This window comes from Ochlerotatus camptorhynchus, unplaced genomic scaffold (assembly GCF_037179485.1).
Source record: "Ochlerotatus camptorhynchus isolate MF236.1 unplaced genomic scaffold, CSIRO-AGI_Acam_v1.1 ptg000250l, whole genome shotgun sequence".
Classification (NCBI taxonomy): domain Eukaryota; kingdom Metazoa; phylum Arthropoda; class Insecta; order Diptera; family Culicidae; genus Ochlerotatus; species Ochlerotatus camptorhynchus.
The window spans coordinates 353,542-497,720 of NW_027040740.1; the positions used below are offsets into that span (position 1 = coordinate 353,542).

A 144,179-nucleotide genomic window follows, 5' to 3' on the forward strand; every position below is an offset into this window, starting at 1 on the left:
ACCCGCTTTACCTACTATTGGCTTCCTGCACTATAGTGCCAAGATGAGTGGCTTACATCATGTAATATTGGCTGTCTTGCAATGAGCACTCACACATCTTGTTTTCCCTGGAAATGCTATGTATAAGTGCTCATTGCAAGACAGCCAATATAACATGATATAAGCCATAGCGTGCACGTATAAAGGCCCAAGCGCAATGACAGCAGAAGCGGAACGGCAGTGGTAGCGGAAACTAGTTAGAACCAAATCGATTTCGGTTATGCATCTTGATGTAATTTGTGAAAACTGTCAAGCTTTCCGTTTCCGTTCCGCTTCCGCGCACATTGCGTTTGGGCCTTAAAGAAGAGTTACATTATAATAGTACGTTCAGATTACAGAGTTATAACATGTTATAGCGCTATCTTGATGGTGGTTTCTGTGTTGGATATAGTTGACAACCGTTATAACATGTTATAACTCTCCTTAACACACCACTGCCTGGAAATGCTTTGGGAAACGTGGGGCTTTAAGGCTGTGAACCATTTGCCGAGTTAAATTTAACTCGTGGTTAAAAGTGACATTTCGAAAGTTATTTTCTATGTTCGAAAATCCCCGTGCTGTCGATCGACCGGTTTTCGAGCCACGGTTGTCAAAATTTAACTTCTTGTCTGTCAGAAATAACCATGCTCGGATAGCAGGGTTAATCGATAACTTTTCATCTGTCAAATTTTAACCAAAAGTTAAAATAATCCACCAAATGGTTCAGAGCCTAAGTAGTTATAACCGTCGCTAGAACTATTCCACAGTCACAGTGTAGTATGTCATCTCTATCCAAGCAGCATTCACAATCAAAATAAACAAAATAAACTCACCCAAATTCTTCAATACACGACGTGTAAATATTTACATGATTGAAATTTTGATCTTTGAAAACATCGCGCATGAGAAAAAGAGACCTACTGCGTCAGGATCTGTCATGATTACCTGAGTTTTGTCAAAAAACCGCAAATATTTACGCTGTGTGCAGCGAAGAATGCCCGGACAATAAAATGCAATTATGTAATTTTAAACCAGCCATACGACGAGTTCCTACCAGCTCCTACCCGAACTGCAGCGCTCTCTCGCTCGCTTTCCTCCCTTCCTGTGTGGACCGAAGGTCGTTCGCACAGCAGGAAAAGTTTCAAATTGCAACGCTGCTCAACGATCCCACTGCGTCCTAGCAAGAAGTACGGTCGACTTGTTTCGCGCTCCGTTGTTTTGGAAGTTTTTTCGGTATTAGCTTGATATAAATTATCAGTTTTTTTTCTCACTAAGTGACTCCTGGCATAGTTCCCGGTAAATTGATCGAAAAGTGAGTTTTTTTAGTAGAAAGTGTCATTTTCGGAAAGATTAATCCGTGCTATTGGAAATTCGCAAACAAATTTGGGCATCATCGTTGCGTGGTCACGCATACGCGCTTACGCATACCCGCTCACGTATCATCATCATCGAGTGTGAGCACCCGTTTCTACATCTACATCGTTCATCAATCATCGTGCGCCTGTGTGCGCTGAGTGCCGCGCCTCGATCAAGTGCACCACAGCGAAGGTCATCCACGCTGCGCGTCGCTTCCCAGTCATCTATGTAAACGCCTACACATATAACGCTCGGTGGTAGTAGTATAGGATTATCAGATAAGCTTTTTTTTTTCTTGTTTCTTTTACTCCCCCATTAGTTAAATTTTCATTTTGTATTTCTGTGTTTGTAGTGTTTTCTGTGTATTGTGTCTGTTCGAGTTTAAACATCTGTTCAGTGGGAGAGCGCTCCCACTAGTAGAACAAAATGGATGTTTTGTCGGAAGACGACATGGATGATCATTCATCTCAGAAAACTGATGATGTCATCCCTGGCTCGTCGTCTCAGTCTGTCAATGGGCAGGCTGAAAAAAGCACCAGATTGCGGGCTTACCCGATTGACTCGACTGGCCCATGGGTTGTTTATTTTCAGCCTAAAAACAAACCCTTGAATGTTGTTCAGATATCTGATGATCTGACAAAGCGATTCTCTGCCGTGACCGAAATAACGAAGGTTAGGCACAACAAACTTCGTGTGACCGTCGCTAACCTGAAACAGACCAATGAGATTGCTGTTTCCCAATTTTTCACACTGGAATATAGGGTGTACATTCCAGCCTCTGATATGGAGATCGAAGGCGTGGTCACTGAGGCGAGTCTGAACCCCGAGATACTGGAGAAGCAAGCGGTTGGCCGATTCAAGAACCCCTTGCTTCCTCCGGTAAAGATACTGGCCGTTCATAGAATGAAGTCAGTATCGCTCAGCGAGGGTAAAAAGAGTTTTACTCCCACAGACTCGTTTCGGGTGACCATTTCTGGATCTGCCCTTCCTCAATACATCGAGCTGGGAAAACTTCGTCTTCCTGTGCGGTTGTTTGTACCTCGGGTCATGAACTGCCAGAATTGCAAGCGGTTTGGACATACGGCCTCCCACTGCGGCAACAAGGCACGCTGCTCCACATGCGGGGAGAAGCATGAGGATGGCGCCTGCGCAGCTACTGCACCAAAATGCGTGTACTGCAACGGAACTCCTCCTCATGCTCTCTCGTCATGCCCGGCGTACAAACAGCTCGGGGACAAAATGAAACGCAACCTTAAGGAACGTTTCAGGCGGTCTTTTGCAGAAATGCTTAAGACAGCCACGCCATCGACCACTGACAAAAATCCCTTTTCTCTTTTGTCAGATGACGAGACAGACTCTGACTTGGCTGAGGAGGGAACTTCTTTCAGTTTTCCGGAAGGTTCTGCACGGAAACGAAAGCGCATCCGTTCGCGGATTGCTGCAAATAAAGAACCCCAAATCAGCTTGCCCAAATCAAGGAGTGGTGGAAAAAAGGAGACTTCTACTCCTCCTGGATTCCGCAGAACTGATTATACCCAGGATTTTCCACCTCTTCCGGGGACATCCAAAACCCCTGATGCCCCAATTTTAAGAACAGAAACCCCTTCTTCATCTGGGCTGTTCTCATTTGATGACATTGTGGACGGTATTCTCAAATACCTCAACATTTCTGATCCTCTGAAAAGCATTGTCCTCACATTGCTTCCGACTGTGAAATCCTTCTTGAAGCAATTGACTTCAAAATGGCCCCTTCTTGCAGCTATCATCTCCTTCGATGGATAATTTTCCAAACGAGGTCGGGGATTTGATCACTGTTCTACAGTGGAATTGTCGAAGTCTTATTCCGAAATTAGATTCGTTCAAGTATTTAGTCCATAACAATAATTGCGATGCATTTGCCCTCTGTGAAACATGGCTCTCTTCAGAAATTGATCTCCCTTTTTACGATTTTAACATTATTCGATTGGATCGTGAGGATTCACGTGGAGGAGGGGTACTTTTGGGGATCAAAAAGTGCCATTCCTTCTATAGAGTGAATCTTCCCGAATTCCCCGGTATTGAAGTTGTCGCATGTCAGGCTACCATTAAAGGTAAGAGCCTTTGTATTGCTTCTGTATATATTGCTCCTAGAGTCTCTGTTAATCGCAAACAACTTTTCGACATATGTGCGGTACTTCCCGCTCCATGGTTGATCATGGGAGACTTTAACTCCCACGGTACAGGCTGGGGGGAGCTGTACGATGATAACCGTTCTACTTTGATTTATTATCTCTGCGACAACTTCAACATGACAATACTTAACAATGGAGAAGTAACACGTTTGGCTGGTCCATCCTCGAATGGTAGCAGATTAGACCTCACCTTTTGCTCCAATTCACTATCGTTGGATTGCACTTGGCATGTAATCCAGGATCCGCACGGTAGTGATCATCTGCCGATCAAAATTTCGATTGCCAGTGGGTTCAACTCGTCAGAATCCGTTAACGTCGCGTATGATCTAACCCGTAACATTGTTTGGACTAAGTTCCAATCCGCGATAGACGATACAGTATCGTCAGTGGAAGAGCTTCCGCCGTTGGAGGAATATAATTTCCTCTCTAATCTCATCGTCGACAGCGCACTTCAAGCTCAAACACGACCGGTGCCGCGATCGTCTATTCGTAAGAAAACACCATCGCTCTGGTGGGATCAACAATGCACGGAGGTTTACCGTAAAAAGTCCGACGCGTTTAAACTTTCTCGGAAACGCGGAACACGCGAGCATTTCGACGCATACACATCTCTTGAACGCGAACTCAAGAGCCTCATCAAGGCCAACAAACGGGGCTACTGGTGGCAGTTTGTAGACGGATTGTCGCGCGAAACGTCTATGAATACGCTTTGGAGTATGGCGCGAAGAATGCGTAACCGGTCTACTAACAACGAAAGCGAGGAATGCTCGGATCAATGGATTCTTAAATTCGCGCGAAAAGTGTGTCCGGATTCCGTGCCGTCGCAGTTGATTCCTCGCGAAACCGCGAATTCGGTAGACGAAATCAGTCAGCCTTTTTCAATGGTGGAACTTTCACTCGCTCTCTTTTCGTGTGGCAATTCTGCCCCGGGATCTGATAGAATCAAGTTCAACTGGCTGAAAAACCTCCCAGACGTCGCTAAGAGGCGCATGTTGAACTTGTACAATCAGTTCTTGGAGCGCAATATTGTTCCCGACGATTGGAGACGAGTAAGGGTGATAGCCATTAAAAAGCCTGATAAACCCGCGTCGGATCATAATTCGTATCGGCCCATCGCGATGCTGTCGTGTATTCGGAAATTGATGGAGAAAATGATCCTTTTTCGCCTCGACAAATGGGTTGAGACGAACCACCTTCTTTCAGATACTCAATTTGGTTTCCGTAGGGGTAAGGGAACGAACGACTGTCTCGCGTTGTTTTCCTCGGAAATTCAGTTAGCTTTTGCTAAGAAAGAGCAAATGGCTTCTGTGTTCTTGGATATCAAGGGGGCTTTTGATTCAGTATCCGTTGAAGTTCTTTCAGAGAAACTCCACGCTTGTGGATTGTCTCCATTAATGAATAATTTTTTGTACAATTTGCTGTCAGAAAAACATATGAGCTTTTCTCATGGAAACTCTACAGCTTTTCGATTTAGCTACATGGGTCTCCCCCAAGGCTCATGTTTAAGCCCCCTTTTGTACAATTTCTACGTTAGAGAAATTGATGTCTGTCTTAGTGACAATTGCACGTTGAGACAACTTGCAGATGACGGCGTAGTGTCTATCACAGGGCCAAAAGAGGTTGACCTGCAAGGACCCTTACAGGATACTTTGGACAATTTGTCTACTTGGGCTATTCAGCTAGGTATCGAATTCTCCACGGAGAAAACTGAGTTGGTCGAAGCTTCAACCTTTGGGTAAACCGATCACTCATTCCATGTCTTTTAAATATCTCGGGGTCTTCTTCGATTCCAAATGCACCTGGAGATCCCACATTGAGTATCTGAGACGAAAATGCCAACTAAGGATCAATTTCCTTCGATCAATTACCGGAACGTGGTGGGGAGCCCATCCACAAGATCTTCTGACGTTGTACCGGACAACGATTTTATCGGTTCTAGAATATGGTAGTTTTTGTTTCCAGTCGGCAGCTAAAACGCACATCATCAAGCTGGAACGGATCCAGTATCGTTGTCTTCGTATCGCGTTAGGATGCATGCACTCGACTCATACAATGAGTCTCGAAGTGCTGGCGGGCATGTTGCCACTATCCGTCCGTTTTTCAGAGTTATCTCTGAGGCTCCTCACCCGTTGCGAAGTAATGAACCCACTGGTGATCGAAAACTTTGAGAAGCTTCTGGAGCTAAATCCTCAAATATGTTTTATGACTTTGTACTACCTTTATTTAACACAGGATGTCAGCCCTTCAAGAAATATTCCCAATCGTGTAATCTTCTCCGATTTCGGCAATTCAGTGAATTTTGATTTATCTATGACGCAGGAAATCCGCGGAATTCCAGAGCATCATCGTCCTATGATTGCTCCGTCATTATACGCTGCAAAGTTTGGCCATGTTGATTCTGCAAGAACGTTTTTCACAGATGGATCTCTAATAGAGGAGTCCGCTGGTTTTGGTGTATTTAATGAATTTCATAGCGCCTCTCGAAAACTTGAAGCTCCTTGTTCTATGTATGTGGCTGAACTGGCAGCAATTCACTACACTTTGGAAACTATTGCTTCACTTCTTCCAGACCACTACTTTATTTTTACGGATAGTCTCAGTTCTGTCGAGGCTATCCGTTCCATTAGGCCGGTAAAGCACTTTTCGTATTTTCTCTTGAAAATACGAGAACTGCTTAGTACTTTATCGGTGCGCTCTTTCATCATCACCTTCGCGTGGGTCCCTTCGCATTGCTCAATTTTGGGCAATGAGAAGGCGGATTCACTTGCGAAGGTGGGCGCTATGGAAGGCGACATTTATGATCGACAGATCGCCTATAGTGAATTTTTCTCTATTTATCGTCAGCAGTCGCTCGTTAGCTGGCAACATCAATGGAGCGAAGGGAGCTTGGGACGATGGCTACATTCAATTATCCCTAAGGTGTCGAAGTTTGCATGGTTCAAAGGGTTGGACTTGAGTTGAGACTTCATACGCGTGATGTCTCGTCTCATGTCCAATCACTATTGTCTAAACGCTCACTTGTTCCGTGTGGGGTTGGGAGACAGCAATCTCTGTGAATGTGGACAAGGTTACCAGGACGCTGATCACATCCTTTGGTCTTGTGCGGAGTATCGTGGAGTCAGATCACATTTTTATGATTCCCTTCGGGCTCGAGGTAGACAACCTAATGTTCCAGTTCGGGATATTTTGGCTAGACGCGATCTGGAGTCTATGAAACTTATATATGTTTACTTTAAGGATATTTACCTTAGATTGTAAGTTTGATTAACCTTGTGTTTAGTTTGTATTTTGTACGTGTGGGTTTTTTTTTCAATGTTTGTTTTCAAGATGAATAGAAATAATTTTATGCTTTAGGATCAATTAAATAGTTGTATCGTAAACCACATTTCAAACCTCCTTCTTCCCTTTTCCCATCCAAAAAATTGTAAATCTCCACTAACCTGGAGACAACCGCGAGTATTCGGTCCAGTTCCTTTAACTTTAAATTTAAGACAGTAATAATGTATAACGCAAAGGATAACTCGGCTCTGTAATGTTTATTCGATTGAGCCTGTACAAATAAAGTAATTATAAAAAAAAACGCTGCTCAACAAAATATATCCATTATTTCCGATATTGCTAGACACTCTATTAATTAATTACTCTTTCGAACACACACAATGTATTGAAAACCAATCTGTATAAAAAGGAAGTATTATTCAATAAACAGGATCATTATACTGAAGCACGAACCTGCTGGGTTACCCCAGTTAGCTTATCGACCCTTCAGACAGTTAACTACAATCTTTCTCTGCGACCCTGCTGGATCCCTCCAGCCAGGCTTCGCGCCGAGTTGAGAAAGCAAAGTGCGCGTGTATATGTAGACATCAAATGCTTAAATTACAAAGCATACAGTATATGAGAATGTCAAAGGCGAACTCAAATCCCCTCATCCATCAATGTATGAGTTAGGTAAAAAAGTGCACATGTGAATAGTATTGCCGCATTAATGGCCCTTCGCTCAATTTCAGGTTCTATTCAATTTTTACACTGCTGTACTTTAGCGGAGCTATCAATCTATCTTTCATCTCTTCAGAAATTTTTCTAGCTGATGAACTATTGCACTAAAAGCTTCATGTTGATATTAGTATATCATTTCCTCACAACTCAGAATTTTGTCATATATCTTATTTTCTTCATTGTATGTTTTTGAACCAATCTAATGCAATATTTATTTTTCGACTAAAGGGTGATACGGTCAAAATTTGGTCAAGGGAAAACGCGTGTAAAACGGTGAAATCGTTTTTTCAAAAAATCAAATTAAATTTCTTTTTCAAGTTCAATTAGTATAAAATTCAGGAAACATATTCAGTTAGGCTTCCGCTTTTCCAAATCCGAATTGCCGGGCCTTACGCTTGACCCATGCCATCAGATTTTGTACAGCCACCTTGTCCACCTTCTTCGCCGCAGAAAGCCAGTTTGCCTTGAACTGCTGCTCGCCCTTAGCAGTTTTTTTGGTCTTCTTTAGGTTCCGCTTGACAATAGCCCAGTATTTCTCAATTGGGCGGAGCTCTGGCGTGTTGGGAGGGTTCTTGTCCTTGGGAACCACCTGCACGTTGTTGGCGGCGTACCACTCCATGGCCTTTTTACCGTAATGGCAAGATGCCAAATCCGGCCAAAACACTACTGAACAACCGTGTTTCTTCAGGAAAGGCAGCAGACGTTTATTCAAACACTCTTTCACGTAAATTTCTTGGTTGACAGTCCCGGAAGCTATGAAAATGCTGCTTTTCAAGCCACAGGTACAGATGGCTTGCGAAACCAGATATTTCTTTGCGAACTTTGACAGTTTCATGTGCTTGAAAACATCTGCTACCTTTCCCCTTCCTTTTGCCGTATAAAACTCCTGTCCCGGAAGCTGCTTGTAGTCGGCTTTGACGTAGGTTTCGTCGTCCATTACCACGCAGTCAAACTTCGTCAGCATCGTCGTGTACAGCCTCCGGGATCGCGCTTTGGCCGTCGTATTTTGTTTATCATCGCGATTTGGAGTCACTACCTTCTTGTAAGTCGATAGTCCGGCTCGTTTTTTGGCTCGATGCACGGTTGTAGACGATACACCCAGCTTATTTGCGGCATCTCGGAGAGAGAGGTTAGGGTTTCGCTTGAAACTACCGGCAACTCTCTTTGTCGTCTCAGCGGCTTCCGGTTTTCGATTTCCCCCCGATCCAGACTTCCTGGCTGTCGACAAACGTTCCCCAAACACTTTAATTACATTTGTAACGGTTGATTTGGCAACTTTTAGCGATTTTGCCAACTTTGCGTGCGAGTAGCTCGGATTTTCGCGATGCGCGAGCAAAATTTTGATACGCTGCTCTTCTTGCTTGGACGGCATTTTGACAACTGAAGAGTGAATTCCAAAATCAAAATAGGAGCAACATTCTACACACACACACCTTCAAAATGAGGGGTGTTCAGGTTTTTTAAATGCAAAATTGAAAGAAATACGTCAAGTTGATATTGACCAAATTTTGACCGTATCACCCTTTATTGTCATCAATTCTTGACTAAATACTCATTAGTCCAAACACATTTCAACGCTATAAAGTTAGAAAAATAATTATAACCGTTTTGTGTAAGCCACCTCACTGTGCCATGGCAGAACGGCCATTCTACCGGTTTATTCTATGTTAATTTCTAAGCACAACACCGTGTGCGACCAGGATGTCATCATATATTATGAAAAAGTTGATTTTATCACAAAATTACCTCATTTATTGCATCTTTCACATTCTCTCTTCTAGTTTTACAATTTTTTCAGTATTTGATAATAACTAGTTCTTGTTGTTGAATAATTTGTGAGTACACAGACCATAAGACCGTTTAAAAGAAATATTTGTAAACCATAAATGACACTTATCATTATCGCCACCGTGTTTGTAAGAATCAATAATTTATATTTATACCTTGTTTGTAGAGAACAGATCATTTGATTTTAATGAAAGGGTTGAATGTTTCAAATACATTATTCTCTAAACCAGATTAACTTATAACAACACAGCAAAAAAAAATTAATATTACATCCAAGAGGATGCACTTCAATCATGTCGAAAATCTCATGTAATTTTTATGGCCACAAAAATAAACAAATGCAGTAAAAGCAGCGTAATACCCCGTACAGACTATGGCTTATATCATGTAATATAGGATGTCTTGCAATGAGCACTCATGCATAGGATTTCCAGTGAAAACTAGATGTATGAGTGCTCATTGCAAGACAGCCTATATTACATAATATAAGCCATAGTCTGTCCGGGGTATAATGTCAGTCAGCACTGTATCAAAGATAGTTTTGTCCTTTTCGGCAAGAATATTACACCCCGTTCACATTACAGCGTATATCACGTGATATACGCTGTCTTGCAATGAGCACTCATACTACTAGTTTTCACTGGAAATCCTATGTATGAGTGCTCATTGCAAGACAGCCTATATTACGTGATATAGGCTGTAATGTGAACGGGGTATTACACCATATTTTTGACTCGATTGAAGTGCATCCAGTGTTATTTTTTTGCTGTGAACAGCTCTGATTGGAAGATCTGTGAATGTTTACCTGGAATCTTAAACATCGATGCCCACATTAAAACAGATCGAAAAGCATAATTGTAATCCGAGGATTTTGCCAGTTGCAGCTCGCCACCGTTATGGTACCAACCCGTCCAAATTGTACGTCTCTGTATCTCATAACATGTTACCCTATATATAATACATGGCGTGGGTAGCGCGGGACAAGTCTAACACTAACCTCTTATTCGGTACGTAATATTTGAACGGAGTGTAGGCTAACTGAGCAGATTTAGGGCTGCCCACATACCTCGTGAGCAGTTAGGGTGATAGTTAGGATGTGTACACGGTCCACACAAATAAAAAAAAAGTTTGGATAATTGTCCACGCGGAGGGAGGGGGTTGGGTCTAAATTCACTCAAAAACTGTACACTTGGCTTCTGGACAGCCCCTTTTGAAATACAGATTAAATTGGTTATGCGCATCAATTGAATAGGATCGGTGTACCGGTTATGGCTATACTTTCCTATTATGGTGTGTTCCAATTGTGGGCATATGGAAATCCCATAGGCCATAATTGGAACACACCATAATAGGATTCTGTTCTATTCTAGTGAGGAAAACGTATCATACTTGTGAAATGGAAGAATCGCTTCATCACTTGAGCGTAACTGGTACCAATGATTACGCATTCCTCCATTTTATAAGTAGGGTGTATGATATAACTCGTTTGGCTCAATAGAATGAAGCGGAATGATCCAAAAAGTGGATGTTGATGTTTTTCAGTGAAATATACTGAAAATACCCTACAAAATTATTACCAACAGCAGTACTCCAATGTCGCTCGTGCTAAACAAACTATTGGCATTGACGAGAGCTCTGTAACTCATTGTTCCTTTGGGGAAATTGCATATGTAACTGTCAGTCTATGTGTGAAACATGGTGGATATTTTCTTATTTTCTCACTCCTCCACAAAATCATACAAGGAACTGTCAAAATTTGTGTAAATAAACGTCACTTCGGCACTGTCATCAAGGCGAATTGCTTATATTAGTCCAAAAACCTCAACAATTCTCGATGAACATTTCAAATGGCCTATCTGCTTTGATCAATTCTCTTCATCGAATTTCTCTATTTATAACCACTGCTATGCAAACAGATTTCGCGCTAATTCTACCACATAGTTTGATAAATGAGGTTCTAATCTAGCGTCCAAAACGTCAAATACGACAGGGAAAGGTTTTGCAGCTGAGTTATTGACGAAAGAGAAAGTCGATGAAGAGAATCGATCAATGCAGATAGGACCTTTTGAAATGTTTATCTAGAATTAGTAAAAGATCAGCTAATCAGGATGGTCTCATACAATATTATAAATGACGTCACACGTGGCTAGTGAAATGTCTGTTAATGATATTTAACAAATTCCTATAGCTAATATAATATTATCTTTCAAACGTGGCACAATGGGACAGCATGGTATTTCTGTTGCACAAAAACCATAGCATAGCATGCTTGGGTGGATTGACAGGGATTTACAGATATCTTTAGGCTCTGAACCATTTGGTGGATTATTACAACTTTTGGTTAAAATTTGACATATAGAAAGTTATCGATGAACCCTGCTATCCGAGCGTGGTTACTTCTGACAGAAAAGAAGTTGAATTTCGACAACCTTGGCTAAGTTGTTCTCGAAAACCGGTTGATCGACAGCATAGGGATTTTCGAACATAGAAAATAACTTTCAAAATGTCACTTTTAACCGAGGGGGACGACTCTATCTACGATGCAAAAAAGATTGTGTTTTGCTGTGGCTAGCTGCGCGCACACTGAGTATATAGAAAGAAGATTGATGACGATTCTGAAGATTTCCTGCAAAAAATTGATGAGCGATGCAAGTAGATGCGACAAATGAAAGAAGATTGTTCGAAGATTGATTCGCTAGTGTGAGATTTGTTGACCATCTAAACTTGAGATTTAGATGTGTCGCCCCCCTCGCTTTTAACCATGAGTTAAATTAAACTCGGCAAATGGTTAACAGCCTTATAGTACGTTCAGACTACAGAGTTATAACATGTTATAGCGCTATCTTGATGGTGGTTTCTGTGTTGCAATTATTTGACAACCGTTATAACATGTTATAATTCTCCAGTCTGGACAGCGTTTTAGACGTCATTTTATTCAGTTTTATTAGGTTTTGAACCGTTGGGGTTAACCTCAGTCTGATGACAGTTCAGTGAAACTGTTTACGTGGACTTAGTCGATTTTTTCATGGGTAGATTTTTTCGATCATTTTTCAGACTGCAGTGAGATGTAAACCACACTTGTCCACGAGCAACATCCTTTGACCGCGCTATTCCTTGACAATTTTCCAGTTAAAATTTGGAAATTCTAGAATTTTTTTTTTCGAAAAAAAAACACTAATACCCCGGACAGACTATGGCTTATATCATGTAATATAGGCTGGCTTGCAATGAGCACTCATATATAGGATTTCCAGTGAAAACTAGATGTATGAGTGCTCATTGCAAGCCAGCCTATATTACATGATATAAGCCATAGTCTGTCCGGGGTATAAGTGTAACAGTAACAGTACCACTGAACTGTCAAAAAGGTTCAGTCGATTAACACTGAGTTCATTCGTGACGTCACGCTGTAGAACCTAATTGACTTCTTGCCGCAAGATATCACTAATACCCCGTTCACATTACAGCCTATATCATGCAATGAGCACTCATATATAGGATTTCCAGTGAAAACTAGATGTATGAGTGCTCATTGCAAGACAGCGTATATCACGTGATATAAGCTGTAATTTGAACGGGGTATACTACAACCTGTGTAACCCGTGTAAAATCGATTTGTTTATTATTTTCAACCATGAAATCCACTGTCAAAGTGTTCGACTTGACAGCGGTTTATTTTTTTATTTTCAACCAGTAAAACGCATGTATTAGTGAAACTGATCACTAATACTAATACATACATACTATGGCTTATATCTTGTAATATAGGCTGTCTTGCAATGAGCACTTATGCATCTAGTTTTCACTGGAAATCCTATGTATGAGTGCTTATTGCAAGACAGCCTATATAACATGATATAAGCCATAGTCTGTACGGGGTATAATACCCCGTACAGACTATGGCTTATATCATGTAATATAGACTGTCTTGTAATGAGCACTCATACATCTAGTTTTCACGGGGAATCCTATGTATCAGTGTTCATTGCAGGACAGCCTATATTACATGATATAAGCCATAGTCTGTACGGGGTATAACGGTATTAAAGAACTCTATAGAACAGTCAACTCTCCATTCTCGCTTCATTTTTCAATAGGTCCTATCTACAGTGAAGATTCTCTTCATCGGCTTTTTGGTTGGATCGCCACGGCCGTGTTTAGATATTTTCGAATATTTTCAACACATATTTCGATGGAAGAAGCAACAATCTTGCATCTAATACGACAAAGACGACAGGAAAAGTTTTTGTAGCCAAGTTATATACGAAAGATAGAGTCTATGAAGAGAATAAATTGATCATAAAAATATCATACATCCAGCTTTCTATATCTCGATAATCTCTCTATCTCAATCGATCTCTATGTCGATGGTCGTTAGAAAACATTCGGGAAAGAAAAATCTAGTCTACGTTTGAAGGAAGCGATCGAGTTTGTTTTGGATACGGAATAAACAAATCTAGCGTTCAGAATCAAAAGGACCTAATTGCGATAATCGATTATCTTCATCGATTTTCTCTTTGTATTACTACACTTAAGTGAAACAATTTTCCGAAATTTTTCCAATACTATGATGAAAAAGGTTATACTGGCTAGCAGAAGCAATAACAGACGCACCGAAAAATCTAGCTAAGTTACTAATAAAAGAGAAAATCGATCATCAGAAATACACTTTTTGAACCCGAAATGCCTGTAGGATCGTACCAGTAAGCTAATAAATTGCCGTTCTGTATGTCTATCTCGATGGTCAATATCGAGAAATGAAAAGGTGACTGCATTTAGATGGTTCTCAAGAAGTGCAAAATTGTTTATTTTGACTTTTTTAAATTTTCATAGGCATCAAAACGCCACAGCCTACTAGCAGCGATACATTGAAGGTGTTCAATAATTGTATGTTTAGATATGTTTGGCCAGCAATAACAATGAAAATGCTTTTTCATCTATTGTTTATGTTATGTTTCTCAGAGAAATACTAAATTTAGTTCATAATTTAAAGCACATTACTGAACAATTATCATGCAAATCTGCGTGCCATACATAAAATAGTAACAACGTGTAGCAACTTCTTTAACAGTGGTAGCCCCGAAGAAAAAAGATGGAACTCGTGTTTATTCAGTTACTCGGGGGTGTCCAACCAATTTTCCCAATGTTTTCCCCAGTCATCAAACCAATTTATTCACAAAAAATGATACAAATTGAAAAAAATGGGTTCTTCGGGTCTTCCATTGTTAATGTATACTTTCTTTGTTACACCATTGTCGAGTACACCAGATTTGGTTTGTATTCTGTGGATTGCTTTCAAATTAAATGTTACATAATACGAATCAAATGAGTCCAATGTGTTATACCCCGTACAGACTATGGCTTATATAACGTTATATAGGGTGTCTTGCAATGAGCACTCATACATCTAGTTTTCACTGGAAATCGTATGTGTGAGTGCTCATTGCAAGACAGCCTATATTACGTAATATAGGCTGTAATGTGAACGGGGTATTAGGTCGAAAATAAGAAAGACATACCTTATACCTTATACCTTGTACAGACATTCCATACATTGTACTCCTTCAATTAGTACCCCAGTCAACGTACTACTCGGCATGTCGGTTATAAGTATTAGAGTTTTGTGTATTTATAAATGGTCACTACCCTCTACAACGTTGCTCTGTAATTCAGACTAAAATACACGTGGGTAAAGGATTTTTAATTTTTCAATTTATAATTTTTTGGGGCTGTCCATTAGCCATACATCATTTTAAAGTGATTTTAAAACCTTTGCGCCTCCTTGTGTACGTAATAATCAGTAGCAAAGCCACTCTCTCTAAAGTGTCTACACAGTTTGTGGACAATCCCTTAGTGAATTCAAATTCATGTTTTATCATCAGGGTTGTTAATGACGTTAACGTTGGTTAACGTCTTCAATACAAATTCCCATTGAACACGTTAATGCTGACGTTAACGATAAACATTGATACAAATGGACATTACTTTTCTAAGCCATGCGCACTGAAATCCAATTTTATTCATACAAATCAATACTACCCGAGGGAACATTTCGCGTAAGAACATAACATAATAATTATGAGCAACGTCTGGTTGAATGTTCCTCTCTACTATAGAAAATAGGGTTTCAGAATCATCACTTAGAAATGCAATGTCGTTTTTTTAAATCTACAGAATAGAGATAGTGATCAGATCCATACCAAATGATAAATCGACCAGACTCGACCTTCTCCGATTTGCATGAAACTTTACATAATTGTTTGTTATGGGTGATCATTCATATTTGTGCTAATATTCGGTCATTTTCAATCTTGCAATTTTTCTCAAAATATACATTCGACAAAGCTGTAAAGAAAAATAACATCTTTCTAGGAATTGTACTAACTAAAAGTTATTGTTATTGGTCAAATTTTATTGTAAATTTTTAAGTTTTCAACATTTCAAAATTTTGTATTTTTAATTAGCCTTATTAAAAGAAAATCAAATATATTGAACAAGTTAATTTCTTGTAATTTAAATTTTTAACACTATTTTGGATCTTAGCAAAAATATGAATGATTTCACATAACAAACAATTATGTAAAGTTTCATAATAATCGTCAAAAATTCATTTTTTTTTTAACTATTTGGTCTGTACTGCTCAGTGTTATAGCAATTCCACGGTATAAATGTATATATGCCGAACGTCTTATAGATTCTAGCAAGGTAGTAACATTTCTTTAAGAAAAACGCTTAACAATACATTTATATTCGTTGGTTCAAAAATTTTATTTAATTTTGACGTCATATCCTTAAAGAGGGCAGATTTTTTTCCGATTGTTTAGGCTCTAATTGTTTCAATAATCACATAAAGTTCTTGCCATTAAGATATGGCATCACCTTCGAATTATGTTTAATCAGTATTCAGCAAATATTTTGTACATACATACATTGGAAGCATCATTAGGAGACTCAATACATTAATGAAGGGTTGTTCTAAGTTGTCTAAATTGAGCAAACTTATCAAGCAATGCGTTCCCGAAAACCATGCCTTGTTTCGTTAAAATAAATATTTCTACGTACTGTCTACACGGACACCTAAGAATCATACCCACATCACAAATAAGGTAAAAACAGTTTAGTTTGTGTGGTTTCCATTTTCCAGTTTCGCTTTCTTTTTGGCTTGATCTATTGATGCTGTCGCTAAATAGTTAGATCCCTCTAAGTGAAGCGTGCTTTGTCGATGTGATTTGCGTACGAGGCAAAATACAGCAATCACTAACAGGAAACCTCCAATAGCAAATAGTGCAATTGTAAGCACAAATTTAGCTTTCGCTGGGACGGTGGTAGCCACTTTCATCAGTTCGAGTATTTGATCAGGAAGAGAATCGATGCCCTCTTCGAACCACAATATGGGGAAGACGATATCTGGGAAATTTGCAACCTGTTTGATATCTACCACCTGACTAACAGCAAGGTTGATCTGGATACGCGCTCTTGCCCGAAGTGCTGTTCCCATTTCCTAAAAAGAGAAAAAATAAAAAGATTTTTTTGTTAGAATTACATAGGAGGTTAAGTATCTATATTTTGTATTGAAATCCGCTCGCACATCTTCCCACTTCTCCTTGTGTGTCGTAATTTGTGAACAAAGAGTCTGTAGTGATTGGATGTTTGTACTACCCTTCGTAGGAAGAACCAAAAGCCGTCGTGTGCTATATAAAACTCAATGATTGTGCAGAGCTCAACCAGTAATGGTCTTATTGCAGTCCACAGTCACATTGACCCTCCCAGGCATGTTTCAGTGTCCCCAGAAATATCCCGGTGCCGGGAAAATTGCCAATTCCGGAACATGCCCGGGAAGGCCAGAGTGATTGTGGACTCTTAATATGGCCATTACTGGCCGAGTTCTGCAAAGAATCATGAAATTCGATATGCAGCACTATGGGTTTTAGATCTGGTCGAGAATTGTCCACTTCCTCGGGTCACCAGAACATGCGCGGAAGGCCCAATGTGATCGTGGGCTCTCAATAAGGGCAAAACTGTTACGTTAAATCATGAAATTTAATGTGTCGTTCGGCGGGCTTTACTTCAGGTTGAGAATTGGCCTTGGGGGCACTGGGGTATTACCGGGGACACCAGAAAATGCTCGGGAGGGCCAAAGTGATCGTTGACACTCAATGAGGTTATTACTAGCCGAGTTCTGAAAAATCATGACATTTCATACGTCACACCCGTCGTGTAATTTTTCGGAGTTGACCTAGGGTGATCCTAGAAAAAATAGTCATGAAAGTCATCTTCTAAAGACTTTTAAAACTCTTTAAGACGAATGTTTTATAGCAAAATGTGTTGTCTGTATCTCTTCTAATAAAAAAGATATACCCGAATATAGTAAAAAATATGAATTAATTCAAATTGATTTTATACGAGTTTAAAAAATAACATACCTCCAATTTTTTCATATTATTGAGAATAACATACGCCCTTTCAAATTCCTTAAAAAAAAACTTTTTTTTTGTTTGCCCCAACCAGAGATATTAACATGTGAAAAGTGCATATTTTCGTGTAAAAACGTCAATAACTCTTGATCGGCGAAAGATATTGACAAGCTTTGTGCGGCAAAAATTTGCGCCTTCTTAAGATCTAAAAGTTATTTCAAGACACCTTTGCTGAGAAATTCGAAATAAAAAAACTAGAGCAAAACAACTGTTTTTTAGAGCCACCCTAACTCAATTTAAGAAAATAGCTCTAAATCGGCCAATTTAAGAGATACAAAAAAGTTGTTTTCTACAAAGTTGCTTGAAATCAGCTCAGCTATAGCTTTGCCCAGGAATGTATACCTTAATTTATTCAAACAAATAAGTTAGATTTTTGATTTTAATGATAATACGAACCAACCTAAAATTCATTGTCATACAAATGAGGGCATAACTATAAGGAACAACTTTGTAGAAAAGACTTTTAGTCCAAAGTTTCAATTTCAGGCTCAAAGCATATCATTCCACCTAAATCTGCATTCTGGACCACTGTGCAATGGTTAAGGACACAGGTTATAGGATATATTTTTGTATCTGTTATGTACATGATGCCCAGTTGATATAAGGGTTCCATTAAAATCTCATCTGAAAATTAGGAAAATTCAGGCCCACTCTCAGCTTGATGTGTTCATCGAGTGCCTCTACAGTTTTTGTTAAAATAACATCTCTATTGTTGGCACTGCTGCTATTCGCATTACAGTCCCAGCGAACAGGATTTCCATATGACATGGGACTGTTATGCAAATAGTTGTATTCTATGCCTGTACCATTTATGCATGCGTATGGCGAGTATTTAATATGATACCTAGAGAAATCGGGAAATTTTTCAGACCGATCAAACCCAAGACCAGACAGGGAATCTAAGCTGACTGCCTCCAGTATGGATGATGTAGATGTTTTAAAAAGATTGATCAAGTTACATTAAACGCTCGGCTCTTTTTATATCGGCATTATATTGTAAACTAAACATTCGCCCTTATTCTCGTTTTCGTTCGAACTGTATTTTTCATAAAAAAAAAACATTTTAGTTTTGTATGGGAAATACGGTTTGATCAAAAATGAGAATAAGGGCGAATATATTGCCGATATAAAAAGATTCGAACGTATTGCATATTTTCAATGTTTCCGGATTTTGATGGATAAGAAAAACACGCTCATTCATCTCAAGACTATTTGATATCATCAAGTCCAAGCTCTAATAGACATTTTAAAATCCATTCATGAGAATATATAATATGTACCCCTATCACACTACAGCAGAAATAAACGTCATATAGAGTATCCCGGTATAAAACTTCAAACGTATTATTTCTAGGTGAAATCTTGATATTTGGATTCTGCAATCAAGATAGGCTGATGTAATATGATCGGCGAAAATGTATTCGATAAAAATGGTGCTGTAACTTTTAAACTATTGTACAAAATAACTTCAAAGTTAAAAATATGTCATGATTCAAATACGCGCTTCGACTTGGGTTTTAAAATGTTGGCTTAAAAATATTATATTGCATATTTTGCCCCCAATTAGATTCCCAGCAGAATAATTTTGTCACACCACAAAATGTTCACACCGTTTTCAGCATACATTGGTTCATTTCGGTTTGTTTACCTGCTATTCCCTTTGTACTTTGACGTGTGAACATATGTTTTCAACTATCAAATATGTTCACATAAGTCTAAAAACCAAAGCAACCCGCAATACATTGGATAAAAACTACATTTTGATATTTTTAAATTATTGTTTCCATTCTGAATCTCGGTAAGTATTTCACTGAGATTATAAGAACTATGTGTGTAGGTATAACACTGTAGTTATAATACCGAAAAACCGACATGAATGACCATAGCAAAAACAATAGAATTTCTCACCAAAGCACACTACTTACATCTGGCTTCGTGTTCGCGGGAAATATTTAGCTAAGTCATGAACCCGCATGCAAAAGTTATGAATTGGTTCGTGTCTGATCTATTCTGGACAAATTATTTTTATCTAGATCAAAAAATCCTATGGTTTTGACAGTTCGGATCACTGCACATTTAAATCGGCCGTTTACGATTTTCGGACAAAAGTCAGAATTAAGTTTCATGTCGGTTTGTCGGTGGTTATAACATGTTACAAGGATATATTGATGATATTTTTCTTGTTGATAACTATTATAAAATATGACAAAGGCTGTAGTACGATGCAAATAAGGCATTAAATTGGCTATAATCGCATATTTAAAGGTTTTTTTTTAAATTCTTTAACGATCTTAGTTTTCAGTTGCTGTTTTTTGAGAACCGTCGCCTTAGTTATGGGTCACTTCCATCTGATCAACACGCAGAACTGACTGAGCCATAATAGTAGTAGCTTCTTAGTTGACTGTATAGTGGAAACAATTTATTTTTATTTTTGTCTGTTGAAATGCTGCAAAACAAAGGCACATAGCTCGGCAAAAACCGATACAGCCGATTAGCTCGGTATTTACTTTTACTGAGATCTCAGCAAAATTTATGTTTGTTAGCTGAGATCTCAGCAAAATTTTCGTTTGTGAGCTGAATTTCGGCATGTTTTTTACTATCCAGAAAAATAAAATGCAGAGCCAGTCAGTGGTGCCAATCTCGGCAATACAAATCAAATGTGTATGATATCTTACCGGCTGTACATCGATGAACAGTTGATGTTTCTCTTTTTCAGGTGGTGAAATTCCTTCAACTGCCGTTCGCAACGACTGGTCGGCCAGGTAGAAGTGGGGAAAACTGAGTAAAATTGGTGAATCTAGAGGAAGTAGAAGATTGTGAAATAATTTAAAGATAAATGTGCTTGAATGATAGTTACCGTATTGGCAGAGTGAAACGTTGAACATGCCATTAGGTGCACATGGCGGTCCTGCTGGACAGTAGCACATGTTGTCCTTGTTGATATCAACCGATGCGAATACATCAACCGCTGGGCTGAAACGGAATCCTTGCACACCGTTTCTAACGGTTACCTCTTTTTCAAAGGATAGCGGTAGAAGACGACAAAGGTCCTTTTCGTATACGTGTAAAGTTGCATTTTTTGATATGTGTGGTGGAAAGATGGATCCATCTGTTCCATTTAGACGATTGCACTGTTCAGTTGACCAGTGGGTCTGGTGAGACCTGCCGTTGTACTTGTCAATTATACCGTACTGAGTAATATCGTCAACGCCTGACCAAATAGTTACCCTATCCTGCAAATATTCGTAAAAATAGATTTCATCCAATTTTGTAGTTAGGAACAGCTTATTACCTTTGATGTACTATTTTTGCCGTACATAAGACCAAATTCTTCGTACGGTAGTTTTTGTTCCTTCGGTACTACATCCTTAGCAAGTTTTAGAAGAGGATCTTCGTAGCCCCACAACAGTTGTCCCACGGAAACCTCAACGAATGGTTTAATTTTCAAAATATCCATAATACTAGCCATTGCAAGTCTCAAGAATCTACACAGAAAGGCAAATTTACCAGAAGTCTTAATATTTATTAGCTATTTTTATAGTTCATTGAGTTTACCTGGCTGCATGTTTACTTTGCGATGTAGCACTAAGCATTGGAATGTTTGGCACTATAACTACATCGTCCTCGGAACCTTCAGATTGATCCTCATCGAAGATGTATACCCTCTTCTGGTTATAACTGATGGTACCGTTGGGATTTTCAACGATATTGACTTTCTCCCATGTTTGCCTGTAATATATAAAATACATGATTAGATTGGGTGTTTAGTGACAACTACTTCTGTTTGCCGAGAAAAAGATTGTGGGTTCTAATTCGATCCTTCTACTATACATAAAAAATATATGGTTATATCACTTTTGTATAGTGAATACTGATCCCTATTAATCGGTTGTTCCATTTTTTTGCAATGTTTTTCCCTTTCCATAATTTGTTTTCTACATAAGTCAATATCCTCTGGGTACAAAGTCTGCTCATTTGCATTGCACAGGACGTGGCCTTATTCACATTTGAGGAAAAATGGCTTCTTGTCTGATATTTAACTTTGTTGCTCTATAACTCATTCAACACACTGAAGAACAACTAGATCATAGTTGAAGATGCTAATTTCAAATAACAGACTGTAGTGATAATTTTATACGATAGATGGAGTAGATGAAAGTCTAGAGTTGATAGTTCCGTTAGAGTACGGCAGTGTGAAAATTGCATATAGATAGTAGAATAGCGAGCTAGGACAACTTTTTAAGGAAGGTACAAATTGGTTTTTTCATCTCTCTTTACCAAACTCTCCCTTTGGAGAGGAATGGTGAGGGGTGTCCACCGCCGCCACCACTGGCATAAAGAGATGAAAGCCGACCGCTCAAGTACCAACGATGTGTTTGAAATAGTTCTACCGATTTTTACCGCACTTCAGTGGTTATTTGAAGGAAGGCATCCAGTCGTAGGTTTGGAAATTGTAGCTATTGTTTACCCCTACCACTATACGGAAAGCAATTTAAAAATGGGACAACCTATTTCCAAATTTGAGAGGAAGGGTGTTTTACGTCATCGTCAATACCTTTTATCGTCAGAGGATAAATTAAATCCTTAAGCAGGATATAGTTTTATGCTTAAGAATATCATAATTATTGGTAAATAAATTTACGCACTCACAAAACTCATTTAAACCAATTGGTAACTGCACAAAGTGTACTTTTCACCTAACCGATACAACTCCCTACATACTGAAATGCATGACAACCAGTTTTTAAGTACATTTAAATAATATCGATGTATATCTGATTTATCTTTACCGGAACTTATTTCAATTAGCGGACTTTCAGACATTGTGTTATTATTTATCACTTTAACACTTCTTAATGTCATTCGTAAAAATCGGCACAGGACGCAACCCCAATGATCCAAAGTGTAATTTTGCTACAGAAGGCTCTGTTTAAAAGCATTATGACTAGACATTTTTACATAGATATTAATATTTATCCCACTGCCAGTGTTCGGAAAATCGTTCTCAAATATCATTCATTGAGTCTCCCTGAGAGAATAAACTTACATGCGAATTTGACAAACCAATCTCACGCTTGAGATTCTCTTGCATTTTCACACACTCACACTCACACCAACACCAAACAATAATTTCAGCTTAAAACTAATAAAAACCTCAAACGTGAATTGATAGCATGCTTATATATGTTGGGTTAGTTTTGCATCCATTGATGCAAAACAATAAATAACACCAAAATATAAAGCAATGCATTTTTGAACTTGGAAACTCATCGGTGATTTTTCTGCAGTTGAATTTTACAAGGCAATGCTCATAGGCTAATAAGTTCACGCATGAAATTTTAGTTTTTGAGTTTTCTCCGAACATTGCCCATTTATATTTCCTAATAATTACTTTTTGAAAAAAATTGCCGCAGGAACGACAGATTTTCATACATCTTCTTTGATTGTTACTACAATTCTTCCGTGAGCTCGGTAAACATGTAGTATCCGAGAGTGATGCGCATGATTGAGAACGAATGTGCTGTAGTAACGAATAGCACACATTTTGCCCATGGGCAGTGCAGTGAGCTACTAGCACCTCCTTCAGAAAATAATATCAGTGAGTAAAATGGTCGTCCTATTAAGAACTTTCAGTTCACGAACGATTAGTTGTAAATAATGTCATATTTGCATATGTTGGTATTTGAAATCAAAAGAATTTCAACTAATTTTACTACATTTTTCAAATATGAATTTTACTATCATCCCATTCATTTGTTCTTTGAATATTATGTCCTCACTGAAATTTTGCACCTCCACTTCGTAAGTATTTTATGTCCACTTTCGCAGTTGTTGATAATTAAAAATTAGAGTATGGTTGGGCAGGATGGATCTAGGGTAAATGTTGGCTTCGGCACCCATTGACTGTTTTCGGCAACCAAAATTTAAACGTTAATTTCACTATGTTTTCCCATCAACGCACTTCCCTGAATGTGTTCAAACGATTGTTTAGCCTTTCAGCTTCAATCTGATTATATTTGAACGATCGAGCAATCCAGTAATACTACATTTTTCTTCAAATAAAGCATACGCACTACAAAATGAGGTTGATTTCAAGTTGCCGATAATAGAACAGCTGTTTAACACGCAGTTCTAATGGGAAGGTTGCCGAAGAAAAAGAGGCTGCCGACAATAGTCACACTCACCTGAGAAGTTTGGAGCGTTGTAAAAACGCTTTCAAAACGTTTTGAAAAATTCTGTCCATTGGAATGGATAGAGAAGCAAGCAGCAGATGAATGTAAACAAACAGACACATCATATATGTGCGTGACGCTGAGAAAATGCTAGTAGAAGTGCAGACGCTGCTTAGATTGACGAGAATACGTAAATTCCCCTACTTGATTTATTTCTTTTTTATTTTCAACATCAACAGGCTCAAGGTAGCTGCGATGCTAGTTAGAAAAAGCAGGGAGTTGCATTGAACCTGTTGATTTTTACAAACATATAAATTAATAAATGTACTAGTTGACCCAGCTTGCATAACAGCTTCATTGTTTTGGCTTTTTAATATGTCGCTGGAATCTGGTAACTTTCCCAGGTCATGGAAAAGCTCCTATCAAGTATCTATATTTAAAAGTGGCAAAAAGCCTGACATAAGTAATTACCGTGGAATTGCCATTATTTATTGCATTCCGAAACTTTTAGAAGCAATCATCAATGAAAAACTATTTAATCAAGTCAAAAACAAATTAGCTAACATGTATATGAAACATGGATTCTTCAAAAGACGATCAACAAATACAAATTTACTCGAATTCGTCAACTATTCACTGATTTCAATGCACATACAGACTTCAGCAAGGCATTTGATCGCATTGACATACCCATACTACTATTCAAAATGCAAAAAATGAGAATAGAGCCAGGGCATCTCAAATGGCTCAAAACTAATCGTCAAAAACTTACGAGATTAACTAGCCTACGGCTAAAAATCTCAAAAATAAAATTAAAAATAATAATAATCGTTAGCAAATAGTTCGATTCAAAGGGAAGAAATCAAATCCTATTCAAGTTACGTTAGTAGTACCCCAAGGCTCTCATCTAAGCCTTCTGCTGTTTATATTATTTGTCAACACCATTTCCTTCCTTCTTAACAATATAAGATTTCTTATTGATGCCGATGACATGAAGCTCTTTTTAAGAACAAAGAAGACATCGAGATATTCCAGAAGGAAATACAAATTTTCTATATTTGGTTTATCGTAAACTTTTAACAATTAAACGTAAAAAAAAATCAAAAGGATTTAGTAGGAAACGAAACACCCAATCGCTTTTGGAAATCAAGAAGTATAAAAGTGTGAAAGGAATTAGGGATTTAGATATTATCTTAGCTTCAATATTAACATTCATTGGTAAAAATAATACAATCATCAACAGAGCAAACAACATGCTCGGATTTTATACACAGTTTTCAGGACCCATACACAATAAAACATTAAACATTGCCTATGTAAGATCGATATTGGAATATTGTTGCGTAGTTTGGTCAACTTTTCAATCACGCACGAAGAACGATTTTTTTATTGTTTGCACTTCGTAAATTAGGTTAGACAAGATTCCTTTTCAATCATATGAAGCCCGCTGCATGCTCATCAGCATCCAAACCTTAAGAGCGCCGCGAATTTGCAATGGTCTAATTGGTAACGATATTGTTTCGCATCGCATCGATTCAATAACACTTTTATCAAAATTTTATTTTTATTCCAAGCCACTATCGTACAAGCTATGCTAAATTATGACCTTTGAATCAAATGATGGCAACTCTTATAATAAGCATAGCGAAACTATTGACTTAACAATGACAAAAGCCAAATTGAAGCAATACTTCAATTCTATTCGTTAATTACGAACACGCAAAACTAATACAATGTAAACAAGATACTGTTTAGCCTAGCTTTTTTTTAAATATTACATTGTTTAGAAGTAAGACATACAATCTATTTATCATTGTATCAAAACGGTCTACTCTTGATTGACGACAAATAAATAAATAAATAAATAAATAAATAAACTGATCCTTGGAAGACATCATCACCAGATAGTAATTTCACCTGTGGACAAATAATATTATTGTCCAAAAATAATTAAAAAACAATCTCTATTAAAACACAACCTCAATTAGAAGCACTTGAAATTGATGACTTGAAACCATGGGGTAGATGGGGCTGGGATATACCTGCTTCGTTCTCAGACATAAACAATGAGCATGAGAAGAAAAACAAAATTTCCCACAGCCAATGTAAGCCATTATGCAACACAAGCAAACATTTCGGTCAGTCTGACTCGACTACTATAGCAGTAGAGGATTGGCTGCATGCCAAATGTAGTGCTTTCATTGGACAAATAGAAAAATACCTAATGGATGAGAAACAAAAAAAAGCTAGCGCAAGTAAATAAAGGCCAGTTGGTCGAATGGCACACGATAAAGGTGAGTCAAGTGCAAGTTGCTCATTTTGAATGGATATATATTGCTATATTGGAAATGAACGTACATGGACTTATATGAAAAAAAATATACAGCACTGAAAAAAGGGCCTAACAGCTTTTGTAAACAATTATTTCTCTCGACGATTTCTAGCAACTCAAGACACACCCACGCAAACCAATAGAACCGTCGGTTAGGGGAAGTCTTGGTTTATTGGGGATGGTGACGTTGCACAGTGGTCCAGAATGCAGATTTAGGTGGAATGATATGTTTTGAGCCTGAAATTGAAACTTTAGACTAAAAGTCTCTTCTACAAAGTTGTTCCTTATAGTTAGGCCCTCATTTTTATGACAATGAATTCTAGGGTGGTTCCTATTATCATTAAAATCAAAAATCTAACTTTTTTGTTTGAATAAATTGAGGTATACATTCTTGGGCAAAGCTATAGCTGAGCTAATTTCAAGCAACTTTGTTGAAAATAACTTTTTTGTATCTCTTAAATTGGCCGATTTAGAGCTATTTTCTTGAATTGAGTTAGGGTGGCTCTTAAAAAAACAGTTATTTTGCTCTAGTTTCCTTATTTAGAATTTCTCAGCAAAGATGTCTTCAAATAACTTTTAGATCTTAAGAAGGCGCAAATTTTTGTTCCACAAAGCTTGTCAATATCTTTCGCCGATCAAGAGTTATTGACGTTTTTATACTAAAAATATGCACTTTTCAAATGTTAATATCTCTGGTTGGGGCAAACAAAAAAAAAAGTTTTTTTACGGTATTTGAAAGGGCGTATGTTATTTTCAATAATATGACAAAATTGGAGGTATGTTATTTTTTAAACTCGTTTAACATCAATTTGAATTTATTCATATTTTTTACTATATTTGGGTATATCTTTTTTATTAGAAGAGATACAGGCAACAAATTCAGCTATAAAACATTTGTCTTAAAGAGTTTTAAAATTCTCTTGAAGATAACTTTTATGAGAAATTTCAAATAAAAAAGTTATTGCTAAAAAACTATTTTTTCCAGGAACACACTGAAAAGTGCATATTTTTAGTATAAAAACGTCAATAACTCTTGATCGGCGAAAGATATTGACAAACTTTGTGCAGCAAAAATTTGCGCCTTCTTAAGATCTAAAAGTTATTTGAAGACATCTTTGCTGAGAAATTCTAAATAAGAAAACTAGAGCAAAAAAACTGTTTTTTTAAGAGCCACCCTAACTCAATTCAAGAAAATAGCTCTAAATCAGCCAATTTAAGAGATACAAAAAAGTTATTTTCAACAAAGTTGCTTAAAATTAGCTCAGCTATAACTTTGCCCAAGAATGTATACCTTAATTTATTCAAACAAAAAAGTTAGATTTTTTATTTCAATGATAATAGGAACCACCCTAGAATTAATTGTCATAAAAATGAGGGCCTAACTATAAGGAACAACTTTGTAGAGGAGACTTTTAGTCTAAAGTTTCAATTTCAGGCTCAAAACATATCATTCCACCTAAATCTGCATTCTGGACCACTGTGCGTTGGTTTACGTGGGTGAGTCTTGACTTTCTAGAAACCATCTACACTGTCGTTCAGACCGACTCGAAATTGAGTAAAAAGAGGATTTACTCAAAAGTGAATTTTCCGGGAAAAACCCGTGGAAAACCAGGAAATATGGGAAATGGCTCTAATGTTGGCCTATGGACCTAAGATTGGGCCCATCGCTAAAAATCTGCTATTTATCAATTTTATCTAGATGAACGCGTCATTGAGATGGTACTAATGGATATTTTTGGTCGCTATTGAAAATTTAGTCGATTGCTGAATTTATGTATGGGCCGAAATTAGGGGCATTTAGGTCGACAGTACATCCATTTCTTCTACTTCTCGAATATGAGGAAAATCTTAGAATATTTTACTAAATCTTGGAGTATTTTGACAATTCAGAGATAAAATAGCATTTGGCGTCAGATTATCATAATAATACATGCATGCTGCGGTTGTCATTTGCGTTGATTTTTTATCCCTTTCGATTTTTCGATGATTCAACTTTTTCACGCAATATTTATGTTATTTGTCCATAAAAACCCGGTGGAATGGGCTTCGGTGCATTTCCGTTACCTCTTGATTTTTCCAAGGTGAAGGGTGGTCCGTACGAGTGGCCTTACGAGGCTTTTCGGTGGTGTGTTTTTTGCTCGTTTTCTCGTATTGCCTTTAAGACAAACGGACTACCCTCACCGACCTCTGAGTCAGAGTCTAGATCATCAACTGGCAAAATGGAGAACGTTTTACTGCTTTTTGGTGTGGTCTGAGAAGATGAAGCGGTATTCTTCAAGAGTTCTGCTAGTGTTCTCTTGGAGTGTGACCATGGATGTGCTCATAATTTTTTATAAAAATAATGGTCATGTTCGTAGTTTGTCATACAAGTGTATCCGCGGCAGTAGAGCGGTAGTAGTGACAATTCAAAATATCTCACAGTAATTCAAAATAATCTCCAGTGTTGGGAAAATATCAAAAAATCAAATCTCACCATTGCCCAAAATCATGCTTGATTTTGTAGACAACAATCAACTGCGGGCAATATTACAAGTTGTGATATCGTAGCTACGAATATCAAGCTAACAAATATCACCACCTACAATTCTAACCAAACCGTGGTGAGTTTGAGTTTCATGATTTTTGCTTTACATCCGAATGCGACCCGAAACTACCATCAGTGAAGAGTAAATAGAGATCAAGAGCAAATTTTCATTATGTCGTAAGTAACATTTGCACCGATCCGAGAAAAATAAAGTTTTGTTTTGATGACCTATTTCCAATTAAACACATATAATCTCATAGTGATAGCAATGTTTAACATATTTAGCCGGGTTTTAATCATACAAAGGCAAATCGCAAGCTTCCTCCTCTGTTTTGAGCATTTACTCATGTATGTGTAGATAATTTTAGTGCTTCCGACAAAGGGACGTATCAGCTTTTGTAAACAATGCATTTCATCGTTGATTTGGCGTAACTGGTAGCTCGCCCACACATTCTAACACTACCATCAGATAGGGGAAATTTCCCCCTACCTGCTACCAGTTACGCCAAATCGACGATCAAATGCATTGTTTACAAAAGCTGATACGTCCTTTTGAAAAAGTAATCGAGAGATGAATTATTATTGAAATTCTCTTCACCTTATGAAAAGATATTAAAGTATCTTTGCCTTATGAACTAAAATAAACAATTATACCGGTTATGCAAAAGACGTAGTTGATGCTAATTTAGTTTCAAAGCCAACAAATGTTTTGCTTGTATCATACTCACACATAAACATAAGGACCCAGTTCGTCCAAAACTGGTTTGGTACCGTTGTTTAAGAATTCGTCCGCATTGGTGACATTATACACGTATATTCGTATGATTGGCTCTACAGGTGGTTTCGACCACCAGCCGAACGATTGTCCACCCTTTCTTAGTGCTACTTGATGATTAATTACTGCTCTAACTAGTGTGGTAAATCCAAATGTGACTAGAACTCCGAGTACCAGCAAGCCCAAGGCGAATGCTATCACAAACCCTGCAAGAGAGAGAGAGAGAGAAAAGTACAAAAATAAGTAAATTCATGAGCAATCATCATAAAACGGCGAACATAGAAAGCAATGTGTTATCTTTCTATCTATTGTATGTAGCGCAGCTAATTTGCACCGGTATCGACTACTTGTAGCTGCTAGTTACATAGTAATAGTAAGAGTGAATGTAATTTCCATCTCCGTTTAGAAAGTTCAATTTCCAACGCGATACATCATTTCTAAATCTGAAATCTTGAATCCATTTTCCATAGCGCAGCGGTGAAAAGTGTTATGCTGTTGGGCAGCGAAGCGTCAATAATGTATCACATAATTTGATCACTGATGCCTGATCTAGCTCCGACGGTGCTCAAGGCCGTTTAGTAAATTTCAGCTTAGAAGTAGATATTGAAGGCGACTTTTTACGTTTACTCCGTCAAATTCAAGGTGTGACCATGGCAGTTGTGGTACAGTGGCTATTTTTTACAAGAGGCTCTTTGATGGGTATCCGGGTAATCCGGTTTCAATTACGTAAGTAACTTTTATTATCGTGGGGTCATATGTGCCTGCTTTGCGCTCGACCGTGCATCAGGTGGCGATTAGGATGTGCTATACCGACGGTTTAAATCGACGACGTTTCTGTGAAGGCCTTATTGAGGGAAATTATTTGATGAAGTCGAACTTTAGTTGTAGTTTTACTGAAATGGATGCTTCATGCTTTGGAACAAAACTGACTCTATGAAAATTCAAAATGTAGAACTAAGCGCAAAACTCACAAAACTTACGTTTAATGCCGCACTATGATTCATTTCATTTAAGTAGGTACCTACATTTGTTATACACATTTTGAAGAAAGAACAATGGGTTAGAGAATCTCACGACAATTTCCCAATCAACCGTTCAAAGTTTTGCGCTCCACCACGAGCGTGTACAAGGTACTTCTCACAACCTATCTTTTCAATGCAAATTACCCTGTGTTAAATAGGGTTGGAGGCATTTATTTTGGGTCCATCATTGGAATCTATAATTCAAGCAACATGCGTCTGAAAGAACTATGTCTAAATTCATTCAGATTCTGACCCAATGTACACACTTAGATTATTTTACCGAAATCTGTGAAATTTTAACGAAATCTCAACAGCTGAACGTTCGGTAAACAGTTCGGCCATTTAACAGATTTCGGTAAAATAATCTTAGTGTGTAGAAAAGATAAAACATTGTTAGTTCTAACCCGGGTCTTATTCAGAATAGGAGGAAAGGCCCTTTATCAAATCTAATCATTTGTACTATCTTTTGAGCCATGTCCTATATAGGCCTACGCAAATCTAAATTTTGGTGCATTTTTTTATGGGAAATTGTGATTTGAAATAACACACCGGTTTTTAATGATAGTTACACCCTGTTACACCCAACTGGGAAATGTAAAATTTTATTACAGATTTTCATGAAAAGTATGCAGAATTTGCAATGTTTCGTGGCATGAACAGATACTTTAATGTGGTCGCAGGAAGGTTTTAAAATAATTTTGAAATGTTTATGTTTGCTTATTTATTCGAACAAAGTTTGTGTCCCCAAATGCATTGCGTCTAGAAAATAATCTCATGGAGGTTTTATACATAAATTGGATTCTGGAAAAGCTTGCTTGTGCGCTGCAGTTCATTGTAAGAACTGACATTACATTTTTTGTATGAAACATATGCAGAGGATGTAATAAATTCAACCTTGCATTGGATTTAAGAGAAATTAATTTGCGTAAGCCTTGTTTTGAAGTTAGTTTTACAATTCCTAAATTGTAAAAATGAGAATATTTGGACCAAAGTCCTGATGCACTGCCTAATATCAATATCATCTGGTGCTCAGCCGCATCGAGTCTTAATTTGTTTACATCAGCGCATTTATGATAAATTTTGTCAATTACCGGTTTTACCGTATTAAATTGCTCAATACGGTAAAACCGGTAATTGACAAAAATAAGTCATAAATGAAGAATGAATATGCAGTATCATCACTTCATCATCATCATCATCCAGAGCCGAAACTTCTGGAAATTCTTGAGGAAGCGAAATTTGTATCTGGGGCTGTTTCTAGTCTTCAGATAAATGCTGCAGAACGTCATCAGAAGACCTTGGAGGAAGAATTAGCTGAAAGTCCTCCGGTACACAAAAATACAATATCTCCAAAAACTGACCATTCATCTCCTGGATGGTGGTTTTTAGGCAACAAATGGCACTGGAAGCAGGACTGGTCTAAATTTGACGCAAAACAATGGACTCGCAGGTTGCAGGAAAGAGCTGCTGAAAAAGCCAAATGCAGCAGAAAACGACATAAAAAAACAACAATAAATCCACATCCACATCCAAGGAAATGAATACAGCCACACCAAGGGATCGAACAAGCAACTACTGACCACAGCGAAAGTACAATTTGCTGGTCCGCCATTGACCACCGAACACCCAAATTGCAGCCCTCTCGGTCCCAAAATTTATCAACTTCAGGAAGGGTGAAACCATCAACCAATACCGAAAAGAAAAGCAGGTACAATACAACAAGACTGAATCGCCGTCATCACTTCTGCAATCAAATACAACATCTGGATGGTCACTCGACCCTATGCGCCCACCCATCGTAAGCTTGACGCAGCAATCAGCTGATGGGGACGGGCATTTCCTGAAAGCACAACTACGGTACACAAAAATAATGTACATCGTTCGCCTTTATTTGGCATATATGCATGACAAGGAGCCATCGTTTTGCCATGAAGGAATGACGAATATTATCATCAAAATTAATTTGGCATCCGAAGGACTACCGACTTCAGCGGAGGAACTTTGGAAAATCTTTTTCGAGGTGCATGAAGAATATTGTGTAACAAAACAGACGGCATCTGACGACTTGGAATCCTATCGGCGTCATCTTAACAACCAGAGGATCCAACACCTGCAGCGTATAAGGGACAAATTTCACAACCCGAATTTTCGGAAGCAATGACTTCTTTCTACGAGAAAGAGGTAAATAATAATAATAATGAAAATATTTTATCAACCGACGTACTTCAAAAAATTTCTTCACATAAACAGAATGCGACTGAAATTTTGATTTACTGTCAAATTTCAATCGCATGAATAGCCCAGCTAAAATGAAGGAAATCTATCAAAATTTATTATGCTCATCCTTCTCGGTCATCCTGGCAACTGAAACAAGCTGGAACGAAAGCGTGAACAGTGAAGAAATCTTTGGAAATGCCTTTAATGTATTTAGAGATGATCGAAATTTTCATGCAACTCAGAAGAAATCAGGTGGTGGAGTCCTTATAGCTCTTTCGGCCAATTTTAACTCAGAACACATCTTTACACAAAAAATTAACAGTATTTGAGCATATTTGGGTGAAATCACACATAGCCGGTGAAACGCACGTGTTCGCCTCAGTGTATTTTCCACCAGACCATGCTCTTAAAAGCACTTATGAAGCCTTCTTCAAAAGTGCTGAACAATTTCTATCTGAGCTTCCTCCTGAGGTTAAAGTTCACATCTATGGAGACTTTAATCAACGCCATGCTGACTTCATTCTGGACTCTGAAAATGAATGTATCTTACTCCCAGTCGTTGGGGATAATGAAACATTGCAGTACCAAACTAACCACATAAAAAACCAACAAAATTGCTATTTGGACTTTTTACTAACGAATATTTATGAAGATTTCTGTGTGACCGAATCATTAAATCCACTGTGTAAAAATGAAGCATTTCACACAGCAATTGAATATTCTTTATTTGTGCATGAAAACCAAAGACCCAACGACTGCGAGTACCAAGAAGTCTTTGAATACATATTAGGAGACTACGAAAAAATAAAATTTAAATTAAACAGTGTCAATTTGCAATTAATTTTAAAGAATGTAAGAAATGTCGAAATTGGTATAGACATGTTCTACAAAGTTTTAACAGAAATAATTTCGGAAGAAATTCCTTTGGAGAAAAAAAGATGCAACAGAAACACACAAAATCCAGTCTAGTATAACAGATAAATAAAAAACTTGAAAAATCGGTTTTTACATTAACGGCATTAGATTGCAAAGGTTTGAAATTTGGTAACTTAAACTTATGCACTATTTAATTTTGCGTATATATCATAATGACCATTGAATGTTTTGTAAACATACAATTAAAAAGTGCAGTCTGCAGTCTAATAGCCACAGTTCTTGTTGCTCCGTTTTTTGTTCTACGAAGAAGTGTAAGGAGTTTGCTTAAAAATTGAAAGTAATTCAGTGCTTTGCAGTTGGTAAAATATTGTAGAAATTTCACTGAGAATATTGCTAGATTTGAGTGAAAAAGTGCGATTGGTGAATGGTTTAGATGCTCCGGTGTAAACATAAAACGCGTGCTGGAGAGCAATGACGAGGATGATTTATGAAACAGCTTCGAAAAAATGGACAAACAAGCAGATATTTTTGGTGAGATCTTTCCTTTTGTAATTATTTAACTGAATATCAATTTTCACTGAATCTTTACTTTATATGGATCTTTACTTAATAGAATTGATATTCCTAAATATATATCATTTCCTACTAACACAAAAGATCCCTTCCGTGACATCTATGAAGCTATATGGGTTCCCTGCACCTTCTTAAGTAGATGTTGGGCTAATTTCCCTTCCTATCCCCTGCGATTGTAAGGATGTGGCCAGATTAATGCAATGCATTGTGGCCGATGTTTGGATTTGTGGGAAAAAGTGTTTTTTCACGGAAACAAACGATGTTTTCTGCTAAATGTATTGTTTGACCATTATATAGACCCCCCCCATTTGTACAATCGCATATGCTATGCTATGTTATATCACAATGACCATTTCGTTGTGAGATACACAGATAAAAATTCTGAATTTTAATAGTGATGCAAACATTCATTCACGTAAACTTGTATTTCGTTTCACGGAACCGAGCAACTTGTAAACAATGTTGTTTACAATAATGGGATTTTGTATACAATATTTGCTACATTGTATGAAATGACTCAGAACTTTACATGATATATAATGTAAACTTATTTGAAATGTGATGCTCCATTTATGTGCATCATACTGAACAGAGATTTACACTACTTTTTCGAACTGTGTAAAGTGGTGCATGTGACATTCTAATAATTCAATTCAAACACATTGCTTGAAAACCGACAATATGTGTATTTTTTGAGTAAAGGTTTATTTTTATTCCCTTGATTTTGTTTTACGTCGATCTTGCTTTCCGTGCTGAGTACCAATGCTACCGACGCCAGGGAGGCAGCTCCCACACCTGGACCCTACCTATCGACTCATCAACTCATGAACCGGGACCAATGGCTTTACTTTAACTATGAAACTCTTAAGCAACCATACCAAATCTGGGCGCAGAGACACGCAAGTAGAACTTTGTATAAGATAAATTGAATAAATTTTGCAGAAGGTTTGACGAAGAGAATTGAGAATTGAGAATTCAAAAGGCTTATTTTGCGTATGCCTACACAGCAAAATTTTTTAAATTTACATATGCACAGTTCGAAAAAGTAGTGTAAATTTCTGTTCAATATGATGCACATAAATGGAGCGTCACATATAATATAAGTTTACATTATATATCATGTAAAGTTCTGACACATTTCATGCAATGTAGCAAATATTGAATACAAAAGCCCATCTTTGTAAACAACATTGTTTACAAGTTGCTCGATTGCGTGAAATGAAATTCAAGTTTACGTGAATGAATGTTTACATCACAATTAAAATTCAGAATTTTTATCTGTGTGGCACATGGATGTATTTTCTAGCCTTAGTTGAAATATATAGCGATAAAACAAGAATTTTTCATAAAAGTATTTAATATTAAATCCATTTGCATTGAATTTTACATGTATGTGCGTTTTTACATGCATGTCAAAAATTCAACTGATATTTATTTAATTTTCAACGAACTATGATATAAATTTACATGAAAGAGCAAATTTCAGCATTAATCAATTGACAGTCATATTAAAAACCCAGCTCCAGTTGGTATTTGAACCTTACAAAATAATTTTAGCTATTATAAATACTTTTTTTTTATTTTTTAATACATTAACATTTAAAAATTAAATATCAATGTTTACATTCACCTGAAACATAACAATAAACTTTATTTAAAACAAATATGTACACAAATATTTAGTGAAAACATGACAACAAACCACCATTTGATTAAATGCAAAATCGTGAAAATCATGTATTGAACAATGGAATGTACATTATAACCTATATAATGACGAGAAACTAACACAATTACCTTGTGTGCCTTGTTTTCTTATTTATTATTGGCCTATTGAAAAACCACTAGTGTCTTCATAGACTTCAGAGAGTCAGATACCCTACATCTTGAATTTAAAAAGCACGTTGTCTCCGTGCCGTAGAAACTTATAATGTTGATGTATATTTTTTTTCATACACCAGAAGTCACCATTTCGGATTCCAAAATAGCATCAAACATCTTTTTTTTTGGCCTCTACCCTTCTTCGTTTCGAAAAAAGCCATGTTGTAAGATATCTGACGTTTAAGTGCAAATCGGAAGTTGCATTCCAAAACGCCTTTCCCTTTGACCAATTACGCCAACTAATGAAACGATAAAACTTAACCCTCTCCAAGATCCATGAAACTTTGCATAACTGTTCGCTATGAGCACTAGATCAAATTTGTGCTGTAATCCGTCCACTTTGACCCGCGCCTATTTTTTTAATGGCCTATTTGATATTTTTCAATAAATCATAACACGAAAACGGCTCTTCTAAACGAAATGACATCTGAGACATATAGGAATTTTCATAAAAAATACACTCTGTAAAAAATCAAAATATTGGGGAAAAATATAAATTAAGAAATCTGTTTAAAACAGCTAAATAGCTAAAAATGAACATTTTAATTATGTTTAAACATATCTTTATCTGAATGTTCATCAAACATGCAAACTTCTCTGACATTGGACACAATGAAAATTTTAAAATCGACAAAACTTGTAGAACATCATCTAAATGATGATGATAGTACCACCGGTTACCTCTAGAAAAGTTTGAGCTGGACGATTTATTTTTAAGAAAATTAAGTGTAATATCTTAACCAGATTAGCAAACTAAAACGAACTGGTTACAGTAAGAAATATAAATTCCCTCAACACTTTTCAGTTGCTTCATAGCGATATAAATTTGAAAAAGCTTAAAAGCTTTCGTTCAATATTATAATACCAAAAAAATCAAACATTTGCGTTCCCTACTTTACAATGTTCACATATAGCAAGGAAAACAATTTTAAGCATGTGAATATATTATTCAATGATATATTTACCACTGTCATGGTAATGCTTGATTGAAACTGATATTTCATTTTAATAAAAATAAATAAAAAATATACTTAAAATACGTAAATGTAACTAAGCTATTAGGGAGTTATGATCACAATGTACTTCGTATGTAGGGCTCACGTGTAACCCTCATCTATCCACATAAAAGAATGTTCAAACTTGTGGCAACATTTAAAAACTTGTTTTTACAAATATTTAAGACACTTAACTTTTCAGCACTATTTAAATAAAACAACTACTTTGACTATATGTTTTAGTATTACTTCTACGTGAAGTCAACGATTTACATAGTTGAAGATGCTAATTTCAAATAACAGACTGTAGTGGTAATTTTTATACGATAGATGGAGTAGATGAAAGCATAGAGTTGATAGTTCCGTTAGAGTACGGCAGTGTGAGCGATTTATGCTTATTGCAGGTTTTAGCACGTAACCCAGCTGCTTCAGTACTTTGTTGATTCTGGCCTTCCGGCCTATTTGAGATCATAGAGGCTTTTTAGAAGAAGGCATACTTCAACTTTGGCCTCATTGTGTTTTAAACATCAGATGAAAGATATACTTTGTTCTACTAAATCAATAAAAGGTGGTTTGTAATAAGATTTAGAATTAAAAAAAATATTGGTTTGACATAATTGAAAAATTCATGTAGGTGTTCTAGCAATATCAATATGACTTTAAAAAAAATGATGCGCAAAATAATAAAATTGTCATATATTTGAAATTCCGTAAAAATTTCATGCTGCTTCGAATAAGGTAAAATAGTAACGAAAAAAGTAGATTTTACTGCATTAACGTTCAATAGCATTCAATACCAGCATTTGAACAAACGGTCCTTGGGGTGCAATGATTGCTGTTATTAACTTGAAAGTGGTATGAATGGTTTTCTGCGAAATTTACAGTGATTCTTAAAGAAATTGCCTACTCTGCCTTATTTCTGCTGAACATACACTTTGCACCATGATTTATGCTTCTGATTCGGATTCAGGGAACCGATTGTTAACATAGGAATAGCTAGTTTTCAAGGGCCTTAAACATCGGTGCACTACTGGTGAGGCAAATGTTCGTTTTAAGCTGTTTTGAGTACCTTCTGAAAAAAATGTTCTAATTACAAATGAAAAATTGCAGCAACTTGTTTATGGCAGAAAAAGTTGTATGGAAGTTTCTGCATCCCATTTGCGACATATGTGCTACTACACACCAAATTTAAATCGTTGCAAATCAGCAACATTTAGCTGATTTTGCACCTCACGAAAGATCAGCGAATCTTCCAGCAAAATCATGTTACTGAAACTTCCAGGAGGTTCCAGCATTTATAACTTCTGTCAAAATGATAACGTTTTACTGAATCTTCAGTAAATTTGAAGCTCCGGCACAAGGATAATTGACAGCGTTTATATACACCAGTCCACGGCTCATATATGTCGATGATTGCAACCGATGACGCTTTACAACTGGCGCTCCTCCAACAAAGGAAGCTTCGATAAGTTGGTACAGCACCAATTCACGTCTACGAAGCTTCCGTAACCCTTTACTCCTATGGGGAAATCCCCATAAGCAAACGTCACTGGATACGTGAAACATGGCGGATTTTTTCGTATTCGATCACTCCACCGAAAAATCTCGTAGCCAATCTGGTTTTCAGCGAACAGGAATTCAGTGACAAAGTAAAAGAAAAAAAATCTGATTTTTGGAAAATGTTGACGCGACCAGGCTTGTGAGAGGAGGGAAGTTTTGCATTACTGATAGGGAAGAGCGCTGCTTCGTCGCAATCGCCCATTTCCGTTCTATCCAGCAGAAATCATCAATAATATCAATGATTTCACAATGCACAAAACAATAATACGTTTGTTCCGATGCGTTAGTTCATTAGCTACAACATAAATCTTATTAGAGCGCTTTGTATGCATATTTACGCTCATTTTTCTCAAAACAAAAGAAGCGCTCCTAGCGCATCCCCTTTTTCTCCGTTTATCCGTAGGACGAAGGAAATCTAATGGCGTTTCAATGCGTTTGGACGGAATTGAAACGCGTAGGACGAATTTAGAAGCAAGAAGCAGTGTTAGATTTTTAATAATATCTCAACATTGTTTGACTCTTTATCAAATCCAACGGTATGTATGGAAAGGTGGATAAATTTAGAAGTTATCTTTGATGAAAACATTCCATGTTTTGTTCAAACCCTTTCCAAAAAGCGTGGTAAAGTGCGCAATGTCCTTAGTAGGACGGAAATTAGATCAAAAACCCTATCAAGGAAAAACATAATTAGACGTTTTCTTCCAAAAAAAAAATTGATATTGTACCTAAGTTACCTCCGAGTTTTCCTCCTTCTTCTGTGGGTATACCACCATTCACAGATTAAATTTTTAATGTAAAACTATTCTATACTGTCCATAATTGCATATCAGTCCCATATGGATAGGAAATCAAGCAAAGATGGGACTGATATGCGATTATGGGTAGTACAATGAAATTATAAAAAAAAAAAATACTTACGCAACTTGATATTGAATATATATTAATATTAATATCATGAAAAATGTTTACACGATCCAAAGTATCCATTATGAACGTGGTATTATAGCTTTTTATAATCAAAAAATTTAACCACAATTTCAAATAAAAGAATTCTTTTAAATGTATCCGTTTCATTAGGCAAACATTAAACTCGCACCGCTAAACATAATCGATTTGGTAGCGGTGTGTTTCATCGCATAAATACTCATTTGTAAGAAAAAGTAGTTCTCGCCAAAGCGTCGCAGTCGTTCCGACTGTGCTCAGGCCTTAATACTCAAACACTCTTCTTGTATAGATGTGGAAGCAACATAGCTGTATTAGGCATTCAATCTATATGTCACTAGACATTATGCAAGTTTTATTGCTTTGTAAGAATACAGGTTCAACCTTACCAATACCATATTTTCTTGTCAAACCTGTTTCAAGCACTAGTCAACGGACATCCAATGACTGGTTTCCATTCTCACTATGGCAAATCATGTTTAGAAGTGTAAATTTCTGCAATCTTGTAGGTTATATATTTGAATAAAATAAATGTATATACTTACACCACTTCCTCAGGAATGCACTGGACAGCTTAGCGCATAATCGATTTCCGCGGCCATGCATTTTGCTGTCTGTTTTTCTTTGACTTAAAATCTACTATATATAGTGGGGAATAGAATAAGATCCTCTTGTTGTCAGCTACATCCAGCAGAGTATAGCTACCTTGGAAGCAAGACTGTAAATTTAAACAACACAATCGTCATCAGTGACAGTTTTTTTACTAGCAGCAATGCTGCTGTTCTCTGATTTTCGTAATTAACACACGTTACCTATCCTTAATGAATCTAACTTGACCTTGTATATTTTTCGACCGTTGCTTCATACAGGTGTTTAAGGTTAAATTTGAATAGCTGGGGCTGCTAGAAATAAAATAACCTTTTTTTTTACTGCTGTAGCAGAACATATTTTTAATTAGTTTTTTCATGATTAAAATGTTTCAGCAATCTTAATAATAATAAAAAAAATAAATAAAGCTATGAAAAATGAATTGAAGCGTTGTAGACGAAAGTCATATATGAGTGACCTCCAGAATCCAATATAGGCTGTAAAGGCTGCCGAGCGGAAGTGTATGGTCGCATACACCACTTAATCGTTTGCTTCACAGTCATCATCGCGTATAGTCAAGTACAAAAACTGATGGTACTCAAATCCGTTTGCAGTTGAAATTCGATGGCCTTCACTGAGGCCAAGAAACTATTCTGAGATGACAGCTCGTTTTTCGGCTAAAATTAAATCTGAAGAAGTGGCCGACTCATTTACAATTCAAATATCCAAGGAGAACGCGATAAAAAATGTTTATCGATATCGTCAATAGACGAACCGAACAGAAGTGATTGACCATTTGATAGTTTTTATTTGCACTAGTGAAATATGAAACCTGATTTACGTCATTCCGATTGTTACATCTGATTGGTTACAAAAAAGTTCCAAATGATAAGTTTGTAGTGCAAGTTCTAAGTTATAAATGTTTTAATAATATCCGCTCGTTTCAACCATACCAAATTTCAGATTATCGGTCATTTTACTCATATCGCTTAAATTATTTCAAACTGGAGTTGGATTCTTATTTTTTTCAAGTTTATTCCGTATTATTGCTATCTCATCAAAATTTATGTATATTTTATGCTGGCAGATCTCCTTTTTATCTCTCTTATTTCATGATAGGTTAGCATGACATTTTGATTTAGAAAATATTTTTAATAAATTTAATGAAAACAATTTCCAGTTGCATACATTGCTAGCTGTCTTTGGCATCATCGGCAAGTAATAATACCGAAAGATCCCAAAAATTTGTAAAAGATATATGACACACTTTAGAAAGACTTTCACAATTTTCTAGGATAGACAAATTTAACTGTGAACTGCAAAGTTTAAGGAAATTAATAGGGCTTTTCGTTAAAATTATTTTCAAGATTGGACACTCACGAATAACATCTCAAAGGGTGAAAATTGCTCAAATTATGCAATAAGTGAGTTTTAACCTACGAGTATCTCGAAAAAATAAATAAAATAAATAAATAAAATAACAACTTTGTCAATTTAGCATAATGAGCTGTTTGTTGTATTTTTTTATTAACACTATTTAAAAGATATTCGATAACTTTAGGAAGTATTTTGGAAGATACTACTTTTTTCAATAATTCATAACTTTTTTGTTGATGGATTGCCCAGCAAATACACATTGTCAATAGGTAGCAATTTATCAAAACTATAATATAAATATATAAAAAAATAAAAAAAATATATTTGGGTAATTTCAATTTTACTTGAAAATAGACCATCTGGATGAAACAAATCGTTCGCTAGATATATGTTTTTCTATTTATGCGTATCAATTTTGCATAAGCCCTTTACAAGTGTTAGTCATGTAAAATGGCATGTGAACAGTAACAAACAACTGTGTAAAATAACAAATAATTCTAAAAATATCGAACCGAAACGATTTGCGAATCTCAGTGGAACTGCACCTATATAGGTCTCATTAATCGTTCAAGAGATCAAAATAATATACACACTTGATCCTTGGGGAAACTTGATCCCTCCCTGTACTCTCGAAATCCAGAAAAGTTTTTTCTCAGTTAAGATTCCACAAAGTTTCGTCTAAACGGAAGGTTATATAATGGACATTTGCGTCATATTTTGGGTCGTAGATATTTTTTAAGAACCATTCATAAAGACTTTTTTAAACCAATTTGAAATTTTTAAATTAAATTTTGCGTATTCAACCAAAACGTGTACTTTTCTCAAAGTTTTGAATCAGTAGATTCAATTATAATAATTTAATTTCTGCTGTTTCTTTTGATTATTTTGTTTTGAAGTTGAAAGCTCAGTTAGGGGATACTTGGCCCCGTAAGAAAGCTATTCACTTAATTCTGAGATATGAGTGAGAAGAAAATAAAACTCTCTTTGGGGAAACTTTTTCCACAGAATTTTCACATATTCGATCCCGGGATGTGTGTAAAAAGTAATATTCAAATGCATATCATTAAAAGGGAATCAAATCTCCCCCAATAATTTTAAACTGCATTTTCTGGAAAATACCAGAAAAGTACCAAGAATATTAAAAAAATAACATATAAGGATCATTAAATTTTTAAAAAAGCGTGTTTTGACATCTTTCAGCAAAAAACGAGAATTTATAAACTACTTTGGAGGCTTTAGAGCAGGCCTGCCCAACCTTTCTAATCTTGCTTTTTTAAATGGCTGTATCTTTGTTCGATGAACATGTTTAAAGCTGCAGTTTGTTTATTTCTCATTCATTCTGGGCTGTAATTCATAATGATTAACAAAATTGGAATAGAGTTACATCAAGGTTGAGATCCAGAGACCACGTCCGGCCCGTGGAGCAGCGCTGCTTCAGAGTATTGTGAATAGTATAGTAAGCCTTTGCGAAAACCACATCAATTTTCGTGTCCACTCTCCCCTAAATGTTTAAATGTTAGTAGTATAGTTGCACAGGGATCAATGTAAAATAACTGTTTACAGATTTTTTCAATAAAAGTCTCGGAAATCGTGGAATGCATTTTTATTAGCCCTCCACCAGATGCAGATTTGTGATAAACAACACTATACTAGTCATGAATCGCATACCCGAGCGCATATCATAACATAACATAGGCGTTCACTATCCAGCTGGATAACATAAAACAACACAACGGTGGTGATCCATCAGACTGCGTTTAATTACCATGCTTTTTATTTTCTAATAATTAAATCTAAGTAAGCAGACCATATCTTCTTCGGTTACCATGGCGATCGTTTGCATCCATGTTATTTTCATTGCATAGCTACAAAGCTGTTCGATCAACTTTCTCAGTGAAGTAGTGAGGACTATGACAATCTTAAATCGCATAGGGATGATTAAAAAATGATGGCCATTCTAAAGAGGAGGGGGGGGGGGTGGGGATTTAAAATTTTTATGAATATACTGAATAACATTGTTTCATATCAGCTTTTGTGGTAAGGTGTTTAATGATAAATGGCTAGAAATTTCTGTATGTAAACTAAGGGGCTGGAGGGGGGGGGGGAAGGGTTCAACAAACTGTGAAGATGTGAAAATGCCTGACACATCGGGAATCTCATATTGATTTTTACCAATTATGTTATTAGTCAACACCACTATGTACTATTGTTACATACGTCATATTGTGTAATAAAGTCAACAACTTTGTTCGCGAAAAATACATAATGCCAAAGTTGAAAGCAATCCCATTGTAAACAAATTCAACTAATAAACACATGTAAGCTTTTGTTGCTACTATTAATTTATTAAAATTCAAACAATTACATCTAAACCATTTCCATTTTATTAACTACTTGCAATGGGTCTGGGTTGTGGAGCAGATAGTGACTGAAGACATTACTAAAAATTGATCAGCAGGCAACTTATGTTTAAGGTTCATCAACCCATCCATTGTTTGTGTAGCCAACATTTTATAACAACCTTTTATTCAAAGAGGCCTTACGACAAAAGCGTAAAAGCCACCAAGTAGTTTTATTTCACATGCGCCTCAGTCGATGAGCTACATGACGAGAATGATAATTATTTTGCAAAGCATTTCGCGTACTTCCTTGATGGTGGCAAAAAACAAAACAAATATACAGTTAAAACGTCAAGGTAGTGCAAGAAACTCGGTGTAAACAATTGTGTATCTAGGTAAGTGCTAGGTTTTGTTCTAGCCAAGCAGAGTGAGTGTAAGCTAGCTGCAGACCTGTAGTGTGTGTAAAGAACAATGCGGAAACTCTTTCACGAATCACAGTAGAAGGGAGCTTTTTGGTATGCAAGGTCTCGTACATTTTTTGTTGGTGTTGTTTGGTAACCTAGACCGAATGGTAGTGTTTATAATGCTTCGATACTCGGTTCGGTCAATACCGAATATGTGTGTGCATATTTAGGTAGCTTTCCATATCACAGGCATATGCTAAAGGGCATCATTTTCATACTACTTAGGGGGAGCTGGGTAACAGTAGTACGGCTGGTATCATGAGTTATTGAGGATATATGACTTTATAAAAGACATGGGTTTATTTTAAATTACAGTGTCGACCATAAGGTCTAATTCAAATGGACGATATGGTCACTTGAACAAACGACATTGTAAAAAAAAATGTATTTCTGTTTATCGTTGCATGTACGAAGGCATTTCGTACGAACATGCTTCTACTATTTAATTCCACAATTGAATTAAATTAATAAATACCAACGGGTCCTGATAAATCACTTTACCTAGAAGGCAGCCAATAATTTCCCTTCAGCATCAGATATGCAATTCATCTGCAACATCAACTCGGTTGATCCACCTTCATGGATGGCTGTAAAATCACCTGTCTCATACCCACCAGCATGCTTATTACCCAACAAACAATTTTAGCTGCAGCTTAGCTTATACAGGCAAAAAAAGCTGCATAAGGCAAATTTTGGCTCTATAAGCTAAACTGCAGCTAAAATTGTTTGTTGGGTAGTATCACTCGAAGCAACAAAAAATATGAGCGGGTACCTGGAATTACACACAACTCAATGAATCACCGCCATTAGCAACAGGAGCAACAAATTCTTACAGAATCCTTTTTCTTACCATAACTTTGTAATTTCATGAGCACAAATTACAAAATTCACGATGCTTATAGATCTGAACGTTCGGACATGGCTTGCTTTTCCGCAGCAAACAACCAGTTTCAGTTCAATGGCTAACAAGTATAGATACTATAGATTTCATAGATAAGCGGAGGTACAAAAAGATGTTTTGGCAACCATAAAGTTGGCCATGCACACAATCTTAGGTCATATTTAGAGCTATTTCCACTGTGAAATTACGAAGTGTAATGGTAAAAGGGCTCTTGATGGAATCACTCGAGCTTAGCAACACTTTCCACAATTAGACAAATTCTTGCGATTGCGTAAAATTTTATATCGAACATTAACATGTTCTGTATTAATCGTGTTATTCTATAGTTATGTTATTATTTATATATCTTTAAACATACAGTACCGGGCATAAGTATATAACATTATGATTTAATTTTCATTGCAAAAAATTCTGTAAGTTTATCGGATTTCCTTGAATTTTTTTGATATCTTGACTGGTTGGTCATGTATTCGAGATTTATCGGTACAGTTTTTAGAGTGATTGGTTGAATTTGTTGGAATCTAAGTAAAAATTGAAGATTTGTAGAGTGCTAGAAAACCTCAATAAAACATACATTGTTACTTGGGAAGTTTTAGTATTTTTATTAAAACGTCTAATTTTGGAATAGCCTATTTAAGGGGAAGCTCACCGGCCCAAAAATAAAAAAATATTTTCGGTACGTTTTTATTTTTCTAAAAATATTGGGAAAAATTATCAAAAATCCAAGAAAATCAGTTTCTTCCTTAGATTTTTGTCAAAAATTACATGTAAAAAAAAAATTTTCTATCCCATCATGAACAAAAATTTGACTCTCAGAAAAACCGAAAAGTTGATGTTTTGTGGTTTTTTGAGTCCAACTTTATGCCATAATGACTTATAAAAAATGTTTTTGCACGTGAATTTTCTTTGAAAAATTAAAAAATATTTTCTTAGAATTTTGATATCTTTTTCCAATATTTTTAGAAAAATCAAAACGTAATTATTTTTTTCGGAGTGGTGAGCTTTCCCTTAAGAATAAAAGTACAATGAACCAAATATGCTGAAATTTGACTCATTGATCGTCAAGACACAGTTCTTTCATATGCTTTAGTTTTTATATAATCCGTTGATAATCAAAAACAAGTTTTAACATTTGAATTAGTTTCTCCATCTGAACAATTTGGAAAGGTTATATAGTGCGTGTCAGAACAATAGAGCCAGCTAAAATCATACTGTTATTAAAGCCGTTGAATCTCTTTTGTTTACTTATGATTATTTTTTAGTTTTAATGGCTTTTGGACAAATTAGTGGCACAAAGTTCTACAAAATTTCACACAATTTTAATGACAAACTTCTGATATTTGGGTGATTGTGTAAAATTGAACATATTTCAACTAACTAACCGTTTCTCTTCGTGATGCAAATATATTCACACCAAAAAATTACCTGTACATACATTGGTATTTGACGATTACTAATTCAGCATTTTTTTTTTAACTCACCAAAAATTCACATTTTTTTATTATATTATATATATATGTATTATTAAAAAAAATTTCTGACCGATTAAATTTTATAAATTTTTGCTTTAAGATTAGATAATATTCGACGTACATAAAAGTCTGGATAACGTTTCAATTGCTTCGATTGATGTACGAAAAATTAAAAAGCTATAACAACTATATTTTCTTTGAGTGAGTCAAATATAATAATTTTGAGAACCAATTCCCGTTAAATTTTGTGGTTATATTCATCAGTGTTTTAATCATTATGGGAAACTTTTTGTGTAAGTATATTAACATTATGAAGACATACAATTTTTTTTTCCTTGATTTGTTTTTCCGTCGATGCACCAATGCTACCGACACCAGGGAGGTAGCTCCTACACCTGGACCCTACCTATCGACCCATCAACTCATGAACCGGTGACCAACGGCTTTACTTCCCTTCCGAAGGAAGGCGTGATCAGAGATGTTATACCTCAGAACATCCCGGCGTCACCAACTGGGATTGAACCCAGGCCAGCTTAGGTGAAAGATAATCACGTTTAGCACTATACCACCGGCATACTACTACTAAGTTTCGTTAATTTTTACAAGGTTCCAAGAGGTTAAAGAAAAATCCTGAACTTTTGATCAATTTTCATAGCCTGAAGACGTCTTATTATGCTATCGATTAAATGTCAATATAATATAAATTCTCGATACTGTTTCTTTTAGTCTAGAACATTAAAAAAAAGTAGACCTACATAAAATCAATAAAAATAAAAATATTTTTTACCATTAACCACAATACACAACGGAAGCGGTATTCCATGCAAGGTCATCATCAAGCTAGAACATTTTGTTTTCAGTCCCAAACAACTGTGCAAAATTTGGGTACGATTTGTTGTAGCCTGGATTTCGGTATTGCGTTTGAAATATGTATGGATATTAGTATGGGGAAACTTATTTTTTTTACATTTTCATCCCTAGATACCACAATGTTGCTTAAACCATGCAAATAATTATGTATAAATATAGTCCAGTAAGTACTTAATAACTTTGCGCAAGAAAGTATGGAAAGTAAGTCTGTAAAAAAAGTTATAACTGTTCAAATATTTATGGTTTGAATTAAATGTCAAAAATATCTTTTTCTGCCAACACTGCCGGTGTAGTCAGATTCCAAAGTTTCTTATCGTATCGATTTGGAATGTTCAGATGAATTATTGAAAAACAATTGCTCTATCTCATATGCGTATTTGGAGATGGGATGCGGATGTTTATGTTCGGTCATTTGTTAGTGCTAGTTTTTTTTTTCAAATGCACTGAGACTAGAAAATTATCACGTGAAGGTTTTCTACAAAAATATATATTCCGGAAAACCTATAGACAGTGAATATAGACTGTACAATGCGTGGAAAATGAAGCAAAACATGTTAAATATCTATCTCTTTCTCTCTGCTACAACCAAATGGGCGATGATGGTTTGGCTGCATTTTTAGACAGTTGGTTTCTGGTCTATATACAGTGCCTATAGGAAAACCTTGTTCATACGCTGCAGTCTACTGTAAGAATTGCCATTTCATTTATTGCAAGAAAAAAATGAAGATGAATCACTTACATGTGATGTTAATGCCATTTGTGTTGTTGATAGTATGAAGTTCACAATATTCAATTCTGTTATTACGCGAATTTTATTCGCCTCTATTTTTGATCAACCAAACTTAATGCAACTTGTTTGAAAAAATCAAAGAAAAATCAGGTGAAATTAAAAAAAAAATGTTTTTATCCTGCGCATGAGGGTAAAATCGAGAAAAATCAAAATCACTTAAAAACAGAATTGAGTGTATTGAATATTTGTGCAGTCAATTCCGTAAATATAGGCCATAAATTGATTTTTGAAGCGGAAACTCAAAAGTGGAAGCACGCAAAATAAATGCTATGAACATCAAATGTAAGTGTGGATTTCTTAAATCCTCTGCATGTTTTGTTACAACAAATCTAATGTCAGTTTTTACAATGGACTGTACTGCCCTTTTCAGCATAGCTGTCCCATTCGTTAAAACAGCAAGCTTAGAAAAACGCTGTTGAAGATTTTAATCTTCTTGGGCTCTTATGGATGGGACAACATAGTTTTGGTGTTTTTCGTGAAACTTTCTGAACAAAGTAGGAAACTTTTTATGTACATTGTAAAGTAATGGTACTTGAAAATCGATTCTAATGCATAACTCATTTTCGCAAAAAATGCTAATGGGACTGTTATGCTGCACAGGGCGTAAACCAAAACTTACATGGGATGATTTTCTAGCTGCAGTGCATTTATGTTTCCTTGATTTGTTTTCCGTGCTGAGCACCAATGCTACCGACGCCAGGGAGGCAGCTCCCAAAACTGGACCCTATCTATCTACCCATCATCTCATGAACCGGGGACCAACGACTTTACTTACCTTCCGAAGGAAGGCGTGATCAAAGATGTTATGCCTCAGAACATCCCAGTGGCGCTAACTGGGATTGAACCCAGCCCTGCTGGGGTACAAGATAATTACGCTTACCATAACACCATCAGCACCGCTTAGCCACAGTGCATTTGGGGAAACATACTTTCTTCGGATAGCTAACATAAAAATTATAAAATTATAAAAAATAAAACCTTCCGACGACAATAATACAGAATCCGGGCATGCGGTGAAATATTGCAAAGTCTGTATACTTTTTATGCAAATCTGTATTAGTACCTTATTCCTTCAACAGATCTATGTTGTGATACAAATAAATGAGCACATCAATTACAAGACAGTGTTGAATGATTTTTTTTCAAGGAGGTTTAAATGTTGTTTCATCCCTGTATGGATATGAACTGCGTCATATGATAGAATTTCTGTACAGGGTTGGTCATAAAATTAACATCTCATAAAAATATTACCATAAGTGATCCATTAAGGTACAAGGTTAAGTGAACCATAAAGATTTTTTTAGTTTATAATCAAATCTCCGTTCATGACAATGTGTTCACTGTATTCCATTTGGATTGCCAACGAAAAAATAAATGATTATAACAAGAATATAATTACAAAGCCTGAAATTTAGTTGAAGATCACGGAAATTTGTCATACAGGCCAAGGGCTGAAAGTCTGTATAATATTTAAAGACAAAAAAGTTATACATGCAAGTTTAACAGTTGACTTAAAACTGCTCATTTTAATGAATTTGATATAATATATGTTTTTTTTTTTGCAATTTTAATAATTTCTATCGTATTCTTCTAGATGATCATGGAATAAGATGGCTTGCGTGTGTTAATCGCAAATATTGTTTACAGATCTGACATCACGTTGTTGAATACAAAATAGCTTAAGTTTCTCGGAAAACTAATAAAGCAAGAATATATTATCGAGTTCAAGGGTTGCCGGAATGAACACTATTTACAAATAACTACGGTCATCGGAAATCCGTATTTGAGGTAGACCTTAGCGTATTCGATTGATGTATAGCTGTGTCAAGGAAAACCCAAGTTCGTTGCTTGAGTGTGCATTGAACTTGTTCATTTCCTCCCTCTTCAAAAGCACGTCATAAAGCTTCACTATCAATTGAAGGAAAAGTTAATTATCGTGTTGCATATCAAGGCCTACTTGTTTGAGCAGTGTAATAAGAACGTTGGCACTAAATACATTTTTTTAGTACATTCGAACGTTACTTTAACGATTATTTCTTTCTATGTAGACCTAGTCTATATCGGGTCGGTATGAAGCAAAGGTCGAAAATAAGGAAGTCTGTTTGGTTTTTTTTTTTCTGTTTTGGTGAGTGATTTTTTTCTCCAAAATTTGAATAATATATACATATCTAATCGATATTCAAAGGCTTGAATTATAGCATATTATTGAATAAATGCATATTATGTGTTTTCTTGACTATGTACATAACACCAAACGCGAGGTAAACACTATCACAAATCTCATCACATATTACGAAGTGTGTCTAAGTCGGCGATAATGCATGATGTTATCAATATTGGATAGGTAACAACTGCAGTGGCATACAGCAAAAGGCAGAAAGCGTTTCGTTTTGATACTGGAAATTAATTGCATTTTTATCGTTCACTGTTGCAACTGGATGATGAGAAATCCACTAATGAGATACACACTAAACGACAATCGTTTCTTCACTACTGTCACACGTCACAGTGATTCACAGTCCTAAAATGTGGTTAATCGATACGTCGATATGTACTACAGGAAACTTGCTGGCAGTAGTGCTCTCTTGGTTATACAATATAGTTGATCTAACAGTTTATTCCTCTGCTGTAGCCCATTGTAGTGTTCGAGCTGTTGACATAATTAATCAATCTGAATGCCAGCAAACTTTTCCTATTCCACATTTTTATTCCAGCAATACACTGATTCATTTCAAATAATTTAATTAATATCGTTGATAAGCACACTAGGCTAAACTAAATTAGCATTTTGTTTTCCTCTGCAACATGTATCTTTCGAGTTATGTTGAGCATGTTTAATTCACTCTCTAATGCTACGTCAAATGATTTTCACTCTGCTATTTCTTTGTTCCACTTTGATTCACTTCTTGATCAGGCATTTTGGCACATTTTTGTCACAACAAGAAACAGAAAACTCATACTCAATACACAGCAGTGGGATTGCAACACTGCTTCTTCTGCACTCGGAGAAGGGGGACAACTGTGTATGTACCAATCTCGCAGGAAGGCCTGCTATGAAATAATAACGTCACAGTTGCGACCGAAAAGCTTAGTTACGCGTACACCTTAGCGCTCCAACGTTCACTTCAAAACTGGCTGGCACAGATGCTTTGTGCGTATTTCGAGGCAACATTTTTCTTTCAAGCGCGAGACAGTCAGCTAGAGCCCATACATCCATACCTTCGCGATAGTAGTGACTTCGTGCTATTACGACGATCGAGCTCGCCTTTGCGGATTAACTTCTATAGACACTAGGTGTATAGTTTGCCTGGTGTATGGGCTAACTTGATCGTTTTATAGTCAAGGTCGTAGTTATGGGCAACTTACAACTAAGCAGTTTCTATGAAAAAAGCTAATCATAAGAAAAAACAAAAACACTTAGAAATTGTAAAGAAATAATATATTTTCCATACTCATAAATGCCAATAACTTTTTTTCCTAGAATGTGCTTCCTTATAGTTAGCTAGGAAGTTGTTGATACATGTGTGTTCTTAAAGTGAAAAATTCAATTTGTTTTCCTACCACGCAACGGAGACGTGTAAATGATCTAGAATATAAAGCTTAGAATCAATGTTTTTTTTTTTTTGAGGGAAACAAATGATGCTCTTCTTTCATTAGTTATATGTCATGAAAAGTTGTACACAAACGGTTCTAAATAGGTTTCTGATCATGGGAGGATGATGATATTTAAACTCTTTTGAAAACTGATTTTGCACAAACAATTTATTTATGTGGGAGCAGTTCCAGTTCAAGTAGCAAAAATCGAATTAATTATAGGCTCATCCTACTTCGATTTGCATGAAACCTTGAGTAATCGATTGTTATGGGCCATAATTCAAAATGGCTTAAAATTGTCTTTAAATCACAAAAAAGTCTTAAAACTGCATGGCATTGAAACGGCTTGCAAACTATAAAATAGCCCAAAAATGCCAAACAAGTTAAAATAGATATACATGTCTAAATTACGCTGAAACACCAAATCAGTTCATTTTAGGCATGTTGTGATGACTAGCCCTCGGCTAAAAATCACTTTAATAAAGTTAAAAAAAATGCAAAAATGTGCGAAAATGAGCAGCAAACACTGAAAGAACAATCGGAATGCATGTGTATTATCAGTAGTAGTTATATTAAAACTAATCAGAAAAGGGGAAGGGATTACTATTACAATTGAATGAAAAAAAAACCGACTCCAGGTAAACATTGAACGCCAAAATGGTCTTGAAACGTGAAAAATGGTCTAATCACGAAAAAAAAAGCCTCAAACCATCTGAATTACATTTTTAAAGTCTAAAAATTATCGAATTAGAATTACGTCTTGAAAAGTTTAAAAATAATATTAAAACGTCAAAATATCAAAAATAGCTACTCAATCGCTTCCAAGTTTGGTTACAAGATTGCAACTCTGGAGAGCATTTTGTGTGGTCGTTGGGGGCTTGTGGTTCTGAATATGGACAAACAAGCACAGATAAATTCTATTCCAACTCTTTAATGATGTAAGCTTGATGGCCCTGAAAAGGGCCGTTTTATTGAAGAGGACATCCATGGCCACTTACGCTTGGCGTGTTTAGTGTAGGTGACAGCATCACGGACCTCATTTTCCAGGAACACCTTCAGCACACCTAGTAGATCAGACCGGAGATACGTTTGACACCACCACGGCGAGCCAGACGACCGATGGCGGTTATCTCGAAGAGCTTTGCGATGACGCTTGGCGCCTCCTTTACCAGACTTTTTCCTTCTTTGCCACGACCAGTCAATTGTTGCTTGTTAGGTGTGAAGGAGTGGACTAGCCACCACCTTCCTACTGCTGCTATTGCTGTTCACCACGCCGTCCGAAGCAAAAATGAGCTAATGCCATACAGCAGCGCTCTTTTATAACTTTTCAGGTTAAAGCAGAATGATGTGCAACCACGTGGTATAAAAGCTACAAAGACTCCTCCCATTATGAGTAGTTTGCTATCAAGTAGCGACACTGGCTCTTTTCCTTTTGCGTACACGGCGAATGAGAACGACCAAAATGTGAGTTTAGTTCACTCATAATCGCCAAAAGTGCAGGAGCTCAGCGATTAGTAAATTTGTCTTATGGTTTCCTGTGGCGCCTAAAAAATCTGTCAGAACATGAGGAAATTGAAGAAAATTTTATTCAATCTCGGAGTAGTACCAATAGACTGAGTGAATCCAATCTTTACTTTTCTCGAATTCGGGAATTTTTCCCTGGGAAAACATGAGGCAAATTTACTCATCGCTGAGTTCCTTCACTTTATTTCTTATTTCTGAGATAACTAAACTCAAATTTAGGTCGATCTCATTCGCCGTGATATCACCTTGAAAGATATCGGCGCCTGTGGTTAGCGTGATTACCTCTCACCCCAGCAGGCCTGGGTTCAATCTCAGTCGGCGCCACCGGCATGTTCTTAGGCATAACATCTCTGATCACGCCTTCCTTCGGGAAGTAAAGCCGTTGGTCCCCGGTTGAGTTGATGAGTCGATTGGTAGGGTCCAGGTATGGGAGCTGCCTCCCTGGCGTCGGTAGCATTGGAGCTCAGTACGGAAAACAAATCTCGCGGTACTTTTCAATAGGTCCTATCTACATTTATCGATTCGCTTCATCGACACTCTCTTTCGTAAATAACTCGGCTTCACAAATGTTTCCTGCCGTCTTCGTCGAATTAGATGCTAGATTGTTGCTTCTTCCATCGAAAATATCCGGCCGTGTCTATTCAAAGTTGATCAAGGTTGATCAAAATAATTTGTACCCCTGCTTCCAGTTTGATTACATGAGCATTTTGTGTGATCGTTGGTTCTGAATATGGACAAACAGGCAGATGAATTCTATTCCTACTCTTTACTGTAATAAGCTTGGTGGCCCTGAAAAGAGCCGTTTTGTTGCCAAAGTTGGCGATGATTTAACCTCCGAAACCAAACAGAGTGCGTCTCTGTCATTTCAAAACGTAGATGACATCCATGGCCGCTTACGCTTGGAGTGTTTAGTGTAGGTGATAGCATCACGGATCTCATTTTTCAGGAACACCTTCACTGCCCTGTGTGGCATAACAGTCCCATTAGCATTTTGGGCGATTATGAGTTATTCATTGGAATCGATTGTCAAGTACCATCACTTTACAATGTACACGAAAAAATTCCTATTTTGTTCAGAAAATGTCGCGAAAAATAACAAAACTATTAGCGAATTCGTTTATTATTCAGTTCCAACCTGGATCGGGTATCAAGATTGGGTCTGCTTGTTTTCTGACAAACGTCAGTTTGCAATAATAAACGAATTCGCTATAGGTTGTCCCATCAATAAGAGCCCATGGAGAAAAAAATCTTCAACAGCGTTTTTCTCAGCTTGCTGTTTTAACGAATGGGACAACTATGCTGAAAAGGGCAGTTCAGCACACCTCGTAAATCAGACCGGAGATACGTGAGACACCGCCTCGGCGAGCCAGACGACGGATGGTGGTTATCTCGAATAATTTGCGTTTGGTTCTGAATATGGCGATGAGTGTGCAACATATTACGCAATTCCATCCTCCCTATTAGCACGCGGTGGGTACACAGGATGTGTGAACTAATCTATAGTATAAACTGCAATAAAGTATAAACTTCAACTGTTGTTTCGACGCTCAAACCCTGTAACATGTTCTTCCAGTCGATAGAAGATAACAACATAATCATTTTCGAGAAGTCCGTTCTCCTGACATTATAACGACTAGCTTTGGTGACAGAGATTGATTCATAAGGAACACATTAATTTACAAACAATTGAAGAGGCTGTCTAGCTATCTCTCTCACTTTCTCTCTATACAGCAATTCCATAGAAAAAAGTTATAGTGGGTCTCAGAATTTCATGAAAATTGGTATAGTTCTTACTTATCAAAAAATATTAGACTCGTATTTTTTTATTGCGCCATTAGGGTGACCATTTCCGTGTTAGGGTGGTCCAAAAAATCATTTTTTTTCAAAAATGTCTTTTTTCAAAAATTTATAACTTCTGAACCTCTTGACCGATTTTTACGATTGACCCTTCAAATGAAAGATGTTTTAATGTAGTTTTAAGAAAAATTATGAAACACTCAGAGATATTTGATTTTGTAGGAAAAAAATATGTTACAAATGCTTTTTCTTGATTTTCACTGCGAGGGTCTTCAACAACTTCTTATTTTAGTATTTTTAATTGAAAGATCATTTAATTTTACATAACATATCAAAAAATTAGCGATGTCGGAGAAGCAGTTTTGGAGATAAAATTTTTTTTTTAATAAAAAATTATTGTTCCGCAATATATGCACCACACGTGCATGGAAACGATGAAGACGCAAGGTAGTTCACAATGCGTCTCCATCGAGTCACAGCAGCTGTGACTAATGAAATCTTTGAGTAACTTACAAGCTGGGTGCAACATTCAGTTCAACCTGCGGGCCGTCCATAAACCACGTAGACCAAGTTTTAAACATTGCAGATCCTACCTTTCCCTTCGTATACTCAAATTTTAAAGCGTTTCGTTTCAATACTCCTCCCATAGGGCCTTTTCCATGACAAGTTGCGAAAAAATGCAACACGGCAGCAATGCCAAAAATTTTTGCATGTTGCATCAGTACCTAAGAGTCCAAGCTGTACCTCATAGGTATATCACTCGTTCGTAGGCAATGACTTTTACATAAGCTCCAGCCCAATAGGCTTCGCGGTGTTAGTGACATTTGGAAATGTTTGGTGGTGTTTGTATTTATTCGCAATATTCATCTATTTACCTGAAACAGCTGTTTGAAGTGACGTCATTGCTTACGAACAGGTGATATACCTATGAGTTACAGCTTAGACTCGTAGGTATATCACTCACTCGTAGGTACGATATAATGCTTCACATAAAACAACGAATGTTATGAAAGAAATGATCAGTTAGAAATCAAAGTTTCCTACTAGAACAGTTGAATTGAAGAATATCTAAAAATGAAACGTAAGTGTTCAATGTGTGATGTTTGGATGTTGAGTTCATGTGCCAGAAAAATCACCAATAAATTGTACGATTATGCAGTGAAAAAAAAGATTAAAATAGATGAGAGTAGCTCCTTCATTTGTCAACGATGCTACCACAAACTATATGAACCCAATGATGCCGTGACCGAAGAAGCCGTTGCAGGACCATCCAGAATCGCTGCTGCAGGTACGTTATTTGAAAATTCATGTGATTCTTCTTTAAATTTCAATTCTTTTCTTCTAACTACTAACTTAAACTCTTCTTTTTTGCAATCATTTTTCAGAGTCCATCGAAGCAACCAGCATTGAATCAATTTCCGTTGCGGGACCGTCCAGAATGGTTCCTTTTCCCTGCCAAGGTAAATAATAAAAAAATAAATCATTTGTATGTTTTTTTCTAATAATCAATCATTTTTTATATTTATTTTTAGAATCAGTGGAAACAACCAGTTCTGAATCGATCGTTACCACCTACAACGCACCTTTGTCGGACGAAAATGAATTCCTTATACAACTTAAGGATAAATATAAAGAAACAAGAGACAGCAATGAGCGATACAGGATTTTAACCACACTTCCCAAAAGTTGGTCTACATATAGAATTATGAAGGAGTTCAATGTTTCCCAACATATGGCCAACCAAGCAAAAACACTGCAGCAAGAGAAAGGAATAATGTCGGTGCCTGTAAAGAGGTTAAGCAGAGCTTCATTAGGAGAACCAACGATAATGCTTGTTCGTGATTTTTACAATAGTGACGATATAAGTCGTGTTTGTCCGGGGAAAAGAGATTATTTAATATCTAAAAATGATGAAGGCGAAATCTACGTACAAAGAAGATTAGTTTTGTGTAACTTGCAGGAGGCGTACTCCATCTTTAAAAATACATATCCTGATATTAAAATAGGATTTTCCATGTTCGCCAGTAACCGTCCGAAACACTGCATTTTGGCAGGGACAAGTGGCACGCATACCGTATGCGTTTGTATATATCATCAGAACGTTAAACTTATTTTTAAAACACTACAAAGCAGACAATCACTCCCAGATGGTGTTGATTCCTATCACGATTTGTTTAAAAAAATAATTTGTCAAAATCCAAGTGAACAATGCTGGCTGCAGTGTTGCAAAAATTGTTCAGGAACGCAAATTTTGGCCACAGAACTAATGACTATTCTTAGTAACGGACATGTTGAATCAATACAATTCAAACAATGGCGTCAAGTAGAGAGATGCATTATGGACTTAGTTGAAATGGACACACAGGAATTTATTGATACTTTTTTAGAAAAATTATTCAATTTATTGCCGCATAACTTTATAGCTGAGCAACAGGCAAATTACATGAAACACGTCAAAAGCAATTTGAAAGCTACAGAATGCATCATAATCTGTGATTTTTCGGAGAATTATTCTTTCGTTGTGCAGGATGCAGTTCAAGGCTTTCATTGGGCGAACGCCCAATGTACTATTCACCCTTGTGCTATTTATTTTAAAGACGAAGAATCTAACGATTTGAAATTTACTAGTTTTATTGCAATTGCTGATTTCACTAAACATAATCATGTCGCAGTTCGTTTATTTCTTACGCATTGTCTAGCGTTCATAAAATGTAAATTGCCAAGCTTACAACAGATTTACTTTTTCTCAGATGGATCAGGAAGCCAATATAAAAATAAGATGACCGCTTTTAATTTATGCAACATGCAAAAAGATTTTGGCATTGCTGCCGAGTGGAATTTTTTCGCAACTTGTCATGGAAAGGGCCCTTGTGATGCTTTGGGAGGAGTATTAAAACGAAACGCTGCGAAAGCGAGTTTGCAAGGCCACCATATAACAACGGCCCAAGAACTTTACTCATGGGCTATTTCTAAGCCAGATTCAAAAATACACTATCAGTTTTTTTCGGAATCCGATTACAATAAAATGGAAAGAAAATTGAAAAACCGTTATAAACATGTGAACCAAATTTCGGGGACACAGTCATTCCATAGTTTTAAGCCTCAAAACGAAAAGTATATTATTGTCAAACGGTATTCATTTTCGACGGAAGAAAAATGTGTGAAATTGTAATTAAAGAAAATAAATGCTTCATGTTTTACTTATTTTTCTTCGACCTCGTCATTATTTGTAGTATTTAAGTACTTCTCCCAGAATTTTGATACCAAAATTAATAATGTCAAACTGGGGCCTGTTTTAAAGCCACGAAGACTTCAATGGGGGAGGGGAGTCCAGCCACAGTATACGCTCGGTAAAAATATTTTAAAATTTTAGTAAAGTATACGAGGGGGGAGGTAGGATCTGCAATGTTTAAAAATTGGTCTACGTGGTTTATGGACAGCCTCCAGGCTGAACTGAATGTTGCACCCAGCTTGTAAGTTACTCATAGATTTCATTAGTCACAGCTGCTGTGACTCGATGGAGACGCATTGTGAACTACCTTGCGTCTTCATCGTTTCCATGCACGTGTGGTGCATATATTGCGGAACAATAATTTTTTATTTTAAAAAAATTGTATCTCCAAAACTGCTTCTCCGACATCGCTAATTTTTTGATATGTTATGTAAAATTAAATGATCTTTCAATTAAAAATACTAAAATAAGAAGTTGTTGAAGACCCTCGCAGTGAAAATCAAGAAAAAGCATTTGTAACATATTTTTTTCCTACAAAATCAAATATCTCTGAGTGTTTCATAATTTTTCTTAAAACTACATTAAAACATCTTTCATTTGAAGGGTCAATCGTAAAAATCAGTGAAGAGGTTCAGAAGTTATAAATTTTTGAAAAAAGACATTTTTGAAAAAAAATGATTTTTTGGGCCACCCTAACACGGAAATGGTCACTCTAATGGCGCAATAAAAAAATACGAGTCTAATATTTTTTGATAAGGAAGAACTATACCAATTTTCATGAAATTCTGAGACCCACTATAACTTTTTTCTATGGAATTGCTGTATATCTAGACGAGATACGCGTAGGGAAGAATTTTCAATCGATCTCTCCAACTCCAGCAGTTCCCTTGGAAATCTTCCTTCCAGTGTTCAAGATAGGTGATATACCGTGATATCACCTGGGACATACCGTGACATACCGTGGGATAGCATTATTGGTGGTAGAATGTCTGAAAATCATTGTTAAAGATGTAAGCATAGACCATCTCAGTCAGAAGCACTTCTGAAACTCCCTGACTACATACATTGTCACACACACACTCACCGAATGTAATGATCGCACTTAATAAATATCAAGCAGAATAATTAATTTGGTCCTCAGTAACATTGACAGATTCTCTTCGTCGACTTTCTCTCATTCATCATCCTCATAGTTAATTTCAGCTCATAGATCGATGAAACAAGCTATTATCTAGCATTTTATACGTCAAACACGACAAGAAACGGTTGAATACCCAAGTTATTAACGAAAGCACCGATCGAGGAAATGCTTCTACTCCTGTTAATTGGAACCTGGGACGCGCTGTAGAAAGCATTGTGGAAGCCCCCAATCCCTCTGACCCAGTCCTGCCATCTGCCGCCTCCGATCTTCATAGTCGTTCCGGGCCTGTGGTTGGATGTGGAGAGAGGGTCTTCCAACCTACTCACTACGGCGAGTATCCACTTGAGATTGTTCATGTCCATTCGCCACCTGATATTTCCATGACTTCCAGGGAAAACGCCTTACCTCGTGCGACCACCGACCGTAGTAAACACGACGTCATTTTCTACTACCAAAACGTAGGCGGAATGAATTCTGGTGTTCTCGACTACCACCTAGCTGTATCGGACCTGTGCTACGATGTCATCGTTTTTGTCGAGACTTGGCTCGATTCTCGAACGCTTTCCATCCAGGTGTTCGGATCCGAATACGAGGTTTTCCGCTGTGACAGAAATCCGAAAAACAGTCGGAAATCTACTGGAGGTGGTGTTCTCGTGGCAGTTCGTTCCGGGTTAAAGGCGAGAGCTATTGAAAACGTCTTGTGGAACTGTGTGGAACAAGTTTGGGTGGCCGTAGAACTGAGCGATCGCACACTGTACCTATGTGCGGTGTATATTGCACCTGACCGGGTTCGTGACAACGAACTTATCGATACCCATTGCCGGTCCGTTTTCACCATAATGGAGAGTGCGACACCAACTGATGAGATAATCGTTCTGGGCGACTTCAATCTACCCGGTGTTTTCTGGAAACCATCTTACAGCGGCTTTCTCTACCCAGACCCTGTACACTCTGCATTTCATACAGGATCAGTTAGCCTTCTCGACTGCTATAGTACAGCAACACTATCTCAAATAAACCACGTAGTCAACGAAAACAACCGTAGCCTGGACCTCTGCTTCGTTAGCGTTCAGGACACCGCTCCTTTCATCTCCACGGCACCTTCTCCACTAGTAAAGCAAGTACATCATCACCCTCCCTTGGTTGTCACTGTTGCTGACAATCACGATCGGGTCTTTGACGACATTTCCACGACCGTGTCATACGATTTCCGGAAAGCCGATCACCGTAGTATCGTCAACGTGCTATCTAGTTTAGATTGGGAGAGCATCCTCGATCCTGATAATGTTGAAACCGCTGCGCAAACATTTTCACATGTCTTGGCTTATGTCATTGACAGGCACGTTCCGAAAAGAGTTCACCGTAAAATTTCTCATCCTCCCTGGCAGACGAGTGAACTGCGTAGGTTGAAGTCGACCAAGAGAGCCGCATTAAGAAAATTCACTAAGTATCGTACGCTTTCGCTGAAACGTCACTACGTTAGGCTCAATTATGAGTTCAAGCGAGTTAGCCGTCGATGCTATTCGCGATATCAACGAGGGATTCAGAGGAAACTCAAGTCGCACCCGAAGTCATTCTGGAATTACGTAAATGAGCAGCGCAAGGAATCCGGCCTACCTTCTTCAATGGTGTTGAATGGAGCAGTTGCATCCACTTCTCAGCAGATCTGTCGCTTGTTTTCTGAGAAGTTCGCCAGTGTTTTCACGAATGAGGGATTAACTGACGAACACGTTACCCTAGCAGCTAGTAATGTTCCACTGTACGGTCAAACACTGGGTGCGATGGATGTCAACGTCGAGATGATTTCCACTGCCGCATCACAACTCAAGTCGTCCTTCAATCCAGGACCCGATGGCGTTCCATCCGTATTCCTGAAAAAGCATATCGCCAGCTTGCTGATGCCCATGCTTCACCTATTTCGATTGTCCATATCGAGTGGTACATTTCCATCTTGTTGGAAATTCGCACATATGTTTCCTATCCACAAAAAGGGCAGCAAACGGGATGTGGACAATTATCGTGGAATTACGTCGTTGAGCGCAGTTTCGAAGTTATTCGAGTTAGTCATCATGGAGCCTCTACTCTCTCATTGTAAGCAGTATCTAAGTGGTGATCAACACGGCTTCACTTCCGGTCGTTCTACTTCCACAAATCTGCTGTGTTTGACATCGTATCTTACGGAAAGCATGGCAGAGAGGACTCAAACAGACGTCATATACACCGACTTGTCAGCTGCCTTCGATAAGCTAAACCATGCCATCGCGATTGCCAAGTTGCATAGACTTGGGGTCAGCGGCAACCTCTTGCGATGGTTTCGTTCATATCTCACTGATCGGCAACTGATGGTTGCCATTGGTGACAACCGGTCCAATATATATCTAGCTACGTCAGGAATACCTCAAGGAAGTCACCTGGGACCTTTGATTTTCTTACTCTACTTCAATGACGTGAACTTGGTCATCGAAGGTCCACGACTATCGTATGCAGACGATCTTAAAATCTACCTACGAATCCACTCGATTGATGACTGTCACTTCCTTCAACGTCAGTTCGAAGCCTTTGCCAGCTGGTGTAATTTGAACCGAATGGTGGTTAACCCCACTAAGTGTTCAGTGATCACTTTTACTCGGAAGAAAGAACCAATCACATTTGAATACAAACTTATCGGCACTGTAATCGACCGTGTGAACCATGTGAAAGATCTGGGTGTTATTCTAGATTCTCAACTTACGTACAAGCAGCACATCTCGTACGTTGTCGACAAGGCGTCTAGGACGTTGGGATTTATCTTCAGGATAGCAAAGAATTTCTCCGATATCTACTGTTTGAAGTCACTGTACTGTTCCTTAGTGCGATCCATTCTGGAATATTGTTCTGTGGTCTGGAGTCCAAACTACAACAATGGTGCTGAGAGAGTTGAGTCCGTTCAACGCCGTTTTCTTCGATTCGCTCTGCGGAAGCTGCCTTGGAGAGACCCATTTCATCTGCCCAGCTATGAAAGTCGTTGCCAGCTGATTGATCTGGAGCCTCTCCGAACTAGAAGAGACACCTCTAGGGCCCTGTTCATTGCGGACACTTTACAAGGTAGAATTGATTGCAGTGCAATCTTGGGGCAAGTCAACTTTAACGTCCAACCCCGTGCGCTACGTAACAACGTTATGCTGAGATTGCCACTTCAGCGCACAAACTATGGCATGAACGGTGCAATAGGTGGGCTGCAACGAGTGTTCAATCGAGTCTCGGGCATCTTCGATTTCCATATGCCTCGACAGCTGCTACGAAGATACTTCTCATCGTTCTTTTCTGGCACAGTTAACCGTGAATGATTGTGTGTTTTATTTATGTATTTTATTCTTAGTTTTTATTTTTTGATTTGATTTTTACCTATATAAGTTACTTAAATCATCATTGGGGCTTTACACAGCCTGTTGATGCAGACAAATAAATAAGAAATAAATAAGAAAGAAAAAGTCGATGAAGAGAATCGATCAATGTTACTTAGGACCTAATGCATTTTTCAGCTTGATATAACTCTCCACTCTTCACGATTTTCAAAATTACCCCTTTATTCCAACTTTCTGACGCACGTTTATTCTCCAAATCTCGGCTCCCACTTTCTTAATTCCTAATTTGACATGTTACCGCTGTTCAGTTATTTGGGGCCTCTTCTTCTCGCCGTTCCACCACCACGTGTTCCCCGTCGTTAATTGCTCATATCGGCTACCTTCTTCACGGTTCTTCTTTGAGTGGCGTTGGACTGTTCCTTCGCTCGCGCGTTATTCCACAGGGCCTGTTGGGTGGCTATTGTTCCTTCTGGCTACCCGACCGAGCTGTTCGGTGGTGCCCATATCTGCAAAAAATCTATGTATGTACACATTTTATTTTGCTGGCAATCTCGGCAAATTTTTCACTGAGATCCAGCAAAATAAAATGCAGAGTTGCTCGGTGGTGCCAATCCGATACGTCTGCCGGTCTTGGCAAAGCGGTTTAGTGTAAATACAAACGAACAAACGGTTCGTGTTATGACCAAAATGGTGGTTACGTGAATTTACTTGATGTCCTTTATTTCCACTCACTGTCCTCTACTTTCTTTTCACTATCGTATATCAATCTGGTCGCTTTAAAAACTTTCCAGGTTGACTACTGGCTTTTACTATTTATTTTACCAGAACTTTTTGTTGTGGTTTGAAATTATCGATAGTTTTTCTCGATGGCTGTCTGATCGATCTGATATACGCACACAGCTAAAAAAAAGTAGTGTAAATTTCCGTTACTATGATGCACATAAATGGAGCGTCATAAATCATACAAATTTACATTATAAATCGTGTAAATTTATGAGACATGTCATGCAATATTCCATATATTGTATGCAACTTTCCACCTTTGCTTGCAACATTTCTTGCAAGCTGCTAGTTTACATGAAAAGGAAGTTTACATGCGTGAATGTTTGCGTGCATGGATGGGGGGAGAGGTAGCTCATCGATTCTTCCGGTTCGCCTCCTAGCATCATGCTATAAGGTACCAGGCGATAACCAGGGTAGTTGATCGATAGCTCGATGACGTCATTTCGTTGGCGTCTGCAATGGGAAATTTTCATAGCAGGCGTTGACGATGGGACGTTGTCGAGTTGTTGAATAGCAACTATCGTGGTAACTCACCGATTACCTGTCGATCTGCCAAATTTGGAAAGACGTCTGCATTGAATTGTCTCATATAATAATATTCCGCCCACTATATCACAAGAAATTGCGAATAGCTGAGTGAAATGGAGATAAGTTAAGCATTGGATACAGGACCAAGTCTCCCCTGGGTGGTGCCAAAATATGAGCGCAATAGAATCATCAAGTTGCCATAAGGCACGGAATGAGACTATTGCATGACTGGGTAGTCAAAGTCTTCCATTCGTTAGTCATTTCAGGTGGATTAGAACAGGTTTAGGTGGGCGTTGGCCAGATTTGGATTTTTCAGATGTAATCCTGGATAGGACCCTGTCATTGAACGTCGCGTGAAAGTGGAACTTAATGAAGGCCTAAATACTTTTTCGTAGTTTTTAGTTTTCGGATTTGAAAGATCGTCGGTTACAGTGGCCTGCTTACTGAGCAGATAAACGCGGTCCCAGGTCCTTACATATCAAAGAGATTTATGGTAAAATCGCTTGTGTATCGTGTATTTTGCGAAACTCTTTGTTGTCGTTGGTTCCGGGTTTGAATGGATACACAAATTTGAGCAACGGTATTATGTGATATGAGGGGTTCGGTGGCCTTAGAGCAACCGTTTTTGCTTACTGAGCAGAACATCATGAGTTTAATCTCAGGCCCATCCACATTCAAGATTCGTCAATCGTTTTATTTGTTAATATGACTACATGGTAATAACAGCAACTCGGTGATTAAAAAGGTGCTCGTCTGCCTAGTTGCAAACGTTTTTGCTTACTGAGCAGAAGACCGTGGGTTTAGTCCCAAGCTCCTTCGCGTTATATGATCGTTAGAACATCAATTCAGCTTATCGTTTACCAAAACGAACCCTGCTGCAAACCCAACCCTCTTATCCAACATCCCAGTGATTCCTCGTGGAAGTGCAGAGGTGTTCTCGGCTTCCATCAAAGCGAGTGTCATGTCAACACAATCCTTCCCATTCCTTTCTTGACCTGTGTTCGGGCGCGGCCGGCGCTGGTATTGCCTAATTTAAGATCACCAGTTTTTACACATTGAGGATGATTGCTAGTCCCAAGCATCGTCTATTGGTTCTCTGTGTAATTACAGCTGATCTGGCAGTAACAGAGTAGCAACCGTGGGCGGTCAATCAAGCTCAAGCTCAAGCTCAAGCTCAAGCTCAAGCTCAAGCTGAATGTTTGCGTGCATGGATGTTTACATCACCAGTAAAATTCAGATTTTTTTAGTGTGCAGCCAAGAAAGCCTTCTTTGGGTCACTGTCCTTTGACTATTGATTAGTAACTTGGGCCATTAGTCTTCCATCGCTAGTTATCGTCATCGTCATCGCGCCGTTCATAATGGCCTTCCTTATCGCAACCCCTCATGGCCCCCTGGCAGGCTGTTTTCCGTCCATCTGGTGGTGGGCTTCAGTGTTGTGGATGGCTACGTTTCAAAACTGGCCTGCCCGGGAGTTTTGTAGACGGGATAAAACTGCACACATATACAACCACTACCTGCACTTTCTTTATTGAAATTCACGATAATTATTACGGTAAGCTGAAAAATACTCGACACTGAAAAAGCGAACACTTACAAATATTTGTTGTGCAGTTCGTGCAGAAACTACATCAGTCCTTCTCAGCACAGATTCTGTCCATAGCGGTCAGTAGAGAGTAATTTGTGAGAATTCACAACGACATGCATGGAAACAATGGACGACGGAGCACAGGGTGACGTATACGGACATCAAGGCTGCCTTCACAACCGTAAATCACAACATCCTATTGCCCAAACTGTTTCGACTAAAGTTCTGAACCATTTGGTGGATTATTTTAACTTTTGGTTAAAATTTGACAGATGGAAAGTTATCGATTAACCCTGCTACACGTTAACTTCAGTTTACTCACCGGGTGAGTCGATCGTACTCACTTTCGTCCGATGTATCGAGTTGTCAAAAACTGAGTAAACGAGAAATGTCAAACTGAGTAAAAGCCACTCAGTCTGCAAAATCCTAGTCTTAGAAAAAAATGTCAACCATGTTGGAGGAAACGTCCTAGAAAACGGGTGAATGTTTCACTCAAAACGGGCGGAAATTCCTTCAGGTAAGTAGAAATTGCTTAGGGCAATGGTTTTAAACCATTGTGCTCCGGTAGAATGAATCCGGAGCAGACAATTTTCAATTCCTTAAATAAAATCAAAACAAATACCACCCAACCCCCCCTACCCCCCCCCCCCCCCGCAACTGAAAATATCGCTGAGTGGATTTGAATCAGTTCACGTGAGAACGTCGTTTACTCAAAAGTGAGTCAACATAAGGCTACTCAATTTTGAGTAGCCCTACTTGCCGCTGAGATGAGTACATTCGACTCAATTTTGAGTTTACCAGAATAAGCGTGTATACGAGCGTGGTTACTTATGACAGACAAGAAGTTAAAGTTTGACAACTGTGGCTGAGTTTTTCTCGAAAACCTGTCGATCGACACAGGGATTTTCGAACATAGAAAATTACTTTCGAAATGTCACTTTTAACAATGAGTTAAATTTAACTCGGCAAATGGTTCACAGCCTAAGAGTATCGGAGGGAATGGCTTCGTTCATATCTAAGGCTGTGAACCATTTGCCGAGTTAAATTTATCTCGTGGTTAAAAGTGACATTTCCAAAGTTATTTTCTATGTTCGAAAATCCCCGTGCTGTCGATCGACCGGTTTTCGAGCCACGGTTGTCAAAATTTAACTTCTTGTCTGTCAGAAATAACCATGCTCGGATAGCAGGGTTAATCGATAACTTTCCATCTGTCAAATTTTAACCAAAATTTAAAAAAAAATCGTCAAATGGTTTAGAGCCTAAGTGACAGGTAACTTTGCGTAAAAATTGGTTCAAATGAATCGGCATCCTTTGCTTTGCATTATTCTTCGATGATATGGTAATCCTTCAGCATAACGGTGGTCTGCTTATATATTCCGATGATTTGAAAATTTACCTTCGTAAATTCGTTTTGCATATTACTCATTGGCGTAGCTAATGGAGGTGCATAGAAGGCAAGGACCGAATAAAATAGGCTCTCTTCAGATTTTTGTTGGTGATTTATATAATTTAAATTGTCGGAATTAGAATCACCAAAAAATATGAAGGGAACCTGGCCCCTAGGCACCTCAATTAGCTACGCTAATGAGTTTATGCACCTTAAACTTACTCAAAGTGAGTGTATATACAAGAAGATGGTATATACAATTACACGATCCATGAAGAACAGCTCGAATGCGTTGAGAAAGATAAACCTTTTTCCAAATGAAGACTGGTGTGCTATGATTTACATTAAACCGCTTGAAATTCGGCGTGTGATTAATTTAGCTACAAGCTGTATTTGGATTGAAGATACTGCGCTCTGAAATCGACACTTCCAAATCACTGGGAAGTTTGCGAATTTATGCGCCCGAACGATTTTTGCGGGCAAGGTAATTACCTTCAAACTACACCAAGGAACACACGGTATGGCTCTAACGATCCCATTAAATCTATTTGTAGAAGATTTCAAGAAACGTGAGATGTGTTTAATTTTATTTTGTAAACCTTTACATATCGACGACGTTCTATGTTCTTTTTCAACTTAGAGTAAGAATAGCTTCATTGCAGTATAAAGATGTAAAATAATAAATTCAAATACAAATACCATAGACGCCAGCATTCGTCAGGAATTATACAAAGTTTCATGAAAATCGGAGAAGGTCACGTCACGTCTGATCTCTACGTCATTTTTCGCTACTCATGGAAGTTAGCATGGTAAAATCAAACTTTTTTCTCATTCCTCTTTTAGCTATTCCTCTTATTGCCCTGATTAAAAACTTGATAGTTGAAAATTCTCAGTTACAACTTTGCTGAAAACAACTTTTTTATTAAAGGTAAGTATCAAAAATTATTAATGGTGGCGTTGAGAATCATCAGACATGCTTAACATACTGGCTTACATTTGGTAAGGGGCCATACTTATATTACGTAGCATTTTTTTCTAATGACTTTAGCCCCCCCCCCCTCCTTTTTCCCCTTGTTTTCCGTCGATCTTGTTTTCCATGCTGAGCACCAGTACTACCGACGCCAGGAAGGCAGCTCCCACACCTGAACTACAGACAAACAGACATAACACATTGCATATTTCTTAATGTAAAACATCGTCGCTGAAACATTACCGCCATCTGTTGAGTACACTTTGGTGGGTAGTACGCTGAACAGATGGCGGTAGTGTGAAAACGTCAAACATAAGGGAATTGACTATCCGCGCCACAGGTGGTGGTACTACCAACTACGATACTTTTAAATTGACCGTTAAATGCTTGTTCGATGAACAACTTGCGAGTGTTATGTCTGTTTGTCAGTGTCCAAACCCTATCTATCGACACATCAACTTATGAACCGGGGACCAAAGGCTTTACTTCCCGTGATCAGAGATGTTATGCCTCAGAGCATCCCGGCGGTGCCGACTGGGATTGAACCCAGGCCTGCTGGGGTGAGAGGTAATCACGCTTACCACTACACTACCGGCGCCGCTCGCCCCCTCCTTTAACATCATACCATTAGCATTAGCGTTGTTATGATATACTTCGTAGATTGGATACTAGCGATACTCACGTCTCTTCTGAAATTCTCAGTTAGACTATTTTCAGGAATAATGCTGGGGAGTAAACATTGGTTCCAATCTAAATAAGAGTAACAGAAGCATGACTGTCGCTATTCCTGGCAACGCCAATCTTTAGCATAACTAGGGATAGGGAAGGAAATGTTGATATAGCACTTACTTAACGAGAGGCCACCGACTTAGCGACACCCTCATAAGTGCTACGGAGTTGGAGGGTTGGGTAGGGCATTCGGTTAGGATTCACCTCAAGTTGGCGATGCAACCAAAAGTATGTATTGTTTATTTGTTGTTTATTTAATCTCTCGATAGCCGGCTATCGAAAGAACACATTCATTTTGTTTAGTGATCATGAATTTTAAGAGTCATGACGGAGAGCTTGGGATTAAACCCATGATTTTCTGCTCAGCAAGCAAAAACGATCCCTCCAAGGTAATCGAGCATCAAAGAACCATAACGCTTCGCGACAATACAGGACTACGTTTTCGCTTGATATGCAAATAGTTTCCGAGGTTAATGTTCAATATCAAATATACAAATGATGCACAACGATTTATTGTGCTGGGGTTAAATCCATGATTTTCTGCTCAGTAAGGAAAATCGATCCCTCCAGGGTCATCACGCATCTCATAATCTACAGCGCTTCGCGTCGAAGTACGAATATATGGATGAACTATCTATTATTGAATAACTATTATTTACGATAAGTACATGAAAGAAATAAAATGTCACAAATATATTTCATGCAACCAGGAATCTCAAAACCATTAGACCCTATAATGATACTCTGCACATGTTAGACACAAGAAGAGGCCAAAAAGCAAGCGTCCGACTCACAAAACCCGCCAAATCCACTTGCAGTCACAATCAACGGTTCTACGAATCGCGAGCGCTCACGAATCATAAAACCGCTGACTGCGACACTCTGAAAGCGAAATTGACACAAATCTCCACTACAACATCTAACGAATAAAACTCCGAAAATCACTCATCTATAGCAAGTGAGTGGAAGCAACCCTGCATGCAACCATTCTTCATGATACACTTGATACACTGCCTATCTTTCTATTAGGCCTGTGTACATGCGCCACTAAAAAAAAACTTTTAAACGTAATTACAAAATAAATATTGATTATTTTACGTAAAAACGAGCACTCTTGTATCGTATGCTAATGATAATTGACTGTAACAAAAATAATATGCTTAAATAAAACAAAATAATAATAAAATTATATGCAAAATTTACGCTCTTCTACATTACTTTATTGGTGAGAAGTTTCTAATAAGTCCTACCAGTTCCTCTGTATACAGAACAAATATGATACTATAATCAGAATTACTGCAGTCGATTTCATCAAGGAAGTTCTAATAACAACCGAGAATTAATCGTTTGAGGCATACTGAAGCATTAAGAAGGTGATATGTGTCACTATAGGAAATCATCATCGTTGCAAATATAAAGAAATTAAACATAACCCTTTGCTTCAGTACCGTCAACCTCCATGTCCATGGAAAGGGCCTCCTTTAACATCATACCATTTAGTCACAAAGGCTTAAACCCACTACTGAAAAATACGCAGCAATCTCCCCTTCAAAGAAAGCACCTTACTTTTCCATTGCATTAATTAAGCTCTTCTTTCCAAATGGTGTAAAGATGTTAATCATATGGAATAACTTGTCGGCATAAACAACCAAATTGCTTTCAAGTTTGTACGCAATATTGCTGGTTTATGCGAAATTGCGTTTAAATTTACATGAAATATCGTGTAAATTTCTACTAAATCTAGCGATAATATCGTGTGCGCTATATGTCACATTACCATGTCATAATGACAATAAATATGTATGGTAAATTTTCCTTACAATATTATCAATATATAAATATTGACAACATTAATGAAAATACGCGCTCGTTACACGGGTCTATACATTGACAATAAATTGACATACTGACAATATTATTGAAAAGGTAATATGGATGACGATGGATTGAGGGCGAGTATTGTTGAAAAAATGATTTTCATTTCACTTTGTTAATATTCTTCTCCTACCCAAAATAGCACGGACGCCATTAAATTTTATACCATATAGGGTAAGTGAACCAGTTATGGCAATACGTTTTAATTATGGTGTGTTCTTGAAACTGCGTTCTATACTATAATTAAAACACGAAGCGTATTTTTCGAAACTGAAAAAAAAAATTGTATGCAACGCGTTGTAAATCTCGATTTTTCAGCACTCGTCGTAATTATCTAACTCGGCAAGCCTCATTGGATAAATGTACGACTCGTGTTGAAAAAATCTTTATTTTGTTCATTTTGCAATTTGTTGCATAAATAACTATTTTTTTTTTGCTCTCAGTACTGAAAAGTGTCACTTTTCGAAACTGTTTTGAATAACATAATGGCCTAAGTTCTTAACTAAAATAACAATGTCGAAAAGTTCTAGTTTTCAGCACCTAGTGACACTCTTTTGAGTGCAAAAAATGGTATATGCAAAATTAGATTTTTTTCAGCTCTAGACGTAATTATCAAAAAAAAAAACATATTTTTGCAACTTGTTGCATAAATAGCAATTATATTGAAGTGAGTTGTAGTAACCTTGCACGTTCCCATGAAACATTCTGAGTAAGGCTTTGCATATAGGTAGATTGTTTGATTAACATGGAATCTGAAATGTATTAGTCAAAAATTTTCATAAACATCTGAGTGGTGCGGAGTCAACAAACATCCAACTGGTGCTGTCAAAAAAATCCAACGATCACCAAGGCTTAATTTTAAATTGATTTGATCGAAATACATAGTATAAGGATCAACACTCAAAGTTTTATCCTTGAATTAAATTGTAAAGTAATCAAACAAGTGTATCTTAAAGGCTGGGCACATTAATTCACCAATAAAAAAGTACGAATAATTCATTGCAATAATCACTAATGATTGAAAATATAGTAAAGAAAACCTAAACATCAAATAAACGGGTTTTTGAGAAAGCAGCAAAAGCATAATCGACCGTGTGACTTGATATTTATCAGATTCTTACTTGATAACCATTTTTAAGTTTATTCCGAATTTCACAAAAGATTGGATTAATCAAGCAATTATAAACAAATAATGAGAAAGTCACAAACTAGTTTTAATCTTTGCTCTGGGAAAAAGGTGCCAATTTGAGATTGATTGATATATTTATCTTTATTAGGGAGGCTTTCAGCCTGGGGCTGGTTCGCCTCCGACCCACCAATTTGAGAGTGGTGTTGGGAGGATGTTAACAAAGACAAGAAAATGAATATTTTTCAAGCAAAATAACTTAAAAATTGCAGATGATAGACTCCGCACCACTCAGATAAACATTACAAAACTTAAAATATATTCACCAACTGACTCCACAATTGTGGATCACTTCCATTTGATTAACACGCTAGACTGACTGATCCATAATTGTTTTTAGATGACCCATACCTGTAGGGTCACTTTAATACAACCCTGTTTTCCTAACAGCCTATGAATTGCAACGTTCGCTGTATAAGACGTTGAAAATTGTCGTTGTATACTAGGCAGGTAACTTTTTTTTTCATTTTCAGCATTCACGATCACCACCGCGCGGCGTTGTCCAAGTTGTTTCAAGCTGATGGCGATGTTGGCCAAGAGAGATATATCTTCTACAGCTTTTTTCCTCGTGTTGTCTACAGCGAAGTCAGTATTAGTCATAAAGCAAACATGAAACATTTACACTGCCCAGTTGACGGCCGAGGCTGTTCTCTTTGATATTTTTCTCCTTCGAATGGCAAAGATTGAGCAATACGCGAATTTCAGTATCGCAAGCAACGTTTCACGGATGACTTGAACAGCACCTACATATATCTGGGTTGTTGAATAAAACTATGAGAATTAATTGATCTTCAACGAAGCCATTTTTTTCAGATAGCCAAACATCAGTTGAATTAGTGTCACATCAAAGGCCCTCAGAAATTCATTACTCACATTGAATTACTAGGGTAATTCAATTCCCACGTTTACTAATGTTTTTTTTAACGCTAGGAAGGTTAATTCCTCACATTTGTATTAATCTGCTGATCTCGTTACCTTAAAAGTCCGGATTATTGTTTTTACACGATTTTTCAGAGACCAGTAATTTGTGAGCAGTGCATCTATAAATTTGACCATGGATCTTTCTATTACATATTATTTATAAACATTCAGCTTTTAAATGAGAAAACAATCTGCTATAACTATCTATTCGATAAAAAATATGAATCATCGAACCCGTCAATATGCGACTATACCATTAGAAAAAAGAGTTTTATATCATTTCCAGAAAAGTAAAAACATCAGAAACCCGATTTAAAATATTAAAAATATTAACATAGTTTAGTTGACTTGGCAACAAAAAAAATAGACTTTACGAACTTTCTAACGTGTTTTTTCAGCACTACGTTAAAGTTCCCTACAAATTTGGGAACATGTTAAGGTTATGCTAAAATTTCTCCATTTAGAATTTGGTCGCCCAAAATAGGTAATTTCTCCATGGGAAAATAAAGTACAAAAACGATAAAGATATCATTTCGTAGGATTTTTTATTTAGCTTTAAGGGAAAAATACAACAACAAAAAAATCGTCAGCTTTGGAAAAAATGGATGAATTTTCGAACTTTTCGCGGAATACCTCTCATCATGTCTTGCACAGTATTACTGTCAACCTTATCTACCATCCTTTTCCACCACTTCTCCAAATCGGATGGTGTTTTGATTGTTTTGCCACATTTCTTCAATTTGCGGTTGGTAATTGCCCAAAATTTTTCATTTGTGCGAAAATCTGGACAATTTGGTGGATTGATACTTTTCTCAATAAAATCGACATTATTCTGCTTATAGCATTCTGGCCAAGAACTTTACGAGACCTTCGTGTGATTGAATGAACGGCAAAATTATGTTCTGGAGACACTCCTCCTTGTAAAGTTGTCGATTCATAGTCGCTCCAGTGCTGAAAACCTTTGTTTTCTTTTCGCAACTGCAGATGCCTTGCCAAATTATCATCTTGCGAGCGAATTTATCTGCAAAGACAAATTTGAATTTATCAGGAGTATCCCCTTACGTTTAGTAAAGTAAAATGTTTGGTCCGGGATTTGTCCAAAGTCCATTTTTACATAAGTTTCGTCGTCCATCAAAATGTGAGTGTGCAGAATTTTTTCACGTCTGTTACGTTCCATCTTCGATAACTTTTGAACAAGTATATGAATCCTGATAAAATTTTCACTACTAAATAAACAATCCTTCCGAATCAAAACGCTGTCAATAATTTCTTGCTACGACAACTAGAGGCGCTACAGTAATTAAAAAGAAGCTGCCAAATACTAACTGGAACAGACTTTATATGTATTAAAGTATTGCAACTTACGTTTTGAATGTTCTTATGATCAAATTATCGTTTTGCATCCGGTTCAAGATTTGGACACAAGTGTGAAGTTTAGCTCGTTGACCACACGCATGAATTGTTCCACGACAACGGAGGACCGCTTACCACGTCTTAACTGTCTGATGGGCAGTTGGAGAAAGAGGACGAATAACGGTGAGACCAACCAACGACGGTGAGAGCAGTGTTGCCAGATGTTGTATTTCTCTTGACCCTGCCTGCGTCAATTGACAGCTAGCCGTAAGGTGTATTGCTGTGAGCATTTCACTATGCTTAGGGTGTATCCCACAACAAGAATATTACAAATTCTGAGTAAACAATTAATATTCATTATATATCAATATTCAAGAATCATTAATTTACATTACCGTACCTTAAATAACTCCTGGTTGGAGAATTCCGTGACTCTGCAGAATAGTAAAAATGTGGCTGCTAATAACCTCTTTGCAAAACTTCTAAAGAAAAAAACAAATTCATATTAAATTCATGGTTTTTTTTTTCTAACCTGATTATACTAGTTCACTGGTTAATTAAATAGAAAAAACTAAGGAACTATTGGCAACAGTTCCCCCAGCAGTTCGACCCTGGTCCAGCATACTCCCATTTATATCGATGTCTAGCACCGCCAATTTCACCGCTGGTCTCTCGTAGATCCTCGAAGTGGTCAGAACCGTTGCTGAACGTACCTGCCCGTCTTTCGAAGCCTTGACTGCGACTACTCTGTCTTTGGGCCAGCAGTTTCTTGGGGAACTGGGATCGACGACAATAACAATGTCTCCAACAGGAATAGGTTTTACTAGGTTGAACCATTTTGCTCGGCGAGTAATTACTGGGGTGTACTCGAGAACCCAGCGTTTCCAAAAATAGTTGGCGAGAATCTGCGACGTTTTCCATGACTGTCGCATAGCCAAAACACTATCATCATACGGTACTAAAGGTTTAGAACCATTCGAAGATCCAACTAAAAAGTGGTTTGGTGTCAACGCGGGAGACGATTCATCATCGACGGGAACATGAGTCAATGGTCTACACGACGTTTTCTATTTCAGCCATCAGGTTCCTTAGGACTTCGTCCGTTGGTAGGCGCTTCGGTTTGATTTCGGCAAGAACCTTTTTTACCGTCTGCATCATCCTCTCCCATATGCCGCCCATATGTGGGGACGCAGGTGGGTTGAAACTCCACGAAGTAGACGCCATGGTGAACTTAGTCATAATTTTGTAGTTGTCGACTTGCGTTAACGCCTCTTTGAGCTCCTTCGATGTTCCTACGAAGTTGGTGCCTCGATCGCTTATTATTTGCAGTGGAGTTTGTAACAGTCCCTCTTATTGCGGACTATACTGTTGTAAAGGGTGATACGGTCAAAATTTGGTCAAGGGAAAACGCGTGTAAATCGGTGAAATCGTTTATTTAAAAAATCAAATTAAATTTCTTTTTCAAGTTCAATTAGTATAAAATTCAGGAAAAATATTCAGTTAGGCTTCCGCTTTTCCAAATCCGAATTGCCGGGCCTTACGCTTGACCCCTGCCATCAGATTTTGTACAGCCACCTTGTCCACCTTCTTCGCCGCAGAAAGCCAGTTTGCCTTGAACTGCTGCTCGCCCTTAGCAGTTTTTTTGGTCTTCTTTAGGTTCCGCTTGACAATAGCCCAGTATTTCTCAATTGGGCGGAGCTCTGGCGTGTTGGGAGGGTTCTTGTCCTTGGGAACCACCTGCACGTTGTTGGCGGCGTACCACTCCATGGCCTTTTTACCGTAATGGCAAGATGCCAAATCCGGCCAAAACAGTACGGAACAACCGTGTTTCTTCAGGAAAGGCAGCAGACGTTTATTCAAACACTCTTTCACGTAAATTTCTTGGTTGACAGTCCCGGAAGCTATGAAAATGCTGCTTTTCAAGCCACAGGTACAGATGGCTTGCCAAACCAGATATTTCTTTGCGAACTTTGACAGTTTCATGTGCTTGAAAACATCTGCTACCTTTCCCCTTCCTTTTGCCGTATAAAACTCCTGTCCCGGAAGCTGCTTGTAGTCGGCTTTGACGTAGGTTTCGTCGTCCATTACCACGCAGTCAAACTTCGTCAGCATCGTCGTGAACAGCCTCCGGGATCGCGCTTTGGCCGTCGTATTTTGTTTATCATCGCGATTTGGAGTCACTACCTTCTTGTAAGTCGATAGTCCGGCTCGTTTTTTGGCTCGATGCACGGTTGTAAACGATACACCCAGCTTATTTGCGGCATCTCGGAGAGAGAGGTTAGGGTTTCGCTTGAAACTACCGGCAACTCTCTTTGTCGTCTCAGCGGCTTCCGGTTTTCGATTTCCCCCGATCCAGACTTCCTGGCTGTCGACAAACGTTCCCCAAACACTTTAATTACATTTGTAACGGTTGATTTGGCAACTTTTAGCGATTTTGCCAACTTTGCGTGCGAGTAGCTCGGATTTTCGCGATGCGCGAGCAATATTTTGATACGCTGCTCTTCTTGCTTGGACGGCATTTTGACAACTGAAGAGTGAATTCCAAAATCAAAATAGGAGCAACATTCTACACACACACACCTTCAAAATGAGGGGTGTTCAGGTTTTTTAAATGCAAAATTGAAAGAAATACGTCAAGTTGATATTGACCAAATTTTGACCGTATCACCCTTTAACTACATCTGACAGCATGTGGCAGTGCCATCTTTCAACCACTAGATAAAGTGCGGCGTGCGCGTAACGATTGTTTTTTATGGCTCCACTCAATTAAAATTCTCTCACTTACGCAGACACAGGTAGCAAACCGGATGTTAGGAGTATGAGTGCCAGCGTAGTGAGATGGCTCACACTCAGAGATATGGATCTCAAATAATTGCGCGGCTTGTACTGTAGGCGGGAATGCGAAGGAGAAACCTCTTGATCGGGCTTTTCCAAATCTTCACGGCGTTTGAGCAATTGTTCCGCCAACAAATGAATTTTGAATTTTCTGCGACGCAATTAGCCTAGTCCTTGATCAGGCGTTTTCAACTGGTCACACAATCACTTTCGTGAAGTTACGCATTCAAGTCAGACGTACCAGACGTACCTATTGATTACTACAATTAACTGTGCCTTTTGCTTTGAAAATTGAGGTGAGCAGTGATAGAAGATTTTCACTTGTATTTCACTGGAATTGTTAATTACACTGGAGTCGCTTTTTACGCGGTTTTTTTTACACGGTTTTTTTTACGCGGTTTTTTTTTACGCGGATTTCGGAATTTACGCGGTTTTTTTTTACGCGGATTCCGGAATTTACGCGGTTTTTTTTTACGCGGATTTTGGTTTTTTTTTACGCGGATTTCAGAATTTACGCGGTATATCGCTTTTTACGCGGTTTTTTCTTACACGGTCTTTTTTTACTCGGTTTTTTTTTACGCGGATTTCGGAATTTACGCGGTTTTTTTTACGCGGATTCCGGAATTTACGCGGTTTTTTTTACGCGGTTTTTTTTTACGCGGGACGTATCACCCGCGTAAAAAGCGACTCCAGTGTATTGTAAATTTGTTTTAGTTCAATACCTAGTATTAACCGTCGAAATCGGACAATTAATTGTGAACAAAAAAATAGAAAAAAAACGCAAGTATGTGTTATTGCGTGGTTTAAGAGATACGCAGAGTTTAATTTCGTTGCGGGGTAGTTAGTTTTCCCTTCAACGAAGGGAAATGCTCTACGAATCCTCGACGAGTGCCTAGGAATTGTATTACGCATCGGAGCTCAATATTCGTGCCTCCGTGATTACCGTGGATCGTGAGATATCCGGTGGATTCCATCCGTTCGTGACCCCGGAGGGTGAACGATTTGTCGGGTCCTATTTCATCTAATAAACCCACCCAGTGATCCACGTACCGTAACTGCCACTCATCCGTCGAGCGAATCGACCGCTAGTCAACCCAATGTGAAATCGAGCGCAAATTGGACCCATTGATCGAATTCAAATCTTGCTGACTCCCACCAAGCCCAGTGTGGTTGAGCATCGGCTTCTCATTGCGATTGCTCTGCAACTTTTCCTCGTCGTACGACATCGCCTTTGTCGCACCGAGCAACGTCGCAACATTCTTCGTTCAGCGGAACGAAGAGAAGTAGCATCGGAACCGTAAGTCTAGCATAGTTGATTTGAGCTCAAATTTAGGATCCTTCCCAGACTAATATAAATAGTTGGCAAACTCTGAGAAGTTCCTAGATAAAATAAATGCCTCTTTGCGTAATTGATTGTGAAGCTTCATCCTAAATACTTTAATATTAAGAGTTTGTTCTTTCCTTTTCGCATATTTTGTTTCCCGTTTGGGTCAGCTAGGGAATTCGTAGTGTTTGAGCTACTTAAACTCGCCCTCAGACCGAATCTCATAGCCGGACCGGAAAACGCGTCAGCAGTCTCTCTAGTTAGAGAGTGGCGCTTAAGCTGCAGTGCGTTGTGTGCACAACACTAACGTTACAAGTTCTCCGTCTGAAGAAGCAATTACGGAGGGCCATTATGCACGAATCCGATGAGTGATAATGTGCTACCTCTATATGGATCGCACGTGTGGTCAAGACAGTAACTAATACTCCATATCGTTTCTCTGTGCGCTGGCCAACAATGACCTGTTACGGGCCGAAATAACCAACTCCTACGTAAGTGAAGGGTCGAACAAAGTGTGCTAGTCGCTCTTTTGAGAGGTTCGTCATCATAGGAGGATCAGGTTCAGCTCGACGGATTTTGCAGCGGGAACACTCTATACGTACTCTGTCACACTCGACACGTACTCTTGGATTGTTGAACTTCCTTCGAGCTTCATTGACGAAAGTTTCGTTGCACTGGTGGTGATACTTATCATGGACGTCCTGAAGCACTAGTTTAGTAAGCGGGTGACGGCCTGGTAGTACAATAGGAAACTGCGTTTCTCGTCAGCAAAACCGAAAACTTCGATACGACTGCGTACACGCATCATCCGCGTCATCAAATACGTAGATAACTGATTTTCGATAAATTTGGCTTACCTGAAGACAATGTCGCCATGTCATCCTGGTAATATTCCCATTGAGCACCCTTGTACAGATAATTGGCCGCCGCTAGTAGTTCTTGGCTGGTCAGTGGTCCTTGAAGTAGTGTCTTACCCTGCAGTTTTCGCTTGATGTTGACCGCTGCACCAGAGCGCTAAGTCGCTGTAGATGGCACCATTGGAATGGTTTTCCGGACGCAAAAAATCTCCGGCCAGCTGGACGTGATGGTGCATCAATCGTGGTCGGAGTTCTTCTGCTGTTTCTTCGTTGATCTATGCTTCCGGCCATTCCACTCTCGGTTTCGATAAGAAAGATGGTCCCGCAAACCAGCGGCAGCTGATGTCGAAACTCGGCAGGCTATTCCATTTTGTACCTTCGTCGGCAACATTGATTTTTCCACGAATCCATTTCTACTGTTCAATAACTGTGGCTTCTAAAATCTCGCCAACACGGAAAGCAACAAACTGGGAGTATTTCCGATAATCCGACTTAAGCCAACACATAACATCACGGGCGTCCGTCCAAAAAACACGCCGACCAATCTTGATGGAGTGTCCTTCCTCAACGCTTCCTGCTAAACGGGTGCCAACCGCCGCCTGGAGTTCAAGTCGGGGAGTCGATACGAACTTGATAGGGGCAACTCTACATTTCGATCCGACAATGAGCAAGATATTTGATCTCCTTCCATTAACCAAAAATAACAAACCACTACGTACCCGAGTTCACTGGCATCTACGAACGTATGCAACTCGACTGTATTTTCCCTGCCACGCAAAGAAGATAAGTGATAACATCGTGGAATTCGCACCGATTCAGCCTCCGATAGATGTTGCAGCCAATTCATCCACTTTACTAATTGCTTTTCACCGATATCGTCATCCCATGAACATCCCTCTCTCCAAATCTCTTGGAACAGCAGTTTCAAATATACCATGCAGTGGGATGACCCGAGAGGGTCATACACCGACATCAATACACGCAGTACATCTCGTTTCGTGGGATGCTTGATGCCAGAAAGAAGTTTTTTGATTGCGCTCTGTAGAAAGTTTGTAGCAAAAGGTATCCGTCTTGGTGTCCCATCACATTCCAAGGACTTTCTCCAGTACTGCTTCCTTGTTCACGTCCAAACTTTTCTCAGCCGTTCCAGTCTCACCTAGTGCTTGCACAACAGCTGGAGAGTTTGAAATCCAGTTTCTCATGGTGAAACCGACCTGCAGGTGAATGTAATGGATATCCTTCGCTAGCTTTATTGCTTCTTATTCGTTGTCGACGCTTACCAACATGTCGTCGACGTAGTGGCCTTTCCTGATGACTTCAACAGTCTCTGGAAACTGTGCTGCAAATCGTTCTGCGTTTTCGTTAATAATAAACTGGGCGCAGCTCGGTGAGCATTTGGCGCCAAACGTCATCACCGTCACGACGTATTGACCAGTCACATCATCTCGGTCGCACCAGAAAATTAGTTGACAGTGTTGGTCGTTGGTCAGGCGAGTTCATCAGCATACTCAGCGATGTCCCCAGACACTGCAATCGGCCGCTCGCGGAATCTATACAGCACAAATGACAGAGTTGAGTGAGACTCCACCCACAGTCGCTGCCCCATCCCAAACGATCCGAACTTTGTTTGGCTTGCTCGGGTTGAACACAGGGAACATTGGCAAGTACCATATGAAATTCCTGGGTTCTCGCAATTCCTCTGGCGACAGCTGGTGGACGTAGCTTTCTGCATATAATCATCCATCTTAACTTCAAGTGTTGCAGCCAGGTTAGGATCACGTTCCATTCTTTTCATCAGGCAGTTGTGTCGTCGCAATGCCATGGGCCTGCTGTCTGGAAGTCGAATGACGTTCGAATTTCTGCACTAGCCCTGTTCGATACATTCCATTCTCGAACTTCGTCACTGATCGCATCATCTTGGTTGAACGTTCATCTTCTATTGATAAGAGCAACTTTTCCGGCTTCAAAATTCCCAGGTTTTCTAGTGCAAAATGATCCTTGATCGCTGCATTCAGTTCGGCGTCAATTTCTGAAGAATGATGACATATATGAAAACTGTGTGGTGCAGTAGTCGAGCACGGTCTGTTTCCCGTAGGGCACGTCCCGCACACCATCCATCCCAGTCTTGTCTTGGCTGCTATAAGTTCGTGTTCTGCACCCTCACGACTTTCCAAAGGATGCACAACTCGTATGTTGTTCATACCAATTAGGATATGTAACGTGCCAGTGTGGTGTTACTCCCAGCACTGATGAGACCCCCGTCTCCAAGCCTCAGAGTCGGCACACGCTCGTGACAATTCCGCGAACCAAGAAAAAACTTAAAGTTCGCTCAAGAGAAACTCACCCTTTATTCGCTTTTGTTAATTTCACTTCCTTCTCACTTCACGGACGGTCTAGACTCTGACGTCTCCCACTTCCTTAGTTGACTACTCCTACCTTGTGCTAGCGCTACTCTTCGTATTTTCTTTGGGGCCCCTTCACTTGCCACTGCCGTCGTCGTCGTTCCTCTCGTTCCTCTGGTACCGCGTCACCATCTTGGGCCAGGGGTGGACGCCTCTACCTGTCCCGTACGCCACTCGAGTATGGTGACGGACTCGAGGCTTAAACGAACTACAAGGGTAAGTTGGCTTGCCTGGATTGGTGGCGCACACTGTAGCTGTGGTATCAGGTTAACGATCTACGATACGGACACACTACCGGCGATTGGCGTGGTCGACTCCGGAAAAATACGTTAAATACGTAAACGTTACGGTAAAACCGCGAGGTCCTGTGGGCGCGATGGAGAATTTTAAATGGCGGTTATCGATTGACATGATCTCACTAGACAACGGTGTTATCTGGTTTGGGGTTTTTTGTGTGATGCTAACTACCTGGCTGTCCAATTGTGCATGGCAACTTCCTCTACAACTTATTTAAACTTTAAATTTAGCTCACTTCACTTTAGCTTTAGTTTTCACAATCAAACTAAAGGTTTTTAGCTCTGACTTTCGCTATGTGTCCTTAGTCTTTAATGATCACCAGGCTTATGACTCTGCCTCTTGGTGAACGATGATCCCGAACCGTGACCGTTGAACCGTCGTACGTGCCACGAATTCTCCACGCAATGGCCCCCATTACGCCACCCCTATGGACGTCCATTCATTACTGCACACAGCGTGTTCTGGTGGTGGCTAGTGGCATTGTTCTACAATTTATAGCGAAGTGTCTCCTACTGGCTGCGTTCGTGGGGATTCTGGAACGTTTTACCTTTTACGAACATTTAAACTTTTTCTTGGAATTTAATAACTAAATATACGAAAACTACCTGCGATTAATCTCACCAATCTTGGACGCAACACTTACACTTGTTACAGATACGAGGCTGAATATTTGTGTACGACTCTATCGGTATTTCCTATAGATAAGCATACTTCGTGGAAAGCTCCTCAAATGATAGCGACTGAGAAGGCAGTTTCAATTCTTTCACAGTGTAAACGTCGGTGAGTTGATTTTTGCATGTCCCAGAGATTTCGAGCGATACCTTCATAGCCGAGTCATCATATCGGCATGTATCAGCAGTCCAACGGAGACATAGCGGATTTGTTTTCCTCTCAACTCTCGCTAACCATTCTTTTAGTAACGTTAACGCCACCTTTGTAGATTTACGCATACTTCGCCTGCTGGTCTACTCTTCTATCATTTAGTTGTTGTTGCATGCGATTCACCCCACTTATTTTGTACAAAAATCAAATTCCACTAACCTATAACATTTTTAAAAGACACTAGGTACATTTTTACTAACATTTACTAACCCTACTACTGCCCTAAATTTAATCCAACACCACTTAACTCTAGAGACGTGACTGTACACAAAACATAAGCACAAATTAAAAAGTACTAACAATTTGTAACAGTCGGTTACAACATCGGATAACGCAATTCGCGATACTTATTAAGCTTCCTACAGGATGGTTTGTTAAGAAGGGTGCGTCAATCTCACTGAAACTGTTGGAGTGGAATTCACACCACGACAATCGAATCGGTACACGAATTGAAAATCAATTATTTTATTCATGTGTTTCACTTATACATTTTTACCAAAACATCAGCCTTATCCATTCCATAAGACAAACCACATAGGTCCTATAAGAATGCATAAAAGGTATGTGTGACCGCTTATACATTTCATTTGACACATGATCTTCATTAACTTTCTGCAAGGTGTCTGCTTATTAGTTGACTTATACATTTTATGAATATTCAGCAATAGAAATTTGCCAAAAGGTATAAGGAGATTTCTATCCGTGTAGGATAAAGAAAATGATAGTGTTTATTCCCTCCTAGACTCAGGTTGTCATATCACTCCAATCGTCCAGTTCCAGGTCAAATGATACCCTGATGCTCCCTCCCAACCCTCACGAACTGAGCGAATGTAACCGTTACTATGATTCACATAAATTAAGCGTCATATATCATGCAAGTTCACATTATAGATCGTGTAAATTTATGAAACATGTAATGAAATATTCCATATATTGTATGCAATCGACTATCTTTGCAAGCAACATTTATTGCAAGTTGGTAGTTTACGTGAAAAGGATGTTTTCATACATGAATGTTTGCATGCATGGATGTATACATCACCAGTAGAATTCAGATTTTTAAATCTGTGTACACTTAAATTGATAGGGAAATATTATCAACATTTCAAAGTATAAAACACTAGAAATAAACGTTTAGAACACATTGGTGAAATACACTTAAAACAAATGTGAACACTTCGATCAGACGTGTGGACTTTTTTGAGTGTACGTGTACGAATTAAGATGTAGCCTACTCAAAATAATCTTCACGTCAATGCTACGTGAAAACATACGTAGATTTCTTCCATCGTACTTTTCACGTAAGAGTTATGTGATTCTCATGTAGATGCACTCATTTCGCCAAGCTTCAACGTCACATGACTATCGCGCAGAACTTACGTGATTTTGTCAATGAATGTCATTGTTGTTTTAAGTACAATTGATATTGATTATAATAAATTTACACAATATATTATAATACTGCCCTTTTATTGAATTGAAAATAATTCCACAATTCGCTGAAACAAAAATAAAACCGATTAGGTGCAGGGTGATAATAGTGATAACATCGAGGTTGATGAAAGTCCAAATTATGTTTTCCGTGGGGAGCTGCTGGATTGCTGCCACCTATTTGTAAAAACAATGACGTAAGCACGGAGTTTTGACAACAACAAAAATAACCTTTATCTAATACTTACATCTTGCCATTATTTTATAAAAAATAAAGAAAACATCTCTGTATTTCGCCGCCATGCTGTGCACTATGCTGAGTGTCGTACACTTTTTTCAGAAGTGAAAATCTTGTTATGTTTACGTGAAACACACATAGAAATTGTCTAAGTGGAAATCACGTAAATTTTATTAAATGCGTTAGTGTGTTCAACAGAAATTTACTTTAAGTGGCATCACATACATGCTACGTGATTCACGTAAAGCTGATAGAATAACGAAACAAGATGCCTTACGTGATTTTTCACGTAACTTTAACGTGTGGATTATTTTGAGTGCTGGTTAGAAAAAAGTACCCGAAACTAAGTTTATTTCATGCACTAGGTACTAAAGTGTGGGAAGCCAAAAATAAGTAAAGTCCCATGTACTAATTTTGAGTACTCGCACCTAAGGGTTTGAATGGGAAGAAATTACTTGATGGTTGGAAGGAATGAAGGATGTTCAAAAAAAAAAATTAAAAAGAAAACAGACAGAAAGGACACGAACCATGCACGTTGCGATTATTAGGAATATATCTTCACCACTCGTCCGTCAATTCTTGAGAAATATACCAGACTAAAGGACAAGCATATAAGAAGCGCTAATAGCACGATAACTCGATTTGTTCTTCCCTTTTTCTTAGACCGTCTCACATGCACATCAGAATAACAGGCAGCAATACGCGCGATTATGTTTTCACCCAACATAAAGTAAAAACTACCCTAATGTGATAGCAAACAGAGTCTTATGCATGGGAGTTGAATTGAAGAATGTTAGTAACAAATGTTTGCTATTTTCAATCCAGAATATGTTTGCTTCCTTAACGCTTACTTATGTTTTTAGATTTTTGTGATTTATTTTATGTTTATTGGTAATCCGAAAAAAAACTCATCAGATTTTTTACTTATTATTGAGTATATTCCTACATATTTACTAAAAATTAGGTAAAATAAATGTGGATGCTTTTACCCAACAGTGCACTATGAGCTGCTTACCTAATTTTAGGTAATCTTAGTGAGTTTACGAAACATTCGAAAATCTAATCAGATTTTTCAATTTAAGAATTTTAAGAACGCACCTGTGTAACAGCCACCCACTACGGTGGTTACCATCTTGGGGGTCAGCCGCACACTACGAAGGGGTGCAAACGAAATCGGCAGTCAATTGCTGAATTGGAACCTGGCACTGGCAGATTAAGAGGCTAATAGCAGTGGAGCCTCATCATGGAAATCAAGCCAGTCGATAGGATTTAGACCTGTGCTCAGATCAATGCAAAGGCAATATGACAGGATATAATTCTTTGACGCTTCTCTAGGGTTGCTCCGTTAGTCCATACTAGCGAACTTTGGATATGTGCTTAAGTGACGATATGTGAAAATAATGGGATGATGCATTTTGGAGCACGTCAGATTTTGACCATTTCTACACTGAAACAAATCGACATGTACCGTTTACTGGATCCATCTTATAACATAGCAATGTCAGCAGATTTATTCATTCTATGTGATGATTGATAGATTCCATTGTATTATCACTTTAAAACTATGACTGCGATATGGAATGATTTCTATCGTAATTTCACATACTTTGTACTTGATAATACTTTGTTTCGAACTTGGCTTCGAACGTGGTTAGCGATAGGTAAAAAGTATATGAATATTGTCTGATATATTTCATGGTGAAAAATTGTTGATATGTCATGTTGATATATGTGGGAACAGACATCTAGAAAGTAATGGAAAATCATATAAGTTTGCATTATTAGATAATTCAGTACAATATACCTGTTTTCATGATGAATATTGCTCACTAAAAGATATATCTTAAAAGATAATCATGTATATTTTATTGAAGTTGCTTTTAACGATTTTTGACGTTTGTTGATATGTCACGTGTAAACAGACATGTAGAAACTATTGGACTGTCATTTAACTTTGCAGTATAGGAAAACATGTATATCTCATATCTCATTGGAATAGCTTCCTTTGATTTTTGAGGTTTAAAGATTGTAAACAGATTTATCCCAATCATTATATAGTCATATAGATTTGCCTTTTAAGAAATCCAACAGCAAACATTTGTTTTGGCATGTTTTTCTGGGATGAATATCGCTCAAAATAAAATACATCTTACATGATTGCTCTTCATAAATTATTGAAACAATTTTCAACGATGTTATCGTACACCAAGTCGTACACTCATTAAAATGATTGTTGATATTGTAAATATTGCTAACAACAATGATACTGTATTGAATAATCTTTGTTTGTTATTGTTTCATAAGATAAGGGGTTCCGGAAAAGAATGTATTGAGATTGAAAAAAAATTATTCTTTTGCAATATTTACTTTGCTGTGATTCTAATTGTAAGCCTTCTACACAGCTAATTCAGATTCCAGCCCTAGTACTCGAACTTCATGAACCAGTTCCATCAACTCATATAATTTAGTCGTTGTTTTATTGCACACAGGCGCATTAAGAAAGATTTGAACAAACGACACCACCGAAACGGAACATAAACTTGTCAGTGCTATTTGTCTTCAATCTAGCAAAACGAGCATAAAGTTGCACTACATTCCATGTCGGGAGAGCTGTTCTTACTTCATGCTAATTGAACGAGCTCAATCTTGAAGTCAGCCGTGGCCCAGTGGAATCGAGCGCAGAAACCGAAAGCATCACACCTCAACAGTTCTTGATCGAATCCCAAATCAGCTACAATAAAAAAAAGACACAACTGTGAAAGCTCCCACTGCCTGATGTTTATTTTTCGATTTATTTTTAGAAATCGATTAAATATATGTGTCAAAAGAAGAAGTAAATTTCATGTGATTTTCACATAAACTTTACTTCGATTGATTTATGACACATATATTATATTGTGGTGAAACGCAAAGCTTATGCTTATGGGTTTCAAATCCATTTCAGTTAATTATTATAATTTGACTGATTTTCATTTATCATATGACGATCACATAAAAGTTACCAAATTATCAGCATTGTAAATGCATCAGATATTCATATAGAATTTACCTGACACATTTTCAATCATATCATTTTCAATGGATTATCTTATAGCGCAAATTTATTAGATTTCCACATAACAGGAATATGTCAAATTGGTTCAGTGTAGGTGTGGTCTAATGTTGTTCTGGGAATTCAATACAATTACCAATGACCTTCTATTTTTTGGATTGTGATATAGCACATGTTGTGTACTGGCTCAAATTCCGTTCTGAGTATTTACCTGTGGTCGTGCAGAAAATATCCGAATCTAACCTGGAGGCCAACTAAATAAACAAACACAGTAAGACCATTTTAAGCCTAACAATTTTCATATAGGCTCATTATTATTCACTTTACCATTGAAGTGGCATTTTACATTCCGCAAATCCATATCCAAACCAAATTCCTTGAAATTTGCACAGTTGTTGGGGACCTCGCAACAGATTAAAAAATCAGGGGGGGGAGCAGGGGGTGGTTAAGTTGATCCAGCCTTATGATCAGTTTTAATATTGGTAGAATAGAACTACTGATTTTGGAATAAAAATGAGTTAACATAAACTATTTAAATTGATAAATTTAAGATATTTTATCAACACTCAGAAGCATATAAATACTGTACATCCTCCTATCTGCTTAACCTTAATTTCTTCGACAGAATGCTAACATTGAGAAAACTTATCTAAAATAATCAACAATAGCTTCTGATGAAAAACCATCACGCAAAGATTCAAGTTAAATTGCTTCGTTAAATATGATAATGATCGTGTTACTTTTTCTCACTGTCTAAATACTTCTTACTAAAAACGCATACGTGATGATATTATAGTTTACGCGCTAGCCTGCAATTAACGTTACTCTTACAAACACTTTAATTGTATTGCATGACTAATGAGTTTTTCAAGGAATCAACCTATCAAGAATCCAACACGCATTAATAATGTTAGATCAGAGCTCAAACTTTGCTGCTAGTAAAATGAAGGCACCTCAAATGACTGTATTATAAGTTTTAAGTTTTCCTTCAGAATATTCAATATGGGAGCTTACGAACTCTAGTAGTAGTAAAACCGGTATCGTGGAGATCATGGTCACTGAATTTTTTCTCACTATTTCCTTGGCTAGCTTTCCGGAAGCAACGATGAACGATAAGGTTGCTATTGAGTAATTTACAAATACTGTCAAAAGATTAAAACGCGGTTTGACACGTGGAATCACAAGGTTTGAATTACCTGTTAGTGTGGTGCTCAACTGGTAACATTGGACAGTTATATTGATATCACATCAAATCAGTTTAAAGTTTTGCTTTATGATTTAAGTCCATCACGGTAAACCATGAGTGCATAATTTTCGCGGTGTTATTTAAAAATATTGTGTAAATATGCTTTATTGCTATTTGAATAAGCAAATCTAGCAACATTTGTTTAGGTCAAAATTTTATTTTTGAATACCACCTAAATCAACGTATAAGTTTCTCTCACAAAATCTTTATGTATACAGTTAATGTCTACTGAAGCCGTTTACAAAGAAAATTCATACAACCTAACCATGACCTAAAATATATAGAGGTACAGGTGGTCACGTGTCCTGCTGCCCGTTGACCTCTCAAAAAGCAAAATAAAATTATTAGGAAAGCGAATTCCTTGCAATGCAGTAGTAGTATGTGCATACAAGAAGCACGAATGCAGTTCAATATGCACTATCCTGCTTGCAACTTGTCATAGGTCGTTGATAAACTGGTTTCATGTGCTTCGTTTGTATGTATACGGCGCTTCGGCCTGTGTAACAATCATCAACATTTCAGTGTATGACAGTTTGCTATGTACAACGAAGTATGAACAATGAAATTATTGATGTATTTATTTTACATGTCGGTTAAAGTTTGGAAACCACAAAATAAGGATTGAGTTGTGCATATCACTTTCAAGGGAGTCTATCGTAGTATCATTAAGTTTAAATGATTATTAGTACCACTTGTGCACGTTTTCTATATCCTGAACTAGTGGTAATTATCATTTGTGCCGTACCACTTCAGCCATGCTGGTAGCAACACACTTGCCAGACAAAGTACAGAACGGCAATCCACGTATACCTCTATGTATATACCGACCATTGCCAATCGAAATAGCTTTGAGCGTTTTTCTGCTCATTTTTGAACAACCAATCAATGACGGTCAGTTTAAGAGGCAATGCACGGTTCACCCTTCAAGTTTTTCTGCGTCACATAACAAAGGAGCATCAATTATTCAAAACCAGCAACAGCTCACGTCAATATTGACTGGATTGAAGTTTGGATGTTCCAGCATATGTCCAATCATGTCCGTGAAATTTATTGTAGACTTATTTTTTCGCATTTGCATGGATTATTTTGTAATTATAATATAACTTTGACATATCCCAATGCCATTTAAATGCAAAATTCTACTTGTTGATCAAAAGTAAAAAAATGAGTTTTTGAAAGTTATTCACAAATTTTGGGGGCAAATAGATTACTTAATCATGTAAATTTAGTAATAAGTTTAGAACTTTTGAGAGAGGTCAGCAGTCGCGCCGTTTACAAGTACAACACGAAAAAAATAATTAAAAACCTACTGACTTTGGAACTCAGTCCATGTGAAACTAAACATGTTTCATGAAATTTGATACCCGTGAAATAGAACAATACTTCTATTCAATTCTTCTTGTAATGAAAGTTGAATGCTTAAAAACAGCAAAAAAAAGGTTGTCTTCCATTTAAATATTTTTTGTATCCCTGACATATTCGACTACAATGTGCAGTTTTTATCAGTGTCAATCCCACTAAAAACTTATCAAAATCTAATCCCCTTAAGTACTCATCCCATAGTTTTCAACAGGTATAAAAATTAACTACAACGTGCAGAATCGTAAAAAACGTAAGAACCTAAGTGAAGAAGGAAAATTTAAACAACAGGTGAGGAAAATTCCCAAAGGCTTGGTAGCCATGAACTAATAAAATTGGGTTATTAGTGGAATGCTCGAGCACAGTAAAAAAATGTTAATTTCAATTTATTAATGTTTGTATCCCTGACACATACGTATTTCGACTACAAGTCTTAATCAGTGTCAATCATATCAAAATCTAACCCGCTTAAGTTTCATGCCATGTCAACATCACAGGTATAAAAATGAGCAACAACGTGCAGAATCGGAACCTACCTAACAATAATCTAAGAATTAAGTAAAGTAAAGGAGAAAAATCAAAACAACTCTCTAATAAGGAAAATTCCCAAGGCATAATCTTACTGAAGCAATGAAATTGGAGATGCTCAAAATGTTGAAAGGTTAAAATAGTTGAGCATAGTTGTGCCTAAATGTACTCAATTAAAAAACAACACTAAATTTCACAGAAAACCATTAACCGTTTTTTTTTTATTCTGATTCAAAACACCTCTTTCAAGTTAATGACAACAATCGTTGCAACCCTATGACCGTTTGTTTGAATGTTGATATTGAATGCTTCTGAACGTCAGGTAAATATAAATGAAATTAATGCAGTTAAATCTACTATTTTCAGTTTGAGAAACTCGTCAAAGCAATCATTGGAGTCTCATGATGAAATACTATCAAGATTTGTCTTATTATAATTTTCAGAGACAGTCAAACAACTTCGAACTTTTTTCGTGTTCTGTTGAGGTGTCTGCAGTTGAAGTGCAGCTGTGACAACTTCTGAAATCTCGAATATATAAGAAATTTTCAATACATCCAATGAACCATTTATCGTTTCTCTATTTCGATTTCCATTATTTCTTATTACGCTAAAACACCTATTAGTATTTCAACTCGTTTTTACTGCACAACGCACAGTGGTTCCGAAATTTTGAGTAGAAGGAAACAATTTCTAGGCCCTTATTGTTAAGATCAATCAAGCGCTTTGGAATTACGAGTACTGCATATAAATGGTTTGAAAGCTATTTGTCTGACAGAACTCAACGGACTGTTTTTAATGATTCTGTTTCCAGTCCCGTGGGGAATACCCTTGGAGTGCCCCAGGGAAGTGTATTAGGGCCCCTGTTATTTATTATGTATATTAATGACTTGCGACGTGTTTTACGATTTTGCGACATTAATCTTTTTGCAGATGATACTGTGTTATTCATTGCAGCTAAGGATTTAGATGATGCCGTTTTACACTTGAATGAAGATTTGCGTTCTCTAAGTAGATGGTTGAAGTATAAGCAGTTAAAATTGAATACAAGTAAAACTAAATTTATGGTAATTTCGCGGAATCGAGTAAATAAGAACGTCTCTGTTGTAATTGATGATGAGACTATTGATCGCGTTCGGGAGATTAAATATCTTGGCGTGATTATTGATGACACACTTAAGTTCAACTCTCACATTGACAATGTCATCAAGAAAATTGCCAAGAAGTATGGAATTCTATGTCGACTGAAAAACGATTTAACTATTGCCAGTAAAATACAGCTATACAAATCAATCATCTCTCCTCATCTTGACTTTTGCCCTTCCATTTCATTTCTGGCCAATGCAACACAAATATCGAGATTACAGCGCTTGCATAATAAAATAATGCGTTTGATTTTGAGATGTAATAGATTCACTTCCTCAACTTTGATGTTAGACGCCTTACAATGGTTGTCGGTGAAGCAAAGAATTGTATATTTGACTATGGTGTTCATTTTTAAAGTAGTTAACGGTTTGCTGCCTCGATATTTGTGTGATCGAATTGAAAGAGGAAGTGACTTTCATAGATATAATACTAGAAACACGGTTGAAATAAGAACACCACATTTCTTGACTTGTGCTTCACAAAATTCATTATATTATAAAGGAATAAATGTTTTCAATTCGATGCCTAGGCATATCAAACGTTTAGCAACACTTACAGAATTTAAAAGACACTGCATTTCACACGTTAAAACTGTCTTTTGAACAGTTATCCAGTGATTTTTTTATGAATTGACAAATTATGTATCTTGACGAAGATATCTCTAACGGATTATTTTATATGGATAGCTGTCATAACGACTTTTTAATAATTTTTGTAGCACTGCAAAAACTATTTCTGTTCGCCACGAGGGTGATGATGGATTTTTAATATCAAGAACAACATGTGAAAAGGGCATACAAGCGTTTTGTAAACAAACCTTCTTATGCCCTTTTCTCGCCACCCATATGACACCAACGCAAACCGTCAACATCACCGGATAGGGGAAGCTTTTCCCTTCCCGATGATGTTATTAGTTTGCGTGGGCGACCCTCGGTTGGCGAGAAGAGGGCCTATAAAGGTTTGTTTACAAAAAGCTTGTATGCCCTTTTCACATGTGGCTCTTGATATATGATTTTATAGTAGATTAATTTAAAAAAAAAAGTAGTCTACAAAGGTTTGAGCCTCGCGCGCGTATTACGGATATAGAGGATTGAATTTAACATTTGATAAAAAAAAATGCAATTTTGAAGCTTATTTGGAAGATACTTTGAGTTAGTAGTAAGTTTTCTGGCAAATGTTGGGGGTTCGTGAGCATTCCTGACATTGCTGAAAATTATGATAGCATCAGATTGCGGGGTTACTAGTGTAATAGGATGCTTTGTTGATTGTTCATTAACTCTTGATTGCTTGTAATACTTATGAATATTTTAGGTGGACAAAAAGGCGAACTAAGAGGTGGACGCCTGAGCTTTTCCACATTTATATCGCTGTGAAGCAACTGTAAACTTTAGAGGGAATCTATATCTGTAACTGAAACCAGTTCGATTTTGTTTGCCAACCTGGTTAAAATGTCATATTCAATTATCTTAAAGATAAATCGTCCAGCTCAAACCTTTGTAGGGGTAAGAGGTGGGACCATCATCATCATCAATTGTTTGTGCCTAAACCGTTAGTTTTCGGCTAAACTTCGGGAAAGTTTTTCCATTTGTTTTAGCCAATATTTTGACGCGAGTGAAGTGAGGGTGGTCCGTATGGTAAGGCAAGGTATATATCTTTTTTGTATGATTGATATAGACCGCCAACGTTGTCCACAAAGTTGTAGAACGATTTTTTAAGCAACTTTACTGAAGACAGCAATTTTCACGTTTTATACAAGATTGTAAAAGGTATTTTAGGGTGACTCCAAAATAATCGTTTTTATTAAATTTACGTTGATTTTTCGAAAATTATTTATTATAAGCACTGTCAGATCTTTTCATGGTGAATATTTTTGCTGAAGAGTTCAGTTGGGATAAGTTAGAAAATTATAAAGGATTTTCGTAAAAAATGTTTGACACTTAAATGATTACAGCAAACCCTGGTGTAAAGATTCTCTCAGCTAAGTTGTAGCTAATAACAAAACCTACAAAAGTTATATAGGGTAGAGCGCTACTTCGTCGTAATCGCCCATTTCCGTTCTATCGATCAGAAAAGATCAATATTATCAATTATTTCACCGTGCACAAATCAATAATAGGTTTGTTCCGATGCGTTAGTTCATTAGCTACAACATAAATCCTGTTAGAGCGCATTGTATGAATATTTACGCTCATTGTTCTCAAAACAAAAGAAGCGCTCCTAGCGAATCCCCTTTTTCTACGTTCATCCGTAGGACGAAGAAAATCTAATGGCGTTTCAATGCGTTAGGACGGAATTGAAACTCGTAGAACGAATTTAGAATCAAGAAGCAGTGTTAGATTTTAATCAATATCTCAACAATTGGTGACTCTTTATCAAATCCAACGGTACGTATGGAAAGGTGAATAAATTTAAAAGTAATTTTTGACAGAAATATTCCATTTTTTGTTTAAACTCGTTCAGAGGAGAGAGGTAAAGCGCGGGGTGTGCTTAGTAGGACGGAAATTAGATCAAAAACCCTACATCATTTTGCGGAATGCTGAAATAAACGTGTACCATATACTGACGATATCTTAGATGGTGCGACTATACCACATAAAATTGGGATGATATCCTAAATTAGTGGTTAGGCGCATCTTATGGTTATTGTTTATGCGGGATGTTTATTGATTCAAAAATTCGAAGTGATTTGAGATTTGGGCGTAATGCTTTTGAAAACAATAGTGATTGACGTGTTTGTTTACAAATGCAATTGCGCCCAAATCTCACATCACTCCGGAAATAATATGGTAATTTTTTTTTAGTGTTTTGTTTTCTTTTTCGCTGATCATCACGCTCATACAATGTTACTCAAAAGTGAGTAACTTCTACTCAGTTTGGTATTTTTGTGCAAAATGTCAAAAAGTGAGTAACATTGATTTAGCAAAGTGAGTACCTACTACTCTGTTTGCCTAAAATCAATGTTTACTCACTTTTGAGCAATGCTGTATAAATGTTACTCACCATGCGTCTGTCAAATACGTGGTGACAAAAGTGATCAATTAAACATTTTCAAAGCTTGAAGAAAGAAATTGATAAAAAAATAATGGAGCAAGTAGCTGCAGTGGTGGATTCGGATTCGTTCCGCAAATTGAAAGGTAACGAAAATTAAACATTTAAACAGAAATGCAGTTCATTAAATCTTTACAAGGTTTTCGCTGCCACCTCCCCGCGTGTCAAATATTTGTTTCAGGATATGTGGGAGAACTGAAATCCCACTATCAACATTTGCATAATTTGAATACCAGCAATGCTGCTGATATTCCGTTTAAATGCTCCGAATGTGGGTGTTTATACACCCGGTTCAAAACATTAAAGCGGCACATAATAAAGAACCATCCTCCGGCATCGGAAGGGGAAAAATAAGGAAATGTTCATGTGGGAGTAGAATCCATCGGGCCTGGCTCGCATGCTTCAGAAGAAGCTGGCTTGCAACCAGATTATTCTAAAATTTCGAACGAAATGTTTTTTAAAAGTCCCATAAATGTCGAACAACTAGCCGGAACCGTCAACAGTTTCATCACCAAAATGCGTTGCGGTGTTTCTGTTCCCGAAACTAAAATTCAAGAATTTATTGAAGCTGCATCCCAGCTTCTTGGGTAATACGAGCTATATTTTATGGGAATCTTCAAGGCATTCCTGAGATTGAAATTTATTCCGTATGACGACATTCATGCTGTGAATACGGTGAACAACATGTCCCCAAAAAGTGTTTTTTCGGATGTTCGTACCCCGCAAGACAATCTGGCCCACCTGTCCAAGATTGCTAAGTATGCCATCCCACTTGCGAGGGAAGTAATTTTGGGCCGAAGCAGAATAACCACCACAACTCAAAATCCGCCGAAAACTGGAGATCACCGTCGTCGTCGTCCTGTACAAATCATCAGGAAAACCAAGATAGCCAAGAACGTTGCTCACTATGTTCCTATCAAGGATACGTTGGCGCTCATCATGCAAAACCAACGTGCAAGAGAGATGGTTTCAAATGAAAAATCTGAGGAAGGATTTCTGCGTGGATTCAAAGATGGTTCTCGGTTCCAGCACCATCCATTTCTCAAAGCCCATCCCAATGCTTTGAGGCTTTCTTTACATCTTGATGATGTTGAGCATCGCAATCCTTTAGGGTCTCGTAAAGGAGTTAAGAAAATGACAATTTTCAGCTTCAAAGTTGAGAACCTCGACTCAGTTGTGAACGCTGAGCTAAGTCGCATTTATTTAACACTTACCGTTTGCGCAAAAGATTTGGAAAAATATGGTTACGAGCAAGTTCTCCGCCCTTTAATAACAGATCTTTCCCAACTAGAGTCAGACTCTGGTGTTAACATTAAAGTTGGTAATGGTGAGAACTTCGTTTTGCGTGCCATCCTAGTCCATGTGGTTGGTGACACGCTAGCCATTCACGATATTTTCTGCCTTATGGGACCCCAAGCGAGAATGTTCTGCCGTATGTGCTACATGCCGCGAAATGCACTACACCAGGGAAGATCTGGAAATTCATTTCCTATGAGAACACCAGAAAGTATTCAATTAGATTTGCAGGCTATTCAGAATAAATCGAAGCTACCATCGGAGTTAGGCATTGTGGGTGACTGCGCGCTTCACGAGCTTAAGTATTTTAACATTGCGACTAATAACACTTTAGACCCAATGCACGATATCCTCGAGGGTGTAGTACCCATGGTGATCAAGTTAATTCTTAACGATGTCGTAAATAATAAAAAACATATTTCGGTAGATGAGGTTAACAGAGTAATTATTGCATTTAATTATGGAATCGCTGAGTCTCGAGACAAACCCTCTCCAAATTTTACAGCAAAGAGTTTGAAGCCACCAGGGTATAAAATTTCTCAGTCTGCTTCTCAGACATGGACATTTCTGAGAGCGTTTCCATTTTTGTTTAGCAGGGCTCTTTCAAGTAATACAAATTATGTTTGTTTAGTAGGCTCGTTGCTAAAAATAACTTTTTTTGTATTTTCAAATAAACTCAACCATGCACAGATTTGCACCCTAGAACAGGAAATACAAAACTTCCATCAACTCTTCAGAATTTGCTTTCCTTTGGTTAATTTTATCAATAAAATGCATCATCTTGTTCATTATCCTTCAATAATTCGCAGTGAGGGTCCTGTGGTTAACTTTTCTTGCATGTTGTATGAGGCCAAATTCAAAGAGACTAAGCGACAGACAAAGACATGCAATAATTTTGTAAATTTATCTTTCAGTTTAACCAAACGATTGAATCTAAAACAAGTTCATGCCATATTAAATCATACTTACGTATTGAATGATATCATTATACTGTCCTCTACAGACATTCAAAAACAGACCTCAGAATATACTATGTTACTTTTTGATTTTCCGGATCAAATCAAATCAGTCAAACACATGAAAATCAATGGTACCAGCGTCCGTCCAGGATTAATAATTAAATATCAATTGTGTGGAGAAATATTTTATGGAGTGACGAAACTGATAGTAGCAGGTAATGAAACTATTGTATATCTAATTGAAGAGTTGAAATGTGTTGCATTTTATGAAACATATAACAGTTATAATGTTCAACATACAGGTAAGATAGTTCGTATATCGACTGAAAAGTTATTTACCAGAAAGACTTATAGTTTGTGGCAGCTCCCAAATGATAATGCAAGTTTTATTAGTTTGAAGTATTATGATGAATAGTTAAGTATTTAGTTAAGTTTTGTTATTTAGTTAAAACACCATTCGAATTCAAGATATCTATTAATTTTGCTGTACAATCAAACTCTTTTGAATAAAAAATAATAAGAAAAAAAATTACTTCATCTATACTCGTTAAGTGACAACAACAATGTTTCTATACGGTACCCAGCCCAAATGCATCTTAATCTTTTGGGCAGAAATATTACTCAATCATTGTCTTTCAAGTACCTTGGGGTCTGGTTTGATTCAAAGTGCACTTGGAATGCCCATATTACGTATTTGAAGCAAAAACGTCAGCAGAGGATCAACTTTCTCCGTTCAATTTGCGGCACATGGTGGGGTGCTCATCCGGGAGACCTCATAACGCTTTATAAAACAACTATTCTCTCTGTTCTAGAGTACGGCTCTTTCTGCTTTCTCTCGGCAAGAAAAAGTCACCTAATAAAATTGGAACGAATTCAATATCGTTGTCTGCGTATTGCTCTAGGCTGTATGCACTCAACGCATAACATGAGTCTCGAGGTTCTGGCAGGAGTAACACCCCTCCAGAACCGTTTCTGGGAGCTCTCTCTCAGAATACTAATCAAATGCGGAGTGACGAACACACTTATAATTGCTAATTTTGAAGAAATTCTTGGGTTGAACACACAATCTCGATTTATGAGAATCTACCACCACTACATATCATCAGATATGTGTCTTCCTTGTTATACTCCAGACCGTGTTCACTTCACCAATCGCAGTTCCTCAATTGAATATGATCTGACCATGAAACAAGCAACTCATGGGATTCCCGATCAACTTCGACCTATTATTATCCCACGTATTTTTACTGAAAAGTACCAACAAGTCAATTGCATGAAAAGATATTTTACAGACGGGTCACGTCTCAATGGATCCACTGGCTTCGGTGTCTTCAATGAAAACTCTAGCGCCTTCCGCAAACTTCAGGAACCTTGTTCCGTTTTTGTTGCTGAGCTGGCAGCAATCAACTTCGCATTGGGGTTGATTTCCAATATGCCCACAGACCATTACTTCATCTTCTCGGATAGTCTCAGTTCGATTGAGGCTATTCGGTCGATGAAACAAGGTAGGCACTCATCTTATTTCCTTTCAAAGGTAAGGGAGCAGATGTGTGTGCTGGTCGAAAGATCATATATGATTACCTTTGTATGGGTCCCCTCACATTGCTCAATCCCAGGCAATGAGAAGGCGGACTCTCTCGCAAAGGTGGGCGCGCAGGAAGGCGAATTGTATGACAGGCAAATTTCACACGATGAATTTTACCATTTAGTGCGTCAGAGTACCTTTTCGAGTTGGCAAACCGATTGGGACACTGGAAATCTTGGACGGTGGTTACATTCAATTATTCCTAATGTTTCTTCGAGAGCGTGGTTTAAAGGCTTGGGCTTAAGTCGTGACTTCATTCGCGTGATGAGTAGACTTATGTCCAACCACTACTCGCTAGATGCTCATCTCAATAGAATAAACCTCGTGGACAGCAACATCTGTCGGTGTGGAAACGGTTACGATGACATCGAACACGCAGTTTGGCAATGTACGGATAATGACGCCGCCAGAGAGCGACTTTTGAATACCCTCGAGGCCCAAGGAAGACAACCCTATGTTCCTATCAGAGACGTGTTGGCAACCCGTGATCTCTGCTATATGCAGTCCGTTTATGTTTTTCTTCAAATGTCTAGTATAAGAATTTAATTCCTTTTGTCTTTTGTCTCTCTTTATTAGTTTTTGTTTGTCTTGTCCCCCCGTCTCGATGAGTCTCATCGTCGCCCACTGGTCACCCACCATAGCCGGTCGAACTCCGGACGAAGCTAGAACAGCACTACCGTTCATACTGGCGACAACGCTCTGATGAGACAACGAAACCCTACCCCAAGCTCCTCCCCTGATCCTATCCTTCGAAAATGTACCCTTCTAACCTCGAGTAAGCCGCGAGTAATCGGCCCAACTCCTACTAGACATAGAATTAAGTGAATTTTGTTACACACAGTGAACAATGAATTATCGGCTCCGTAAAGCTAACGCGATTGAGCCTCCCAAATAAACGAAATAGATAAAAAAAAAAAAAATGTTTCTATGGTAAATGGGAAACTTATAATATAAGAAGGTTGTTACGCAGACAAATAAACATAGCACTTTGAGTATTTTTCACTGTAAAACATTGTCACTGAAACACTACCGCCATCTGTTAAGTAAAATTATCAAATATTGAAGGGGAAAAACTCAGCCATTTTCAAAATCTTCGCTGGCTCTGCGCTAAAACTACGTGATTTTTTATGTACAGTATCACCCGCTAATCCAACACTCGTTAATCAGAATCCCGGCAATCCGAAGATAATTCACATACAAAACCGTGCTGCCGACGAGGCTGCCGAATTGTATTTTGTTTTCTCCGCCCATCTCTCCCTCTGAGTATTTCCAGGTTTGACAGTCGCATTAACGGGGTCAACCCTGATAATCTGGCCACAATTATGTCGGATTAGCGGGGGATACTGTTATTATTTATTTAAAAAATTGTCCTTTGTTTTTTTCGACCTACGTGAGTGTTAACAGACGTAAAATGAAAATAATATTTGCATCAGCCTAATGGTATTTTTTACCGGGGGGTACTTTCTATAAATATTTAAGGTCATCATACATTTTTTATTATATTTCATAGTACACAAAATCAACGATACATCGTTGATGCTTCTAGAAGACAATGATTTGATTGACATCGGCATCGCAGAGAAAGGACCTCGAATTGTGATCCTGAAGATAATTGAAAACCTGAAAGCTTTCAGCCACGGCCAAGAAGAGAATGAACCACCACAATCAACAAAACAGGTAAAATCTTTGGTCTATACAAGTGTTTTCATAATTTCAGAGGCAATTTACCTTACCCCCCAATTTGAATAAATCCATACTCAACACATCTAGCGTTCAGAATCATAAGGAACTAAGTGCCATGATCGATTCTCTTCTTAGATTTTCTCTTTTTTTAAACAATGATGTTGCTTTTGCTAACTAATACAACCTTTCACTACACTGTATCGTAATAATTTCAAAAATTTAGTTCACAAACTGTGGAAATGCGAAGGGAAAATCGATGAAGAGAATCGATCATTGCAGTTAGGCCCTTATATTTCAGAACGCTAGATATATTCAATTAAAATATATATTATCTTATAGTACGTTCAGACTACAGAGTTATAACATGTTATAGCGCTATCTTGATGTTGGTTTCTGTGTTGCAATTATTTGACAACCGTTATAACATGTTATAACTGTCCAGTCTGTATTGCGTTTTTCTTCTAATATACTTAATTTCAACTCTACAGATTTGTCGAGAATTGTTTGAAGCGGATAAAAAGTTCAGTCTGAATGTATTGCTACCGGTGCTGGATCAAGGAAACGTTCCTGACAAAAATGATCTCAACTTCCTTACAAGGATTGCATGTCAATTTCTCGTAAAAAGGATCCAAGACGGTCAAAAGTAAGTGATACATTTTGTTTGCATAATGTAACATAGGATACTGTGCAAATTATGAACAACGCGTACTTCTTACTCTAAATTATTAATGAAAATTTCATTACAAAAGAAGGTTAAACACTACAATATTTTAAACTCTAATACAGTAACTGTTCATTCACCCTTAGTTAATATTCTATACCTTGTTGATTTTCAATGTAACTTTTTACAAGCATTACTATCTCCCCAATTCGACTTTTCTCTTGCTCGATATGTTTTGAATAATTTCTCCTTACATGTTTACCGAGATAAGCATCGAAACATAGAAAAAAGCAATCGCACACCGATGTATAGAACATCGAGATATGGAGAGTCGACTGTACACGATTTTCCACAAAAGTTAATTAACCTGTTTATGTTTCATGATTTTATTATATTAATTTCATTACAGATATCCATCTACAGACGAGCAAGAGAAATTGGCAAACGACATTGTTGAGCTATTCCCACAGCTTCAATGTACTAATGAAAGGCCTCAAGAAGCTCCTGATGCAGTAAATGTTTAAATGGGTTGATTAATGTTTAATGCTTAACTTATAATATTTTGCAGTGGATTTTTTTCTGGCGAAATAATGGATTGGAAAAAGGGAAACACAGCGGTCTGGTATACCACCGTATTCGAAACTGCATTAAAATGCTACCATCAGACATGCACAAGTATAAGCGATCAGTAACTAATACTGTCGAGGCATTTATTCCAACCGAGCTTTTGAATAAAGCTGAAATCCTGCGTACAGTAGAACCAACAAAATCCGAGAAAAAGAGAATTTGTGCTGAAATGGAGAAGTGCTTCCCATTATTAAAGCTCATGCTCAATGAGAAAAAAAAGCATTACTGAAATAATACAAATGTTCCCGCATCTTCAAGCCTACAATGGATATGTGGTAATAACCTTTTTTTAGAGTTGGTTGGGAATGCTAACATGAAGCTTTAGTGTGATGATTTATTAGCTAGTGAATGTTTTTTTTTTAGGTTTTTCGTAATACCCTGTGCAGCTTGCCGTTCAGACTATAGCTTATATTACGTAATAAGCCTGTCTTGCAATAATTACTCATAAAACTAATTTTCACTGGAAATCCTATGTATGAGTGCTCATAGCAAGACAGCTTATACGTAATATCTGCTATAGTATGTACGGGGTATAACATTCACTGTAAAATCGTTTTCACTTTTATTAGAGGAAATGACGGCTTCGGCACTTTTTTTTTTAAGTTTCTAAGCACTGTTTTGTTTTGGCATGCATCATATTCCAGAGCGTTGTTTTGCTAAAAAAAATGAAGACTTTTTTAGGCAGATGCACTAACTACGTTTCGCAAAATTTAGAGATAATCAGCCCCTACCCCTCCTTTTCAACCGTTTGCAAACCCCCTTTTCCTCGTACTTAACGGATGCTCGCTTACTCCCTTGACGATAATAGCTAAAGAAGTACTGTAGCTTTCCCTATTTAAAAATAGGCTATATGTATAACGTAAATTCTTTAACCTTCCTAGTGCATTGGTGTCATTTTTGTCCGGGAAAACTGTATTTTTCTCCTAATACATTAGAAAGGTTTAACGAAGATTAGTTTGCTTTAAAATCTTTGTGTTATTTTTCTCCAAAATTGCAACATATGTATATTTTTTTTCTCAGATTCATAAATCGTTCAAGCCGAGGTTCAAGCTGCTCTTTCCGTCATCGGAGGTTAACACGGACTATCAGGGAGTTTTATCTAAATGCCTGCTGTATTCAACTAACAAGTTCACGCAAGTTGAGGATGGTAATTATGCTAAATTACTATATAGTGAAATATTAAATTGCAATGAGCACTCATATAAGACAAATTGTCACAAAAAACATATACATATATGACATTTGATATCAAATTAGCTTATATTACATGATATCAACGTACTATTAGGCTACAAATGAAAACTTATGACCTTCTTTTATTGTAATTACAGAATACATCAGAGGTTTCCTACGGATGTTCCATAAAATGCCGGTACGTGGACAACGTAGAAAGGTGGATGGGGCATTAGCGATCTCCGAAGAACAGTTGGCGTCACCATTCATTCAGGGGATAAAAGTAAACAAACAAATAGTTCATATTCCATCACAATATAACAAATAAACATTGATTTTAGCCCATAAACAACGCCAACGCTGATCTTATCGAGCATATGTCGTCACTTATCCAGGATCAACCGCACATTGCATGCATTTCAGAACCATATAAAATTGGACCGCTATTTGTGGTTGTAAATCGACACGTTTTTATTGAAGTCCCGAATGCTATTCACGCAATCGATATTTTTTTCAAGGTGTTCAAAGTTTTTGGACTCCGTGTGCCCACTCAGCTTGCCATGATAATGGATTTTTTGGAATGCGTCCTGTATAAAACTTTGAGTCATAGCTCAAGATCGTCGGTTAACTGCCTTGTCGCAGCATTCAAAGAAGCTGCACATGCTGAAGATGCTGATAACATTTAATTTTTATATGTAGATTTATCTTGTAACCGTTTATTAAAATTGTTTCTTTTATTTTTTATATTTTTTATATTTTTCTCAACCACCAACTCCAACCACCAACTCTCACCAAATCTTACTCAAATTGAAAATTGGCCAATTTTACGAAAAGTGAGTAACATTTACTCAGTTGGGCTTATTTGGCGCAATCAAAATCTGAGTAAAAGTTACTCTGATTTTGACAAATGCTAGTATTACTCAAAAGTGAGTAACCATAGGTTTACTCACTTTAGAGTAGTTCCACTTTTACCGAAAGAGAGTAGTTTTTTACTCACTTTTGAGTAACATTGTACGAGCGTGATCCTTCGGAAGGGAAGTAAAGCCGTTGGTCCCCGGTTAATTAGTTGATGGGTCGACATGTAGGGTCCAGGTGTGGGAGCTGCCTTCCTGGCGTCGGGAGCATTGGTACTCAGGCTGTGTTCCATTTGGCGAATTTTCACTTAAACTTGACAGATGGAAAATTTTCAAATAAACCTGCTTTCTCGAAAATTGGCCGATCAACAACAGAGGGATTTTCGTACATTATAATTTAGTTTCGAAGTGTCAAATTTAAGTGAATATTCACCAAATGGACCACAGCCTCAGTACGGAAAACACGATCGACGAAAAAAAAAATCAAGGATAAAACAGAAAATTGATTATACATAACTGCAGCTCGAACTGCAGCATACTTACTTACCTCAAGTCTCAAGATTTTCGAAATTCACAAGTTTAGTTATTGTTTACATTTTTGTCCGGGTGAAAACGAGGGAATGGTTGGTAGTTATTTTTGCATTCATGGTCCGGGGAATGGACACAGCAAATAAATGCTAAATTAAAATTAACTATTGTTGTCTTATTAATAGAATATTGTTATTTGTACAATAGTTGCAGTTGAAAAGTGGCTTATTAAAACCAAAAGAATCCTATTTTGAATTTATATGAATATGTATTATTGAAACAACAAGATGCAATATAATTTCAACCGGAATTGTTTGTTTAAATACAACTAAAGTTTTTTTTTGGTTCAATGCAAACAATTTTCTGTCCGTGTACGGCGGATTGCAAGACCAATTCCCTGTTGCCAATACCGACGGTTGCCGGTTTCAAGGAGCAAAGTGTTGTTCTTGCCGGCGAAGTCCGGTGCAATAACGCGGTTGATGATGATCTGTGTGCTCATGCAGGAGAAACGGCTGGATTCCAGGAGGAGACAAAGGGTGTAGGACACTCGTGACTGGTCCCTCTCTCTTCCCCCGGAGATCCACTCCCATCCCATGTTTCATAAATTATCGCGAACAGTAATGCTCCCGTTTAATGCTGATATTTAAAAGAAGGAAAAATCTTCTAAAATTTTCAAATCCTACTTTGTCTTCATGTATGTAAAGTAGCCACCATCCCTTCGAATATCTTGTCTTGTATGCAGATCCACTTCATAGGAAGATCAATTTGAGCTACCGACCTGAATTCACAATATCACTGTATGAAAGGCCAAAAATAGAGGGGTAGAGACACTTACGTGAAATCCACGGGAAATTAACACATTAAAGCCCAGTGATATATTTATAGATCAGCATTTTTTTTTCATTATCATGTCTTAATAGAAATTGGGAACGTAGAATATGTTTTCAATATCACTAGAATAATCCTTGGAACATCCTTAACATCTTGTTTTCAAATAATGTGAGAATAATCCTTGGAAAAATCGAGCATTGTCCCGAGGTCAAAAACGACTTGGACGTTAAACGGGTTAAGAATCTCCAATGACAAGATTAAAAAGAATAACTGATATTTGAAAGAGTAGTACAAGTATTCAAAATACACTATTGTAGTTGTTACCAGGGTTGTTAATATTCAATGGGAATTTGCATTGAAGACGTTAACGGAGCGCTAACGAATCGTAAAATCGCTGATTGTGACACTCCGAAATCAAGATCAACAGATTTTATGTGTCAAACACATACTTTACAATCTCTTCTTATAACTTACAAGTACTAATTATCATTATAACATCTTATAATTGCAAAAAAATTATAGCAAGGTGACGGGTGACAAGTACTAATTATCATTATAAGATAATTTATAACATCTAATGATTTCATAATTCCAAAAATATTGTTTTATAGCAAGTGAGTGGAGGAAGCATCCACGGCAACCACAGTTGTGACATGGTTGTTCAGATCCTAATGTGCTTTACCTATAGGTGAGGCAGTGCCTCTTACGAATGTATTAGTTAGCGGGCAAACTTTATGGGTGGTAGTGTGGGCCGGTGTACCCGGAGCTTCAGGCAACGGAGACAATAAAGTTGCGACGTCACAATCACGATTTTTGTTCGGAGAGTTGGTTCTTGTGTCGTCACCACTCATCTCCGAAAATGTTTCGTAGTATTGCTCTCAAACACAAACAAACACTATCATGTGTCACTCATGTATGTATAGCTCATTGGTTCAGATCGGCTCAATTTAATCAAAAATTAGGTTACTCAAAAATGAGTTGAGTTGTCTGGGCTTTTCCAGGAAAACTTCTCGAATATGAGAAAGAGGCTTAGCGCAGTCTATTAGTAGACTCCCATACTGAACATTTTCAAGGAGTTTCCTCATGTTTGAGAAGTTTACCCTGGTTTTCCATGGCATTTTCCCGGAAAACTGTACTCACTTTGGAGTTAACCCACTTTTATCGAAATTGAGTCGACTGAACTAAATTTTGAGTTGGTCTGAACGTCCGTGCACATTTCAAGAGCTTCAATACTGAATGCAATTCATTATGAAATTCAGTATACTTCTCCGTCATAAAAGCTTTTTCACCACACACTCAATATGTGCTTTTTCTTGCATCATTGACAAACGAACGCAGCCAGTCTAAAGCAACCAAGAGGAAAGCTCAGCTTTTACAGCGGGACCCGTTCAAATATTACGTAACACAAAAAAAATGCATTTTTTACATACCCGTTTCATAGTCAATGTTATGATAAGAGTCCCGCCAAGAGTGAAGCCAGAATTGCGGTATTTATAAATTATACCGAGCACTTGTTTGTACATTTTTCAGGTTCTATAATTGTTTTTGTCTCCCAGACATGGAATTTTCCACTTCTGAATGAAAGTTATTATCTTGTTTTCGACATAAAATTTTGCACTTCTGAATGAAAGTCATCCGATGCTAATACAAACAAACTCTGACGAACAATAAATCACAAACAGTGCTGCTTGTTTGCAAAATTTTCTCTTGGCGGGACTCTTATACGCCATTTTCTTGTTTTATGTAATATTTTAATGGACCTTTTGTTTCATCGCTATCTTCTACAAAACATACATAACAAATAGCTGTCAAATTGACTCTAATTTAAAGTTGTTTATTATACGAAGGGGGCGACACATCTAAATCTCAATTTAGATGCTCAAAAAATCTCACACTAGCGAAGCAATCTTCGAAAAATCTTCTTGCATATCTCGCATATAGGGAAAATGCAGATAATGTCGGCCTAAGTGTCCCTAATTTGGGCCCATACATAAATTCGGCAATCGACTAAATTTTCAATAGCAACCAAAAATATCCATTAGTTACGTCCCAATAACGCGTTCATCTAGATAAAATTGATAAATAGCAGATTTTTAGCGATGGGCCCAATGTTAGATCCATAGGCCAACATTAGAGACATTAGACATTAGAGTAAAACATATGAATAAGTTCAAATTGATTTTATACGAGTTTAAAAAATAACATACCTCCAATTTTTTCATATTATTGAGAATAACATACGCTCTTTCAAATTCCGTAAAAAAAAACTTTTTTTTTGTTTGCCCCAACCAGAGATATTAACATTTGAAAAGAGCATATTTTTAGCATAAAAACGTCAATAACTCTTGATCGGCGAAAAATATTGACAAGCTTTTTGCAGCAAAAATTTGCGCCTTCTTAAGATCTAAAAGTTATTTGAAGACAACTTTGCTGAGAAATTCGAAATAAGAAAACTAGAGCAAAACAACTGCTTTTTTAAGAGCCACCCTAACGCAATTCAAGAAAATAGCTCTAAATCAGCCAATTTAAGAGATACAAAAAAGTTATATTCAACAAAGTTGCTTGAAATTAGCTCAGCTATAACTTTGCCGAAGAATGTATACCTTAATTTATTCAAGCAAAAAAGTTAGATTTTGATTTTAATGATAATAGGAACCACCCTAGAATTCATTGTCATAAAAATGAGGGCCTAACTATAAGGAACAACTTTGTAGAAAAGACTTTTAGTCTAAAGTTTCAATGTCAGGCTCAAAACATATCATTCCACCTAAATCTGCATTCTGGACCACTGTGCAGTGGTCCAGAATGGGAGTTTAGCTGGAATAGTAGTCCTAGAGCTTTTTCTGTAATATTTAAACGTTTGATGTTATGCAGCAAAGTTGTAGCTGAGTTAATTTCAAGCAACTTTGTAGGAGAAACATTTTTCTGTCTCTTAACGTTCTCATTTTATAGTAATTTTTTGGAATTTAAAAAGGGTGTACCTGAAAAATGAAGTTATTTAGCCCCAAATTTTTCGTGAAAGTCATCTTCAAGTCTTTAAACGAATTGATGTCTCTCAAATATCATGCGATACTAACTATTTTCTCTATGAAATACTCTGTTTTCAAATTATAACTACTCAGTACAGGGCAAATATATTTATGTTTTAAAGTAACCATTTGAAAGGGCCATTGAATACATTATACGAAAAATTAGAGATAAGTTATTTTTTAAAGTATCCCGAAGATTATTTTTATGAGAAGTTTGAAATAATTAGCGTGATTGCGTTTCACCCAAAAAAGGTCTGGGTTCAATCCCAGTCGGCGCCGCTGGGATTTTCTGAGGCCTAAAATCTCTGATCACGCCTTTTATCGGAAAAGAAGTAAAGCTGTTAGTCTCCGGTTCATGAGTTGATGGGCCGATAGGTAGGGTTTAGAAGAGGGAGCAACCTCCCTGGCGTCGGTAGCATTGGAGGTCAGTACGGAAAACAAGATCGATGGAAAACAAATCAAGAAAAAAAAAAAGTTTGAAATTAAAGAGTTGGTGTCAAAAAATTATTTTTATAGGAACACCCTAAGTCAATTTTGAAAAATTGCTCTAAAACGAGAACGTTAAGAGATAAGGGCCACCTAAATTAGATGCGGTAATGTAAATTTGAAAGTTTGACAATGGACGAGTGCACCGATGAATTTGAGTTCACTCACTCGAGGAAAAGTGACACAAGCTGCGGGCAATGTTGACTAATGATGAACACTAAATGTTCATGAATAATGAATAATGAAAATTTCATGTTCATGATTAGTAAAAATTGCCCACAGCTTGTGTCACTTTTTCTCGAGTGAGTGAACTCAAATTCATCGGTGCACTCGTCCATAGATTTAGATGTCACTTTGCCGCAACGCGTCAGATCCTGATGTAATGTGAAGGGCGCTATAGAAAAAAATGCACAAAGTTGCTTGAAATAAACTCAGCTGCAACTTTGCTGAAGATTGAATGTCTTTATTTTCAAAAGTAATAAAGTTGGTTTTTGAATATCAACTAATTTGAGGACCCCATTATTCTTTAAATTCACCAAAAGTAGGGACTTTTTAAGCACAAAATCTTCACCGAAGACACAAATGTCTTTGAAGCAAAAATACTAGCACATTTTACTTAAATTTGTCATTAGGGTGGCCCTCTGAAACCCGTATTTTGCCAGTAGTTGTTTCGTTTCAAATTTCTCATGAATTTAGTCCGTAAAAACCTTTTAGAATTTGTAAAAATTCACGTTTTTGCTGTATAAAGCTAATTATAAAGACAAAAAATTAGAACAAAAAAAAACCCATTATTCAAGTACACTCTAATTAAATTAAGGAAAATTGCTCTAAAATGAGAACGTTGAGAAATAGAAAAAATATACTTCACACAAAATTGCTTGAAAATATACCTTTAATTTAGAGAATAAAAAAGTTTGATTTCGAAAATCTCAACCATCCTAATGTTTACATCCATCATAAGAAGCCACAAAAACTTCACAAAAGACACAAACGTCTAAATATCACAGCAAAAGCTCTAGGACTACTATTCCGCCATTCTGGACTACTGTGCAATGTTTTCCTTGAATGATACAGATTGTTGTAAAAGATATATGCCAATGTAGTTTACCGGAAAATCGCTCCAATTTTTATGTTTATTTGAATTAATTCATATGTGGTCCACCAAGAGGAACGGGTCCATTAAAGACAAAATTAACCTATTTTTTACTTATCCTTCTCATAGGGGGTAAATTTAAAGTACTGCGAGAAACAAAATCAAGCTTTTAAACAAATGTTGTTAAAATAATGGCTGCAAATACACATTTTTTATATACCATTTGTATGCTCGTTTGGAATAAAGCGGTTACAAAATCATGCTTGAAAGTTATGATTCTCATTATTATTTTTTTTAATTTAAAAATAAAATTCCATCGAAATGACATTTAGACTGAACAGATTTTTATGAAACTTTGACAAGATTTTCTTCTTGAGTTCTAATTTCAGCTGGCCAAGTTTGCTTGACAATCGTGCAATGGATAATGAGAAAAATGCAAAAAAATGGCTTAAATTGCAAACTACTTCGTCGTAATCGCCCCATCGATCAGAAACATCCATAATATCACTAATTTCACCGTGCACAAATCTAGACCAACAATTGAAATGGGCGGAACAACCAAACGTTAACAATGGCTTTAAACGCAAATTTGTCGAGAATCATAATACACGCACGCAAACTAACAATGTCATTCGATAAAGGAAGTTTGCTTTTTCAGATGCTGGTGTTAGATTGCGTAGATGTACGTTGATTTTCGAGAAATTTGCGCCATTTGCCATTGATTTTCGAGGAAATTTGAGCCATTGTTTTCGTTTGGTTGTTCCGCCTATTTCAATTGTTGGTCTAGAAATCAATTATACGTTTGATCCGATGCGTAAGTTCTAAAGCTACAACACAAAAGCTGTTAGAACACATTGTATGAATATTTAAAATAATTGTTCTCAAAAACAAAAGAAGAATTCTTAGCAAATCCATTTTTCTGCCTTCATCCAAATAATGAAGAAAATCCAATGGCATTTGGACAGAATTTAAAATCGTAGAACGAATTTGGAATCAAGAAGCAGTGTTAAATTTTTAAAAATTAGCTAAATAATTTGTGACTCTTTATCAAATCCAATGGAACGTAGGGAAAGGTAAATAAATTTAAAAGTCATATAGGGGAAACACACCAGTATTGGCCATGTTCCTAGTTTGGCCACCTTTTGATGATATTTTACGATGTTTACAATTTTGACATGTTCAGTTGCGTTTAGTTTGATGGTACAAATCATGTTCATCGGTGTACACAAACTTTTCGACCACAAAATGCACGAATATTGTTATTTTGTGCAGTTCCTCTATAGTAGACTTATTCAATTTATGTTTTGTTCATATTCGTTCGGAAAAGAGAGGTAAAGCGCTTAGTGGGTTGGAAATCAGATCAAAAACCTTATTGCATTTTTACTTTCGAAAGAAAGTATGAAGAATTATTTTAGGTACCAAAACCATAATTTACGCACGTTTTGTTTTAATGTTTCTTTTGAAATCGCCACTGCTTTTAATTGAGAGCTGAATTTGTATATTCTGTGACAAGTTCGATAATTGAACTGCATTGTATGCTCTATGATCAGTAGCTTAAAGCTTTTTTCCTCTGTTCGGGACATAAAACCGACCAGTAATTTGATCTATTGTAGTATATTCAGTATCCTTAGTTTAGTACATGTCGTATTACTCCATCACATTGATACTCCATTGCTACAGTTGTTATTTAAATATCATCGCAAGAAGTCGATTCTAAATGTATGGTCCCGCTATTTATACCATTCGAAGAGTGAAGTGTACCCCACACGTATCAATAAATTGACACGAAGGAAAATTATTGACAATAATATTGATGATGTGAATATAGAATTATTGTCAACACCGATTTATTGACGTCAATATAGAATGTATTGAAAATACGGTTATTGTCAATGTCAATAAAAGCAAAAGTGTAGGGTCCACTTAAGAGCACCCTCCACGGCGCGCCCTTTTGTCTGTCAAAACTGGATTGCTTAGCAACCAAATTAGACAATGATACCGATAATGATCATGCATCAGAACACTAGTTTTAACAACTAGGGAACAACGAATAACAGATTAGGAATCACATAGAGGAGGACTAACTAACTCATTTCTTCCTTATTTCAATATCATCCTCGGTCCAGGCAACCCGAGGACTTCTCACTATTAACAAGGCATAAAAAGTAACAAGGATTAAATTGTTTTCCTTCGTAGTAACGCACCACGTAAAGGTGATCTACTCACGTTATAGGGCAGCTTAAGGCTTAAATGTATCGAAGGCCTAAGCATGATAAATATAATGTCAATAAAACAAAGTAGAATCACCATTCATTATCACCGTAGTCATAGACCATATTCAAATAAGTATAAGTCCTTGCATAACCAATGTCGCTGGCCATTTATTGTTAGGTAATGTGCTACGAATATTAATCAGTATCACATGGACACGTCATTCAGACGTGTTTATCAGCAAATTGAAATCCAAACAAACGATACTAGCCGCAAGCCTTTATTGTGTTTAAGTAAAGAACATTGTTCATGTATAGTTTTAAGAATAATATTACTTACTAATTAGCATGTCTACTTTTTATGAGATCGACCGAAAATTATTACTAAAAGTTAGTCTTCTTTCTGCATTTAATAGTTAAGCATTCGAAGCATGTATTATTTTTACATACCTATATTGTATGGCAAGTTTGCCCAGGGTAGTCCAACCCGAAAAATTCAAAAACTTTACTGGGGAACGAATAAGCCGCCACTCTGGTCTTACTTTATAGTTGCGCTTTTACTGACTAAACTAAGGACGGGTAGAAACATGACGGACATCAAATCCTTACTTATATCCTAAGTGGAGATATCGCTAATTATTTACTTAACGCTTCATTGAATGAGACGCTGCTTTTACGGTTTGTAATTGAAGCTATGAGTGCATCATGCGAACAGCTTTGCAAATATTGCAATAGTGCAAATGCACAGCTCTAAATTATACAGAATCATATGTGGGGCATATAATCAAATGTCTTTAGAGTGGGTGAGTACAACGATTAACATTTAAGATACAGTTGTGCGGTGTCAATTGTTGTGACCGCAGAAATGACGAGGTGGGTTTGAACATTGAAGACGATAGACACGTAACTAAAAACATATTTTTATCTATTATTGCCGTGTGTCTGAAAAATATATGTTTTTAAATCCCAGGATTGTTCCCTTGTTTTGTTACAGGAACATTTCGAAAACATGTATGTATATTCTTGATGGCCACCAGTGTGGAAGTGTGTGTGGAAAGTGTATTCATTTATTTTTCACGTGCATTCAAAACTGGAGCAATGAAGAACATTGCGTGCCATCACTCGTACAATGGCGAGTTAAAATAAAGCGTGCCTTGAGTTGATACGTGATAATTGTAAACCAAATCAAAAGACCATCCATACATGTACAATGCACTCCGGAAAAAGAAAACATCCGCTAAATGTTGCTTGAGTTAAGCCTCTATAGTTTTATTTATTTTTTATCCACCCCACAAATACCAAATTCTGTTTCTACGCGATTGTATTTTTTTTTACCTCATGCTTGATTAGTAGAGCATTTTCAATGCCATTGATTTTTTTTTATGTTTTTAAAGAAATTGGTAACAATTTGAGAACACACGATCAAAAATAGAGGCGAACAAAATCGCGTAAAACCAGTATTGACTGTAAAATATGTATAAAATTACTGAAATAAAGACATAATGCTATCAGTCCAAGAAGTTTGCCAACTCATGTTATATTAGAATAGACGCGGACACACCTACATATCTTAATTATTTTAAGAAATGATAGAAATGCATTAAAAGCGCAGTCAATTAGACATACATGTGTCTCTTTTTGTTTAATTAGTTTCAGCAATTGATTGTTTAACTTGCTATTCAAAATACATTTAGTCTGCACAAATTTGATATGAGGGTGGTTAGGAACGTGATAAAACTTCCGGTTAGTGCCCGAGATCAATCCCAAATCTCGGTCTATGTGGTAGCTGACGGAGGTGATACTACATATTTAGATTTTTTTTGCCGAGATGGGCACCACCGTATTTTTGTAACAATTTTAAATGCAACCCAGTTTATTAAAAAAAAAAAGAAGCAGGTTCTTATTTTAGTTCAATATTTAAAGTTTATCGAATTTAAGCGACTTACCTAAGAACAGCCCGCGTTGAGTCGTGACTAATAGAATGAGAAAAGCTGGGTTAGAGGGTTCCTCTAACAAAATACATATTTTTGAAAACTTAGAATTACGTCTTTATAGTAATAGTGGCATTTTAGCCAGGCATGAGAATATTTCTCTTTCTTCTTTCTCTTTTTTTTAAATTCTAGTCACTTTTAACACTCTTGGGTCGTTCGAGACATGTCCGGGGATAAGATTTGAACTCGTGATTTTGTCGTGAGAGTTATGGATGTTAGTCACTACTCCGGGCCGTCCTAGGTAAGTAAATACTTACATACTTAATGGGGGCGACCCCGGCGTAGTGGTTAGAATATATACCTCTCACGCCAAAGTCACGAGTTCAAATCTCACCCCCAGACAAGTCACGAATGACTCAAGAGCGTTAAAATGACTATAATACAAAAAAAATTACACACTTAAAAATTATTCTCGAGCTCGGCAATGCACCGAGCCAACAAAACAATAATACAAATCAAGGAAGATTAATAAATGGTGGTGGATTGAAATATGCAATTTTAATGTTAAAATTTATTTTAATTTTTTAAGTTTTGCTGAAATCTCGATAGAATTTATATGAGATTGCTTACATTTTTACTGAGAATTCAGTTTTACAGTGCAAAGAAATCAGTTTGCTTAAAATGAGATTTTCGGTAAACCGCACAAGCTGTCATTTTTTCCATACCGAGATTAACGGCAACAATTTGTTTGCTCGGCTTTGGGGATCTCGGCAAAAAAAAACGAGATTCGGCAAATAAATCTAAGTGTGTATGTGTTTATTTTCACAAATATGATTGACTTGAACTCACTTGTTAAAAAAACTGCTTACAAGCTGTAAGCAAGATTTGAAATCGGAGAAATGGATCTAATGTTGGCTACGGATCTAAGATTGGACCCATTGCTAAAAATCTACTATTTATCAATTTCATCTAGATGAACGCGTCATTGGGACGGTACTAATGGATATTTGAATTGAAAATTTAGTCGAATGCTGAATTTATGAATGGGCCCAAATTAAGGGCATTTAGGCATTTCCCCTATGTAACATATTTCTTAACTTAGTTGATGTACAATGCAAATATACAGTGCTTCCATGATTTTACGCACCCAAATCTTTAGCAATCATCATCAAGATATGTTTTATTTTGTATTATAGTCACTTTAACAAATTTTAGTTTATTATTTACTTGTCCGGGAATGAGATTTTAACTCGTGACATTTCTGGTTGTTCTTTATTTGTTGTAAAAAACTTTGGTCCTTATTTGTTGTAAAAAACCACTGAGATTCAGATTGTGAGATAGAGTTCCACTCCTTTCAGTTGCTAGCGAAAAGTGGAGTTCTGGAAGACAGCAGTTTGTTCCAGTCGGCACTGATGCACAGCTAAGTCAAAAAACAGTCAATTTGATGATGCTCATTAGATACGCGTCAATCAAGAATGGAACTTCTGCTTGATTGAAAGTTTCAATACATTATCAGTTGTTTATCAGCATCAATGGTGTATTGGGGCGGGGCTTATCGTGTGTGAAAATAGCTTCAGAATAATTGCGTTCCTGAATGGGCTATTGGATCTGCGGTAGAGCTGTCACCTTCTAACTCCCGGATTCAAGCTTCTTGCAGTCATAAGACATGATTTTATCCATAATGCCACTGCCACGCAGTTGAAGTTGGATTGTAAAATACATGCATATATAGAGTATAAAATATTTAAAAAGGGGGCTGATAAAATTAGGAATGCACTGTAGTAAATTACATTTTAGTAAAGATTTACATAATAGAACAGAATTAACACTCTGTACGTAGTTGTTTTTATTGTTATGTTTTTAACCTCTTCTTCAAATTATACCGAAATAAGTTTTTGTTTAGTTTTGTTAAAATTTCAATTCGTTTCAAATTGTACATCAAATGCTTAAGGCTTTAATAAACATACTAAATATAATAAATTAACAAAAACACTGTGGTATTGAACTCTTTTTTCGACTCCAACAACAAGCAAGTTCGGTACTTAAGTATTATCAACGAGTGTCCATTTAAACTGAAACTACGTTATCCAACTAACAACGCAAACAGATTAGTAACATTTTCTGTTAGCCAGTATTGGTACTAAATTTGCGTGATAGCCAGAAGGTCAATATTTGAAATTGGTACATTAATTGCTACTTCCTACTGAAGAAAATGGCATGAAAACGAAAACAAAAAAAAAAATAATGAACCATTACTGAAAATTCCCGCTACGTTCATGCATACATGGCACATACTCCACAAGAAGTAACAAAAAAAAACAAACTGTTTAATAATATGTATAGGTACGTATGATCACTGCGTAGGTATTTATGTGCACACATTATTTTATCTTTCATTCAAACAGTACGGATATAGGTTTATGTGTTGATAAATGAAAGTAAACTTACAGAGCTTCAAGTGTCTGCCTCCGACGAACATTTTCTCTAAATTTGTTCCAGGTCACTGATGATCGTTGATCGTTATCGAATTGGTATCGATTTTGTATTTGCACTGCAAAAAATCTAGTTTTATAAAAGCAATCTGAATATTGCAACCTTTCACGATTAGGTAATCTGGTCACCATATGTCAGTTGGCAAAATTCACCTTTCTCCGAATGGGGACGTTGATAATCTTCCGCTTCGATGTTCCAAAAAAAAAAAATAACAAAAACTGCTGAAATGCACTTCACCAAAAGTAGTCAAGCAAGGTTTCTCCTAAAATCCCAAAGGTGTTACTGCGTGCACCACTATGAAGACGGTTTTGTTTTGAGTACCATTATTGTTAAGAAAATTGCACTTATGCTCTTAAACACGACACCTGAAATCCCGGTCACTGTAATGAAGCTAAACAAAACCAAGGTGGAGCCAAGAAATAATCCGTAACGGTCGAGCACACCAAACGGAACAACCGCACTATCCGACCAACTTGCGAAAACTAACCGGTGGTCAGCACTGTTAACGTTTGCGGCTTTGAGAGGATTTCAATGTTCAAACGAAAAAAAACGGCTGCCCGGAAAGCTGAGCTGCACATGCTTCTGAAGTCACTCACACGACCATGATCGGAGAATGAGTCGGGAAATCAGTGGTCATGATCGTACATTGGCTCAACGGATAAGTTGAATAGACATTGATGCACATTATTGTACGTGCAGTGGATACTCACTAGGTTTAACGATTTAAACTGTTTGATCTAAGCCAGTGCATGTCTGAATTATCAATCATTGTAACCAAATAGATTGATAATGCATCTTTTGCGAAACGCGGAACAGAAAATGAAAAATTTTGTTATGATCATAACAATGATGGATAAATGAACCGTTGAGAGTCAAAGAGGTAAGATTCGATCTTAAGTACGTCACCATATTAACAATATAGTTAACACTTCGATTTTCTATATATCACGCAGTAGACAGAAACTTTTTGTTCGACACACCACCTAACGTCACCAAAATGCATTTGGTTGCAGTCGAGAGTTGAGTGAGTTGCAATTATTACACATGAAAAATATAATTTAACTACATTAATTACAATTAACAAATCCAAGTTTATGCCGGCCACCGCGGCGCTGTAATCGTAGCGGTGATGAACTTGAGAACTGCATATATTTTCAAGTTTGTGATAAGAAACCTATGTTTTACGTGTTATTGTAATTGCTTTATTCAATAACAGAAAGCAAATATGAACAGAAAAGTAGCGCTGGTAAGAATGGTAAGTAAATCCTTTTTTTTAATGCAAAATCAATGAGATTTCTTCAAAATGAAAAATAGGTTGCTCCCAGCAAAACATCAACAAATAATGTAAACAATGTTCTTACAGTATTCAAACTGAGAATGCAATACTGAAGGATCATCGCATCGGAAATTGAATTAAATCAATTAATTTTGCTGTTTGAGGTGAGTTGTTAGAACAATTTTACATATTGAAGCAATCAAAACAATATATTGTTCCATCTGCAAGAACATCATCTTTCTTATAGCTGAATCCGCTGCGAAACCATTAGGAGGTTATCACGCCTGGTTTGGTAGATTCAGACGAGCGGGACAACAAAGGCAGTACCAAAAGTGCCTGTGTCGCAGACGGCATTGGATACCCGGAAAAAATAACCATACAATTACCATAAAATATTATACATTCACAACAAATCTATTTCGAACAATCGGTCCTATTGTATGTATATCATACAAGTAAATTTAAAATATTGTTATTACAATAGATGTACGATACGTACCATATAGTATGAATTTTGAACAATAGAAAAACAATAAAATTAATGATAAATGGCTCAAGTTTGTTCCAGAAAAAGAGATTTTTTTATGGTTAAGATACATAACAACCCCCTTGTCCTATTGTAGATTATCCAATTTACCATAGATCCTATTGTGGAAACAATAAATCCTATGGTTATTTTATCGTTGTGGACAATACGATTTATTGTAAATTCAATAAATTATATTGTATGGTTACAATACATTTCATTGTACCTCTGTGGTTCTTTTTTTTTACGGGTAGTTTGCCTGATCACCATGCATATAACCGAGCGGAAACTCTTTCTTCTCTGGCACAAGTAGAATCTCTCTGGTAAGTAGAATTAGATATTTAAGTGGTAAATTATTGAAATAGCATTGAAATAAAATAAAAATCGTAGAACAAACATGATAAAACAACGAAATTCCAGCATGCTTCAATCGATGGTTGCAAATCATATCCGCCAAATCGTATACCAGCATCGGATGCCCTTGATTTTGTTGGTCACGTCTCCATATCAACATTAATCGATGTGGTATGGCTGTTAACATAACCATGTTCATAACCTCATCATGTTTTTTTCAATTTTATTTGAAAATTAGTAATTTTTATTTTGGGATCGACACATATCACAATAGTTTTTTTAGGTTTTGAACAAGATTCATTCATTTTAATAGCATATTTACACGAACTAGCACTGTAATTTAACAAATTTTCATAAAAATAATGAAATTTCCAAGGGCTGTCACTAGCTGATCACCGTCGGATAGTGTTTATTCCTGTCACCAGGCGCGCATTAGTTTAAGTTGGGAAAAAGTTGAGCACATTGCATAGGCCTGTAAATACCTACACTGAAGCAAATAAACTTAAGATTTTCATAAGCTTGACTTATGAATGATTTTGGTAAAACGTACCTTTTTTTTAACCATTTAATGTTCCCAAGCGTTTGTAAGTGCTAGTGTCTTTGTTCGAGTTTTTTTTTTAGAATATGGTTTAGTTCCGTTAAAGTGTAGAAAAATAATGACAGGTAATGTTCGTGAGTGTTGTGCAGTTTTCTCCGTTGTCAAACTCCCTAGTAGGCAGAGGTAGGACAGCTTACTGTAGAACGCAACAATCCACCCCACCGAAAATTGCAAAAACCCGCCACCAGATGGACAAACAACTGCCTGTTGGGAGGCCATGGGGGGTGGCGATAGAGATGGCCGACAGCCTGGAGCAGCGACCCAATGACTCACTCAACTTTTAAATTAATAGGCACTGATCGTTAGACCACTAGCGAAAACGGTTGATCAAGCAAGCAAGCTAACTAAATTTACTTGGAATAGCGAACACTGGTGAAAATATAAAGTAATAGTGGAAACAGTGGAAAAGTGTGAGGAGAGAGTCAAGGACAACAGGTAAACCGCAATAATTACCATTTTGGTTAAAATGGTCCTAATGCCAAATATATTTGACCATTAGGACCCCGCTGTATTTAGTACAGATCACCTGTAGGCAGTGAAGTTCCGGTAGACGTACCGGAAGGTTACACCGTCACTGCCTGCCGGCCCGAGTTCGCCACCAATTCATAGGCCCAGGAAGTGTAACCTGGTGCTCATCATCGCCACTCCGTACATCAAGCTCGCGAAGGAGGTACACGACGAGGAAATGGAGAGGAAGCGGACGTCGACCGAGGACAAGCGGTCGACGATCGAAGACACGTGGTGGAGGTGTTGCGAGGGGCTCCGACGAAGAAAACAGGTCAGATAGATTGTTAGAAAGTGGGAGAATAAGGGAGTAAAGAGGGAGAATAAAAGTTGTCAGGAAAGTGAAATAAATCTTTAATCTTGAGTAGTGAAGTGCTTGTGGAGTTTTTTTCTGTGTGTCACGTGCGATCATTCCCTGCCCCGCGTAATTGCAATCGGTAAGCGTGCCGACCCTGAGGCCATTCACACTTAGATTTTTTCGCCAAGATGGGCACCACCGAGCAGCTCGGCATTTTATTTTGCTGGATCTCAGTGACAAACTTGCCGAGATTCAGCTAATAAACGGGAATTTTGCCGAGATCTCAGCTAACAAACATATTTTTTGCTGAATTTCCAGCAAAATAAAATGCCGAGCTGCTCGGTGGTGCACATCTCGGCAAAAAAAATCTAAGTGTGTTGGAGTCAGGGAGTCTCGGAAGTGCTCCTGACTGAGGTGGCTGACACTTACACGTTGTAAAATGAGTGGTCAACACACAGATCTCGTAATCTCAACGTCCATGGTTCGGTTTCAGTCTGCTCCGTTTTGTTATTTTTTTTTTGTCAATATTATTTTTCATAAGACAAATCAATGAAATTCATATCAAATACTTGTGGCTAATATTCATAAATGATTCTTATGGAATTCTTAAGTTCTTTTGCCTCAGTGTTTGGGACCACGGAAATAATTGTTTAAACAAGTTTTGATTTAAATCTCTATTGTAGCTTTGAAGCATGCCTCGTAATGTTCACAGAATACCTTAATTGCCTTTTCTGATGCAAAGGAAAGTTTGTGGCCGAAAATAGTTTCTTCGAAAAAAAAGGTGAACTATATTGTTAACACAGGATATTTGATAAATATTTAAAAACCAAGAAGGTTGGGTTAATGTCCCTAAACGTCCCTAACGGAAGTGATTCGTGTGTACATTCATTGGATTGGTAGTTTTGCCATCCAATGAGAAAAACAATGATTAGAATCGGTCGATGTATTATAGTTACAACTGAAATCTGGAGAAAAAAAACCATTAGCGAAAATCGATTTTACTCTGGGTCTATACCTATGTATAAAGTTGGAAGTAGTGCGTATTATAGCAGTACTTCCGACACTCGGTTTTTCCAATTTTCAGCTGTAACGATAATATTCTGCGATTATATATTGAACCTTTTCAAAGGTTGCGCGTTAAATTCAAAGCAATAACCACTTCATTTGAGCAGTTAAAATTACGTTTACTACCACTCGAGTTTCGAAATGAAACAATATTTTGAGATTTTTTTCGTCTAAAACCACGAGAAAAAACCGGCGTAGTGGTTAGCATCCATACCACTCACGCCAAAGTCACGAGTTCAAATCTCACCCCCAGACAAGTCACGAATGACCCAAGAGAGTTAAAATGACTATAATAAAAAAAAACAAAAAAAAAACACGAGAACAGCAGTCAAAATTTGTGCGTTTCATAGAAAAATAGTATTGCGCTTTTTTTTATTAAATTATAATATGGCAGCCGTCATACCCAACAAACAATTTGAGCTGAGTAATAGCTGAACAAGCCATTTTTTATTTGAAGAAGCTTATTTTTGTCTCAATAAGCTCTTATACAACTGTCAATGTTTGTTGGGTAACGCAATAAACAAAATTTTGTTATGTAAAATAAAACAGCAAAAAAGGATATCTTCCATATAATTCCACTTAATTAATTTTGGTATCTATGACAGATACGTGTTTCGACTACAATGTGCAGTCTTCATCAATGTCATTCCCACTAAAGACTTATCGAAATCTAACCTCCTTAAAAAATGTCAAGTTCACAGGTATAAGAAGCAACATGAATGATGATAACCATTTTTGCTGTTTTATTTAAGCATTTCGCTAACAACCCAATTTCATTACTTCATTATGATGGCTTTGCACTTTAGGAATTTTTCATTATTAGAGAGTTGTATAGATTTTTCTCCTTTACTTTACTTAAATCTTTGGTTTTTTTAGTTAGGTAGGTTCCGATTCATTGAAGTTTCATTTTTATACCTGTGATCTTGACATTTTTACCAAAGGGATGAGTACTTAAGGGGGCTAGATTTCAATAAGTCTTTAGTGAGAATGGCACATATGAAGACTGCACATTGTAGAGCTTTTATTCGTGGGAAATCGACGGCTAAAGCCATTGTTTACAAAAGCAATTACGCCCCTTTGAAATGTTGGCACTGATTTGTACTTCTGTGTTTTGACTGTTCACCACTTTATATTGCACTGAATTTTCAGACCGCATTCCAAAAATATTACTTAATTGTGGCACTAAAATAGCATCCAAATTAAAGCCCTACAGTAAAAGTATGGACGTCTGTCATAAGTTGTTCCAATCGAACCGTCAAAATGCACCGCTTTGCTCGATTGGAACAGCTTTTTTTCAGTTTTGTGGTGACAGTCGTCCATACTTTTACTGTAGGGCTTTAATCCAAATGACCATCAAAATAAATCGCGTGCTTGTGTCCACATTGTGTTGTGCACTTGAAAATGAGAGGAATGTTTTACTTTCACCAGTTGTTGTTTAATATTCTGCATTGCTGTATAATACTCTTCCGGTTGCTGTTATTCAACTTAAATTTGACGTGCTTCAAGTTAATGATCATACCTTTTACCACACATATGCCTACATGGTCCAGTAGGTATGGTTGACACCTATGAATCAGCGACTGCCGGTTCGAATCCCGAAATGCGAAGGTAATTTTTAGACTTATATTAACAATATAAATATGTTAATCCAATTAGTCAGCAACAAGTTAAAGCAGTTCCATATAAATGCACAAGATATGAAGCGGTCTTCCATTATTATTTTTGAAATAAAACTAGAAGGCTGAACAAGGGTTGGAAAAGACTGTTATTTAATGCCTTAAAAAGCTTATAATGTATATTACTGTTAAGCTTTTGGCTGATTAAAATCACCAGATTTAGATGTTTAAAAGCTGGACAAAGGTTAACGTGGTCTATGTACAGCAATTATTCAATCTAAGGCTGAATTGAAATCGATTAATCAACACTTATTAAGCATCAAATTGTTACCTGGGAATGTACTTGCGCTGTGAGATATGAAAGTCACCAGCACTATTACGGTCCACTTCGATGCCGACATAATTCCACACTTCTCCTAGACTAACGATTTCAAAGTTACGTGCCAATGTCCACTTTAAGTCGAAAGGAATAAATAAACACATATTATCTATGTTTTGCAAAGTTTGTGTTTTCAACCTCCTCTCCTAGGCTAAATGCCCGCACCTTGGATTTAACGCTATCCATCAAATCCTTTGCAAGACTTGCGCCGTCTTTCTTACACACTTTCATAAAATCCTTGTCATTTTTGAAGACCATTCCTGTTTTCCGGAGATTTCCCTTCATAATCGCCCAGAATTTTCTATTGGGGTAAGTTCTGGCGTGTTGGGCGGATTTGCTTCCTTCGGCACAAAAACTACATCGTTGGCTTCGTACCACTGAATCACCGGTTTCGCGTAATGGCACGATGCCAGATCCGGTCAAAACAGAGTGTCACCTTCGTGGTACCGAAGGAAGGACAGCAGGCGCTTCTGGAGGCATTCTTCTTTATATATTTGGCCGTTGATGGTGCAGGTCGTTATGTCCGGCTTGTTAAATTTGCTAACAGATCGCCTGCCACACTAAGTACTTCTTCGCTAATTTGTTGACCTTCTTCTTTCGGAACTTCTCCGGAACATCCAGCCGGAACTTGCCGACGAAAAACTCCAAGCCGGGGATCTGCTTTGCGTCCGCTTTTACTGTACGTCTCTTCGTCCATTACGATGCATTTCGGCTGCACCAACCACTCGCGGTACAGCTTTCTTGCGTAGGATTTGGCCACCGTATTCTGTTTATCGGTTCGGTTAGGCGCCTTTCTTACCTTGAAGACATGAAGTCCAGCCCGCTCCTTTGTCTGCTGGACGAACCAGATGGAAGAATTGATCTTCTTAGCCACGTCCCGAATCGAAAGGTTCGAATTGCGCTTGAAGTAATCCCTCACCTTCCTTGCGTTCACAGGGTCGGTCATCTTCACTTTTATCTCACTGCCAGCTCGCCGTTGGGTTAGCTGGATCTCCTTGAACGATTTTACCACACTGTACACGGTTGAATCATAGAGGTAACTCTAAGACTAGTTGGTTCCGAACTTTTTGGTACTATCTTCGGTCCCAAGCTAATCGATGCACCCCTCAAAACATAGGAAAATCCACGAACCCCTCATTTTATTTGTCAAACTTTCATAGTGAATCAAAACAAACATAGCGTCGTACTAAAATTTCGACTTTCATGAGGTACGTTAATTGATTTGCATGGGACGAATAGGCTAGTCTAGTAGTGAGCCAATTTAAAATTGTTAGTTTCCACCGGTTGGTTGAATTGTCAATTCCAAACAGTTTCGCGATCCACCTGTGGGACTGGCCTGGATTTTCCACGACAGCTCCCATAATTTTTCTTGCTTGGAAGCCATCTCGATAATCACTTGACAGATTGTGACGAGATTTTACGCATGTAAACATTACACGCTAAACAAGTTTTAACTCGAAATTTCATAATTTTTTACCAATGCAATAAAAAGTTATACAAAAAAAAGTGCTGCATTTTTTCCGAGTACAATCTTTATCGTTTACGTGAAACTCACATAGAATCTGTGCATGTGTAAATCATGAACTGAATTACCCACCACGTGTATCGGGGGGTACTTATATTCCCATCAGGCGTTGATAAAGTCTACGAACGGTTATTTTATACATACATCTACATGTTTTAGGAGACGATAGATAAGAATTTTCATCGTAAAGCAGATGTAATATGTGTGTTCCAACTTATCCCACTATATGGCGAAATGAAACAACACACACCATATTTGTATCCTCATAAAAAGTAGGTTTTTTAGATCTAAACTATGGTTTAGTATTTGTTCATGATAGAACCCGGATAAAAATAAACCATTGCTTTTTTTGTATAACCCATTCGTATACTGTAGACTCTATAAGATACAATACGATATATTGTATTTGAATGACAAGACAAAATTTTTCCGTACTGTAACTACCATACATAAACAACATGTTCTCATGTAACAACACAATGAATTGTTTTTCTTATGTTTCAACCACAGACAAACAGATATAACACATTGAATATTTCTCACTGTAAAACATCGTCGCTAAAACATTACCGCCATCTGTTGAATACACTGTGGTGGGTAGTACGCTGAACAGATGGCGGTAGTGTGTAAACGTCAAACGCAAGGGAATTGACTATGCGCGCCACAGGTGGTGGTGCTACCAACTACGATACTTTTAAATGGACCGTTAAATGCTTGTTCGATGAACAACTTGCGAGAGTTATGTCTGTTTGTCTGTGTTTCAACCTTTCAACAAACGGAACTATAGATTAACAACCAATTTTGTCATTCATTTGCTTTCCATGTCTTTCTATCGGGAACCTTACGAAGAGACCTTGAGCATTCTTGAAAAGAGCGTGTGAATGTCATAATGTTATCTACTTTCCCAATGTAGCGTTTTATACAATATTCATTACTACTGAATTCGAACCACAGTCCACATAATTGTTTGCAAACCCCAAGAAAAACTGCATGCATGTAATCAACTAGACAGTTGTTGGTTAGACCTGTTCATTTTAAACGAAATGTTCGGAATGTAACGGGTCAATCGTGATTACTGTTCGTCATGTTAATTTGAACTTCTGTGCAAATTTTCAGCAAGATCGGTGATGATTTAGAGGTGCTTCAAGTTTATTTTATGTTTTTAAGGTAATTTACGGCTTATAATATTTGTATTTCGAGACTGAAAGAACGAAAACTGCTGTAACAACTTTCGTAGCAAAGTTTAATGTGTTATCTATCAACTTTGTTTGACTTAGTTTCATGCTCGAAGATGTCTCAAAAAGTGAAGAATTTTAAAGTATTTGTTTTACAAATTTTCCACCCATATGATATAAACATTGCTTTTCAATGAAACCGATGACTGTTTCATTGATATATGATTTTTTCATAAATATGAATCCTCAGTAGACGTGTTTTCTTATCAAAGGCAAGTATCACTCGAGCCATAACAGCAATTTATAAAATAACGAACATTTTGAATGGCTCGAGTGACACTTGCCTTTGATAAAAAAAACACGTCTACTGAGGATTCATATTTATGAAAAAAACATATATCAATGAAACAGTCATCCATTGAAAAGCAATGCAAAACAATGAGGACATCGAATTAAATCGGAAATCTGAAAAAGGCAGCAAGATACGGCACGCAATGTTATTCAAGATGTCGATCAGGATGCCAATGCTACAGCAAGAGATTTAGCCAACTGATTTGAAGTTACCTTGGCTAGAGATATGTAGAAATCGTATTTCGGAAACCACATATGTACGAATTGCTTTACATCAATTTGGCAGATTTTTTGTGACGATGCTTTGTTTTACTAACATCAACTAAAGGTTTTAAATTTTTTATTGAATTGTTCCTAAACATATGTTCCAACATATGTTTTATGTTCTTGATTTATTTTTCTTTTTAATTTTTTAAGCAACACCTTTTAACGATATAAAATAAAACAATATTCATCGCAGAACAGATTTTGTTATTCTATTAAAATTAAACAGCCTAAATGTAATAAGCAACATATTGTACCGTCGTTGTATTGTAGAACAATACAAAATTGAATAATGAAACTATTATCATACAATTCAATCAATTGTTGAATCAGTGATTTAGTCACTATTCATAACAGTATGATCAATATTAATTTTATCGTTTTGTTACCGTAAATTGACAATTAAACCTTAAGTAACTTTGATGTTATGTTCAGTCCTAACAACTATATATTTACTATTCATCTTATTGTTTTGGAGAAAAAATACTATGAGATTAAATAAATTTTTGAACTGTTACGATACTTAACAACCCGTACATTCCATTGTAAAAGCTCCGTTTACCATACATTCAAAAGTTTCACACAATACATTTCAACATATTTTTATTGTTATAATTACAATAGCTTTTATTGTAATCATACTGTTCCAAATAGTACCGTTACAATAAATTGTATTGTTTTTCTATAATATTTTTTATTCGGGAAGACGCTTTTACGAAACTTTTGGTGCAAATCATCCGGTTTATGTTACTCTATGATTGTTCCAGACAGCCTCAAAGCTCAACTTTGAAAACACCATTTCAACTTGCCCTGGTCTTAGCTTGTAGGTACGTGTAAAACAGTTTGTCTGAAGTGAAAAATTAGTAACTTTTTGAACAAATATCAAATCGATTTCTTGTCAACGTTACAGAATCGAAGTGCTGGCCGGAAGCTTCGTTGACCCGTGGCCACGCCTTCAACTCCTCTTGCAACCACTTGGAGATGAGCTGGTTCGGGACCTAAATCTCGGAAAAATCGCCTCCGAACAAAAAAAAAACACGCTCATTCCACCGTGGCTTGAATTGTTCTCCTCTTTCGTTCACAACGTCACAATCTTCCGCAATAACAAAGAAAAAACCGCCATCGTCCTCCTGCAACCGCGCTCGACTGTCATGTTGATTATGTTTTCGCCTTCTTTTGCAACGGGAGGAGCTTTTGGGACCTTATTTTATTTGGGACGCGATACATTCTAAAGCGTTATTTTTTTTCCTATCTAACTAAACTAACAACAAAAGAAAACGAATAAAATAACGTGCAAAATTTACAAATTAAAATTATTCACGAAGGCATAGTGGTGAGCATGTCGTCTAGCGTGCAATGACAACAAAAACAAAGCATAACAAACAAGGTACATGCTCGTGAGAGACACGGCAATATAACACTCGACGATAAAACCACAAACGAAGTGACAGACGACTTACTGGCGAAGAAATCCATTAAAATAATGTGGTTCACTGTAATAGAATTTTCTTGGAAGCTTGTGCCATCATCCACCAGATGGGTTAGTTTTTTTGTTTTGATATGAACAAAGTTGATTTTGTGTACAATGATTCTTTGACAGTGTGCAAAGAGTGCGTATCATTTTGTCATTTTTTTTTGAGTAGAGTGAAAGAGATAGAACCAAAACATTCTAGTACATTTGGTGAAAATGCTAGTTCAATCTAGTAGTAGTGTTGCCATGTGGTACAATCCAGTAGTAGTGGTGTTGCCATGTGGTACACTGAAAAATTGCAATAGCAGGTTAGTCACCAAAGTTTTCGAGCCGCTCCGTCTGTCACTTCGTTTGTGATAAAACTGTGCAAAATGGGACAAATTGTAGCACGCAGGTTTCAGACTCTCAGAAACTGTTTCGTACAAGTGCGCCAATAGTAAAGCTGATGATAATTCTAGTCTGGGTATCGATTGTTTTTTCTTCCGTTTGCCTAAATCTTCCAATGGCGCCACTTTAGATTTGGCCTTCACCAACCGAACCGTAACCTTTCCCTCTTGTGTGACACATCGTAGGTAGATCGCTGCACCGTACGCCTTTTCTGAGGTGTCACAGAATCCGTGAAGTTCGCATAATACCACATTTTTGTTAAATGCAATCCAGCGGGGTACGGAAACTGAATGAAGTCGACCCAGATTGCTCCTGAACTCCAGACATCGTGATTGTAAGTCCGCGCTCAACGGTTCATCCCAAGAATACTTTTCTCTCCTAAGTTCCTGGAGGAACATTTTCGCTTGAACGACGACTGGGCCTGCTAGTCCATAAGGATAGAACAGACGTACAGACTCCGATAACACAACACGCTGCGCAATTGGGACTGATGGCTTCCAGTGTGGCATTTTGAACCAAAACAAATCCGATGCTGGTTCCCATGTCAGACCAAGAGTCTTCACGGTGGAAGTCGAATCAATATCAAGGATCTCTCGCTTGTCTCGTAAATAGCTGGGAATGCCTTTCAGTATTGCCGGTTGGTTCGAATGCAACTTTGGGAGATTAAACCCGGCGGAACCGAGAAGAGATAGAACGTAAGTGCACAGTTGTTGGCCTTCCTTTACAGAATGTGCTCCAGTCAGCATATCGTCAACGTAGAAGTTGTTCGTGATGATATTAGCTGTATCTGGATGAGTCTTCTCTCCTTCTTCAGCACACTTCTTCAAGCATCTGGTCACTAGGTATGGCGCAGGTGACGTGCCGTAAGTTACCGTAGTCAATTGGTACGTACGCAGCGGCTCATTAACTGACTCTCGCCTGAGAATCCTCAGAAGTGGTTGATCTTGTAGGATGACGTTGATCATGCGGTACATTTTTCCACATCGAAAACGATCGCGTACTTGTGGAGTTGGAAGTAGATCAGGATTAGGAATTCTATTTGTACCATCGAACCCACCATCAACGCATCGTGCAACGAAACTCCTGAATCTGTGGCACACGACGCGTCAAACACTACCCTAAGCTTCATCGTAGTGCTATCGGGTTTCATAACTGCGTGGTGGGGCATGTAATAGGTATGCCTCGGCTTATCTTCGTCGTCTTTTATCTCTCTCATGTGACCCATCATCAAATACTCGTGAATAAACGCACTGTACAGAGCCTTCATCTCTGGATTCGCATTCAAGCGTTTCTCGAGCGCCATGAATCGCTTGGTGGCTATTGCTTTTGATTCTCCCAAGTGCTCCATCATATACTCTTTTTTGGGAAGTGTTACACGGAATCTTCCGTCAGGATCCTTTGTTGTTGTTTGTTCGAAGATTGATTCACTCGTGGATTCTTCGATCGATAGGCACGTCTCTAGTTCCCAAAAACGTGCAAGCTGCTCATGGATCTCTTCAGTGGTTCCCGACGTTTCAACTGTAACGCTGAAGGTGGGAGCAGGATTCTCGGGTATTTCTCCAGCCACTATCCAACCCAGTTTAGTATTGCATCTGATCGGACCAGTTTCCCAAAGTCTCATCTGCTCTCCCAGCAGTAGTTCGTAGAAGACTGAAACGCCTAAGATTGCATCAACGGCGCTAGATTCAAAGAAGCTTGGATCGGCGAGTCGAATATCAGCAGGCAACTTCAAGGAACTGGTGTCAATGTTGTGCTGCGGCAAGTTCAAGATGATTCGAGGCAGGACATAAAACTTTACTTCTCTGGTTTCGAATATTGCATAGCGGGACAGGATCTTCGCCAACACCGATTGTTTGCACACCGTCGACGAATCACCCACACCGTTCACTGGTAAATTTTCACGGCACCGTTTGAAATTCAACCTTTGAGAGGTATTTTCCCTAATCATGCAGATTTGTGAACCATTATCCAACAATGTACGAACGAGAATCGTATTTCCAGAGCTGTGGTTGACAGGAGTGCTGTGTTTCGCTAACTTTTAATGTTGTGTCAAGTAGCAGTGTGATGACTGGTGGATGGCGTGTTTGTGAGAGGTGGCTGTCGTGTAAATTGCAAGGTAGTGGTTAGGACTGGTGGTGTTTGTAGATTAGATTGAGTATTATTCGTCCGGGATTGGCCCTAAGATTGCGATTGCGATTGCTGTTGCACCTGAGACGGTGGACAAGGCTGTGTTTGAGGGTTTGCGTTCACGGCTTGAGGCCTGTTGGGGCTGTTCTGGGGTTGAATCTGGGTGTTAGAATTGGGAGGAGCATAGGGGCTGTTCATAAACTACGTAGACAGTTTAGGGGGGGGGGGGGTTGAGAATTATCCACAGCCCATACAAATTTAAAAAAATTTGTACGGACAATTGTCTACGCAGGGGGAGGGGGGGGGGGTCAAGAATCCCAAAAAACTGTCTACGTAGTTTATGAACAGACCCATACGGGTGTAGAAGATGATGGTGGCGTTGTCCACACTTCGCACAGGTGCGTCTGGAACAATCTGCCGTCCAGAGCACAGACAATTCACACATAAACCGAGTCTACGAATGATCATTTTCGTATCAACTACCCTCATTTTGTTGAACCGGTGACACTGATCAATACAGTGCTGTCCACCATTGCAGATCTGGCTATTGCTTGTAGATGGTATAGCAGTGTGAAGTGCAGAGCTCTTGAATGGTCGTCTTTGCTCAACTGCGCATCGGCCTCACGTCGAGTGTAGAATTGCACAGTGCTGCTCAAGAAACTCCGCCATTGCTGCATATTGAGGAATATCTTTGGATGCATGGTGTGTCTCCCAGTGGCGGAGAGTTGCGGTATCAAGCTTCTGCAACAGCATGAATGCCAGGATTGTACTCCAATTTTCAGTGATCGCCCCAAACTTCTCTAACTGTTGTAGATTGACCTTGAACGTCATAAGGATGATGTTCAGAGTTTCAAATAATTCCGACCTCATTGCTGGAACAGCGAACAGCGCCTTCAGGTGTTCCTGGGCTATCGACTTGTGGTTCTCGTACTTCCTCTCAAGAATGGTCCAAGCAATATGGTAGGTTACCGCGGTAACTTGAACGTGATTAATTTGAAGCAGAGCATCATCTCGCAAAGAAGCTCTCAAGTAGTTAAACTTGTCCATCGTGCTCAAAACCCCATTGTTGTGGATCAAAGATTTGAAGTTGTCCTTAAAATTAATCCACTTCTGTAGTTTGCCGGAAGACGTAGGAAATTTCAGCTCTAGATATTTCATACGAGATATTTGAAGTGGATTGGCAGTCACTGGTTGGCGTTCCGCAACAATTCCAGGATTTCTTGGAAGCTTGGCAAGCAGTGCAGACGAAAGTAAATATTCTCGAAATCCTTGTAGGCACGGCTACTGTCAGCACGGGCATCAGCATTAGTTGTACCGGCATTATCCTCGCGAGGGCCTTTGGAAGTCTCCACATCTTCAGCCTCATCTAAAATCACTTCGATTTTTACTCTAACGGTACAAAACTTGTCGAAGATTTCATCCAGTTTCATCAGACGCATCTCAACTACATCCTTATCGCGATCCTCTTGATAGTTGTCCAAAAACTTTTGTACGTTTTCCAACGACGCCTTCAACTGCTTTTCCTGCTTCACTAGCTGCCTCAGATCGGAGGAGGGCATCCTTCAAACTTCAACACTACAGAACAGAGTCATTTCCGAACGAATTGACAGATTTGACAGCCAAATTATCAACCACTTATATGTGGGAATTTGTCATATGGCAAATCGCAACGGTGCCATGTACTAAATCATCAACCGGAGAAACTCAAAATATATTCCCCACAAATGAAAATAAATTTTGTCCCAACTCGCAATATAATACCACAAACGAAGTGACAGACGACTAACTGGCGAAGAAATCAATTAAAATAATGTGGTTCGCTGTAATAGAATCACAAACGAAGTGACAGACGACTAACTGGCGAAGAAATCCATTTAAATAATGTGGTTCACTGTAATAGAATTTTCTTGGAAGCTTGTGCCATCATCCCCCAGATGGGTTAGTTTTTTTGTTTTGATTTGTACAAAGTTGATTTTGTGTACAATGATTCTTTGACAGTGTGCAAAGAGTGCGTATCAATTTGTCATTTTTTTTATGCATTTCAGTTTTGAGTAGAGTGAAAGAGATAGAACCAAAACATTCTAGTACATTTGGTGAAAATGCTAGTTCAATCTGGTAGTAGTGTTGCCATCTGGTACAATCCAGTAGTAGTGGTGTTGCCATGTGGTACACTGAAAAATTGCAATAGCAGGTTAGTCACCAAAGTTTTCGACCCGCTCCGTCTGTCACTTCGTTTGTGATAATACGGCAAGCGGAACGCGCCTCTATCTTGTTCTAGCTACCTATTGGCAATGCTGCTCAACTAAAACTGTTTTCTATTTTAAGGAGATTTTTTTATAATTACTCTATTTGTACAGGCTCAATCAAATAAAATTTACAGAGCCGAGTTATCCTTTGCGTTTTACATTATTACTGTCTTATATTTAAAGTTAAACTGCGACGGCACGGAATCCGGACACACTTTTCACGCGAATTTAAGAATCCATTGATCCGAGTATTCCTCACTTTCGTTGTTAGCCGTGCTCCAAAGCGTATTCATAGACGTTTTGCGCGACAATCCGACTACAAACTGCCGCCAGTAACCCAGTTTGATGAGGCTCTTGAGTGCGCGTTCAAGAGATGTGTATGCGTCGAAATGCTCGCGTGTTCCGCGTTTCCAAAAAAGTTTAAACGCGTCGGACTTTTTACGGTAAACCTCCGTGCATTGTTGATCCCACCAGAGCGATAGTGTTTTCTTACGAATGGACGATCGCGGCACCGGTCGTGTTTGAGCTTGAAGTGCGCTGTCGACGATAAGATTAGAGAGGAAATTATATTCCTCCAACGGCGGAAGCTCTTCCACTGACGATACTGTATCGTCTATCACGGATTGAAACTTAGTCCAATCGATGTTACGGGTTAGATCATACGCGACGTTAACGGATTCTTACGAGTTGAACCCACTGGCAATCGAAATTTTGATCGGCAGATGATCACTACCGTGCGGATCCTGGATTACATGCCAAGTACAATCCAACGATAGTGAATTGGAGCAAAAGGTGAGGTCTAATCTGCTACCATTCCAGGATGGACCCCAAACGTGTTACTTCTCCATTGTTAAGTATTGTCATGTTGAAGTTGTCGCAAAGATCATAAATCAAAGTAGAACGGTTATCATCGTACAGCTCGCCCCAGCCTGTACCGTGGGAGTTAAAATCTCCCATGATCAACCATGGAGCGGGAAGTACCGCACATATGTCGAAAAGTTGTTTGCGATTAACAGAGGCTCTAGGCAATATATACAGAAGCAATACTAAGGCTCTTACCTTTAATGGTAGCCTGACATACGACAACTTCAATACCGGGAATTCGGGAAGATTCACTCTATAGAAGGAATGGCACTTTTTGATCCCCAAAAGTACCCCTCCTCCACGTGAATCCTCACGATCCAATCGAATAATGTTAAAATCATAAAAAGGGAGATCAATTTCTGAAGAGAGCCATGTTTCACAGAGGGCAAATGCATCGCAATTATTGTTATGGACTAAATACTTGAACGAATCTAATTTCGGAATAAGACTTCGACAATTCCACTGTAGAACAGTGATCAAATCCCCGACCTAGTTTGGAAAATTATCCATCGAAGGAGATGATAGCTGCAAGAAGGGGCCATTTTGAAGTCAATTGCTTCAAGAAGGATTTCACAGTGGGAAGCAATGTGAGGACAATGCTTTTCAGAGGATCAGAAATGTTGAGGTATTTGAGAATACCGTCCACAATGTCATCAAATGAGAACAACCCAGATGAAGAAGGGGTTTCTGTTCTTAAAATTGGGGCATCTGGGGTTTTGGATGTCCCCGGAAGAGGTGGAAAATCTTGGGTATAGTCAGTTCTGTGGAATCCAGGAGGAGTAAAAGTCTCCTTTTTTCCACCACTCCTTGATTTGGGGTTCTTTATTTGCAACAATCCGCGAACGGATGCGCTTTCGTTTCCGTGCAGAACCTTCCGGAAAACTGAAAGAAGTTCCCTTCTCAGCCAAGTCAGAGTCAGTCTCATCATCTGACAAAAGAGAAAAGGGATTTTTGTCATTGGTCGATGGCGTGGCTGTCTTAAGCATTTCTGCAAAAGAACGCCTAGAACGTTCCTTAATGGAGCGTTTCATTTTGTCCCCGAGCTGTTTGTACGCCGGGCACGACGAGAGAGAATGAGAAGGAGTTCCGTTGCAGTACACGCATTTTGGCGCAGTAGCTGCGCAGGCGCCATCCTCATGCTTCTCCCCGCATGTGGAGCAGCGTGCCCTGTTTCCGCAGTGGGAGGCCGTATGTCCCAACCGCTTGCAATTCTGGCAGTTCATGACCTGAGGTACAAACAATCGCACAGGAAGACGAAGTTTTCCCAGCTCGATGTATTGAGGAAGGGCAGATCCAGAAAAGGTCACCCGAAACGAGTCTGTGGGGGCAAAACTCTTTTTACCCTCGCTGAGCGATACTGACTTCATTCTATGAACGGCCAGTATCTTTACCGGAGGAAGCAAGGGGTTCTTGAATCGGCCAACCGCTTGCTTCTTCAGTATCTCGGGGTTCAGGCTCGCCTCAGTGACCACGCCTTCGATCTCCACATCAGAAGCTGGAATGTACACCCTATATTCCAGTGTGAAAAACTGGGAAACAGCAATCTCATTGGCCTGTTTCAGGTTAGTAACGGTCACACGAAGTTTGTTGTGCCTAACCTACGTTATTTCGGTCACGGCAGAGAATCGCTATGTCAGATCATCACCCGAATAGAAATTTACATTAGCCCAACGTTTGATTTTGATGTCTACATCAGCATCAAAATCAAATGTATGCCTGATGTCAAACATTAGGAAACATTATGATTTAGATGTATTTAAGCAACGTAACATGATGTATACATCAGAAATTTTGGAACAAAATTTTGCCATTCTAATGTCGGTCTGACGTCAAAAATTTCAATCTATTGACATTAGAACCAAACGTTTTAAGGATGTTTTCAGATGTACAAAACGTTAGAACTAAACGTTGTTCGGATGTTTTTAAATGTAAACGTTTTCTGATGTTTTCTAATGTAGATGTTTCCTGATGTTAGAAACAAACGTTTTTGGATGTTTTCAGATGTAAAAAACGTTAGAACTAAACGTTTTTCGGATGTTTTTATATGTAAACGTTTTCTGATGTTTTCTAATGTAAAGGTTTCCTGATGTTAGAATCAAACGTTTTTGGGTTGTTTTCGGATGTAAAAAACGTTAGAACTAAACGTTGTTCGAATGTTTTTATATGTAAATGTATTCTGATGTTTTCTAACGTAGATGCCTCCCGATGCTGGAACCAAACTTTTTTTTTGATGTTTTCGGATGTACACAACGTTAGAATTAAACGTTGTTCGGATGTTTTTAATTGTACTTCGTGTTTGTTGTTCTCTGATCTTTTCAGATGTACAAAACGTTTAAAGTAAACGTTGTTTGAATGTTTTCAAATGTAGATGTTTACTAATGTTTTTAGATATACAAAACACTAGAATCTTACTTTTCAAATGCTTTCAATTATATTTACAACACATTAGAATTAGAAACATGATCGTGTAAACACTACACACCATTGTTGTTAGATAACATAATAAAAATGCGTACATAACAGTCAATGCTGAAGCTCCCGTTTCCCACCAGTCAGTTAACTGACCTTAGCTAACCTAATATCATTGCGGCAACTCTCTATGCGGCAGGGGAACTATGCCATTAGCGCGCTAAGAGTTATTAGACCACTGACATAGGCGCCAATTTGTAGGTGACGAGGCACTTGGTGACATTACAGCGAGCTTGACGATTGTTGCAGCATTTTTTTAGCAAACTACCAGTTAAGGTGTGTAGTGTTTACAAGATCATGTTTCTAGCTCTAATGTTTTGTACAATTGAAAGCATTGGAAAAGTTAATTCTCATGTTTTGCATAACCAAAACCATCAGAAAACATAAAATAGTACAAAAAAAATCATCCATTCTGGTAGACTATCTCTTAAATGCATACAGAATAGCCATTGCTTAAGCTCCCGTTTCCCACCAGTCAGTTAACTGACCTTAGCTAACCTAATATCATTGTGGCAACTCTCTATGCGGCAGGGGAACTATGCCATTAGCGCGCTAAGAGTTGTTAGACCACTGACATAGGCGCCTATTCGTGGGTGACGAGGCACTTGGTGACATTACAGCGAGCTTGGCGATTGTTATAGCATTTTTGAGTGAACTACCAAACAATCATGACAATGTGATCGCTGCGCCTCCAGATCTATGCCTGTTCTACAGATGATCCGAAAATGCGGAAAGTTTTGGGCTGCCAGTCTTCTACCTTATTGACGAACTGCAAATATATAATAAACAAAATTATTGTGCATGAAAAATATGACAATGGACAATGCTTGAGGAGCACTGGGAGTTTTCGAACGATGCGTGCTTAGGACCATCTTTGGCAGGGTATATGAAAATGGTGTATAGAGGAGAAGAATGAACCACGAACTGGCGTAACTTTATGGTGAACCCAATATCAAGAAAGTCGCTAAAGGTGGAAGGGTACAATGGGCGGGACACGTTGTAAGAATGCCGGACAACAATACCGCAAAAATGGTGTTTTTCCTCAAATCCGGCCGGTACAAGACGCAGAGAAGTACAGCGTGCTAGGTGGTTAGACCAAGTGGAGCAAGATGTAGGAAGTGTGGGACGCTCGAGAAATTGGAGATAAGCAGCCAGGGACCGAGTTAGTTGGCGCAACTTTGTTATACAAAACCAGATTTAATGCCTTATTCATACTCGAATCGGTTGAAAAATAGACTTAATCTTCTAGGTTACTCGATATCCATCCATTGCAAACAATATTTTGATAATTGTTTGTTTTGAGAGCTGGTGCACAGGTAGATTGAGGTTAAGGAAACGCCACTGCTTGTGGCCAATCTTGGGTACCATCATAAGGCTTGATGAAACTTATTCCACCCGGAAACATGTTTTTTCCGGAATTATGAAGTCATTATACGTTATGATGACATTTTGTATTTTTAAGTTACAAGAGGACGTTGTAAAGGATGAGTTTGACGTATAAAACCTGTGGATTTAATTTTCAGAGAGTCGCAATCAGCGTATTCATTAAATCACTTATGGCTAAGCTCCAATCGGTATTATCCTCGGATTAAATAACGATCAAGAATGTCCGGCTGCTTTGATGTCGACATCAGAGTTATTCGCTATACAAACAATTCTCAGATCATCCAAACAGGGGCGGTATTAAAAGTTAATCCGAGTTGGAGCTTACCGCCGCTTACTCTCTGAATCCAATATTGATAGGCTGAAAAAAAAAATGGTTTAAAAATGGAACCTAAATCCAAAATTTCATAAATTTTGGTTCACATGAACCACAGAGAACAGACATGGAGGCTCGAACAAAATTTCTCTAAAAACTTGTGTAAAGATTCCTATTCGACTTAAGCGCCACTAACAGCGACTTCCCCACTTAAAAAACCTCTTTGAAAACATGATGGCGCATGCGTTGCACAAATTACACTAGACACTAAGTGCTAGTAGCGCCAAGTGGCTATTTTCAACAGAAAATTTATAGATACTAGCGCCAAATTGGTCGAAAGTGGAAAATTCATAGAGAAAATCAGGAGATGCTAACACCACGTAACGGCGACGTTCCCACTTATTTTACACAAGTTTCTGACCGAGCTTCAACGTCTGTTCTCTGTGCATGAACTATGATAAATCAGTGCGATTACATTTGCAAATATCACCATTTTAGCGGCCCTCGCCATAGAGCGAACTCTCATTTAATGGATATTAATGTCATCTAATACAATTTATCGACAATTTAAATCTTGGTTTACAAATCGAGATGAATGTCTGGGAACGATAAAAATATATTTGTGCTCAGAAAACGAAGCTCGTTCAGATGATGTACAAAAATTTGTTTGTTTTTCGAAACTATACAACCCAATTCCATGTTTTCCACACGAAACGAAAATTAATGGCACTACACTAATAGCATTCCATGCCGGCGCCCGTGGTGTAGTGGTAAGAGTGACTGCTTTCTAATACCCCAATGGGTCTGGGTTCAATCCCAGCCGAGGTCGGTGGAATTTTTCTGAGGCATAAAAATCTCTGGTCACGTCTTCCTTCGGAAGGGAAGTAAAGCCGTTGGTCCCGGCCCATGTATGTTGAATGGGTGCGATATCCTACGCAGGTGTGGAAGCTGCCTTCCTGCACATTCGATTGCCGTCAATGGATGGCAATCGATGTCCGTTGGTGATTGGCACTAGATTGCGGAACAGAGACCGACGTTAAATAAAGGAAAGAAGAATAATAGAATTCCACACATTTTTATTGAAGAATTCCCATGTAAAATTCCACATGATTTACATGTAACCACACATAAACAGAATTCACCCAGAAGCACACATGAAATTTATGAGTCAAATGAATAGTATGCGTGGTTACACATGGCTTTTATGTGTGCACATATTCAGTATGTGTCCGACACATAGATATAATTTGTATTGCAAAAGTAGGACATATAGAAACAATCTTTGAAATTTTATCAGTGTACAGGAATCCCCATCAAGACCCGTATTCGGTTTCCCCATCGGGACCCGTATTCGGTTTTCCCATCGGGATCCGTCTACGGAATCCCCATCAAGACCCGTATTCGGTTTCCCCATCGGGATCCGTATTCGGTTTCCCCATCGGGATACGTATTCGGTTTCCCCATCGGGATCCGTCTACGGTATCCCAATCGGAATCCGTATTCGGTTTCCCCATTGGGACCCGTATTCGGTTTCCCCATCGGGATCCGTATTCGGTTTCCCCATCGGGATCTGTCTACGAAATCCCCATCAAGACCCGTATTCGGTTTCCCCATCAAGACCCGTATTCGGTTTCCCAATCGGGATCCGTATTTGGTTTCTCATCAGGATACGTATTCGGTTTCCCCATCGGGATCCATCTACAGAATCCCAATCGGGATCCGTATTCGGTTTCCCCATCAGGATACGTATTCAGTTTCCCCATCGGGATCCGTCTACGGAATCCCCATCAAGACCCGTATTCGGTTTCCCCATCAGGATACGTATTCAGTTTCCCCATCAAGATCGGTATTCGGTTTCCCCATCGGGATCCGTATTCGGTTTCCCCATCGGGATCCGTATTTGGTTTCCCCATCGGGATCCGTATTCGGTTTCCCCATCGGGATCCATCTACAGAATCCCAATCGGGATCCGTATTCGATTTCCCCATCGGGATTCATATTCGGTTTCCCCATAGGGATCCGACTACGGAATCCCCATCAAGACCCGTATTAGGTTTCCCCATCGGGATCCGTATTCGGTTTCCCCATCGGGATCCGTCTACAGAATCCCCATCAAGACCCGTATTCGGTTTCCCCATCAGGATACGTATTCAGTTTCCCCATCAAGATCCGTATTCGGTTTCCCCATCGGGATCCGTATTCGGTTTCCCCATCAGGATACGTATTCAGTTTCCCAATCAAGATCCGTATTCGGTTTCCCCAACGGGATTCGTATTCGGTTTCCCATCGGGATCCGTCTACGGAATCCCCATCGGGATCCGTCTACGGAATCCCCATCGGGATCCGTATTCGGTTTCCCCATCGGGATCCATCTACAGAATCCCAATCGGGATCCGTATTCGATTTCCCCATCGGGATTCATATTCGGTTTCCCCATAGGGATCCGACTACGGAATCCCCATCAAGACCCGTATTAGGTTTCCCCATCGGGATCCGTATTCGGTTTCCCCATCGGGATCCGTCTACGGAATCCCCATCAAGACCCGTATTCGGTTTCCCCATCAGGATACGTATTCAGTTTCCCCATCAAGATCCGTATTCGGTTTCCCCATCGGGATCCGTATTCGGTTTCCCCATCAGGATACGTATTCAGTTTCCCAATCAAGATCCGTATTCGGTTTCCCCAACGGGATTCGTATTCGGTTTCCCATCGGGATCCGTCTACGGAATCCCCATCGGGATCCGTCTACGGAATCCCCATCGGGATCCGTCTACGGAATCCCCATCGGGATCCGTATTTGGTTTCCCCATCGGGATCCGTATTCGGTTTCCCCATCAGGATACGTATTCAGTTTCCCAATCAAGATCCGTATTCGGTTTTCCCAACGGGATTCGTATTCGGTTTCCCATCGGGATCCGTCTACGGAATCCCCATCGGGATCCGTATTTGGTTTCCCCATCGGGATCCGTATTCGGTTTCCCCATCGGGATCCGTATTCGGTTTCCCCATCGGGATCCGTCTACGGAATACCCATCGGGATCCGTATTTGGTTTCCCCATCGGGATCCGTATTCGGGATCCGTATTCGGTTTCCTCATCGGGATCTGTCTATGGAACCCGTCATCGGGATCCGTCTACGGAACCCGTTATCGGGATCCGTTTACGGAACCCGTCATCGGGATCCACCTACGGAACCCGTCATCGGGATCCGTAGCTTTCAGTATTTATTTATTCGTCAATCAAAACAAATAAACAGTAAACACACTCACTAACCTGCAAAGAGAACTTTGAACTCCCCGCCGGGATCCAGCTTCGGACTCGCTACCGGTATGTGGCTCCGGACTGGTGCACTTTCCTAAAAAAAAAACATAATTACATTACATTAATTCACCTCAAAAACAGCCCACATACCTGAAAAACAGCCTTCCTTTTCCTAGGGTGAGACCAGCAGCCAGCAAGCGGAAAACTTGCTGATTAACCGCAACGTCGGACACCGAATCGCCACCAAAACTCGCGACGAACACAACGGCACTTTCCCGGACTAATTCGATCGAAATCGATCTTTTAACACCGCGAAAAAAAAACTGTACACGGCCAATGTGATCAACCCAAATTTGAATACAGTGTACTCAAAATCGCAAAAAGTGCAGGAACGCAGCGATGAGTAAATTTGCCTCATGTTTTCCTGTGGAAAACCTCAAAAATCTTACGGAAAATTAGGATTGACGAAAATCCACAGAATCCAATCTTTACTTTTCTAATATTCGGACAAATTTTCCTGGAAAAACCTGGAAATCCTGGAAAAAAACAGAGGGAAATTAACTCAAAACTGAGTTCCTGTACTTTTTGCGATTTATGAGTGAACTAAACTCAAATTTGGGTCATTCTCATTCGCCGTGTAGTGCTGACTCAGGACAAAACAAACTTTGCATGGGCCGAGGGCCTCAGGGACTCTAGTTTTCTTTTTGCGATTCAGCTAATAACGCGAGTCATTGACAGGTCAACATCAGTGGTTTGTAATGGAACGTTCATCTGACACCTACACCCTGAATAATTTTGGTATACGCTAATGCAGCAGCAATATATAGAGCTTTACTTCAAAATGAGAACGACATTGACCTTTCTGTTGTTCAAAACACGCACACTTGCGCAATCCCATTTTCAAGTGCGAAGTTTGTTATCCTCACTTTCGCTTCAGCCGGATATGCTGGTTTGTTATTGTTATCCTCACATTCGGACCATCAATACTCGAGCGCATAGAATGGACCGAGGAATGGACTATAACCATATGCATGCAGGGTGGCCAGATGATTTTCTTCGTTTGCCTTGGAATTAATATTATCGTTTCAAATGAAAACCTCGTTGAAAACGTTCTGTATATACGTTAAACATAACGTCGGACATAGTGTGCTGTATTTGTACACGGATGCGGTATACAGCACACTATGGCCAACGTTATGTTTAACGTACAGAACAAAAGTAAAATCGGTTTTCAATTGAAACGATAATAATCAATTAAAACACTAATTAACTCTTGCACTGCAACGTCACCAGGGCATTTGTTTTACTTACAAATAAACATTGCCCACAGGGCATGCCAAAATTTCTTTCAGTGATTTGAGGCTATGTCAGTCGTGCAAGAGTTAATTGTGGTAAGCTCTACCTTGTAATCGCAATGTGCTATTTTATATGATTGCGTCGAGGATTGCGATTTGGGCACATTTATGAGATTATGAATGCGGAAACACTAATAAAAGTGCGGTTTTACGTTAAATTGTTGTTGTGTCTTCATCGCACTTATTCCTTGGTGAATGAAGAATAAGTGCGCTGAAGGCGTCAAGACGATACAACGTCTAAGTGCACTTTTATTAGCGTTTCCACTCTTCTAAAGAGTTCAATTTTATTTGCAATTGATAATGTCACAAAACTATGCATAGGAGGCATCACTGCACTGCAAGCCACTTTTTATTGTTGTGTCATAGGATGTATTCTAATGTTTTATGCGTGCAACAATTTACATCGTGATGAAGTTTGATTCTAATGTAACGTTAGGCTCTGTTGTCATTGGATGTATTCTGATGTTTTATGCGTGCAACAAATTACATCGTGATGAAGTTTGATTCTAATGTAACGTTAGGTTCTGTTGTCATTGGAAGTATTCTGATGTTTTATTCGTGCAACAAATTACATCGTGATGAAGTTTGATTCTTATGTAACGTTTGGTTCTGTTGTCATTGGATGTATTCTGATGTTTTATGCGTGCAACAAATTACATCGTTATGAAGTTTGATTCTAATGTAACGTTAGGTTCTGTTGTCATTGGATGTATTCTGATGTTTTATGCGTGCAACAAATTACATCGTGATGAAGTTTGATTCTAATGTAACGTTAGGTTCTGTTGTTATTGGATGTATTCTGATGTCAAATTTTACATCGTCAAGACGTTTGATTCTGATGTAACGTTAGAGGCTAATGTATTTTTATGTACTTGGACGTCACACTGAAGTCTGAATACATTAAGGGTACAGCAATATACGTTAAAATTTAATGTATTGAAGATGTCTGCTGATGTTTTCTACATTACAATTTCTATTCGGGCAGATATTTGAACAACATTCAAGGGTTTGTTTTCCCACTGAACAGATGTTTAAACTCGAACAGACACAATATAGGGTTTTTGATCTAATTTCCGTCCTACTAAGGACATCCCGCACTTTACCACGCTTTTTGTAAAGCGTTTAAACAAAACATGGAATGTTTTCATCAAAGATAACTTCTAAATTTATCCACCTTTCCATACGTACCGTTGGATTTGATAAAGAGTTAAACAATGTTGAGATATTATTAAAAATCTAACACTGCTTCTTGCTTCTAAATTCGTCGTACGGGTTTCAATTCCGTCCAAACGCATTGAAACGCCATTAGATTTTCTTCGTCCTACGGATAAACGGTGAAAAAGGGGATGCGCTAGGAGCGCTTCTTTTGTTTTGAGAACAATGAGCGTAAATATGCATACAATGCGCTCTAATAGGATTTATGTCGTAGCTAATGAACTAACGCATCGGAACAAACGTATTATTGTTTTGTGCGTGGTGAAATCATTGATATTATTGATGATTTCTGCTCGATAGAACGGAAATGGGCGATTACGACGAAGTAGCGCTCTTCCCTACAGACAACACTACAAACACAGAAATACAAAATGAAAATTTAACTAATGGGGGAGGAAAAGAAACAAAAAAAAACAAAAACTTATCTGATAATCCTATACTACTTCCACCGAGCGTTATATGTGTAGGCGTTTACACAGATGGATGGGAAGCGACGCGTAGCGTGGATGACCTTCGTTGTGGTGCACTTGATCGAGTCTCGGTACTCAGCGCACACAGGCGCACGACGCACACTGGGGCAGATCAGTGATTTTCTCGGAAAAAATTAATAACTTTTGAACAAAGCATCCAATCAGAATACTGTCTTG

General features: G+C 37.9%; 1 protein-coding gene and 1 pseudogene across 3 annotated transcripts; one reads left to right on the forward strand and one right to left on the reverse strand.

The window, feature by feature from the left end:
* Positions 1 to 15,669: 15,669 nt before the first annotated feature.
* Positions 15,670 to 116,973, reverse strand: emp (epithelial membrane protein). Of its 3 annotated transcripts, none has more exons than XM_065226420.1 (8): positions 116,660 to 116,973; positions 116,463 to 116,565; positions 29,564 to 29,816; positions 21,362 to 21,535; positions 21,099 to 21,291; positions 20,664 to 21,039; positions 20,482 to 20,603; positions 15,670 to 16,833 (listed from the first exon to the last, which is right to left on the reverse strand). In XM_065226420.1, the coding sequence occupies exons 2-8, from the start codon at positions 116,491 to 116,493 to the stop codon at positions 16,450 to 16,452; spliced, it is 1,533 nt and encodes a 510-aa protein (XP_065082492.1). In that variant the 5' UTR covers positions 116,494 to 116,565; positions 116,660 to 116,973; the 3' UTR covers positions 15,670 to 16,449. The 3 variants fall into 3 exon arrangements, with proteins under 3 accessions (XP_065082492.1, XP_065082491.1, XP_065082490.1); XM_065226419.1 differs by having other exon boundaries at positions 116,463 to 116,576; XM_065226418.1 differs by lacking the exons at positions 116,463 to 116,565; positions 116,660 to 116,973 and adding exons at positions 40,222 to 40,394; positions 51,438 to 51,596.
* LOC135704867 (uncharacterized) lies at positions 95,117 to 103,738 on the forward strand (annotated as a pseudogene).
* Positions 116,974 to 144,179: the final 27,206 nt, after the last annotated feature.

Bases quoted from the DNA above. Each gene is read 5' to 3' on its own strand.
- emp (XM_065226418.1), bottom strand. From the start codon at position 40,282: ATGCATGGCCGCGGAAATCGATTATGCGCTAAGCTGTCCAGTGCATTC. The intron at 21,536-29,563 runs GTGAGTATGATA...TATATATTACAG, and splicing joins CTGGGTCCTTATGTTTATGT to GCAAACATGGGAGAAAGTCA. The intron at 21,292-21,361 runs GTAAACTCAATG...CTTTCTGTGTAG, and splicing joins CAAAGTAAACATGCAGCCAG to ATTCTTGAGACTTGCAATGG.